A 143,836-nucleotide genomic window follows, 5' to 3' on the forward strand; every position below is an offset into this window, starting at 1 on the left:
CATGACCACTACACACACACACAGTATATTCCAGTACCTATTCTTCTGGAAAGTGTGTCTTATGTAGACCTAGAATAAGTACATGCTTTTCCATGTATTACGCTCAGACGGATTCTGATTTACACTAAGGCCACTTTGCATCACTCAGGCAGTGTAAAAGGACCTTAAAGTCGGGTGTAAATTATAGTTACACAATATTAAGGGCCTTTTACACAGCCAGAGTACTGTACGGAGGCCTACAGGTATGTCTACACTTTGAGCTGGGGGTGTAAATTCCAGCTTGAGGAGACATACCTGGACTAGCTCTAGTTGAGCTAGAGTGCTAAAGTCAAAGTGTAGATAGACATGGTAGCATAAGTGGCGGGAGGGGCTAGCTGTCTGAGTACAATCCCATCTGAGCTGCTAGGCACATCTTGGGGCAGCTAGCCCATCATGCTGCTATGGCTACTCTCTACTTTCAGCATACTAGCTCTATCAGAGCAAGTCTGGGTATGTCTCCTCATGCTGGCATTTACACCACCTCCTCAAAAGAGGAGACATACATACACTTAACAAACCTGGTTCTCATTTTGACTAGGTTCTATGTATACCTACAACCAGCACACACTCTCTCTGGCATCTGCATACATTTACAACCATTAAATGGTTCAACTATGTTCTGAGTAAATGTATAACTATTGCACATACTGAGTGTGTGCACACACATATATGCACTATGTACATATGCAATGACTGCATGTTCTTTCATGAAGGGCTTCTCTACACAATCATTTAGTTCACAGCCAGCTGGGAGGTAAAGCTAGCCCACATTAGACTGCCACAGACTAACTATCTGTGTGGACCCTGCTGACTCGCATTAAAAGTAGGTTAATGTACTTTGATCTACTCCTTTTTCAAAGAGGACTAAATCAAAGTGCATTAATGAACTGTGGTCATTTTATACTCCATGGCCCAGTGGTTAGAGCACTCATCCAAGATACAGGGACATGAGTTCAAATTCCCACTTTGTCCGATATGGAATGGGGACTTGAATACAGGTTTCCCACCTCCCAGCTGAGTGCTCTAAACACTAGGCTATAGGGTATGTCACTCAAATATTTAAATATTCACTGGAGCTGGGATTGGAACCCAGGACTCCCAGGTGAGTGTGCTAACCATTAAGCAATAGAGTCAGTCAGTCTTACGCTATCTCTGGTCTCATTAATATTTTAGTGTTTAGTGGAACAACTTCAACAGGGTAGATTCAGAAGGACTCACTGTAGTCGTGAGGGCACTTACCTGGGAGCTGGGAAACATGTTCAAGTCCCTGCTCCACATCCAGGTCTCCCACATTTTGGGTGAGCGCTCTAACCACTGGGCTACACTGTATAAGAGGGGACACCACCACCCTCATCCTCCTCCAACTGTGTTTGTGGTGGTGGGGGGGGGAGGGCGGGGGAGAAGAGAGAGAGGATCTAAGTCCCTTTGTGCATCTAGCTCCCAGTTTTGAAAAAGATGGACTGAGGGTAAGATTTAACAAGTATACATCCTCGGAGTATGTGTATTTTAGGTACATCAGCACTAACTACAAAAAAAACTTATCTGGTGTTCTAGAGACCTCTACAACAAGTGTGCACTCAGATTCTGCAATGATGAGCATGGTATAAGAACCTATGTAGAAAAGAACAAAATAAAATTGCAGAGTGTGTGTGTTCGTTCTAGGTACATATTTCCCACTGTATGTTTCCCATAGCAGAATACATAGTGTTTTAGAAACATCTATCCACCATTTCTCATTTTGTTGTAAAAGATTTTTCATAATTTATTTTTGCATCACCAAGCTTACCATCCTCAAATGGCTTCTCACATTTCTTTACCACCCTACTGAGCTTCTCCAGTTTGATCAGGGTACACTCTAGCCAACTTCCACAATCCTCCTGGCATCTTATGGCTACCCTATAACTCAGCAACCCCATGCCTTCCAGGATTATATTTCAGAGTCCTCAATTGGGCCATTCAAAAATATTTTGATGGGAGCCAGTGGCAAGTCCTCATTGGAGAGGATGAAGTTTTGAACTGGGTACCGCTTTACTCCTAGACTGGAGCGTGCTCTATAGGGTTTCTCCTCTGTGACCTGAGTCTTGGCCATCCCTGTGTCAGAGTCCCATGCCTGGCCATGGCGGAGCTTCTTGAAGGTGTTCCGGAAACCTTCAGTGCTAAAGTAGTAAATTAGGGGGTCCAGAGAGCAGTTCATACTGGCCAACAGCACTGTGACAATAAGCACCTGGCGCACGGAGTCCCGAACTGCTAGCTCAGCCTGAATCACATGGGCCTTTATCATCCCATACACTGCCAGAGTTGTGTTGTAGGGCACAAAGCAGATGATGAAGATTACCAGATTGACCACAAGCAGGCGGATAGTCTTCTGCTGGCGCAGGCTCTGTGTCCCACTGGCCTGGCATAGCTTCTGGAAGATTCTAATTGAGCAGTACGTCACAGAGGTCAGTGGTAAGAGGAATCCCAGGATTTCAGCCAGAATGACCAGTGGGAAGATGCCCTTCTGCCACAGGCCATCACTGAAGCTTTCAAAACACAGAGCGATGGTCTGGTTCCCTTTGATGCAGGGACTTGACCTGTGGACACCAGCAGCTGGAACAGAGCCCACCAGGATAAGCACCCACACCACCAGGCAGAGCAGCCAGGCCAACTTGGGCCGCCGAAGGTGGCGCCAGCGGAGTGGGTGGACAATGGCAACGTAGCGGTCCAGGTTGATGCACATGAGGAAGAGGCAGCTGCCATACATGTTGATCTGGAAGAGGGAGCCTGACACCTGGCAAAGGAAATTGCCAAATGACCAGTGGTGGCTGGAGTAGTAATAGAGCCGTAGTGGCAGCGAGAGTGTGAAGAGCAGGTCGCTTGCTGCTAGGTTGAACATATAGATGCTCACCACAGACTTGAGGTGCAGGTAGCGCAGGAAGACCCAGAGTGCCACAGCATTGAGCATCAAACCTGCCACAAAGATCAGGCTGTACCCAACCAGGTGCAGCCGGTGGTTGGAGCTGTAATCTTTGCATTGGTCCAGACTTTGAGAGATGTTGGCATTTGACATGCCTGGCAGAACCTGTAGAGGGTCTCAGTGATGTAGTTCAGGCCACTGATAGGCAAATGGGGCACATTAAGGGGCATGGAGAAAGATCATTACCCTCAGGGGAGCAGGGGTCAGGTCATCCCCCCCACCCCTCGGAAGTGGATGGGTGTGTCTCTCTCTGCAGATTCCGTCACCAGCTCTTCAATGCGTCTCCTGGAATCGGTGGTTTGGAGATCAATCACTGGTTACATTTCACAGATTCTTTCCAGCAGTTGTGGTGATGTGGATGCAATGCTGGGTTCTTGCCAGATGTGGAACGACAACAGTTCCTGATCAGAGTGAAAAATCAAGAAGGATGAGTCTAGTTTATAAGGGAGTAAGAGCTCCAGGGTGTTGGCTTCTGCCCTTAGTACACACAGAGAAAGAAAACAGACTGAGAAATAAGTATTCCAGAAGACAGAGAAGAGAGGAGAAGGAGGGATGGAGGAAGTAAGAGGAGCAGAAAGATAATAGAAGGGGATGGGGCAGGGTGGTGGGGGGAGGCAGGGAAGGCAAAGTCTAAGGTAAGGTTGAATGATAAACAATTTCTGACTGAATGTCAGAAAACAAGCCTGAGCTTCAGAGAATGATAAAAGTTTGTCCAGATTAGAATTTGTGCTCCTGTTTTAACTTTAATCAACACAACTGTAAATGCTATTCTAGGTGCTCCGTCAACATTCGTTCCAGGACACAAATTTATCAGTTTACCCTAGTCTAGACAAACCCACAGGGTAAAAACTGATGCACATATCCTCCCTGCATGCAGACAAGAAGAGACTATATTTCTTCGAGATGAGCCTGTACACTTATGCAGGAGACCAGGCAGACACACCATCTCACTGGAGCTGTTGGGTGTGCTAGCCGCCTGCCATTCAGACTAAATGAGGGAACAATTTAATATCCCCTTTGTCTGGCGATAGCTGGAACAATGAAAGCCACTGACCAAGGACTAGACTGCCTGAAAGCCTGTGCAGTCCAAGGGGGTCCCCAGAGGTCTGGAACACAGATTATTTTGGGGGATTATTTTGATTGCAGAAGAGAGAGAGGAGGAGAAAAACCACAAGAGAAGCACACAAAGAAGGTGTCAAGGAAGCCTCAGAGAAGTACTTGTAGCGTGCACATGAGAAAAAGCTATGAGAGAGCGCTTTTGGGTAGAGCACCCGCTAAAAAGAGGCTTGGAGTTGTGAGCAAAGAGACTGTCTCCTACTGTGGTCAGGGAAAACAGGACTTTGTACGTTCTCGGTAAATTAACAGGATTTTAATCAAAGATGTACCTGACTATCTTCAAATTTCTCCTCCTAACGGAATGGCCCACAAGATCTTGAATAACGGCTAACCACTCAGGTCAAAATGAGACAACTCAGTTGGGCATGTGCAGCAGACCAATGGCACCTTCTGCAAGCAATCCCTATTGTGGCATCTGTGCGCTTTCCCCTTGGGGTTCCAACATTCAGGAAATGAGAATATAAGAGGGACAGGGGACCCAAACATCTCAGTTCTTTCCCCCCTGAACCTCAGATCCTGGTGGAGCAACAGGGCTCTCAGGAAGAGGGGAAGCGGGCAGCTAATGTGAATGTGCAAAGGAAATTCATTTATTGGTAAATAAACACAGGTTCTCCAGCTTACAATAATGGGAATTCTTCAAGATGCTTTGTCCACACAGATCCCACTGAAGGGCTGCATTTTCATGAGCTCAGAATATTTTTGGCCAGCAGCAGCTGCTGAGTTTGCTTATGTTCCCACTCCCAAAGGTGGAAAGTGTGCAGCAGCCCCTGCTACCACTCAGTTCCTACAAAACATCCCACTAAAGGACTCCAGATCAGTGGGAAAGGAGGGCAGGTCCTGGGATCCATGTGGACAACAGCATCCAATTATTGTGAGGTAAATAGCCTCTCTTTCTTCAACATTTGTCTGTACAGATCCCACCATAGGTAGTGGGGAATCACAAATCTCAAACATGGGTCCCCAGCCAGTCCTCAGCCTGCAGCTACCACCAGGCAGCTCACTGGTACTGGCAAGGAGTGTCACCTGGTGGACTCTAGTTCACCTTAGGCATTGCCCACAAAGCTCCCAATTGGATGGGATGTCCGGGCCTCTCTGATTGGCTCAGCCTCACAATTTAAGCCAGAAGGAGGCACAGAAGTTTGTCTGAGCAACTATGTACATCCCTGGCTGGCTGCTACATTGGACACTGTCTTCTCGCCTGACTCCCAAGCCCTGCCTTGTTCCTGCCTTTCTGTCCTGTTCCTGGTACCTGCACTCCTGCCTTGTTCCAGATCCCTGCTTCTTAGCCCCAACTGCTGTCTACTGACCACAGCTCTGACTGGTGGGTTGATTCCTGGCTCTGATTCCGGCTCCAACCCTTAGCTCGATGTTGGACTCTGACCACAGCTCTGACACTTGGCTTGACTCCCAAATCTGTCTCCGTTACTGACCTCCAGTTCCTGGCTTCTGACTCCTGCTTTAGCCACTAGGCATGACCACCATTGCTCAAACCATGAGGCCTGATTGCCTATGTTCTAGTCTACAACAGTTTGCTCAGCCCACCAACCCCTTCGAGTTGGGCCCAGCCAGATATGGACCCAGCAGAGTGCCCCCTTCCCCAAGGAGTGCTGGTGCTCTATGAATAGGTGTCCCACCTCCAAATAGACAACCAAGCTATGCAGGTGCAGATGGCACAGCTGGTCACTGAGAATCAGGCACTGCAGGGGCAAGTCCATCAACTCTGTGCAGAGAACATTGCACCCCAGGCCCGCTATGGACCACATCCTGACCTGAGCCAGGACCTGTTATCCCCCTCCCAGAGTACTTCAGTGGGGATTGTTCCCAATTTTGAGGCTTCATGAACTAGTGCTGCCTATCGTTCTTGCTTTGCCCTCAAATGTACTCATCCAGCAGGCACTATCAACCATCTTTGGGGACCCACATTGTGCTCTCTATCTGCAGAGCAGAAGCTCTGACAGGGGGTTAGGCCTCCTATGCAGCACACTTCTGCCATCTCACATTGGACGGGGGTGGAATGAGGCGGGGTTGCTGTTCCAGGGGGGCCTGCTGGATAGGTTAAAGAAGGCTAAAGTTGGGACCCTGACAGATCTGGTGCCTTTATCAATCTTGTCAATCTTGACAGTTGGCTGCATGAACAGCGGGAAGAAAGAAGATAGGTGGCATCGGAGCCATGCCCACTGCTATTGGGTCCTGCTCTGCAAGTTTAGCCCATGCCAGTTGATCTGGCCTACCGACTACTCACCACCAAGTAAAGAGAGTGCCGGCAACATTTTAACCTGTGTGTCTTCTGCAGTGAACCGGGTCATGCAACACTGATTGCTCCTTGAGGATCCCAGATCAGAGAAAGCTAGGAAAATGAGCCAGCCCAGGCTTGGTAAAGGGTGCTGGCCCGAGCACCTTGACAAAATGTGCTTGAGTGTCAAGCCTTTGCCATAGCTAGCATTCAGCATGCATTCCACCAACCAATAGCATGTTTGCAAGTACCAGATGAGCTGTGTGTCCCAGAGTGCTCCCTTCCAATCTCTCTGCAGCAGGCTCTCATTAACTTGGGTCCAGTGGATGACTATTGATCTGGATGCAGTCCAGACCCTACAGATTTTCCTCAGGCTCAAGCCCGTTCCAGACCTAGTAGAGGTCACTGTGCAAGTGCACCAAGAGATGCTGCAGTTCAGTTCCATTCACCCCCCGCACATTTTCCCCGATCCTGGGAATTTCTTGGCTGACCCTCCATAATCTTCTAGTTCATGCTAGTGAATGAAAGGCCAGCTTCTCTTCAGAAGACTGCTGGCAGCACTGCTTGACTCCAGGAAGTAGAGCATGCATAGTAGAGCCCTGATGGTCACAAGCTGAAGTAGCTGGTGGTCTGACAGACTCACCTACTGATCTTTCCAGTACAGTGACTTTGCCACTGTATTTATTAAACAAAAAAAAAAAAAAAAAAAAAAAAAACAACACAAAGACATCCTACCTCTGCATAGAGATGATGACTGCCCAGGTGAACTGCAGCCAGGAGCAAAAAATCTGTTCACTCTATTGGTTACATTTATGCCATATCTGAACCTGAACTGGCTGCCCTGTGAACCTGCCTGCAGGAGAACTGCGCCAAGGGCTTTATTCGCAAGTCTACCTCACCTACTGGGCACCAATCCTCTTTGTTAAAAAGAAAGATAGTAGCCTCCAACTTTGCATGGACTACCAAGCATTGAATCAGGTCACTGTTAGGAACTGGTACCCTGTCTCTAATTCCCAGATTATTGGGCCACGTGGGGGATGCCTGAATATACACAAAATTGGACCTTTGCTGGGCACGTAACCTGGGGAGGAGTGGAAGATGGCCATAGCATTTTTGAAAGACTATTTTGTATACCTTGTGGTGCCTTTTGGTTTAATCAATGCCCCTGCCAGATTTCAAACATTTTATTAACAGTGTGTTCTGGGATATTCTGGACCAGTATGTGGTGGTACATCTGGATAACATACTTCCAGACAGTGCTGAGCAACATACCATGCATGTCTGTTCTGTCCTTGGAAGGCTATGCCAATATCACCTCTACCCTTAGTTTAAGAAATGTAGTTTTGGTCAGGCATCCATAGAATTGTTAGGGTTCATCTTATCCCCAAGGGTATCGAGACGGAGTCTCATCAGGTGAAAGCAGTCCTCAACTAGGCAGCTACACAGAACATCTGAGAACTGTGGCACTTCCTGGGATTCATGAATTTCTATTGGCGATTCATCCCAATGTACTCAGAGCACATCACCCCCCTCACTGCCCTTCATCCCCTGCACTGGCCAGCCCTCCTCCCAGGAAACCACCCAGCTCTGGATGGATCAAGTTGTCTGCCTCCATGGCCTCCCAGAGGGCATCATCTCCGATCACGGTGCACAATTTATCTCCTGCTTCTGGCATGAAGTTCTCTGGATGTTGGGTATTCTTGCTTCTCTCTCCTCCACTTCTCCCCAGTCAAACAGTCAGACAGAAAGAACAAACCAAATTTTGAAACAGTACTTACAGCGCTATATAAACCACCACCAGGATGACTGGTACTCACTACTATCCCACGTGGAGTTTGTGTACTATAACGTGGAACAACTGTCTACAACAGCGGTTCTCAAACATTAGCAACCTGAGGACCCCCCATTTTGATTTTAAGATTTTTTGCAGTTCTCCGAGCCCCCCACTCAGTCCCAGGTCCCACCCACACTCCACCCTTCCCCCAAGGCCTCACCCCTCCCTGCCTCTTTACACACCCTCCTCCGAATGCACCCCATCCCCGCTCCTCCCCCTCCCTCCCAGCACACCACTCAACACCTGTTCCCCAGCATGCAGGAAGCGCTGGGAGGGAGGGGGAGGAGTTGATCAGCAGGGACCGCAGACCCCATAGACTACCCTCACGGACCCACAGGGGTCTGCGGACCCCAGTTTGAGAAACGTGGGTCTACAAGACAAAGGCCCCCCTCCTTTTTCCACCCCAAACTATGGGTTCCACACTAGTTTCTATCAAAGAACTACTCACAACCTCCCACAACCCTGCAGCTTTTGATTGGGTGCAACAGATCCATTGGACCAAGATGATCTGAAAACCCACTTAGAGGCCAGAAGAAGCTACAAGCAATATGCAGCCTGTCAATGACAAGGACGGCCCACTTTTTCCATAGGTCAGATGGTGTGGCTTTTGGCCAAACATCTGTATGCAGACAGGTCATCTTGTAAACTGGATTACTATTTCCTGACCGCTGACTAAATTTGCTGCCAAATCAATCCACTTACCTTTGAACTCCTCCTGCCCTGATCCCTACAAATCCACCCAGTGTTCCTCACATCGCTTCTAAAGCTCCATATACAGGACATGTTTTCTCACCATTCTCAACTGCCCATCCCCACTAACCCCACCAATACGTGGGTAAGGCCATGACAAATATGTCATCCATTATATCCTTGATGCAAGAATGAAATGGGGTGAACTCTACTATTTGATTGGGAGGGTTACAGTCCCGAGGAATGCTCCTGGTAACCCACAGAAAATGTCCATGCCCTGACCTAGTAAAGGCCTTCCACAAGAACCATCCTGGAAAACCCAGCCCACTGACAACTGGAGGGCACCCTAAGTGGTGAGTGTTATGAGGGATCATGAGTCTCAAACCCAGGTCTGTGGGTCCCCAGGCAGGCCTCAAACCACAGCTATGACCTGGCAGCTCACTAGTACCAGCAGGGAGTGTGGGCTGGTGGACCCTAATTCACCGTAAGTACCACCCATGAAGATCTCAATTGGAGAAGCTGTCCAACCTCTCCTATTGGCTCAGACTCACTATTTAAGTCAGAAGGAGGCAAAAAAAAGTTGTTTGAGCCACTAGGTGTATCCTTGGCTGGCTGCTACATCAGACTCTGCCTTCCCTCCTGATTTCTGTCCTGTTTCTGCACTCCTGCCTTGTTCCAGATCCCTGCTTCTACTCCCCACCCCTGGTTACTAGCCCTGGCTCTGACCCTTGGATCAATTCCTGACTCTGACTCTTGGCTTGACTCCCAACTCTGTCTCCGTCACTGACCTCCAATTCCTGACTTACCCTTGGCTTATCTCCCGATTTTTTACTCTGGCTCTGACCCTTGACTTGACTCCTGGTTCCTTGCTCCAGCTCTGACCCCCAGTTCCTGTTCTTGACTCTTTTCAAGGTCTATTTCATGAGCCACCCCAGGAGAATAGGGAGAGAAAAAAAAAAAAAAATCTAGGAATAGGGCTTCTACAGTCATAAGAAAATGAAGTTGCAGACAAGAACTTTCCCACTATTGGAAGTTTAGCAAGTACTACGCTATAGGGTGACTAAATACACTCTTGTTGTCCAAGTTTAGATGATGGGCTGAAATAATTGCAAGATGAACCTTTGCTGAAGATATGGATAGTTCCAGTGATTTGAGACGTAATATGTATTACAGGATTGCTAACATTGGGCCTGTTGTTGGAGAGAGGTTAGTATTGGTCATCCACAGCAAAACCTTCTCGGCAGTGAGACATTTTTTGGAATCAGCAGGATCTCCTGAACTTGGGCTGAGCAACGAAGTCCCATAGCTCAAGCTGCAAGATAGAGAGACTCTAAGGATGTTGAATCTGTCCCTCCCTCTGAATTAGTAAATCCAGCAAAACTGGGAGGAACAGAGGATTCCCATGGTAGACCTGCAGCAAGTCAGAATACCACCATTGTCTGGTCCATGCTGGTGCAATGGGTTGTCCTGTCTGATTCTCCATAGCTCCCTTGGGTATTAAAGCAGAGGTTTTCAAACTTTCATTTCATTTGTGGATCCCTAAACAATTTCAAATGGAGGTGTGAACCTCTTTGGAAATCTTAGACCTAGTCTGTGGACAACTGGGGCGTCCATGGACCACAGACTGAAAACTACTGTATTAGAGGAATTAGTGAAAGGCATTAAGAGGCCTGTTCCCCAATCCAGGAGGAAAGTATCCATTACTGACTGTCCAGGTTTGCTGTCCATCAGAATCTCTTGGATTTGGTATTGTAACCTTGCCACCCACATTTATGAAATATCCAGTCTGCTACAGACTGTTTTAGAGACAACTCATGTTTGGTCATGAAGGTTTCAGCTCGGTTTCATAGAATGCAGCTCATTCTGATTAGAAGGAGTTTTTGGGGCTGAACCCTGAGGAAGGGATGGAACTGGGGGAGGAGCAGAGTGCCTCTCTCAGCAGAAGGACCTTTGGAACCACAGACAGGACATGGTCACTAGTTCTGAACCAGCTTTTTTTTTTTGGCCTTATATCCAGAGTTAGCGGTTGACAGGGATCCCAGGCCTGGTTTCTTAGATCCTGAAAGGAACCCTGAGCAGAAGATGGTCTCTTACAGATCCCTGAAGTCCCCAAGACATCTAAAATTTCTGCATCTGGGCACGTACACAGCTACCTAAGTCCTGCCACTACCCAGCAGCTCAGCATCTAACACATGTCTAAACCCTAGCAGGATTCACAAACTAGGCACTGCCCTGTCTATCTGGCCTTCGGGGCCCAATCCCGTAGTCATAGTCTGATCACATCTAAACCACACCAAATGGACAGAGGAGGAGGTAGGGGTGCCCTCCATTATAACCTTTAGCCTAGTGTTTAGGGCAGGGGTGGGCAGATTTTTTGGCCTGAGGGCCACATTGGGGAATAGAAATTATATGGCGGGCCATGAACACTCACAAAATTGGGGCAAGGTTGCTGAAGGGGGTGAGGGCTCTGGTTGGGGGTGCGGGCTCTGGGGTGGGGCTGGGGATGAGAGGTTTGGGGTGCAGGAGGGTGCTTTGGGCTGGGATCGAGGGGTTTGGAGAGCATATGGGAGATCAGGGCTGGGGAGAGGCTCGGGGTGCAGGCTCTGAGCAGTGCTTATCTCAAGCAGCTCCCAGAAGCAGCGGCATGTTCCTTCTCTGGCTTCTATGCATGGAGCAGCCCTCAACCCTGCTAGTGCTGGAGTGGGCCCATGAGGCTGCTTTGGGAGCTGCATGGTGCGGCCCCTGACCTGGCACCCTGGCTGGAGCTGGTGGGCCCTCTTAGAATGGCTCACGGGCCAGATCTGGCCCACGGGCCATAGTTTGCCCAAGCCAGGGGGTGCTGCAGCTGTGAAGTGGTTTCCACTATATACAGGGTTTACAGTTTGGTTCAATGGCTCTCAGCACCCCCACTACACAAATTGTTCCAGCAGCCCTGTGCTCCAGGTCAGGCAGAGGGAGGAATTCATTCTGTGTTTCCCATCTCCTGGCTGAGTGCCCTAACCACCAGCCTAAAGTTACATAGTGGGGCTCTACCACTGTGATTGCCACCTCAGTTTCTTCTTGAAAGAGGACTGACCTGGCTTAGGGGCTTAATTCCAGGATAGGGCTCATGGCTGTGAATCCCATGTGGAGATAGGCCCCTCCCTTCAGCCCACAGGTAGGTGCCTATGGCTCCACCCCTCCCTTGGCATTTCCTATTGGCTAGGGTGCTCCCTGCTCAGCTTTCTGGCTTTTCTGAATCCAGTTCTTAGGTACCTAACTCTCCCCATCACTGTAAAGCAAGCCTGGATGTCTAACTTGGGCCTGGGAATTCCATTAGGGGGCAAGGAACTGCAATGCTGGAAATTCCCCCTTGTGAATCAACTTAGCTGCTAGTAGCTCCTGTTGCTGGCTCTGTCTCACCTACTTGCCCATGGAGAAGAGGACTGATACGCAGACCACTGAGATGGGGTGTTTGCCTCACCAAAGCATGCTGGGCACCAAACATGTGTATCTTTAGTAGGAAAGACCCATGGATGAGATGCATAGCATTGGAACTTGGATCACTTCACTATGGGGTCTGTTATTATGTATCCTGCTGGAAATTAAGTCACAGGTATGGGCTTAAAGAGAATTTCATGTATTCCCTGCAGCTGTCTAAAATTTTACTGAATAACTATACCCTAACCTCAAAATATCTAATAACTCATTGCAAAAACATTTTCAACAAAAATCAGCAGAATAATCAACAAAGTCAATGACAGAATGGGGCAGAGGCTCCAGGTCTGCAGTTGAAAGGAATGGCAGCATATGGAGCGTGCAGCCCCATTTTATACCCTTGCCTGCGCAGAGCCGTGCGGGATGGGGTGAACAGGCTCCCCAATGGGCAAGAGTTCCAGAAGGTAGCACTGGTCTATTGCACTTTGAGTGGATTTCCAAGTGTGAATGTGCAGAGGCCACATGACAAAGAATGATGGTGATCATCAATAATGTAAGTGGCTGCTTTCACTTGAGGATCCCAAAACACTTAACATTTAATTAACAGAGCCTTATGCTACCACCACCAGTGAAAAAGACAAAGAGTAATCCAGAATCACCTTGCCCACCCCTGACATGCCAGTGTCTCTGGGGTATGACAAAGTAGCTGTTTAACAGCAACACAGCACAAGTCTAAAACAGGGAGTGAAGCAGCACCCCATAACCCATTCAAAGCACAGGGGGAAATTTAGGTAGGCAAAATGGAATCAACCTAAGCCTGTATTTGGCCAGGCTAGCAGAGGGTATTTAATGACCACAAAGGGTGAAGGTATCTGTTTTAGCTTAACAGACATTTTCAACTGCCTAGTAATCTCTGGCCTCATAGTGAGGCACTGGAATCAGTACCGACTCTTGGAGGAGCATACACCCTTCTAATTCACCCATAGCAATCACTGCAGAAAGGTCTATCAAAGCTCTGACCACACCAACCCCGCTTCGCTTGTGAAAATAGGGCTTACAGAGGAGTTATCCGTCTATACACACTGCATGCACCTTCTGACACACTCATGTCCACCAACACACAGTGCCAGGAACAAAACAAACTACTTTCATCTTAGAGGAAGGAAAACAAATGAAAGAAACAAAGTAAAGTCTCCTGGAGAAAATGCAGTATCTCCCCACCGCAAAAGGTGCAGCAATCCATGCTCCCACACTCAGTTTCAATAAGGTCTCTTTATACCATTCTGTCCCTGAGAATATCTTGTGCAGTGAGCTGTGTATGTGGTTTTTCACCAAGGCTGATCTAATATTTCCAAACCCAGGAGTTAAAAGACCCTGAATCAGCCCCCAAAAAACCCATGAGATTATTTTAAATTATCTCATTATTTTAAAGTCAAATAAATTGTGGATGCTTTTTAGAGTCATAGAGTTTAAATTCAGAATGGACCACCAGATCATCTTGCCTGACCAAATGTACAGCACAGGCCACCTGGTTTCTGAGTCTTTAGGTTATTTGATGAACTTCAGCCTTGACACCCCCATTATCAATGTTTTTTGTAACTCAAAGGCCTAAACATCTGTATTTGACATGGAAGCCGAGATTCCCATTTTCATTTCTAATTCTCTAAATCAGTGGCTCTCAACCTTTCCAGACTACTATACCCTTTCAGGAATCTGATTTGTCTTGCATACCCCCCCAAGTTTCACCTCACTTAAAAAAAAAAAACCTCCTTGCTTACAAAATCAGACATAAAAATACAAAAGAGTCACAGCATACTAGTACTGAAAAATTGCTGACTCTCTCATTTTTAACCATATAATTATAAAATAAATCCATTAGAATATAAAATATTGTACTTACAGTTCAGTCTATAGAACAGTATAAACAAGTCATTGTCTGTATGAAAATTTAGTTTGTACTGACTTGGCTAGTGCTTTTTATGTAGCCTGTTGTAAAACTAAGCAAATATCTAGGTGAGATGACATACCCCTGGTTGAGAACCACTGCCCTAAATCACCAGAGGGAAGCACACCGTATTTATAGGCCCAAAGGGCAGGTTCTGGTCACATGTTCAGAGGGTTGCTTGTGTCTGTTACCCAAAAACTTGCTTCCTGTCTCGTTACCTTTCTCCGAGCAGAGCTGGAAGCAGGTGAATGCCCTTGTCCTGATGACCACAGCCACTGTGGAGACTTCAATTAAGCAATCAAAACTGAAAGCAGAGCAGAAACAAAGCGGATGTAGAAAGGCAGACAGGAAACTAGCCCCTGCACCTCCCATCCAGTGTAGGACCAGAAGGGACCTGCTGGGTCACTGAGTCCAGTCCTCTGCTGTTACAGGCAAATCTGTCATACAATCCCATTCCTAAATGTATCAAGATCCATTTTAAAACCAGTTAGGTTTCTTTCCCCCTTTCTTCCTATTGAGAGGCTTTTCCAGAACCTCACTCCTCTGCTGGTTAGAAACCTTCTTCTGATTTCCAGCCTGAATGTATTCAAGGCCAGTTTATACCCACTTGTTCTTGTGCTAGCATTGTCTGTTTAGCTTACATAGCTCTTCTCCCTTCCTTTACACCCCTGATATGTATTTACAGAGAGAAATCTTATCTCCTCTAGACTAACAAAATGAAGTCTGAAACAAGCCAAGCTCTTCCAGTCTTCTCTCATAAGATTAGGTGCTTCATTTCCCTGATCATTCTGGTAGCTCTTTGCTGCACCTGTTCCAGTGAATAGCTCTTTAGTGAACACCGGTGACCAAACTGCACACAGAGGCACTACTTCCCCCTAACACTCTGCATGTGGCTGCTTAACGCTCTCTTCGTTGCTTGCTGTTTTTCTCTCCCTCTCTCCTTCATTTCCCCTTCTCATTCTATCTTCTTCCTGTTGCCCTGCTGGGTTGGCCTCAGCAAATGGACTTTGCTGTCTGCAGGTGATATGCCTGCCGAGCCACACTTCTATGAAAGCAGAAGCGAAAGCAGTTGTGAAATGTAAGTAATTCCCTCGGATTGCAGCAGCAGATTCCCTGAAACATGGGGATTCTGGAAACATAAGGACACATTCACTTTTGACCCATTGCTTCTCCTCACTCCCCCCACCCCAAGTTATTCATGGTCAACGGGAAAAAAAAAGTCACCTGTCCTTGGATATTCCCAGCTACAGTAGATGAGAGTGACAAATGGGTAGGAAGTGAGATGGAGAAGAAATTAATCATTACCCAGCAATTGCTGCACAAGGGCGCAGAGACTCCTGTCAGTGCACTGGGCTCCCACTAATCATGGCACTAAAGAATGAAACCCCTGGAGAGCAAAGCCAGCTGTGTATCCCTGGAATGGAACTGCTGCAAAGGGAGAAGGGCCAGAGGGAGCGATGCAGACAGTGTGAGGATTGGGACTGAAGAGGAGGAAAGAACAGCTGGCATCCGTCCCAGTAACCCCACAGCATGGGTCTGTTTGTCACTAATTGCACACCAAACCGGCACTAGGTGGAATCAGTTGCAGGATGTGAGACTCTGTGCAATGCTTGGAGGGTGAAAATTCAGGGGTAGCAGGAAGCCTGAGAACGGTGGATTCAAAGGAGAGCTTTCTGCCTCTTTCCATAGCCTCTGTAATATCTCTGGTGCCTTTTAACACTGTGGTCTCATTTCCTGTTGTATCTGAGCCCTTCACCTTGGGGAGGCTGTTGGGACCAGGAAGACACCCCTCTTTGCCACACTCTGAGCCCTATGCTTTCTCCCCAACGAGTCTGTCACTGCCTCCTGCTTTAGTGAGAGCACCCCTTCTGGGGCTGTGAAGCTATTCCCAGCCCCTGTGGGCTCATCACTGCCTGGACCCTTTCTCTGCTGCTCTGTCCAGCTCCTCTGCCTGTTGCATGTTCTTTCTTGCGTTTGTTTTTCTCATTCTGTATGGCCCTTGTTTGGCTGTCACTGCCTCCTGATTCAGTGGGTGACACTCCGGGGATATATGTCTCTGCTGCTCATAAATCCTGCAAGGATACAATGGCAGCCCAGCCACTGATCTCACCCAATTTCATTTTAGTGCTTGCCTTTTTGAGCCATACCCCCTTTCCTGCTTCCTTGTTGCTGGGATCTTTGTTCTTACTACTTTTAGTGTCTTTTGAATTACCATCGAGAATCCAGCCCCACTAAAGGCTTGGAGAGAGACAGAGAGACAAACTGGGGAGGAATCTGCACTTCCCCCGTTACAGGGCAGTCAGAGTCTTTAACCCCTCTGTGGGAACAAGCCTCCCCACACAGTTGTCCTAGCTGAGCATAGCAGCCCATGCCCCACCATGTGCATTCCAGGTCGTGGGATTTTTGTGGGTCCCTAATTTTGGCATATAGTTCTCTGCTGTCCCTGTTGGAAAGTTTTACCCACCTCTCTGATTTTCTGACATTTCAGCCCATGAGCTTCCATTCTTGTGCTGTCCCAGGCAGGGTCAGGAAGCACCAAGCTATGCCTCTGAGCTGTATCATGGACCCTCAAATCACTAGGGAAAGCAGCATAACCACCTGCATTTCTTCATCTCCCCGCCCCCTGGCTGAGTCAGCAGCAGGTAAGACCAGCTTGCTGGGGGAGTGCTGGAGGTTACACCCTGGAGCTGCAGATCCCAACATGCCTTTGGCCTTGGAGTTCAGTCTCAGAACAGATAAAACCAAGAGTGGGAGGAGGGAAGAAGAGACAGAGAGATGGAGACATGAAAGTTGAGGGGAGGGGGGGCTGAAAGAGGGACCCATAGTACAGAGCAGTATCCAGCCCTGTTTGTATGGCAGGCAATTTCAGTAAAGACTGTTGACAAAAAGAGTACCTCATATGTGTGACATGAGTCCTGAGCCACAGCCAGAGGTGTAGCCAGTTGTAACTAACTACATGAGGAATTAAACCTTCCTTAGCCTACAGGAGGGTGGGCGTTTCCCAGTCCTGTTTAGGGGAAAAAACTTTCTCTCAGGATGTTCCTGCTCCCAGCTCATAAGGGTTAAATTTGCCTAATCCCTCAGAGGTTCCACAATGCAGGGTTTTTTTTGGAGGGGGGTATATTTAACAACCTAGACCATGTCAGTTTTCACAAATAGCCCACACAGGGAGAGGTATTACCCCCCCACCCCATTTCCAGGGCTGTCCCTTCACCTCAGTCTGACGGAGGGAAGGCGGGGAGGAGAGCTGCCAGGGAAAGAGTTAAGAGAGCCAGAAAGCAGCAGCCTGAGTTGTGTGTGTTTGCTGTAGCCATGAGGGTTGCAGGACAGAAAAGAGGAATCTCTAGCCTGGAGGAGCCAGACAAGAGAAAGTCACCAAGAAAGGCAGCTGGGAGGTGAAGGAGGCCCAGACCAGCACCCGCTCTCTTTGTGCGCCACTCTTGGGAACTAGCACTGGGACTCGCCCCGGCTTCCCAAAGGGACTGGTGGTAGAAAAAGATGCCGGAGAACTGAATCACCATGTAACAGCAAATTGGTGCCACTGGGACTTCACTGCATAGAGGAGCCTATTAGTTGCCAATAGGGTCTCACTCTGCTCCCCTGCTGGCTTCTGGGCAGCGTGATTTGCAGGGGAAAGAGGGCGAGAGTATAAAGTATTCATCCGAGGAGTGGACTTAAAGACTCTGCATGTGGAATTGTGGGTACAGGGGCTGCTTGCTGTTCACGTTGAACTCTGCCATGTGAGCCCCCTTTCTGGGAGAGCTGTCGTGGAACCCCTGTCCCTGACCCTCCAGTTATGTCTCACAGTCCCTAGAGGACAGTGGTGCTGTAAATGCCCCTACAGTGCTAACCTGGGAGATTTCTTCGTCCCCCAGGGCTCCTGTGCTGACAGGCACCCTGAGACAGCTCATGGTTGTTGTGGAGGGTGGGGGTACTTGCTCTCCACAGTGCTGGACTGGGACTGCCCTGGGAGTGACTCTGTGGCACCAGGCGCTGGGGAGGAGGGAAAGGCATTTGTGCAGCTAAGGCAGAGGGGCTGTGGCTAAGATCTCTCCAGGAAGAAGATGGAGATTGTCCAGCTGTATGTTGTGCTGATTTCAGTGCGGCACATCCTTGCTGTGACCTGGCTGTAAGTATGGTGTGGGCTGGAGTTTGCCTTACCTAACGGTCTCCTAGGGAGGGTGAAGGACCCTAATCCCCACAAAAGAGATGATAGGCAGATCTCACAGGAAAGGGGTGGTGTAGGAGACCTCAGCACCCCAAAGAGAGAGGCTGGGGGATCCCCTGGGGTGGATGGAAGTCTGATCACACGGGGAGAGGGAGTCTGAGAGTATCCCTATGGGCTCTTCTAAGAGTGAGGCTATGAAGGGGTATTTCTCCCTTTGAGCTATTAGTGTGTCCATAGCTCATCTCTGAGTGTGGCTAACTCCCTCTACCCCTCTCCGCAGGTACTTGGCAAAGCAGCCCTCCCTGCGAGGGACTCTGCAAGATTCCAGTGCCTGTGAGGGCTTGAAGGGCCTGGCGGAGGCGCAGGTGCGGATCTGCCAGCGGCAAGCGGAAGCCATGGACTCAGTGAAGCACGGAGCAGAGCTGGCCATAGAGGAGTGTCAGCACCAGTTTCACAACCGCCGATGGAATTGCTCCACTCTGCAGGGGCTACAGGTCTTTGGCAAGGTTGCCATACAAGGTCAGAGGTCAAGAGTTAGGCAGATCTGGGCAGTGCATGGAACATTTGCCATCAGTGCCCAACTTCTTGGCTCATGTCCAAACCCCACCCTAATGCTCACACTAAACCTAACTTTTAAAACTTCACTCTAGCCCCAAACCAAACCCTAACCTTACCATGCTTAAATTAATTCTAAGAGTAAGTAGAACACTAAACTATATACACATGCTATAACTAACACTAGTATTCTGGCTAAATCTCTCCCTAAGTCCACCCCTAATGGTCAATCAGACTGCTCTTAATGCTCACCTAGACTATTCATCCTAATGGTCATGCATACTATTAAACCTAATGCTCACCAAACCCAAGGGGAATGTGCTTGTGTTTGGAAAGTAGATTCAGGTCAAATGAAAGATATAGTGATTTTGTATTGATTTTGGTGAATTATTTCAGTTGAAACAAAAAAGGAAAAGAAAATATTTCACTATTCTGGGCTAGCTTTACAAGGGGATTTAGGTACCCTTCACAAAACAGGAGGAGGAGGTGTTCCCTCTCCACCCCTCTTTTCACCCAATGGTTAGAGTAGTCACCTGGAATGTAGAAGACCCAGGTTCAAAAGCCTGCTCAGGAGCAGGGACTTGACCCCAGCTGTCCTTCTTACCTCAAAAGTATCCTAATCACCAGGGTATTCTGATGTGGGGCTCGCTCAATCTTTCCTGTTGAAGGTGTTCTACTGTGGATAATTATAATAATTATTAAAATATAAATTATATAATTGCAAATAAAAAATTTATTAGCGCAGGGACTGGAAGCAGATGTCCTACTTCTCAGGTTGGGGGGCCTAACCACTGGGTGAAAGAGTCATTCTCATTGTCTCTCACTGTGGCTCAATGACTATTTAAGTATTTTATACACAGTGGAACAGCTTTAGTAGGAGATCTCAGACAGCTCCACCCCAGAATAGCTTGAGCACGCACCTGGGAGCCTTCCTTTCTCCCTCCCACAGATAAGTGCCCCAACTGCTGAGCTAAAGGTTATCATGGGGGGCACCGCCTACTCCTTGTTTGTGAACAGAGCCCTTCATTTTCTTTGCTTTTTAAAAAAGGTTTAAAATTTCCAAAAATGAAACAAAATGTTTTGTTTGACCCCAAATGATTTTTCCCTAATTTGATTCTTCAAAAATATGTTACTGTTTCAGTTTGACCCAAACCTTTTTATTTATTTTTTCTTCAGAACTGCCAGCAAACCAAAAAATTAGTTATCTGCCCTGCTTTAGTCCTGAGAAATGAGGCTCCAGGCCCTTTACTTGGAGGGATGACTCTCCAGGCTCACTGACCCCCCTCAATCTCACTGCATGCTCTCTGGTTCTCCCCCCCAAAAAATTCCTTCTGAGACTTCCATCCCCTTTCCTCCCTGTTGGAGACATGAGATAGCTGCATGCATGCCATGTGGGATCTCCCTGGTGCCCTCCCAGGAGGGGCTATCCTCTCCCTGCTATGGGATCCAAGACCTCTGAGGATGTAGCAAAACTCTCCTTAATGATTTACCCAGCAGGATCTCTGTTTGAACGTCTCCTTTCTGGGGGTGACACAGCATTATCACATAGCCCTTGCATGTCTCAGGCTGCCTCCCTGTGTCTAATGCGGATGAAACTGCAATGTTTCCTCTCTCTGCAAATGAACTGAAGGAGAAATTCCTTAGACAAATCTTGAAGAAATTGTTTCTTCCAAAGGCTGCTTCTGTCTCTTCTGCAGGTACACGAGAGTCTGCTTTCATTCATGCCATCTCATCAGCGGGACTGGCATTCACTGTGACCCGGGCCTGCAGCCGTGGGGAGCTGGAGAAGTGTGGATGTGATCGCAAGATCCGTGGAGTCAGCCCAGAAGGTAACAGAAGGTGGTTAATGCTGGAGAAAGAAGCCCCCCATTGGCATGGGGAGAACTGGAAGGATGAACGGGAGAAGACAACAAAGCTAGCTATATATCCCTGGGAAGGGGACGGTGCAGAGGAGAGCGGAGAAATAAATGGGGATGGAGAGTGCTGCCCCTGCATGCCCCTGGGATGAAAAGAGTATAGGGAGGTTGGGGCCAGGGAGAGATCAGTGGAGTGCTCTTCTTTTCTCTGCTTGGGAAGCCTGAACACCTCTGGATCTGCCCCCACACCTGCAGCAGCCTCTCTGCCTCATGGACTCTCTCTCTTCCCCAGGATTCCAGTGGTCAGGCTGCTCTGACAACCTGTCCTATGGTATTGCCTTTTCTCAAGCCTTTGTGGATAACCCTGAGCGGAGCCGTGGTGTCTCCTCCAGCCGAGCACTCATGAACCTGCACAACAATGAGGCTGGTAGGAAGGTAAGGTTGGTACCATGTGCTGGGGAACATACCCAGCTGTCTGGGCCCCTCATCGGGGGCCAGAGCCTGTCCCATCCCCCACTCCCTTTGTGCAGATTAGAGTGGCACCCACAAACTGATTACCTCTGAGGAGAGCCCTTCCCTTCTGATTGGATCCAATTCCCTGCCTTTCCTTCAGAGTCTATCTATCATTGCTCGGCCTCAGAGCAGAGCCTGTTCCTTATATACCTTGGAGTGGATCCCAACTCCTCAGCTCCACTTCTCTCAGAGCAGCTTTCTTTCCCTGTTACAGTCTAGAAGTGGATTCCCCTTCCTCTGCCTCTTTCTTAAAGTGAATCCATTTCCCTCACTCTGCCTTCAGGAGATTCCCCATCCCTTCACCTCTTTTGAATGAATGGATCAGTTTCCCCAGCCACTGCCTCCTGAGTAGGTCCCTGACCCTCCCTCTGGCTCACAGTGGATCTTGTTCCTTTCCTTTGTGATGGAGTAGATCTCTTCTCCTACTACCTCAGAGTGGATCCCTTTCTCATTTTTGAGAAGGCCTGCTCATATCCCTCTGCAAAGGGATCACTGTAGTTCTGGGCAGTTCTTTCCCCTCATAGTGGATCCCTTCAGTTGATGAGTGGATCAGTTACTTGTATTTCATATTCCTGTGAGCAGCCTCGGTTCATTCTCTGTTCCCTGTCACGCACCTTAGAGAGACCCCTTTTCCCCAGGCCTCCCTTTCCCTGACTCTCTGGGTCACACTCCCCACATGCAGCACCCCTGGGTGGTAAGGAGAAGCTCCACTGCAGGCTTAGGTCTTCTTCTCCCTGGCTCCCTCTGGTGGGCTGCGTGAGGCCCTCCATCTCCTGCTGACACTCTTTCTGCTTGCCAGGCCATCCTGTCCCACATGACGGTAGAGTGCAAGTGTCATGGAGTGTCAGGTTCCTGCGAGGTCCGCACCTGCTGGAAGGTGATGCCCCCATTCCGCAAGGTGGGCAATGTCCTGAAAGAGAAATTTGAGGGGGCCACAGAGGTGCATCCCAAGCGGGTTGGGTCCCGCAAGCTCCTGGTGCCCAAGAGCTCCCGCTTCAAACCCTACACAGCCCACGACCTGGTCTACTTAGTGGCCAGCCCAGACTTCTGTGACCGGGACCCCCACAGTGGGGTCTTTGGCACCTCTGGACGCCAGTGCAACCGGACGTCCCAGGCCGTGGATGGCTGCGAGCTGCTGTGCTGCGGGCGAGGCTTCCGCACGGCCCAGGCCGAGGTGGTGGAGAGATGCAGCTGCAAGTTCCGCTGGTGCTGCTCAGTCAAGTGCAAGCAGTGCCGCCACTCTGTGGAGGTGCACACCTGCCGGTGACAGGGAGCTGAGCCGGGGGCAGGGAGCAAGTGCTGGGCACGTGTGCTAGCAGCCAGAGGCAGGGGAACCTTGGGGAAGACACGGGGAGGGGATGACTCTGAGAGAGGGACTGAGAGCTCCAGAGAGGAATATACAAAGCGTGTGTGGGGAAGGAACACCCTTTACCACCCTGATGAAGAGGGAGCTGATTGCTCCAGAGGAGGTATCTCTGGTGGGGCTGCACAGAGGTTGTTCCCCTGTTACAGAGCGGTTTGTCTGGGATGTGGCTCAAGGGATTTGGGTTTACTTGCCTGTGATGGCATTCTCTGTATTTTTTGTGTGTGTGTGTGTGTGGGGGGGAAACATGGGGTTGAACACAGAGTCAAATAAACCCTTAAAATATTAGGAATAAAATTATTGTATTAGCAAAAGATGTGAGTGTTAGCTACTGTATGTGTGAAACCCTGGGTGCTGCACCCACCGGCCCTTCAGGTGGGAACTTCTGTGCACTGGGGTGGGGGAGACTGCGCTCAGAGTCCATTCTGAAGGCTCCAGGCTCCAGTGCCCTTTGTATGCAGTTAAATGAGGGTCATTGGTGAATGTGTGAATGCACAAGGGGAACCAGTGAGAGTGCAAGAGACACTGCTGACAAAGCTAGTGTGGAGGAAGGCGTACTAGGGAAAGGATCCATGTGGTTCAAAAAAGAACAGCAGCTAAAAGAACAGAGAAAGTGAAGTGCGTGGGCTGAACAGGCTCTTTATAAAACAAAACATAATATATAGGAAACAACCCCACTGGTGGTGCCCATGGCAGGAGGCCTGAGGGTAAAAGACATTGTGGGCTTTGGGCAAGGGCCATCAGGCAGGAACCTGGAAACTGGCAGAGACTCCAAGTGGATCACCCCAGGGCTGATGCTGCTTCTGTTGCTGGAGTCTCTTTTCCCAGCTGCTGAGCCTTGGAGGCACCTGGGGGACAGGTGAAACTGTACAGTGCCTTGGTTGGTGTCAAATGAAACGCCAAAGCCAGGGATTCCCCAGTGAATTCTGGGGTGCTGTCATTCACACTGCTGTATGGAGCAGAGAGGAGACTGTGGCTCTTGGATGAAAGCAGGGGTGGGCACCAGAGAGACAGACAGAGGTTGAGAAAAGTTGCTTCAGGTCCTATCAAGTTTCTCCTCATCTCTCTGCCTCCCCGGGGTCCATTCAGTGCCCTATGCCCTCTTTTTCCTTCCTCCCTGGGGTCTCTCTCTGTCCTCTCTCCTCCACTCATCCCTCAGTCAAGCGGAAGAATTTCTGGCTCCAGAGCAGCACCTCCTCCTCGCCTTTCTCTTCACTCAGCACTTGATATGTCTCATTCCTGCGGCAACCGTGACGAAGCACCTGAGCAGACAGATAGAGAGATAGACAACCTTATCCCCAGAGACTGGTGCAGACCCCTCTTTCCCCCACTCTAGAGTCAAGGGACCCAAGCGCCAGCCAAAGGGAGTCCTGGGAGTGAAAGGCGCTGCCTCCTGGTAACATGAGCCCTGCAAGTATGAGAGCCTGTTCCTTGGCCAATGGAGGGCCTGGAAGAGAGGGTCCTGTCCCTAGGTCACTGTAGGGCGGAGATCCTGGGTGGGGAGAACCAGTCAAAGGTGGCCGAGGGGCGATGGAAGATGTGGCTGGGCTGCACTAGGTTGGTGACCTAGGAGTTATTTATTTTGCTCCCATTTTGTTCTCCATAATTTCAGATTTCATTAAAAATAACTTTTTGAAGGTTAAGGGCCTGAGATATACACGAGGTCAGACTAGATGGTCTAATGGTCCCTTCTGCCTTAAACTCTACAAATTTATGACAGAAGTTTCTAGCCCTGATGGTTGTGAAGAAAACGTTCAAAATATGAACTCATGACGTCTGCCTGAATCTGCAGACAGCTTGAAACAAGGGCTCTGAGAGGCTTAACCTGCCATGTTTATTTCAGTGGGTGCTAACTCACATGTCCAATTATGCCAATTTAAAATGTCAGCACTGCTATCTGAGAGACAAGGTGGGTGAGGTAATATCTGTTAGCAATGTCAGTCCCAGGATATTAGCGTGACAAGGTATCTGTTTTACATCTAATTACAGCTGTGAAGAAGAGGAAAGGAGAAGGATCAATTTATGGAATTTTGCATAATCTACTGTGCAAAATTTGACCTTTCAGTTTGTGCCCCTAGTGCACGGTGCTTGGAAGAGACCCAACTTTTCTGCCCCCAGTCTGTGAAGCCAAAGGTCTTAGAGAAGGAGTGGAGCCTGGGGGGGGAGGGGCTAGTCGACTCTGGTGGTGGATATGGGGTGTGATAATAAAATGGTGGGATAGCTCCCTTTGATGGACACCCAGCCAGCCTGTTAGCTGTAAAATCCCTCTTGGTAGCTGTTCTTTAATTGCTTTACCTATAAAGGGTTAAAAAGTCCTACAGGTAAAGAAAAAAAAAAAGTGGGCAACTGACCAAAAGAGCCAATGGGAAGGCTAGAACTTTTTAAAATGGGGAAAGAAACTTCCCCTTTGTCTGTTCTCTGGGCTGCAGGGACAGAGCAGCAATGCTGTGTAAGTTTTGAACCAGGCATGAAAAATTATCTTCCATACCTAGAAGGAATCATTTGGATAGGGAACATTTAGATAAATTCGATCAGGTTTATTCTTTATTTTGGATTGTGGATCTCCTCTGTGCTAACCTCAGATGCTTTTGTTTGCTTGTAACCTTTAAACTGAACCCCCAAGAAAGCTATTTTGGGTGCTTGATTTTTGGAATTGCTCTTTTAAAAGCGAGCAAAAGCCTAAGTTCCAGATGTATTTTCTTTCTTTTTGTTTTTAATAAAATTTACCTTTTTTAAGAACAGGATTGGATTTTTGGTGTCCTGAGAGGTTTGTGCATATGTTGTTTAATTAGCTGGTAACCACAGCTAATTTCCTTTGTTTTCTTTCTCAGCTCTTCCCCAGAGGGGGGTGGTAAAAGGGCTTGAGGGTACCCCACAGGGAGGAATTCCCAAGTGCTCCTTCCTGGGTTCAAAGGGTTTTTTTTGCATTTGGGTGGTGGCAGCGTTTACCAAGCTAAGGTCAGAGAAAAGCTGTAACCGTGGGAGTTTAATACAAGCCTGGAGTGGCAAGTATTGATTTTTAAAATCCTTGCAGGCCCCCACCTTCTGCACTCAGAGTGACAGAGTGGGGATTCAGCCTTGACATGGTGGTAGAGTGGTGGGATCACCCCCCCCCCCCCGCTTCTTTTCTTTTCTTTGCTGCCTGAGGGGGAACAGGCACACCAAAGGAGCCAGGGAGTCCAACATGCAGTTGTTTTTTTCTTTTCTAGCTTTGTGGCAACAAAATAGTTAGGCTAGAGTAGGGCAGCCTGTGCATGAGGCTGAGGTCAGGCACCGAAACCCTAGAGAAACCAGTCTCCCCAAAGCGGCATGCAATGGAGAAGAAAGACCCAAATCAAGCCCAGACATCCAGCTCCATGACAGAAATGCAGGGAAAGGATGGGGGACCAGGAACTTCCCAGGAGGGAAGGGTCAGCCCTCCCCAACCCAAGATCCAGGTGCCAGGATGGAGGGATGCCTTTAACTCAGGCTGAGTTCTAACTGAGGCAGAAAGGAATTTCTTCCTAGAGATGAAGCGCTTGGAAGAGGAGGACAAGTGTTTGGAGGTGGAAGCGGAGGCAAAGCGCTTGGAAGCAGAGGAGAGAGGAGAAGCGCTTGGAAATGAAGCACTCAGAGGCGGAAATGGAGCTGAAGCGCTGAGAGCTTGAAAAGGTTAAGCTGGATCCACCAAGTAACCCTAACAGTCCTTCTCCAGGTGCCGCTCCCCATTCCAATAAATTCCCCACATACAAGGTAGGCGATGATACAGAGGCCTTCTTAGAAAATTTCAAAAGGGCCTGCCTTGGATACAACACCTCTATAGATCAGTATATGGTGGAACTGAGGCCGCAGCTCAGTGGACCCTTAGCAGAGGCTGCAGCTAAAATGCCTAAAGAACACATGAACAAGTATGAACTTTTTAAACAAAAGGCCAGAATTAGGATGGGGCTAACACCTGAGCATGACCATCGGCAGTTCAGAGCCCTAAGGTGGAAACCAGATGTGGCATTTTCCCGACCAAGCCAATTTTACTAAGCCAATATCAGAGAAAAGCTGTAACCTTGGGAGATTAATACAAGCCTGGAGTGGCCAGTATTAATTTTTAGAATCCTTGCGGGTCCCCTCCTTCTGTATTTGGAGTGACAGAGTGGGGATTCAGTCTTGACATGGGGTCAGGTGGATTTCTCCTTGGCCTTAGTGGTTGGTGCACCTTTCTCTGCTGCTTTCTCCCCACTGGCACCATTGCATCGATTACACTCAGATTTTTCTTCAAAATCATAAAGACTAGAAAAACTTTTTGATAGACATTTAAATTTTAATTTTATCACATGAGTCCAAGGCACATGGTATGTGCCTGGTTCTAGGTATAACTAAATCCCACTGAGGAGTCAAGCCTGAAGAGTTCAGCAGAGGATGTCTGATCATGTTTTGAACATCTGCACCGTCTACTGCAAGTGGCATCTCCTTTTGGAAACCCAAGTGGGTAAAGCTTAGGTGAGTACCTCCACACATACCCCCAATTCAAGTCCTGCAGGAGGGGAAAATCCTGGGGCAGGAAAGAGCCAGGAGATGGGGAAACTGGAGTTGGGAGTGCTGCCATTCTGGACAGTGAATGGTCAGTGTGGAGCGGGGCAGATCCCTGGGGAGTGGGGCTGGTCCTCACCTTCTGGCTGCTGAGGCTGCGCTGTAGGCATTGGTGGCTCTTGAATGCACAGTAATTAGGGTGCTGAACTCTGTCTGAGTCACAGATCTGGGGAGAGAGGAGTGAAACGTTAGAGAGAAAATAGAGGCGAGGAGGAGGGATGAGGGAACAGTGGAGTTCAGCACTTACTTTGTTTGGGAAGTCTCCTCCTTGGAAGAAAGCATATTCCACTTGCAGCCAAAGGATCACACGGGGGTCATCACAGCCATGTGTGGCCAGGCGGCCACACCAATAATGTGCACGCAGCCCTCCGTACACTTCCATCCCATAATACCCCATTGCCTCCAGGGAACCAACCTGCAAATGGAGGGGAGGATTAGAGATAGGCGAGCTTCCCTACTGCAATGCCCCAGTTGTGCTTAATCCAAAAGCCTGCCGCAGAGCCAGGTCTGTACCTTATTGCCCACAGCTTGATACTGGGCAGAAATCTCAGGGTTGATGTAGGTAGTGAAGGTGCCAGCATCACAGTGAACACGTCTCAAATCTGACACCCCATGGCACTGCTCCCTCTTCAGTGAGCAGAAGGCACAGTCAGGGCACAGATCCATGTGGTGCCTTCCAAGACTATCACACACCTAGAGAGGAAGACAACTGCAAGGTGAAGGGGCTGTGGTGGACTGAGTGGGGCAGGGAGGGAGGGCATGGGGAGACAGAAAGCTGGTCTCAAGGGCCTCCTATGCTCTTGGACCAGACTCTGTGTGTAGGTCCCAACTAATTTATAATCTAGACACTCCAGCCCCAGCCTCTTCCACCAAGAGGGACTGTAGAGAGCAAAGCCAGAGCACTGTCTATTTGTGGAGTTCTCATATACTCCTGTACCAGATGCTACAGTCAGGAAGAACTGCTAAGAGGGATTAGGGAATGTTGCCACAGAGGCTAGATAGTGATTCTTACCGAATCCCCAAAACCAAGGGTTCTTGCCTCCATTCGCTTCCAAGCCTGGGTAATGGCTGATGATAGGCAGATGCCCTCCAGCATTGCATAGCAGAGAATCACCAGAGCCTCATCCCTTTCCAGAGCTAAGAGGCTAATGCAGAGAAAGGAATAGCAAGTCAATTTCCGGGATCTGTAGTTTCCTGCTGGTTCTTTAAGGGATGAGTGGAGAGTGCTGCACTGGCTCATAGTCCAGAAGTTCTGCGTGTTTGTACGAGTTGCAGGCATGTGTGCAGTGTTTGTATGTGTATGTGTAATATGTATGTGGGGGTTTATTTAGTGTATATTTATCAATATGTGAAGGGGAATTTCTACAATGAAGAGCATTACTGAGCATTATCAGGTGGCACTACTGCAGTTCTTGCTAGTTTTGTTTATTTGAAGATACAGGAATTAGATCTTGGAGAACTGCTTATTGTCAGCTGTGGTGACACACAACACAACATACAGTCAGTCTGTGGAACTCTTTGCCAGAGGATGTTGTAAAGGCCAAGACTATAACAGGGTTCAAAAAAGAACTAGATAAATTCATGGAGGAAAGGTCCAGCAATGGCTATTAGCCAGGATGGGCAGGGATGGTGTCCCTAGCCTCTGTTTGCCAGAAGCTGGGAATGGGCGACAGGGGATAGATCACTTGTTGATTTTCTGTTCATTCCCTCTCAGTCACCTGGCACTGGCCACTGTCGGAAGACAAGATACTGGGCTAGATGGACCTTTGGTCTGACCCAGGATGGCTGTTCTTATGGAAGCTAAACATACCAGTGAAAAATCTATGGCCAGTAGGATTAAAGACAATGAAGAACATATATCAGGAAGAAAAGAAATCCTAGCAATAGTATAGACCTATTACTAGAAAGCGGTGGTCTAAATGGTCAATGATGCAGAAAAAGCCGAAATGTTTAATAAATACTTCTGTTTTTGGAAAGAAGCTGGATGACATTCATAGCTTGCAGTGATAACAAAATACTTTATATTCTGACAGTAAGTAGGAGGAAAGCAGCAGATAAATATAAATAATTTTAACTGCAGGACTTGATAATTTTCACCCAAGAGTTTTAAAAGAATTTTGAAGTATTGAGGTGTTCATTCAGCCATTGATAATGGTATTTAACAAATCTAGAATATTAGGGAAGTGTCAGAGGACAGGAAAAATGTGAAGTATCAATAAAGGGTAAAGGAGATGACTGAGGTAACAAGAGGCTGGTTAGCCTGACCTTGTGTGATGAAGTGGGAATGTTCTTAATGTTTTCTCTGAATATTCAGTTTCCCCTATGCATTTCTTAAGTATTTAGGTGGTTGGATAAGGGTGTGTGATTGTTGCAGAGCCCTAGAGGGCAGGGATGTGCAGGGGTCTGCATGGAGAATGGCCGACACCGTGTCTCCTGGCAACTGATGGTCTGGGCCCCTCCCCTGCAAGGTGCCAACCGAAGGTGTTGGAGAACAAAGAGATCAGGTGGTCTCCTTGCCCGGGGCGGGGGAAAGACAAAGGCCAGAATCAGGGCTGGAGGGGGTTGCAGTTTGGAGCTGGCTGCGGAAACGGAGGGAGGCCCAACACCAGGGTCTGGGCTCTCTACTCCCCAAGATGGACCTGACTGAGGGGTCCTGTCTTCTGTACCTATAAGCTCTGTTTTGGACTGTGTTCCTGTCGTCTAATAAACCTTCTGTTTTATTGGCTGGTTGAGAGTCACAGTGAATCGCAGGAAGTGGGGGGTGCAGGGCCCTGACTCCCCCACACTCTGTGACAACTGGTGGTAGCAGTGGGACGTACTGCACCCCGTGGATGGCGCTTCCTGCAGTAAATGACTAGGGAGCAGTAAAACGAAGGGAGATTAATGAGGAACAGGCGTGCTGAAGACTCAGAGAGGAGCGGTTTCGGTGGGGCGGAGGAGCTATGCTTAACCCCTGGGAGTGTGTGACCAGTGAGAAGGACTGTTGCAGTAACAGAGTCCCCCGGGGACTGCAGTGAGCGGTCCCAGGGGTGGAGGAGTCTGTGGCTTAACCCTGGGAGAGAAGTGGTGACCTGGAGAAGGGCTGGCACGGTAGGGGTTCTTCCTGGAAACCGTGGGGAGCTGAAAGCATGCAGGCCTGTGAGTCCACAACAACTTGGGAACAGCAAAGTGATGGCCTATCACCAGCTCCTTAAGAAGGACATTGTAAACCTGTGCAAAAAGAGAGGGTTACGCTTTGGAAAGTTCACCAAAGCACAGTTAATTGTACAGCTGGAGGACAATGACCACTCGAAGGAGCAGATTCCTAACCCAAATGGGGCTACAAGAGGATAGGGGAGCAGCTGGAGTGGTAGCCAGGCATCCCAAGACTCCTGTCCCCAACCCGATGGGGATCTTCACGATTGGGTTCCCCATCAGGGGATCTGAGATGGATGGGATTGGAGCTGAGTCTGAGAGAGCTGGAGGACAGTGAGAAGGAGCGAGAGGACCGTGAGAGACAACGAGAGCCCAAGAGAGAGCTGCAGGGGAAGCAGTAGCAACATGAACTGGTGATGGTGGAGTGAAGAGACATAGGAGACTTCCCGGGGTGAGTGGGGATATACCCTGGGGTGCCAGTTCTGCAGGGAACTTTGATACTATATTGCTGCCCCTGGTTAATAAGGTGAGGGATGTGGATGCCCACCTCACTGCCTTTGAGCAGGCTGGCAATTTGAACCAAGGGGACCCTGCAGAAAAGCCTGGTATCTAGCTCCCTTGGCTGGGTCCCAAGGCCATAAATGCCATCAGCCAGATGGGTGGGGTGGTGGACAGGCTTCCACCACCCCATCCGGCCTATATGTCTGCATGGACTCTCCTGGGCTCAGGCCCCTCGGACCCACAGTGGGAGCGGAAGGTGATGGGCAATGGGGAGACATTCCTGGGGTGGCAAGATTCTGTGACAGAGAGAACCCTTGTCAGGCCTCAGGTGGTGCAGCCCCACCAGATGCTGCAGGGCTGCGTGACCTGGGTGAAGGTCCCAGGTATGCAGCCTTTCACCCTGCCTATGGCCCAGATCCCTGTGCAGACACAGGAGGAGTCAGGCTGGCTGGTAGTTGGGGTTCTCCAAGATATCGGCTGTGAGGTCCTGTTGGGGGATGACTGTGTCTATTTGGGACAGGATCCAGGCCCTGCTCCTGTAATGGCCAAGGATTTGAATTTGAATCCAGGGAATCAATCAGGGGAGACTGAAATTGTCAGTGGAAATGCAAATGACCTGGCTGGCAGTGGGGAGGAGCTTCTAGGCTCAGGATACCTGCCTGCCTGTAACCAGACCCCTTGGGCTGAGTGGGAGGGAGAGATGCTCCCTGCCCCCCTGCACACCAGAGAGGGGGCTCCCGCTGGCTCTGATGCTGTGACTAAAGCAGTGAGCTCGGTGCCTGCCCCCACTGGGACAGCAAGGACAGCGCTGAGCACGGTGGGAGCTGAGACCCCAGCTGAGTGAGGGGGGACACAGGCAGGGCAGGTCGGCTGCCAACCAGGTTGGCTGCCAACCAGGTTTGCCTTGTCCAGACGTGCTGCTGGGAAGTGATCCCACAGCAGGGAGGGAGCTACCAGGGACAGGGCTCAGCAGGGCTGTGACTCCAGGCCCAGCCAGCGAGAGGGAACAGATCCCACACCCTTCCCCAGAAGCTGAATTCCAGACCGAGCTGCAGAAGGATCCCTCCTTGGAGAAGCTGAGGGAACTTGCTGGTCACAGCGCTGCAGACACCCTTGGGAAAGGCTGCAGGGAAAGATTCCTGTGGGAGAAGGGATTCCTGGACTGGGAATGGGCTCCCCAAGGGGAAGTAGAACTGTGGGGAATCAGGAGGCAGCTGGTGGTGCCCCAGAAGTATCGCCGCAGGCTGTCGTACCTGGCCCACGATGTCCCTTTCTCGGGACACCAGGGGATCCAGTGCCCCAGGCAGCAGCTGCTGCAGAGCTTTTACGGGCCCGGAGTCTGCAACCCCTGCCAGAGGGTGGGGAAGGCCCGGGATAAGGGTGAAGCTCCCTTGAGACCCCTGCCTATCATAGAGGAAACTTTCCAGAAGGTGGCTATGGACACAGTGCCCCTCAGCAAGGCGACCCGGTCGGGAAAGAAATACATCCTGGTGGTGATGGATTTCACCATCTGCTACCCAGAGGTGGCAGCTCTGTCCTCTGCCAAGGCAGACACCATGGCAGATGCGCTGCTGACCATCTTCAGCAGAGTGGGGGTCCCCAGCGAGGTCCTTACAGACCAGGAGTCCAGTTTCATGTCAGCCCTGCTCTGGGGCTTGTGGGAGAAATGTGGGGTCTGGCCCACCTAGGCCTCTGCAGATCACCCTCAGTCCAACAGGCTGGTGGAGAGATTTTATGGGACCCTGAGGATGATGCTGAGGACTTTTATGAATCAGCATCCGCAGGACTGGGACAAGTACCTGCCCCACCTGCGGTACAGGGAAGTGCCCCAGGAATCCACAGGGTTCTTCCCTTTCGAGCTGCTGTATGGGAAGAGAGTGAGGGGACTCCTGGACCTGGTAAGGGACGGCTGGGAGGAGAAGGGGAAGACCCCTTGGTGGATCTCTTCCCTGAGATGGGAGCGAATCCTCCCATCAGGTGTCCCCAATCAGAGTCACTGGGAAAACAGCCCAGAATCTGGAGAAAGAGGTCAAGGACATGCTGGCTTTAGAGGTGATCCAGCCGTTCAACAGCCCATGGGCCTCACCAATAGTACAGATTTTTAAGCACCATCTACTGGCACATTTTTATTAACTGTTTCCAGATATACAGACATATAGCACACTTGTAACGTCTCTCTTCCCATAAAAGAAACAATCATTTAAATTAGTCTTTGAATTTATTAGGCAACTTTATTGCTCTTCCATTCTAAGTGATGATATTTTGAGTCTCTTTCCCTCTCTTTCTGTTTGCCTGCAGGAAAATTCTGTGCTGTTAGATTTTCTGGCATCACCATAATGACAAATCATGAGGGTTGCTAGTAGCTGCGTCCATGTGGACTCACTTAAGTCATTCCAAGAGATCAGCTGCTCCTTGGCTGATCTGAGGAAACAACAGCTGCAATGGTGGAATTGTTTTTATACTATCATCATGTATGATGTTTGCTACTCTTTGCATACATGTCCCAGTCCTCCACCTCTTGTCTCTCTCATTAGGAACTCATTATACTCTGACTAGCTGTTGTATATGGAGCTCAGGGAGCTCTTTGTCTTTTAGCTATAGTAGTATTTGGCTTGTTGTCACTGCTCTTTAACTTGGTCTGTCACCTTTTCCACCACTACTGGCTTCAAAAGCTTATTTGCTGTGAGCAGTGGAGTCCAGGGTCTGCAGGATATGAGATGCTATAATGGGCTGCTGTCCATGCACCCATGCTTTCTGTTGCTGTATTTCTCCAGCCCAGTAGAGTTGTCCATGGATCTTCACTATCCCAGTTTGTCTTTTCTAGTAGTTTCTTGGAAATCTTGACAGATGCTTCTGCTTTGCCATTAGACTGGCTGTCATAGGGAGAGGATGGGAAATGTTCAAATTTCCAACATGCAAACTGAGGTCCATTATCTATTACAAGAGCCCTGAAATTCCATGCCAGGCAAACTGAGCTTTGCAGCATTCAATGACAGAGGCTGCTGCTGTTGTATATAAGGGAATTTATTTCCCAGTAATCCAAATACTCATCAACCGTCAAAAGATAGGCTTGATTTCCCATTATACAAATGCTCCAGGCTGATCATCTTATCATAAAATTGCTTCCAATGCTCACTCGCTAGCATCACATAGAATAGTTACAAGTTCCTTCACAATTTTACATAATATTTTAGGTAAACTGGGTGCCCTTTCAAACAAAACAGTGTGTTCAGACATGTAGGAATAATGAATGCAGGCCATACCTACGGAATGAGGGACTGTAGCCTGGACAGTAGCAACAAAGAACTCAGACAAGCTCCCATTGTGATGCTGTGGTAGAAAGGGCTAATGCAATCCTTGGATGTATATGATTTGACCTCCATATACAGCATTGGTGAGACCGATTCTGGAACAGTGCATCCAGTTCTGATGCCAAAATTTTCAAAAGGTTGTTGAAAAACTGGAGGGTGTGCAGAGAAGAGCCACCAAACTGACTCAAGGGCTTAAGAAAATGCCTTAGAGTGAAGAATTTAAAGAGCTTAATCTGTTTAGTTGAGCCAAAAGAAGATTAAGAGAGGACTTGATTACAGTGTATAAGTCCAGTACCTTTATGGGAAGAAAATACCTGGTACTGTAGAGCTCTTAAATCTAGCAGAGAAAAGCAGGACAAGAACCAATGGCTGGCAATTGAAGCCAGACAATTTCAAATTAGAAATAAGGCACCGTTTTTTAACAGTGAGGTTGATTAACCATTGGAACAAACTATCAAGAGCAATGGTGGATTCTCCATCTCTTATTGTTTTCAGATCAGGGCTGGATGCTTTTCTGGAAGATAGACTTTAATCAAATACAAGTTATAGGGCTCAATAAAGGGGTAACTGGGTGAAATTTTCTGACCTGTGACACATTAACACCTGTCAGGAATGATCTAGGTGTACTTAATCCTGCTTCGGTGGGGGGGGGGGGGGGAAGGGGAGAGAGAGAGAGAGAGAGAAAGAATTGGAGGGGCTAGATGGTCTCTTTGGGGCCCTTCCAATCCCGCATTTCTATGACTTTTGTGACAGAATGTCAGACTGGATGAACTAATGGTCCCTTCTGACCCTAAACTCTCTATGCATTTATGAATTAACAAATCCTACAAATTGCTGTATGTCTTGCACATTTGTGGATAAGGAATGCCCCACATGGCTTGGACCTTCTCAGGGCTTGAGTTTAATCCCTGTGCTGTTAGAAGGTGTCTGATATACAACATAGCTGACAGGTATGATCTTATTTTTTTCTCACTCAGTTTGAGATTCACTGACATATGTGGCAGAGCTCTGTCCTTGTCCCCGTGGGTCCCGTGCTTCTAGGCGGTTTATGCTAGCCTCAGAGGCTCACTGTGACCCTCCACGTAGCCCTTCTCTCTCTAGGGCCAGGGTTACAGTCTACTGAGCCCTTTTCATCATAAGCCAGCAAGGAGGTTGGTGAGAGAACTCCCACAGTCTCTGTTGTCCCTATGGGCTTATTCCCGAACAGTTTAGCCTCCAGTCCTGCAGGGGCCTGTCTTCCCCTCCCAGGAGGTGTTCCTGTTGGGGGGAACCCGGGCCCGCCCTCTACACCGGGTTCCAGCCCAGGGACCCTAATAAGGGCTCCCTTACAATGACTTGAGGGTGTCTTCATTAACCAGCCCTTCAGCCGCACTTCCTCTCCTCTGGCTCCCGAGCTCTCTTCTGCCTGACTGGAGTGAGCCCTTTTATAGTATCAGAGGGGCCTTAATTAGAGTCAGGTGGTCACATTAGCTTAATGGCCTCACCTGACTCTCTTTGCAGATTAATTGGAGTCAGGTGTTCTCATTAGCCTGGAGCAGCCCCTGCTCTGGTCAGTCAGGGGACAGAAAACTGTTAATCCAGTGGCCAATATATCTGCCTTCTGCTGCGCCAGGCTGCAGCCCTTATTCCGGCTCCTCACGAATATTTTGTTAAGATTTTGGTTGCACTTTTCCCCTCACCTCCTTATCTATGCACTCCCTGTCCATGGTCCCACTAAGTCGCAGGACCTCCTGGTCAACCTCCTCCTGGCCCTGGCTAAAGTGGCCATCTATAAAACCAGGGTGAGGAGGTTGGCTGATGGAGTCTCCTGTGACTGTGGGGCCTATTTCCGATCCTCTGTCCGTTCATGCCTCCGGGCAGAGTTCCTCTGGGCGGCGTCCACTGACTCCCTTGATGCCCTTGAGGAGCAGTGGGCGCTGTCCGGGGTCCTCTGCTCGGTGTCCCTGTCCGGTTCCCTTCGTTTGACCCTTTGACCGCATTCCTGTCCCTGTTGTTCAATAGTTGTCCCCCATAATTATTTGGTTTTCCAGGTCCTGTGGACCCCCCCCCCCGCTTAGGCTGGGGGGGATCCTTTAGCAGTGGGCGGGCGAATCCACTTCCTGGATCCCAATAAGGCTACTCTGCTGTACCCAACTGGTCTGGGTCTATCACACATACTATAAAGCAGTACATGATCATGATCAGCATTAACCTCTCCAAGGGAGTCTCCACAACCAAACACTAAGGTGTCATCTGCAATTACATCAACCCTCTCGAGTCTCTCTAGCACTTTACGTTGATGTCTCTGGTATGCTTCTAGCACCAGAGAAAAGTCACATGGCATTCACAGCCATCTAGATCTGACCAGAAGGGTCCAGAAAGACATCAAATGGGGGCTTTCTTCATCAGGTGTTAGCACCAGAAACCATCTTTGGCAAAGAAAAAACCTTTGCCTTTGGCAGGATCCCTTCAATTGTTGATAAATGATAACAGGAGCAGAGTTTGCTTGTTTTTTATACAGGTACCATATCTGTTAGATACATCACTCTTTTTCAGACTCCCATCTCCATGAGATTGTCAGTCTGTTTTTTAAAGTATCTTCTTCAATGGAACTGCTGTTCTGTGTCATGCTCATTGTTGCAGTTTCACCCCTGGGTTGATTTCCAAGGGTCATTCTCCAGGAAGGCATCCAAGGCCTGTAAAACCATCCCAATGATAGGGACTCTTTAATGCAATGCTTATCTGTCATTGGCAAAAACCAGCTGGTTCTGCTGAGACACCTGTGGAATTTCAATTACAGCAGAACCCCATTTATCGCATCTATTTGGGACCGGAGCCAGATCGGAAATCAAAAATTATTTGGGATAATCTGAAGAATGGGAAAGTGAGAGTCTGCAGCACCATCTAGTGGCCACAGGAGAGATCACCTGCTTCTGCACCAGTGTGAGCTGGTTGTTTGGTTAATACCGAGAGCCAGATAATGGAGATTTCAGAGTAGCAGCCGTGTTAGTCTGTATCCGCAAAAAGAACAGGAGGACTTGTGGCACCTTAGAGACTAACAAATTTATTAGAGCATAAGCTTTCGTGGGCTACAGCTCACTTCATCGGATGCATAGAATGGAACATATAGTAAGATATATATATATACATACAGATAAATTGGAAGTTACCATACAAACTGTGAGAGGCTAATTAGTTAAGATGAGCTATTATCAGCAGCAGAAAAAAACTTTTGTAGTGATAATCAAGATGGCCCATTTAGACAGTTGACAAGAAGGTGTGAGGATACTTAACTTCAGGAAATAGATTCAATATGTGTAATGATAATGGAGAGTCAGATAACGGGGTTCTGCTGTATGTCAAATATGAATAATCTCAGGTGTTAAATTAATGTGTCATTGGAGAGATTTAGCCTGGAGTTTTTCATTTTCCAGTAATGTGAGTGATTTATCTTGTGAAATGTTACAGTAATCTTTGCCTTGCCATGGGAATGTCAGAGCTGGGCCATTCCTGAAGTTTTAGTTTTGCAAACCACAGTTTTCCTTCACAGTTCATGGCCTCCATGCAGTGGGTGGTGGTGAAGCAAGAGCTGTACTTTAGACTCCTTTTAGTCTCTCTTGAATTCAACCTTCAGATGGCAGGCCTGCCTTCCTTCACCTCTCTCTGTGGAAACTGGCAGTTCAACCACTCTGGGGCGCAGCCCCCTGTTTACTACTTGTGTTAATACAACAGGCCCAACTGGGTTTGGCACCCCTCAGTCCTTTTTCTCCGGGCACCTGTGACTACCCAGTTAACTACCAAAGGGAATACAGCATTTAGGAGAATGGGCTAACAGCAAAGACTCCTATGCACATATTTCTTTACCTAGGCATAACCATTGCTCAGATAGGTCCAGCTTATTCCCCTCTCTGGGCTGGGAGAGTCAGCCTGCTTGCTGCAGTGCCTGTATCTTTCTATTAGTCTGGGTGCCAGCCTCAGTCTGCTGACAACTCACTCAGTCCCCTCCTTACCAAAGCCAGCAGGTTTAAGGTTTAGGATCCCTTCTGATCCTAGGCTGTCTGCCTTGGGAAGAATAAACCATGCCAACCTAAATGGTGTCAGGTAGGTACCTACTTCCCAATCCATGGACCAGCCATTGAACTCCTTTGAAGTTGTTTCCTCTAGGTGTCTTATCTTTGCCATTGTTTCATTTCCTGTTGGTTTCTCCCTTAACAGCCTGTTTTGCTTTAACTCTGTGCAGTCAGGCAGGACAACAATGCAGACAAGGCAGAAGTGTTCAATAAATATTTCTGTTCTGCATTTGGGAGACAGATGATTTCCATTGCACTAGTATTTCCTGAGGATGTTAAATAGCAGGCACTAAAGTTAGACATTTTTAAATCAGCAAGTCTGGATAACTTGCATCCAAGAATTTTAAAAGAGCTGGCTGCAGAGGCTTGCTGGACCACTAATGTTGATTTTCAGTAAGTCTTAGAACACTGGGAAAGTACCAGAATACTGGAAGAAAGCTAATGGGTAGGTGAAGTTCTCAAGAGGTCAGACTAGATGATCATGATGATCCCTTCTGACCTTAAAGTCTATGAGTACAATGGTGCCAATATTTAAAAAGGATAAACGAGATGACCCAGGTAATTATAGACCTGTCAGTCTGACATTGATCCCCAGCAAGATAATGGAACAGCTGATATGGGACTCAATTAATAAAGAATTAAAGGAGGATAATATAATTAATGCAAATCAACATGGGTTTATGGAAAATAGATCCTGTCAGCCTAACTTGATATCTTTGTTTGAGATTAGAAGTTAGGTTGATAAAGATAACAGGGTTGATAGAATCATAGAATATCAGGGTTGGAAGGGACCTCAGGAGGTCATCTAGTCCAACCCCCTGCTCAAAGCAGGACCAATCCCCAACTAAATCATCCCAGCCAGGGCTTTGTCAAGCCTGACCTTAAAAACTTCTAAGGAAGAAGATTCCACCACCTCCCTAGGTAACCCATTCCAGTGCTTCACCACCCTCCAAGTGAAAAAGCTTTTCCTAATATCCAACCTAAACCTCCCCCACTGCAACTTGAGACCATTGCTCCTTGTTCTGTCATCTGCTACCACTGAGAACAGTCTAGATCCATCCTCTTTGGAACCCCCTTCAGGTAGTTGAAAGCAGCTATCCAATCCCCCCTCATTCTTCTCTTCTGCAGACTAAACAATCCCAGTTCCCTCAGCCTCTCCTCATAAATCATGTGTTCCAGTCCCCTAATCATTTTTGTTGCCCTCTGCTGGACGTTTTCCAATTTTTCCACCTCCTTCTTGTAGTGTGGGGCCCAAAACTGGACACAGTACTCCAGATGAGGCCTCACCAATGTCAAACAGAGGTATCACATCCCTCGATCTCCTGGCATGCCCCTACTTATACAACCCAAAATTTCATTAGCCTTCTTGGCAACACTGTTGACTCATATCCAGCTTCTCATCCACTGTAACCCCTAGGTCCTTTTCTGCAGAACTGCTGCCGAGCCATTCAGTCCCTAGTCTGTAGCTGTGCATGGGATTCTTCCGTCCTAAGTGCAGGACTCTGCACTTGTCCTTGTTGAACCTCATCAGATTTCTTTTGGCCCAATCCTCCAATTTGTCTAGGTCCCTCTGTATCCTATCCCTACCCTCCAGCGTATCTACCACTCCTCCCAGTTTAGTGTCATCTGCAAACTTGCTGAGGGTGCAGTCCACACCATCCTCCAGATCATTAATAAAGATATTGAACAAAACCGGCCCCAGGACTGACCCTTGGGGCACTCCGCTTGATACCGGCTGCCAACTAGACATGGAGCCATTGATCACTACCCGTTGAGCCTGATGATCTAGCCAGCTTCTATCCACCTTATAGTCCATTCATCCAGCCCATACTTCTTTAACTTGCTGGCAAGAATACTGTGGGAGACCGTATCAAAAGCTTTGCTAAAGTCAAGGAGTAACACGTCCACTGCTTTCCCCTCATCCACAGAGCCAGTTATCTCATCATAGAAGGCAATTAGACTAGTCAGGCATGACTTGCCCTTGGTGAATCCATGCTGACTGTTCCTGATCACTTTCCTGTCCTCTAAGTGCTTCAGAATTGATTCCTTGAGGATCTGCTCCATGATTTTTCCAGGGACTGAGGTGAGGCTGACTGGCCTGTAGCTCCCCGGATCCTCCTCCTTCCCTTTTTTAAAGATGGGCACTACATTAGCCTTTTTCCAGTTGTCTCGGACCTCCCCCAATAGCCATGAATTTTCAAAGATAACGGCCAATGGCTCTGCAATCACATCCGTCAACTCCTTTAGCATCCTCGGATGCAGTGCATCTGGCCCCATGGACTTGTGCTCGTCCAACTTTTCTAAATAGTCCCGAACCACTTCTTTCTCCACAGAGGGCTGCTCACCTCCTCCCCATACTGTGCTGCCCAGTGCAGCAGTCTGGGAGCTGACCTTGTTTGTGAAGACAGAGGCAAAAAAAGCATTGAGTACAAGTACATTAGCTTTTTCCACATCCTCTGTTACTAGGTTGCCTCCCTCATTCAGTAAGGGGCCCACACTTTCCTTGACTTTCTTCTTGTTGCTAATATACCTGAAGAAACCCTTCTTGTTACTCTTAACATCTCTTGCTAACTGCAACTCCAGGTGTGATTTGGCCTTCCTGATTTCACTCCTGCATGCCTAAGCAATATTTTTATACTCCTCCCTGGTCATTTGTCCAATCTTCCACTTCTTGTAAACTTCTTTTTTGTGCTTAAGATCAGCAAGGATTTCACTGTTAAGCCAAGCTGGTCGCCTGCCATATTTACTATTCTTTCTACACATCGGGATGGTTTGTTCCTGTAACCTCAATAAGGATTCTTTAAATATGGAATCTATACAACATTTTAATTAAAAAACTAGAATGATATAAAGCCAACATGACATACGTTAAATGGAGTAAAATCTGGCTTACTGATAGATCTCAACACATAATTGTAAATGGGGATCATCATCGATCACGTGTTTCTAGTGGTGTCCCACAGGGCTCGGTTGTTGGCCCTGTGCTATTTAATCTTTTTATCAATGAGCTGGAAGAAAACATAAAATCATCACTGACAAAGTTTGCAGATGACAAAAATTGGGGGAGTGGTAAATACTGAAGAGAACAGATCACTGATACAGAGTGATCTGGATCACTTGGTAAGCTGAGTGCAAGCAAACAATACGTGTTTTAATATGGCTAAATGTAAATATATCTGTGACGCATAGCTAGAAAGGGTTAAACATCCTGCAAAATAAATACCCCTCAAATAATTGGGGAAATAATTTTTTGTATTTACATGTGTATGAGTAGGGTCCATTATGTAATCAACAGTCCCTGTCTATGCTGTATTCTGATAATTCAGAGGTCAAAAGAAGATCCTAGCATTTAAATGAATTGTGAACATGGGATATCTCAGTATTCATCTCTCTTTGAAATGTACTGTGAATGGTGGAGGAACAAGCAAATGGTCTTATGTTAATTCGTATAGCTAAGTACCAGTGATGGAGCTCCTTCAAAGTCATCCTAATTACCTTTTGTTCCCTGAGGAACTCCAACTTGTCAAAAGACATAAAATTATATAAAAGATCCTTAGATCCTGATTCTTCATCTCAGATCTGCTTAGGCTTCATCGGGGAAGTTTGAGTCGCAAGACAGGTCCCAGTTATGCTGGTACGCCCAGAATGAGATATTTTGACACTGGACTATGACCTATGAACTATTTATGAAAGAACTCTTTGCAGCTACAAAGCTCACCATCTCTGCTGTGAATCTCAACCTCAATGAACTGAACTCATGTCTGTATGTATATTGATCTTTTAACCATACTCTCTCTCTTTTGTTTTTTAATAAATTTTAGTTTAGTTAATAAGAATTGGCTGTAGCATGTATTTGGTTAAGATCTGAAACATTCATTAACCTGGGAGGTCATGTGTCCGATCCTTTGGGATTGGGAGAACCTTTTCTTTTATATGATGAAATAAGATTTTCAGACATCATCATATTTAATGTGGGAACCTGGATGGAGGCCTGAGGCTGGATCACTTTAAGGCAACTGTGTTTGGACTTCTGAGTAACCAGTAAGGTAATAAAGAAGCTGTTTTATGCTGTCTTGGTTAATCTAAGTATTGGAATATCCACCAGCTTTTTGGGGTTTGGCTGCCCCATTCTTTGCAGTTCACTCTAATTGAGTGACCACAGCTGGCTCCCGACTAGGACCCTAGTCACAGTATCCATCTGGGAACAAAGAGTGTAGGCCGTGCTTACAGGAAGCAGTGATTCTGAACAAGACTTGGAGGTTGTGGTGGAAAATCAGATGAACATGAGCTCCCAGTGTGACACTGTGGCAAAAAGGGTCATTGCAATCCTTGGATGCATAAACAGGTGAATCTTGAGTAGGAGTATAGAGGCTATTTTACCTCTGTTTTTGGCACTGGTGCAATCGATGCTGGAATAGTGTGTCCAGTTCTGGTGTTCATAGTTCAAGAAGGATGTTGATAAATTGGAGAAGAGCCACAAGAATAAGTAAAGGATTAAAAAACATGTCTTATGCACTGAAAGAGCTCACTGTATTTATATTAACAAAGAGAAGAATAAGGGGTTATTTAATCACAGTCTATAAGTCCATACATGGGGGAAGAAATATTTAATAATGGGCTCTTCATATGCTCCATACCTAGCAGAGAAAAGTATAATATGATCCAACAGTTAAAGGAAGGTAATAAGTTGAAGCTAGACAAATTCAGACTGGAAATAAGGTGTATATTTTTAACAGTGAGAGTAATCAATCACTGGAACAATTTACCAAAGCTCCTGGTGGATTCTCCATCACAGATAAAGCTAAGATTTTGTCTCGCATATTTTTAGTAAAAGTCACAGACAGGTCATGGGCAATAGAGAAAAATTCATGGAAGCCCAAGACCTGTCCCTGACTTTTACTAAAAATATGCATGACAAAATGGGCAGTTGCGGGGTCCCCACACCGGCCCCGGGGAGTCCTGGCTCAGAGCTGAAGGGTTCCCCCACTCCTGGTGGCTTGGATTTTGGGGTCCCCTGCCGACCCCCGGCTTGGAGCAGCCAGGAACTGCAGCGGGCCCCTGCCGCCACGCTAGCTGGGAACTTCATGGCACCCCTGCCACCCGTAGTGGCTTGGAGCTCTGGGGCACCCCCACTGCCCACAGTGGCTCAGAGCTCTGGGGCACCTCCACTACTCATGGCAGCCAGGAGCTCCAGGGTACCCCCACTGCCCATGGTGGCTTGGAGCTCGGGGCCAGTGGGTGTACCCCACAGTTCCCAGCCACCACAGGTGGCGGGGGGGGGGGGGTGACCCTGCAGCTCCTGGCCACCACAGGCTGAAGTCACAGAGGTCTCTGGAAGTCACAGATTCTGTGAATTCTGCGACGTCCTTGAGAAAATTGTAGCCTTAATCACAGACAATTTTAAAATCCAGATTGGACAATTTTCTAAAATATGTGTTCTGGGAATTATTTAGGGGTAGTTCTCTGGCCTGTTTTATACATGAGGCCATACCAGATTATCACAATGGTCCCTTCTGGCCTTGGAATCTATAAAATATACCTCTCATATACAATATTGCCAACCCCAAGCATTTAAAAGTAATGACTATTTAGGCTTCTAATTTAGAAGATTCTAATTTAGAAGCTTAAATACCTTTGAGGATCTGGACCTCATTGCCTCAGATCAGTCCCCAACAAAGAATTAAAGTAGTGAAAATATTTTACTTCTGACACCATGTGAAAAGCTGCTGTAATGAGCGGCACAGAAGAAGCCATTTGCAATGCATAGCAAGAAGTCTTATTGGTCCTACAAGCTCCAGGAACAAATGCTGCATATTCCTGAGCACCATCTACTGGCACCTTAACTATTTACATATACACAGCCATGGAGCACTCTCGTAATCCTGGTCATATAAGATGATCTCTTAAGAAACTTATACCTCCCATAAACCTACTGCAATACATGGGCCCCACAGGTCAACTCATGATATTTCACTCAGAACAATTCATGATATTTCAGATACAGTCCCAAAACATCTAAAACAAAGTAATATTTTATACAGAAACATGATCACTGGACAGACCCTAAGTCACACATATCTTAGTCTTGTAATACATGCATTAGGAAACTTCTAATTGGCTAGAAAGGCTTTCTATGACATGAAGAAACTGCTAGGTAGATATAACACACCAATAAAATCACTGCTGTAACGTTCGATGGTATAATCCAACCCATTCTGCTATTTGGGAATGAAATCTGGGGCCCAACTTTAATAGCTGACTACAGTGACTGAAATAAAACTGCAGTAGAAACCTTACATGTGCAGCTCAGCAAACAAATCCTGCATGTGCATGGGAACTCCGGCAACAGCAGCCGCAGAGTAGAACTGATCTGACCTCCCTACTAACCAACACACAGAGATGGTTATTGACCTCAGCCAAAGCAGAAAAACTTCCCTCAGCCACAAAATACTAGAGGATCCAAAATTAAATCCAAATGAAAACAAAATCCACTTGTGTGTGTCATCACCCACCTTGCTCAGCAACCCCAGCTTCCTGAGCAGTGGGGCAAACGGGTCTAGTCAAAACTGAAAAGTATTCAAGATATTATGTAGGCCAAAAGAAATTGTCTTGAGTAAATTGTACTCCATTCTGCTTATTTTACTTTTATACTCCATTTTGCTAGCTTTGAATTAGTAGAAGAAATTGTAGCCTTGAATTAGTAAGAAGAAATTGTTCTGAGTTTATTCTTTGCTGGTTGTATTAATGATTGTTCTTAGAAGGATAGAAATTTTATGCCTGTAATTATTGCCTTATTTACTGTTTGGTGTGTGAGTGAAGAATGTATGGTATACTAATTAACTGAGACAAGACAGCTGGGCCAGATGGTCAAGAGGGGAGTAGAGGAGTCTGAGAGGCACCAACTTTATTATCAGAATCACCCGGATGGCAGACTGACAACCCTAAAGCAAAGGCATACACCCCAAGGACAAGATAAGGAGTTGAGCCAAAAGGATGAGATAAGAAACAGCTGTGGATCCTCCTGGTAACAACTCAAAATAATGCTAATTAAGAGCAACCTTGAATACCTCATGATTGACAGCTCCGGTGTGACACAGCAAGGTCCATAGACTTATATGGGAACTTATTACTATAAAAGAAGGGTGTATTGCCATGGGACTTTGGGTTTGTTCTTCATCAACATTGGAGCTTCGAACGCGTTTGACAGAGACCCAGCTCCCCCTCCCTTGTGTGCAGTTTCAGCTGGCTGCTGGAACTGACAGAGCAACACTAAGGATTGGTAACTATAAGATCCAGCCACAGAACCTCTGTGTGTGTGTGTGTGTGAGAGAGAGTATGGAAGCATATCCTGATTTTAATGCTTACATTGTACTCTCAATAAATGCGGCGTATTGCCTTATCCCTTTTTAAAAGATTCTGTGTGCTTCTTATAAGCATAACAACTAAACCAGCACCTAAAATACCAACATATGAGTCACTAGGAAAAGCAAATAGGAACAAGCTGGACTGCTACAGGTCCCTGTAGAGAAATATCATATGATCCGACTACCTCACCCCTGTGAAATGTGGCAAACAAATACAGACTCTCACCAAACACAGAATAAGTGACCGTAAGGCAGCTATGGAGATGGGGAGGTGCAATGCAGAATCTAAACCCAGAAAGGAAGTGACAGAGCACCTAATGGGAGAGGAGCCATTGAGACAGAGAGGCTCCTGTCACTCCAATGCCCCAAATAAGAGGAAATGCAAGAAAGATATTTCCACAAATTGTCAAGAATCAGAACAGACTTCTTGTCAAAAAGTGATAAGGAAAAACTGGGCCTGACCCAGGGAGAAAAGGGGAGAAATGGCAAAGATAGCAGCACACAATGTAGCAACCTGTCACTATATCAGGAATGAACAGGAATAACAAACGCACACAGAAGCAAGCCTCAGACACAGCATGTAGCCCCATTCTGAGTGCATCTTACCTGCCTCAGGCAGATATCTGTGGAGACTCTCTCTTTTTTACACTTTGACCACACTTGTATAGCTTGTTCTGCCAATCAAGTCTCATTGAATTGAACTTAATAACTGATCTGTGTGTGTGAGGAAGCTCACCGTACACATGCATGACAGTGGGGAGAGGGGGAGCCTGGGGAGCTCACCGTGCACATGCACAATGAGGGGGGGTGTTGCACAGGAAGGGGTTGTAGGGAGCTCACTCTGGGTGTGGGTGGATGTTTGTGGGGACCCCACCATGCATGTGCATGACTGGGGGAGCATGTTTGTGGGGAGCTCATTGTGCACATCCATGACTGTGTGTATGTGGCTGTTCGTGGGGAGCTCACTGTGCACGTACATGACTGTGGGGGGTGAGGGGAGCTCTTTGTGCATGTGTCTGTGAGGCGCTCGCTGAGTGTGTCTACTCTGGAACTAGAAGGTGTAATTCCTAGTTCGAGGGACATACCCATGTTAGCTCTGATCAAGCTAGCATGCTAACAATAGGGTGAAGCCATGGCAGTGCAAGTGTAGCTGTCTGTGATGCTAGGCACCTACTCAGGTAGCGAGCCCCTGCCACGACTTATGGCATCTACATTGTTACTGTTGGCATGAACTCAATCACAGCTAGTGTGGGTCTGTCTACCTGTGCTGGAAATTACACCAACTAGCTCCAGTGTAGAAATGCCCACTGTGTGTGTGTGCAGGGTGTGCATGTTTGGGGTCAGCTGAGCTGTCACACCTGCCCTGACCCACTTGTGAGCTGTTTTTTTTACCTTACCTGCCACTGCTGCTTGTATCTGAGATCCCTTCCTGGGCACTGCTGAATGAGCCCTTCCAATCTGCTGCAGTGCCTGGGGGCACCTGAGTGGTCTCCATCTCCGGAGAGCCCTCCAAGGAGAGAGCTGAGTTGATCAGCTGCTGGATGCTCTTCTGCATGTGCTGCTCTGCGGCCCTTCCAGTCTTGTTACTGGGTCTTATGACTGACGGGGAAGTTTCAGGGGTGGCTGTGACTGGCTGGACTTGCAGGGGGCCTGCCAGCTCTGGGCCCACTCCAGGCTCGAGACTTCTCTGGGCTGGCACGCTTGGGATGTGCCTCCTGATCACTGGTTCCTGGCCTGAGACAGCATAGGCATATTTCAGAATGGTGTTCACATTGGAGTGGAGACGGATGTCCGGATGCAGCCGGGTAGCCTGACTCATGGGTCTGGGGTCTGCCTGACCCTGTGCTGGGGGAAGAGCATACAGAGAGCAAGTGAAGAAGGGATTGAACCTCACCCTCACTTCTTGGAAGTGTATCCCTATGAATAAACACACACACTGCATGTACACATGCTCACACACCCTGTCCAGCTGGGCCTCTTTCAGATTCATGTTCCCTTAGCTTTGCACAGACTCTCACATCCCCACTGGCTGCTGAACTGCACACACTTCCTTGTGATATGTGCATGCCCACCCATGTGTCCATACACTGTGCACACACACAACCCTTGTCCCACACTGCCAGGGATGTGCACTCCTACACCCACCTTGTAACACGCTGGCCTGCTCCACTATGCACACCTGCATGGCCCACTGCATTCATACATGTTCCCTTCCCTCCCATCGGGCCCAAACCCTGCAGAGAACTTCTCAAAGAATCAGGACGCAGGGGAGGGCCATGGGGAAGAGAGGGGATGAGAAGGGCACGTGGAGAAAGAACCAGAAGTGGATACAGAATTCACCCAGCACCATGGTACCTGTTTCGCTAGTGGACCCAGCACGGGAAGACCAGTTGCTTTTTGCCCAAGAGCCCATGGTATCAAACACCTCTCCTTGGGCACGAGGTTCTTTGTGGGGAGCCATTTCAGGACACAGGATCCGCTGAACAGGGGGCAAGGAAGTTGAATCTAGAGACCCCACTGCAACCATCCCCCCTGAAGCCCACACCTCCATTGCATTACACCCAAATGAGACCCCTTCCCCCTACTGCAGTAATCCCCGTTTGAGATTATCCCAACAAATGCTCTCACCTCTGCTGCAATAATCCCTCTACATGCCTCCTCTCCACTGTGATAATCCACTCAATACAACTACCCCTGGAAACTTCTCCCCTCAACTGTAACATCCCTCTCTGAAACCCCTCCCCTCTAGTGCAACAATGCCCCTGAACACCTTCCCTTCCACTGCATTAATCACCACCACACCCCGGCCACTCCACTGCAATTATTTTCCCTTCACAATTATAATCTGCCCAAACCCCTCCCATACATTGCAATACCCTCCCAACCTCTTCTCTCCACTGTTATAACCCTCTGCAAAACCCTCCCCTGCACTGTGGTTCTCTCACTGAAATCCTGCCCCTGCAATAATCCCTCCCCTCCCCTATGAAAATCCCCCAAAACACCTTCCCCTCCACTGCAATACTCTCCCCCAAAATGTCAACCCTCCAGTTTATAATCCACCCAAATCCCTACCATCCACTATGAAAAATCCCCCCAGAAACCCCTCCCCTACATCGCAATAATTCCCTTGAAACCCCTCCTTTCCAATTCAATAATCCTTCCCAAACCCCTCCCTTGCCATAACCTCTCAAACCGCTCCCCTCCACTGCAATAATCCCCCAAGAAATGCCTCCCTTCCACTGTGACAATCCCCCTGAATCCTCTTCCCTCCACTGACACTCTCCCTCAAGCCCAACCCTCGACTATTCACACCCTACACACTATAGTAATAACCTTTGAACAAACTATGCCTTGTAAGGAAGCATTTGAAAAAACTCATTATTTGTTGGTCAGTATTGTCCTGGTAAAATATGTGTGGCAATACTTTGTGTGAAGTCATAAGATTTCCCTGTATGATATTATTAACCCATGTTCCAAATCCCACAGCCCTGTCCAGGCAGAAGTCAGGTCTGCCCAAAGCAAAAGAAGGAACGTGTGCTTGCCTTAATGTGCATTTAAGCAGTAAGCAGAGTTACCGTGCAGAGAGGGGAAACAAAAGAAGTTTAAACAGGGGGGAAAAACCAGCAGGAAATATCCTCCCACACAGACTTTTTGGCTCCTGGATCTCTGCTGGAAATGTTTTTCAAGAGGGGGACCGAAACAATAAAAAGGAGGGACAAACATCCCAATGCACCCCCACTCTCTCCCTGCCTATTGCATTCACTGCACCTGAAGAGACAAAGGAAGCAGCCATTGGACTCAAGGGTGGAGGTGGAAGTCCTGACCTAAAGAGATTGTCAGTAAGACTGCTGAAAGCAAGTTGTGAGAAAACTTTGCTTTGAATCTAATATAGTTTGTTAAGCTAGACACTAGAAAGTGTTTTATCTTCATTTTTCTTGAACTTGTAACCAGTTCTGACTTTTATTCCTCCTTCCTTGTATTCACTTAAAATCTCTCTCTTTGTAGTTAATAAACTTGTTCTAGTGTTTTATCTAATCCAGTGTGCTCAAGATGAAGTGTCTGGGTAACTCCATTTGGGGGTAACAAGTTATGTGCATATTATTCCCTTAAAGAAATAGCAGACTTAATATATTTGTACTGTCCAGGAGAGGACTGGGCAGTACAGGACATACATCTCCAGTGGGAAATCTAAGACTAGGGCTGTGTTTGGGTCACCCTGCAGTATAACCAAGGCTGGTAAAAGCCAAGGTCTCGCAGGCTGGCTGCAGCACACACACAGACATGGCTGGGAGTGACTTACATGCTGGAGACTGTTTGTGAGCAGTCCAGGTTGGAGGCTGCAGCAGCAAGGCATTGTAAAGGGCACCCCAGGTTATGGGACAGGGATGACAAAGCTGCCCAGTAGTGTGAATTGTATCCCTGGTATGTCACACTTTCCCTTCTGATGCAATAACCACCACCACACCATCTCTCCTTCACTGCAATAACCCTTTGAAACCCCGTCCCTCCACTGAGATAATCCATCCCTGAACCATTGTAATACCCACCTCCACTGCAACAATCCCCCTGAAATCCCACACCTCCACTATGATAATTCCCTTGAAACCCCTCTCCTCCACTGCAATAATCCACGTTAAGACCCTCTTGTGACACTCTGTGCCTCAAAGCAACATCCTGGCACCCCCATAGTTACCATGGTGATTTGATTATTATATGTTTTGTACAGCGTATGCCTTGTGAGGTATCATTTTGAAAGTCTTGATCGTTGAACATTAATATCCTGTTGGATTGTATGTACTAGCATTGTATGTGGAATTATAAAGTTTTGCTATGTGTGTGTGTTACTGAAATATGTTATGAAGTTGGAAACACCCACAACCAGCCTTTCAGGTATAACAATAGGGCAGCCAGAAACTGATGATGGTCCATAAGGGGAATACACACTCACAAGGAGTATCCCAGGTACCGTATACAATGGAGACTTCTCAAAGATAGCATGTAGGCATTGGAGACTGTTTGACTCACATCATAGCAAAGGATCTTTCCAGCAAGCTGGAAGAAGCTATAAAAGGGGAAGTGACTTGGCCTCTCTCCCCACACAACTCAACAACTAGAAACAGGTCTGTAGAGCAAAGACTGAACTGGGGAGGTGGTCCCAGGCTGGAAAAGAGAATCCCAGCCTGTGCCTTAAAGAATAATACCATTAGGGTGAGACATTGCTTGATTCAACTCCTGTCCAGTTTATAGAACTCAGATTACAGTTTTACTTTTATTTCTTAGCTTTGATCTCTATACATGCCACTTATAATCACTTAAAATCTATCTTTCTAAAGTTAAAGTTAATACATCTGTTTTATATTTTACCTAAAACAGTGCATTGTTTGAAGTGGTTGGGGAATCTGCTCAGGAACAAGAGCTGGTGCACGTCCAGTTTCCTTTGCAGAAGGGGCAGACTGGTTAATCAATTTATACTGGTCAGGCTCTTGACCAGGGCAAGATGGTACAGTTCTGGGGTCCTAGTCTTGGGAGCTGGGGGAACTGGATGGAGCCTCTCTATTGTTAGTTCATGAGTGGGGCTAGGAGAAATATTCATGTAACTCAGCTGGGTGTCCCTGCCTGTGGATGGCTGTGTTCCTAAAGTGTAGTACCTGGAGAGGATTGCAGCTTGTCACAGCATCACAGTGTGAGAGGGAGCCCAGGTTGGTGAGACAAAGGGCTCAGTGGTATGCCCGTTCCAGGTTGCACCCCGGGGAACCTGTCACACTTCCCTTCCACTATGACAATCCCATTGAAACCCCTGCCCTCTACTAAAATAATTCCCCGAAGACCCCTCCCCTCCATTGCGATAATCTCCCCTGAAACCACAACCTTCCCCTCCTCTACAATAATCTGTCCCAAACTTCTCCCCACATTGCAATAATCCCCTTGAAAACCTTTCTTTCCTGTGAGATAATTCTTCCAAAACCCATTCACTGTCATAACCCCTGGAATCCCATCCCCTCCACTGCATTAATCCTCCCCCAAACCCCTCCCCTCCTCTGTAATAATCCTTTTGAAACCCCAAACCTTCACTTCTATAATCTCCACAACCCCTACCCCTCCACTATGAAAATCCCCCCAAATCCCTCATCTCCACTGTGATAATCACCTTGAAAACCCTCCTTTCCAATACAATAATAATGCCCTTGAAACTCCTCCCCTCAAGTGCACTATTCCGCTTTGAACACCCTCCCATCCACTGCAATAAATGAACACCCTCCCATTCACTGTGATAAATGAAGGGCGGGTGGTGGGGGGAAGAGGAGCTCCCTTTTATGGACACCCAGCCAGCCAGTAGCTATGAAATCCCTCTCAGTAGCTGTTCTCTAATTGCTCTACCTGTAAAGGATTAAAAAGTCTCACTGCTATGCATAGGTAAAAGGAAGAGAGTGGACACCTGGCCAAAAGAGCCAATGGGAAGGCTAGAACTTTTTAAAATGGAAACAAGACTCCCCTTTTGTCTGTCTGTTGTTGTTCGGGGGAGAGGCAGACAGGGAGCAGTTATGCTATGAGAAGTTTAGGCCAGGTATGAAAAATTATCAGTATCATACCTAGAAACTACTCATCTAAAACTCCAGATATGTAAGTAGATCAGGAAATGTTTAGGAAGACGTGATTAGGTTTATTCCTTTTATTTCTTTATGGTTTGTGGATTCTGTTGGTCCTGCTTTGAGTAGGGGGGTGGACTAGATGACTTCCTGAGGTCTCTTCCAACCCTAATCTTCTATAATTCTATGATTCCTCTGTGCTAATTCCTCTGTTTTGCTTGTAACCTTTAAAATGGACATCAAGAGAGCTATTCTTGATGCTTAATCCTTGTAATTGTTTTTTTTAATCTAGAAAAAGCCTAAATCCCAGATGTATTTTCTTTTTTTTTTAAATTAATAAAATTTACCTTTTTTAAGAACAGAATTGGATTTTGTATCCTAAGAGGTTTGTGCACATGTTGTTTAATTAGCTGGTGGCAACAGCTAATTTCCTTTGTTTTTCTTCTTAACTCTTCCCCAGAGGGGGGCGTGAAAGGGCTGGAGGGTACCCCACAAAAAGGAATTCCCAAGTGCGCCTTCCTGGGTTCTGAAAGGGGTTTTGCACGTGGGTGGTGGCAGCATCTACCAATCCAAGGTCAGAGAACCTTGTAACCTTGGGAGTTTAATACAAGCCTGGAGTGGCCAGTATTAATTTTTAGAATCCTTGCAGACCACCACCTTCGGCACTCCAAGTGCCAGAGTGGGGAATCAGCCTTGACATGGTGGTAGTGGTGGGATCATTTTGAACCAGAAGCACGGATCTCAGGATTTTAAAAGGATACATTTTCCTTTTGGCAGCCAGCAAAGCCAGGGAGGTTTTTTTTCTTACTTTTCTTTTCTTTGCTGCCTGAGGGGGAACAGGCCAGCAAAGGGTTCTGCCTGCCAAGCCAGGGAGTCCAACAAGCAGGGTTTTTTTTCTAGCTTTGTGGCAATGAAATAGCTAGGCTAGAGTAGGGCAGCCCTGTGCATGAGGTTGCAGTCGGGCACTGAAACCCTAGAGCAACCAGTCTTCCCAGAGCAGCACACCATGGAGAAGACAGACCCAGATCAAGCCCAGACATTCAGTTCCATGACAGAAATGCAGGGAGGGGATGGGGGACCAGGGATTTCCCAGGAGGGAAGGGTCAGCCCTCCCCAATCCAAGATCCCAGTGCCAGGATGGAGGGATGCCCTTGACCCAGACCGAATCCTAACTGCGGAAGACAGGAATTTCTTCCTTCAGATGTCAAGTATCAGAGGGGTAGCCATGTCAGTCTGGATCTGTAAAAGTGGCAAAGAGTCCTGTGGCACCTTATAAACTAACAGACGTATTGGAGCATAAGCTTTCATGGGTGAATACCCACTTCGTCGGATGCATGTAGTGGAAATTTCCAGAGGCAGGTATAAATATGCAAGCGAGAATCAGGCTATGGATAATGAAGTTAGTTCAGTCAGGGAGGATGAGGCCCTCTTCTAGCAGTTGAGGTGTGAACACCAAGGGAGGAGAAACTGCTTTTGTCGTTGGCCGGCCATTCACAGTCTTTGTTTAATCCTGAGCTGATAGTATCAAATTTGCAAATGAAGCTCAGCAGTTTCTCTTTGAAGTCTGGTCCTGAAGTTTTTTTGCTGCAGGATGGCTACCTTTAAATCTGCTAATGTGTGTCCAGCGAGGTTGAAGTGTTCTCCTACAGGTTTTTGTATATTGCCATTCCTAATATCTGATTTGTGTCCATTTATCCTTTTATGTAGGGACTGTCCAGTTTGGCCGATGTACATAGCAGAGGGGCATTGTTGGCACATGATGGCGTACTTACATTGGTGGATGTGCAGGTGAATGAACCGGTGATGGTGTGGCTGAAGTGCTTGGAGGCAGAAGAGAGGAGAGAGGCGAAGCGCTTGAAGGCAGAAGTGGAGCTAAAGCACTTGGAGCTGGAAAAGGCTAAGCTGGGTCAACCAGGTCGCCCTAACAGTCCTCCTCCAGGTACCGCTCCCTATTCCAAAAAATTCCCCACATACAAGGTAGGCGATGATACAGAGGCCTTCTTAGAAAATTTTGAAAGGGCCTGCCTTGGGTACAACATCCCTCCAAACCAGTATATGGTGGAGCTGAGGCCACAACTCAGTGGACCCTTAGAATCATAGAATCATAGAATATCAGGGTTGGAAGGAACCCCAGAAGGTCATCTAGTCCAACCCCCTGCTCGAAGCAGGACCAATTCCCAGTTAAATCATCCCAGCCAGGGCTTTGTCAAGCCTGACCTTAAAAACCTCAAAGGAAGGAGATTCTACCACCTCCCTAGGTAACGCATTCCAGTGTTTCACCACCCTCTTAGTGAAAAAGTTTTTCCTAATATCCAATCTAAACCTCCCCCATTGCAACTTGAGACCATTACTCCTCGTTCTGTCATCTGCTACCATTGAGAACAGTCTAGAGCCGTCCTCTTTGGAACCCCCTTTCAGGTAGTTGAAAGCAGCTATCAAATCCCCCCTCATTCTTCTCTTCTGCAGACTAAACAATCCCAGCTCCCTCAGCCTCTCCTCATAAGTCATGTGCTCTAGACCCCTAATCATTTTTGTTGCCCTTCGCTGGACTCTCTCCAATTTATCCACATCCTTCTTGTAGTGTGGGGCCCAAAACTGGACACAGTACTCCAGATGAGGCCTCACCAGTGTCGAATAGAGGGGAACGATCACGTCCCTCGATCTGCTCGCTATGCCCCTACTTATACATCCCAAAATGCCATTGGCCTTCTTGGCAACAAGGGCACACTGCTGACTCATATCCAGCTTCTCGTCCACTGTCACCCCTAGGTCTTTTTCCGCAGAACTGCTGCCTAGCCATTCGGTCCCTAGTCTGTAGCGGTGCATTGGATTCTTCTGTCCTAAGTGTAGGACCCTGCACTTATCCTTATTGAACCTCATCAGATTTCTTTTGGCCCAATCCTCCAATCTGTCTAGGTCCTTCTGTATCCTATCCCTCCCCTCCAGCGTATCTACCACTCCTCCCAGTTTAGTATCATCCGCAAATTTGCTGAGAGTGCAATCCACACCATCCTCCAGATCATTTATGAAGATATTGAACAAAACCGGCCCCAGGACCGACCCCTGGGGCACTCCACTTGACACCGGCTGCCAACTAGACACGGAGCCATTGATCACTACCCGTTGAGCCCGACAATCTAGCCAGCTTTCTACCCACCTTATAGTGCATTCATCCAGCCCATACTTCCTTAACTTGCTGACAAGAATACTGTGGGAGACCGTGTCAAAAGCTTTGCTAAAGTCAAGAAACAATACATCCACTGCTTTCCCTTCATCCACAGAACCAGTAATTTCATCATAAAAGGCGATTAGATTAGTCAGGCATGACCTTCCCTTGGTGAATCCATGCTGACTGTTCCTGATCACTTTCCTCTCATGTAAGTGCTTCAGGATTGATTCTTTGAGGACCTGCTCCATGATTTTTCCAGGGACTGAGGTGAGGCTGACTGGCCTGTAGTTCCCAGGATCCTCCTTCTTCCCTTTTTAAAAGATTGGCACTACATTAGCCTTTTTCCAGTCATCCGGGACTTCCCCCGTTCGCCACGAGTTTTCAAAGATAATGGCCAAGGGCTCTGCAATCACAGCCGCCAATTCCTTCAGCACTCTCGGATGCAACTCGTCCGGCCCCATGGACTTGTGCACGTCCAGCTTTTCTAAATAGTCCCTAACCACCTCTATCTCCACAGAGGGCTGGCCATCTCTTCCCCATTTTGTGATGCCCAGCGCAGCAGTCTGGGAGCTGACCTTGTTAGTGAAAACAGAGGCAAAAAAAGCATTGAGTACATTAGCTTTTTCCACATCCTCTGTCACTAGGTTGCCTCCCTCATTCAGTAAGGGGCCCACACTTTCCTTGGCTTTCTTCTTGTTGCCAACATACCTGAAGAAACGCTTTTTGTTACTCTTGACATCTCTTGCTAGCTGCAGCTCCAGGTGCGATTTGGCCCTCCTGATATCTTTCCTACATGCCCGAGCAATATTTTTATACTCTTCCCTGGTCATATGTCCAACCTTCCACTTCTTGTAAGCTTCTTTTTTATGTTTAAGATCCGCTAGGATTTCACCATTAAGCCAAGCTGGTCGCCTGCCATGTTTACTATTCTTTCGACTCATCGGGATGGTTTGTCCCTGTAACCTCAACAGGGATTCCCTGAAATACAGCCAGCTCTCCTGGACTCCCTTCCCCTTCATGTTAGTCCCCCAGGGGATCCTGGCCATCTGTTCCCTGAGGGAGTCGAAGTCTGCTTTCCTGAAGTCCAGGGTCCGTATCCTGCGGCTTACCTTTCTTCCCTGCGTCAGGATCCTGAACTCAACCAACTCATGGTCACTGCCTCCCAGATTCCCATCCATTTTTGCTTCCCCCACTAATTCTACCCGGTTTGTGAGCAGCAGGTCAAGAAAAGCACCCCCCCTAGTTGGCTCCCCTAGCACTTGCGCCAGGAAATTGTCCCCTACGCTTTCCAAAAACTTCCTGGATTGTCTATGCACCGCTGTATTGCTCTCCCAGCAGATATCAGGAAAATTAAAGTCACCCATGAGAATCAGGGCATGCGATCTAGTAGCTTCCATGAGTTGCCGGAAGAAAGCCTCATCCACCTCATCCCCCTGGTCCGGTGGTCTATTGCAGACTCCCACCACTACATCACTCTTGTTGCACACACTTCTAAACTTAATCCAGAGACACTCAGGTTTTTCCACAGTTTCGTACCGGAGCTCTGAGCAGTCATACTGCTCCCTTACATACAGTGCTACTCCCCCACCTTTTCTGCCCTGCCTGTCCTTCCTGAACAGTTTATAACCATCCATGACTGTACTCCAGTCATGTGAGTTATCCCACCAAGTCTCTGTTATTCCAATCACGTCATAGTTCCTTGACATCACCAGGACCTCCAGTTCTCCCTGCTTGTTTCCAAGGCTTTGTGCATTCGTATATAAGCACTTGAGATAACCTGTTGATCGCCCCTCATTCCCAGTATGAGGCAGGAGCCCTCCCCTCACAGACATTCCTGCCTGTGCTTCCTCCCGGTATCCCGCTTTCCCACTTACCTCAGGGCTTTGGTCTCCTTCCCCCGGTGAACCTAGTTTAAAGCCCTCCTCACTAGGTTAGCCAGCCTGCTGGCAAAGATGCTCTTCCCTCTCTTCGTAAGATGGAGCCCGTCTCTGCCCAGCACTCCTCCTTCATGGAACACCATCCCATAGTCAAAGAATCCAAAGCCTTCTCTCCGACACCACCTGCGTAGCCATTCGTTGACTTCCACGATTCGACGGTCCCTGCCCTGGCCTTTTCCTTCCACGGGGAGGATGGACGAGAACACCACTTGCGCCTCCAACTCCTTTATCCTTCTTCCCAGAGCCACGTAGTCTGCAGTGATCCGCTCAAGGTCATTCTTGGCAGTATCATTGGTGCCCACGTGGAGAAGCAGGAAGGGGTAGCGATCCGAGGGCTTGATGAGTCTCGGCAGTCTCTCCGTCACATCGCGAATCTTAGCCTCTGGCAAGCAGCAGACTTCTCGGTTTTCCCGGTCAGGGCGGCAGATAGATGACTCAGTCCCCCGGAGGAGAGAGTCCCCGACCACCACCACCCGCCTTCTCCACCTTAGCAGAGGTGGCAGCTGAAATGCCTAAACAACAAATGAATGAGTACGAACTTTTTAAACGAAAGGCCAGAATTAGCATGGGATTAACACCCGAGCATGCCCGTCAGCGGTTCAGAGCCCTAAAGTGGAAACCAGACATGGCATTTTCCCGACACGCCGACCACATTGCAATAAATTGGGATGCCTGAATATCAGGAGCAAGCGTTGAATCTCTGGAAGATCTGTCTCTCCGAATGCAAATGGAGCAGTTCTTAGAGGGTGTTCCTGAGGAAATAGAAAGGTACATGCTAGACGGGAAGCCCAAAACTGTAACTGAGGCAGGGGAGATTGGAACCAAATGGCTAGAGGTGGCGGAGCAGAAGAAAGCGAGTAGCAGTTGGTGGGGATACCAGAAGGGGCAACCTGAGATGACACCCCACCTTTGGAGTTAGCCCAAGGCCCCACCTCTCAAGCAGGAGCCCTCCACACAGCCAGGGAAACCTCAGATGCCCTCTCGTCCTACCACCCTAGTCTCCAAACACCCAATTCGCCCCAGCCCACAGTCAGCTGGGCGATGCTTCAAATGTAATGAGTTGGGACATGTGAAGGCCAACTGCCCCAAGAGCACCAGCCGACTGCAACTCATCACCCCAAGGTCCCACCAAGAGCCTTCAGGCCCAGATGCCTTGCAAATACCCCCAGAGCAAAGGGAAACTGTGAGTATGGGTGGGAGGAAGAGACATGGAGAGACACTGAAGAGGCATGGAGAGACACTGAAGCACAGGTGTCAGCTATTCACCAACCCCTGGTGAACCCCAAATTCATCGACCCAGAGGTCCAAGTGATGGAGAAACCCTTTAAGGCCAACTCTTTTAACTTGCCCCTACAGCCGAATTTCCTGTCCAGTACAAGGGCTGGTCAGGAATATGGACTTTTATGACTATTATCCCATTCCCATGCTGCTGGGAGAAGACTTTGCCAACCATGTGAGGCTAACAAAAAGAGCAGGGATGGTCACCTGCAGCCAGGATAAACAGGCCTCCACACCTAACCCCATTCCTGAGCCTCCTACAAGAACCCGGTCTGTGTCCCCTGATACCACAGGCCAGGGAACCCAGCCAGAGGTGGTGGAACCAAACCCCAGACCAGAGTCTATGGCAGAGATTGTAGATCCAGTTCCTGGGACCCAGCCAGAACCAGCCCAAGGACTGGAACTGGCGGAGAAGTCAGCACCAGAACCCATGCTTGCAACCCCACCAGAGTCAGGGGAGCCAGTACCAAAGGGCACCACAGAGCCTGTACCTGCAGCTAAACCGGTGCAAGAAGCTCAAGTGGAGCCTGAAATACAACCTACTGCACCAGTGGAGAGTGGTTCACAGTCGACGGAGACATCCCCATCACCTGCATCGCTTCTGTGGACCAAGTGCAAGTCCACAACACGCGAAGAACTAATGTCTTCAGCATCAAGGAAGCCATTCCAGGAAAAGCAGGAAGCAGATGAATGTCTCAAGGGAGGTTGGATGGTGGCATGGAATGACCCACCACCTCTCAGCTCTTCTAATATGTCCAGGTTTGTTGTAGAAGGAGGACTCTTATACAAGGAGTAGATGCAAGCAGAACTGGCATCCTCAGAGACAGTTGGTAGTTCCAACTAAGTACCGGGAAAAGCTCTTGAGCTGAGCCCACGATCACCCTAGTGGCCATGCTGGGGTGAACAGGACCAAAGACCATTTGGGGAAGTCATTCCACTGGGAGGGAATGGGCAAGGACATTTCTACCTATGTCTGGCCTTGTGAGGTGTGCCAGAGGGTGGGAAAGCTCCAAGACCAGGTCAAGGCCCCTCTCCAGCCACTCTTCATAATTGAGGTTCCGTTTCAGCGAGTAGCTGTGGATATTCTGGGTCCTTTTCCTAAGAAGACACCCAGAGGAAAGCAGTACATACTGACTTTCATGGATTTTGCCACCTGATGGCCGGAAGCAGTAGCTCTAAGCAACACCAGGGCTAAAAGCATGAGCCAGGCATTGGCAGACATTTTTGCCAGGGTAGGTTGGCCTTCGAACATCCTTACGGATTTGGGAACTAACTTCCTGGCAGGGACCAAGAAACGTCTTTGAGAAGCTCATGGGGTAAACCACTTGGTTGCCATCCCTTACCACCATCAAACAAATGGCCTAGTGGAGAAGTTTAATGGGACTTTGGGGGCCATAATACATAAATTCGTAAATGAGCACTCCAGTGATTGGAACCTAGTGTTGCAGCAATTGCTCTTTGCCTAGAGGGCTACCACATCCCAGTTTGAGGTTTTCACCCTTTGAACTCGTTTATGGCCATGAAGTTAAGGGGCCATTACAGTTGGTGAAGCAGCAATGGGAGGGGGTTACATCTTCTCCAGGAACTAACATTTTGGACTTTGTAACCAACCTGCAAAACACCTTCAAAGACTCTCTAGCCCTTGCTTGAGAAAACCTACAGGATGCTCAACAAGAGCAAAAGGCCTGGTATGATAAACATGCCAGAGAGCATTCCTTCAGAGTAGGTGACCAAATCATGGTCCTGAAAGTGCTCCAGGCTAATACAATGGAAGCATCGTTGGAGGGGCCGTTTATGGTCCAAGAGTGTCTGGGAGCTGTTAATTACCTCATAGCATTCCCAGACCCTACCTTAAAACCTAAAGTCTACCATGTTAATTCTCTAAAGCCCTTTTATTCCCGAGGAATCACATTTCTCCAGTTTACAGCCCAGGAGAGAGATGATGCTGAGTGGCCTGAAGGAGTCTACTGTGAAGGAAAAAGCAATGGTGGCATAGAAGAGATGAGCCTTTCCATGACCCTTGGGTGTAAGCAGTGACAGCAAATCCAGGAACTGTGCACCAGCTTCGTGCCAATGTTTTCAGCCACCCCAGGACAAGCAGAATGGATGAACCACTCCACTGACACAGGTGATGCTCATGCAATTAGAGCCCAACCCTACCGGATGGCTCCTCAAGCCAAAACCGCAATAGAAAGGGAGATCAAGGACATGTTACAGATGGGTGTAATCCACCCCTCTGAGAGTGCATGTACCTCTCCAGTGTTTCTGGTTTCCAAACCAGATGGAGAAATCTGCTTTTGCGTGGACTACCGTAAGCTAAATGCTGTAACTCATCCAGAGAACTATTCAATGCCGTGCACAGATGAGCTATTGGAAAAACTGGGATGTACCCAGTTCATCTCCACCTTAGACTTAACTAAGGGGTACTGGCAAGTGCTGCTAGATGACTCCGCAAAGGAAAGGTCAGCCTTCATCACCCATGTAGGACTGTATGAATTTAATGTGCTCCCTTTTGGACTGCGAAATGCAGCCACCACCTTCCAGAGACTAGTAGATAACCTTCTGGCTGGATTTGGGGAATTTTCAGTTGCCTACCTTGACGATGTAGCCATATTCTCAGATTCATAGGCAGAAAACCTGGAACACCGCCAAGCTGTCTTCCAGTGCATAAGGGAGGCAGGATTGACTGTTAAGGCCAAAAAGTGTCAAATAGGCCTAAACAGGGTAACATACCTTGGACACCAGGTGGGTCAAGGAACTATCAACCCCCCTACAGGCTAAAGTAAATGCTATCCAAAATTGGCCTGTCCCTAAGTCAAAGAAGCAGGTCCAATCCTTCTTGGGCTTGGCCGAGTATTACATTTTACCTTTAAACTGGACCTTGAGAGAGCTATTCTTGATGCTTAATCTTTGTAATTGTTTTTTTTTAAATCTAGCAGAAGCCTAAGTCCCAGATGTATTTTCTTCTCTCTTTTTTTAAATTAATAAAATTTAACTTTCTGTTCTTAAAAATTAGATTTTTGTCCCCTGAGAAGTTTGTGCATATACTGTTTAATTAGCTGGTGGCAACAGCTGATTTCCTTTTTTTTCTTCTTAGCTCTTCCCCGGAGTGGGGGTGAAAGGGCTTGATGGTACCCCACAGGAAGGAATTCCCAAGTGCACCTTCTTGGGTTCTCAAAGAGGTTTTGCACGTGGGTGGTGGCAGCATCTACCAATCCAAGGTCAGAGAAAAGCTGTAACCTTAGGAGTCTAATACAAGCCTGGAGTGGCCAGTATTCATTTTTAGAGTCCTTGCAGGCCACCACCTTCTGCACTCCAAGTGCCAGAGTGGGGAATCAGACTTGACACCTCCACTGCAATAATCTTCCCAAATCCCCACCTCTCCATTGCAATAATCCCCCCAAATTACCATATCCTCTACTGCAATAATCCCCCTGTGACACATGGCTAGAAAGGGTTAAATATCCTGCAAAATAAATAACCCACAGTGCACATGTGCGGAGATAATGTTTGTGTTTTTGTGTATTTACATATGTATGAGTAGGGTCCACTATGTAATCAACAGTCCCTGTCTATGCTGTATTCTGATAATTCAAAAGTCAAAAGAACATCCTATCATTTAAATTAATTGTAAACATGGGATATTCGTCTCTCTTTGAAATGTACTGTGAATGGTGGAGGAACAAGCAAATGGCCTTATGTTAATTCGTATAGCTAAGTATGGGTGATGGACCTCCTTCAAAGTCATCCTAATTACCTTTTGTTCCCCTAGGAAACCCCAACTTGTCAAAGAGGACGTGAAATTGTATAAAAGATCCTTGGGTCCTGATTCTGTCATCTCAGATCTGCTTAGACTTCATCAGGGGAAGTTTGAGTCGCAAGACAAGTCCCAGTTATGCTGGTATGCCCTGAATATGAGATTTAGACATTGGACTATGACCTATGAACTGAATTCTAAAGGAACTCTTTTTGCAACTACAAAGCTCACCATCTCTGCTGTGAATCTGAACCTCAATGAATTGAACTCATGTCTGTATGTATATAGATCTTTTAACCCAGGGGTGGCCAACCTCAGCCTGAGAAGGAGCCAGAATTTATGAATGTACATTGCCAAAGAGCCACAGTAATACATCAGCAGCCCCCCACCCGCCCACTCCCAGGGCCTCCTGCCCACCGGCAGCCCCATCAGCTCCCCACCTCCTCCCTCCCAATCAGCTGTTTCGAGGCGGGGGGGAGTTAGGAGTGAGGGCACGGCAGACTCAGGGGAGGGGGCAGGAAGGGGTGGAGTGGGGGCAGGGCCTGTGGCAGAGCCAGGGGCTGAGCATTGAGCACCCCCCTGGCACACTGGAAAGTCGGTGCCTGTAGCTCCAGTCCCGGAGTGGGTGCCTGTACAAGGAGCCGCATATTAACTTCTGAAGAGCCGCATGTGGCTCCGGAGCCACAGGTTGGCCACCCCTGTTTTAACCATACTCTCTCTCTTTTGTTTTTTAATAAATTTTAGTTTAGTTAATAAGAATTGGCTGTAGCATGCATTTGGGTAAGATCTAAAACATTCATTAACCTGGGAGGTCATGTGTCCAATCCTTTGGGATTGGGAGATCCTTTTCTTTTATACGATGAAATAAGATTTATAGAAATTTTTATCATATTTGACGTGGGTACCTGGATGGAGGCCTGAGGCTGGATCACTTTAAGGGAACTATGTTGTTTGGATTTCTGAGTAACCAGTAAAGTAATAAAAAAGCTGTTTCATGCTGTCTTGGTAAATCCAAGTATTGGAATATCCATCATTTTGGGGGTTTGGTTGCCCATTTTTTGCAGTGTGTCCTAATTGAGTGACCACAGCTGATCCCCACTAGGACCCTGGTCACAGTCCCAAATCCCTGCCTCTCCAATGCAATAATCCCCCCAAATCCCCTCCCCTGCAATAATCCCCCCAAGCCCCATACCCTTCACTGCAATAATCCCCCCAAAACCCTCTGCTCCACTGTGATAATCCCCCCCCAAAAGCCATTGTTGCCACTGTTCTAATCCCCACCTCTCCCTCTCACCTTGGTGTAGTACTTGCGATTGGAGCAGCGATACTGTGCAAACTGGCAAAAGGTTTGAAACCACAAGGCATCTGGGAGCTCAGAACAGACAGGGCCTAGAAACATGGTGAGAAGGGATGTCAATATTAGCAGGGAACTCACTCCCCTGCCCACAGGTGAATGAACCAGATTAAGGCAAGGGCACCTGTTTGTTCGATGTAGAAGAAAATGCTGAATGTGCATGGAGACCCAAAGCACCCTTTAGAGCTAAGCTACAGAGCTCTGTGCAGTTAATGCTCAGGCAGCTCCTGGCTGCTATATACACTCCCTATGTCAATCTGAGGGAGTGCCTCATCTTATGGCCTACTTTGACCACCTACTTTGGACCTCTGTGACAACTTACCCCATCACCTCCAGGTCCCACTGCTTCCCCCTCAGTGATTAATTTGTATTGGAAGAGGTGCCAGAGCTCAGCCCCAGCACAAATTAAGCACTGGCTGGGTGGCTGGTGCTGGCCGGACACCCAGCTCTGAATTTTGATGCAGTGGGGAAGAGAGAGAGAGAGAGTGTGTGTGTGTGAGGGGGGGGCAGTGTGTTTGTTGGGAGGAATACGAGCATGAGAGGGGGGAGTGTGTGTGTGCCTGAGTGACTGGGTCAGTGCACTGTCTCTTTAAGTAGAGCATTCAGAAGCCTGAACAGCAGCGCTGGCAGCTCCCACTCTGGACCCAGAGGCACCAGCCCAGACATGCTCCCCCGACCCCCACCCCAGCTCAGCAGAGCCTGGGTACACAGGTGGGGGGAGGGGGATACCCCAACATCACTCCCAAAGGCTCCAGGTCTGAGCTTGGCCAGGGGCAGCTCCATGGAGGGGAGGAGGTGGCGGGGACAGGAGCAGCGATGGCTGCAGACGGCAGTGGAGCAGAGGAGGAGGGGCATCCCTGCTTCAGAGGAGGGTTGTTTTTTTTTATTTGACAGTGTTGTTTATTAAACTGCGCAATCTTCATCTAATGTTACAAATCTGCAGAGTTAAGATCAGACATGTTGGCCCACAAGGAGAAATTACCCCTCTATGGTATAAATGCAATCCCTTGGGGTTTCAGCTGAAACATTCCAAACTGGTTTTGACTCGTTCCATCTCATGCAGAAAACTGTAGAACTGCGGCAATGTTAACTCTACATACACATGATCCACTTGGCTTCCTTTTTTAACCACCAATCTCAACTGTAAGAAGATACTTCCCACTTTTTCCAGTTCACTGCTCCCTGCAGTCACTCCAAATTTCCACTCCATATCTATAAGCTGGTTAATCATCAGCGTCTGTCCAACAGCCAGGCGTGGCAGGGTGGGGGAATGCAGCTTCCAGGCTCTGCAAAATAACTGGCTTTCTCTTCACTGAGTCCCAGAGCGAAAAAATCTGCTCTGACTTGTTCAGATTAGTTACGTGGCTGGTCCATCTGCCCCCCTGCAGGTCGGTCTGCCTGGCTGCCTCTAAGCCTTGCTGGCTGTCAGCAAGTCAGGTGGGTGGGAGGCACCAGCATGGTACCTTCTTGAATACTGAACCCTGGGCAGTGGCCCAGCTTGCCCATCCCTAAAGCAGGTCCTGAATAAGTCCCTATGTCTACTGGAAATGTCTCGCCTAATACACCCTAGGATCACATTTGCCTTTTTCACAGCCACATCACACTGGTGACTCAGGCATCCTGTGATCGACCCACACAACCGAGTCTGTCTCCTCCTCTGTGGCTTCCAACTGATGAGTCCCCAGCTTGTAGCAGAAATTCTTATTATTAGACCCTAAGTGCATGACCTTGCACTTTGTACTATTGAATTTCATATCCCATTTCTGTCACTCTAGTCTTCAAGGTCATCCAGATCTTTCTGTATAATATTCTGAACCTCCTCTGTATTGACAAGGCCTCACAACTTTTTATCATCAGCAAATTTCATTAGCATTCTCCTGTGTTTTGGGCCAAAGTCATTAATAACATTATTGAAGAAGATTGGTCTCAAGACCAATCCTTGAGGAACTCCACCAGTAACCTCCCTCCAGTCCGATAGTTCCCCTTTCAGCACAACTTGTTGCCTTCTCCCCTTTAGCCAATTCCTTATCCACCTTACAATGCTTGGACTGATCCCCATCTTCCCTAATTTAACTAACAATGTCCCACATGGTACCTTGTGAAATGCTTTATTGAAGCCCAGGTATATTAGATCTATTGCACTTTCCTTATCTAAAAACAATCAGTTATCTTCTCAAACAAGGACATCAGGTTAGTCTGACATGATCTGCCATTGCTACACCCATGTTGTATTAAAGCCCTTTGACCATTTACTTCCATTAATTTACTTATTTTTTCTTTCACAATTTGTTCTAAATCCCTGCGTGCTACTGAGGTCTGTAGTTGCCCGGATTACTTTTTTTCTCTTTCTTAGATACATTAGCTACTCTCCAGTCATATGCTACTATCCTGAACAGATAGATTAATTAAAAATCCTTGCTACTAGAGACTCACAGTCTTGTGAGTTAGTTCTTTCAGTATTTTGGGATGGAAATTATCCAGCCCCCTGATTTGATAGTATGCAGAATAGAGAAGGAGTTTCATGAGGAACCTGAACACATCACCCAAGCCAAATTCCTTCATGTGGCAGATAAGTGGTTTCTGCAGACACAGTGCTTCAAACACTCATAGAATCATGGACATGCAGGGCTGGAAGGGACCTCGGCTGGTCATCAAGTCCAGCTCCCTGCTGTAAGGCAGGATCATGTAAATTAGAACGTCTGTCAAGGTTCCTCCCCCACTCTGAACTCTAGGGTACAGGTGTGGGGACCTGCATGAAAACCTCTTAAGCTTACTTTCACCAGCTTAGGTTAAAACTTCCCCAAGGTACAAATTAATTTTATCCTTTGTCCCTGGATCTCCACTGCCACCACCAAACTCTAACTGGGTTTACTGGAAACGTAGTTTGGACACGTCTTTCCCCCCAAAATCCTCCCAACCCTTGCACCCCACTTCCTGGGAAAGGTTTGGTAAAAATCCTAACCAATTTGCATAGGTGACCACAGACCCAAACCCTTGGATCTGAGAACAATGAAAAAACATTCAGTTTTCTTACAAGAAGACTTTTAATAGAAGTAAAGAAATCCCCTCTGTAAAATCAGGATGGTAGATACCTTACAGGGTAATTAGATTCAAAATATAGAGAATCCCTCTAGGCAAAACCTTAAGTTACAAAAAAGACACACAGACAGGAATAGTCATTCTATTCAGCACAGTTCTTTTCTCAGCCATTTAAAGAAATCATAATCTAACACATACCTAGCTAGATTACTTACTAAAGTTCTAAGACTCCATTCCTGTTCTATCCCCGGCAAAAGCAGCATACAGACAGACACAGACCCTTTGTTTTTTTCCCTCCTCCCAGCTTTTGAAAGTATCTTGTCTCCTCATTGGTCATTTTGGTCAGGTGCCAGCGAGGTTACCTTTAGCTTCTTAACCCTTTACAGGTGAGAGGATTTTTCCTCTAGCCAGGAGGGATTTTAAAGGGGTTTACCCTTCCCTTTATATTTATGACAACATCCCAGTCAGGTGTTTGTCCAACCTGTTCTTAAAAACCTCCAGTGATGGGAATTCCACAACCTCTCTTGGAAGATTGTTCCAGAGCTTAACTACGCTTATGGATAGAAAGTTTTTCCTAATATCTAACCTAAATCTCCACTGCTGCAGATTAACCCCATTACTTCTTGTCCTACCTTCAATGGACATGGAGAACAATTGATCACTGTCCTCTGTATAACAGCCCTTAACATATTTGAAGACTGTTATCAGGTCCTCTCTGAGTCTTCTTTTCTCAAGACTCAAATGCCCAGTTGTTTAACCTTTCCTCATAGGTCAGGTTTTCTAAACCTCTGATAATTTTTGTTGCTTTCCTCTGTACTCTCCAATTTGTCCACATCTTTCCTAAAGTGTGGCACCCAGAACAGGAAACAGTACTCCAGCTGAGGCCTCACCAGTAGAGCAGAATAGAGCAGGACAATTACCTCCCATGTCTTACATACAACTCCTGTTAATACTCCCAGCATGATATTAGCCTTTTTTACAACTGCATCACATTGACTCATATCCAATTTGTGATCCACTATAACTACCAGGTCCTTTTCAGCAGTACTACCACTGAGCCAGTTATTTCCCCTTTTGTAGTTGTGCATCTGATTCTTTCTTCCTTAGTGTAGTATGTTGCACTTGTCTTTACACTGAATTTCATCTTGCTGAATTCAGACCAATTCTCCAATTTGTCAAGGTCAATTTGAATTCTAATCCTGTCCTCCAAAGTGCTTGCAACCCCTCCTAGCTTGGCATCATCTGCAAATTTTATATGCATATTTTCCATAAGCGCTGACTTCACCTCTTTTCCTTGGGTGTTCGACCCCCTTCTGCCCTCGTCCCTGCCCCCACTCCACCCCTTCCATAAGGCCCCACCCCTGCCCCACCTCTTCCCACCCCTGCCCGCACCCCCATTCCAACCCCTCCCTGCCCCTATTCCAACTTCTTCCCCAAATCCCTGCCTCGGCCCTGCCTCCTTCCCTGAGCACACCATGTTCCCGCTCCTCCTGCTCCCTCCTGGTGTGTGCTAACACTGCCAAACAGCTGTTTGGCAGCAGCCGGGCGGGCAGCACTGGGAGGTAGGTGGAGGAGAGGGGATGTGGCGTGCTCAGGGGAGGAGGAGGTGGGGAGGGGGTGAGGGGAGCTTGGCTGCCAGTGGGTGCAGAGCACCCACTAATTTTTCCCCATGGGTGCTCCAGCCATGGTGCTCCAGCCCCGGAGCACCCACGAAGTCGGCGCCTATGATACTCTCCACTCCATTATCCAAGTCCATAATGAAAATATTGACTAGTACTGGACCCAGGAATGACCCCTGTGGGACTACACTGGATACATCCGCCCAGTTTGACAGTGAACCACTGATATGCAATCTTTGAGCAGTCTTTCAACCAGTTATGCACCCACCTGTTGAAGGCTTGTGGCCTGTTTTTCACACTTCTCCTACAGCAGAAAAGTCATTATGTCAGGTTGTCCAGACAGGAAGGAAGAACTCCAGAGGCATAACTAGGAGACATGTGGGGAGTGTCACAGGCCCCCAATCAGATGTTTGCTGAAACATCAATGACTCTGTTGACAGAGAATCTCTCCAATCACAGAAGAAAACAAAACTAAAAAGTAACCACCACTGCATGTTTCAGAATTTTGTTTAGCTCTCTGCTACAATCACACTCCGGCAAACAAGAATCAGGGCTTATTTGTTTGTTGGTGCCTTGTTCCACTCCAAATAGTGGGGCTGTGCTGACAGATATGGTTACTAACCTGTTCTATAACTGTTGTTCCTCAAGATGTGTCGTACATGGCCACTCCACTTCAGGTATGTGCAGGGCTAGTGCCACAGTTGTCAGAAATTTTTCCCTCAGCAGCACTTGTTGGGGTGGCACTTGAGCCCTCTGCTGTTTTGTGCTGCTGTGCAATGGCATAAAGGGCAGAACTGTCCCCAGCCCCCCTTAGTTCCTTTCTTACTGGACAGACTCCGACACAGAGGGGAAGGAGGGTGGGTCGTGCAATGGACACATGCAACACATCTCAAAGAACAACAGTTACAGAACACGTTAATAACCGGTTCTTCTTCTTTGAATGACTGCACATGTCCATTCCACTTCAGGTGAATCATGAGTAGTTCCATTTGGAGGTAGGATCTGAGTCTACTTGAGTAAAGACTGAAGGACCATATTCCAAACTTGGCATTATCTCCAGACTGCTGAGAGATGGCATAATGTGAGGCAAAGGAAGGCACTGAAGACCAAGTTGCTGTTTTGCAAATGTCCAGAATAGGCACTTGGGCCAAAAAGGCCGCAGAGGCTGCATGTGCCTTTGTTGAATGTGCTAATACTCTGTTTGGAGGGGTTACATTGGCCAAGTTGTAGCATAAACATATGTAAGAGGAGATTCTATGAGAGGAGACCGGACAGTCCTTCATCCAGTCTGAAATAGCCATAAACAACTGTGAAGATGATTGGAATGGTTTATTCCTGTCCATTTAAAACACCAATGCTCTCCTGACAGCTAGTGTGTGAAGTCTCTCCTCATCCCTGTGAACATGAGGCTGAGGGAAGAAACTTGCCTGACCCTGATTAATAAGGAAGAGAGACACCACTATGTATGAGGGCATAGGCAAATCTTGTTCTTGTAGAAGACTGTAGACAGAGGTTCGGACTCTAGAGCTTGTAATTCACCCACTGTCCAGGTTGATGCAAATGGTCCAAACTTTTTAGACATCTGGCTGTCGTACGATTGGAGAAAAGCGAGTGGCTATCAACTGGAACGTGGAAAGCTGTGATAGCTGCCAGGTGGACCTTGATGTAGCTAATGGCAAGATCTTCCTGTTTCAGGAATTACAAATAGTCTAACACTTGATGGATCAGTGCCAGGACAGGAGAAACACCTTTTTTCTGGGACCAGATGTAGAATCTCTTCCACTTCACCAGGTAAGTATACCTAGTAGAAGGTTTCCTACTATTTAAAAAAAAATCTTGAACTCCCTTTGAACAAACATCCTCCTGAGGTATTAGCCACAGAGCATGCAGGCTATCTGGTGGAGGCCCTGCAAGTTAGGGTGGAGGAGGCTACCGTGGTCCTGAGAGATCAGGTCTGAGTCCAATGATAATGTCAATTGAGCTCTATCTGAGAAGGTCAGCAGAATGAAAAGTCAGTCTTGTTGAGGCCATGCTGGAGCTATGAGTCTCACTCGAGCATGTTCTTGCTTGATTTTCAATAAAATTCTGGGCAGGAGTGGAACTGGAGGAAATGAGTATAGGAGCTTGTTTGTCCAGGGCAACAGGAAAGCATTCATGAGAGACCCTGGGCTGTGACCTGCTTGAGAGAAAAACTGATGACACTTCCTTTTGACTTTTGTTGCAAACAGGTCTATTTGGGGAGAGCCCCACCATTGGAAAATGAACCTGAAAACATCTGGGTGGAGGGACTATTTGTGGTGAGAAAGATCTGCTTAAATTGGTCTGCCAGATTATTCAGAACACCAGGAAGGTTAGAGGCTTTGAGTGGATTGAGCTGGCAATGCAAAAAGTCCCACAGTCTCACTGACTCTTGGCAATGCTCCTACTACTGCAGCCCAATATGCCGTTAGCCTTCTTGGCAACAAGGGCACACTGCTGACTCATATCCAGCTTCTCAAACACTGTAATCCCCAGGTCCTTTTCTGCAGAACTGCCGCTTATCCAGGTGGTCCCCAGCCTGTAGCAGTGGAAGGGATTCTTCCATCCTAAGTGCAGGACTCTGCACTTGTCCTTGTTAAACTTCATCAGATTTCTTTTGGCCCAATCCCCCAATTTGTCTAGGTCACTCTGGACCCTATCCCTACCCTCCAGTGTATCTACCTCTCCCCCAAGTTTAGTGTCATCCACAAACTTACTGAGGGTGTTATCCATCCCATCATCTAGATCATTAATGAAGATGTTGAACAAAACCAGGCCCAGGACCGACCCTCAGGGCACTCCACTTGATACCGGCTGCCAACTAGACATTGAGCCGTTGATCACTACCCGTTGAACCCGATGACCTAGCCAGCTTTCTATCCACCTTATAGTCCATTCAGCCAATTCATACTTTTTTAACTTGCTAGCAAGAATACTGTGAGAGACTGTATCAAAAGCTTTGCTAAAGTCAAAGTATATCACGTCCACCACTTTCCCCATATACACAGAGCCAGTTAGAGCTCATCATAGAAAGCAATCAGGTTGGTCAGGCATGACTTGCCCTTGGTGAATCCATGTTGACTGTTCCTGATCACCCTCCTCTCCTCCAAGTGCTTCAAAATGGATTACTTGAGGACCTGCTCCATGATTTTTCTGGGGACAGAGGTGAGGCTGACCGGTCTGTAGTTCCCCAGCTTATCCTTTTTCCCTTTTTTAAAGAGTCTTGCACCTGGGCACTATATTTGCCTTTTTCCAATTGTCCGAGACCTCCCCTGATCGCCATGACTTTTCAAAGATAATGGCCAATGGCTCTGCAATCACATCAGCCAAGTCCCTCAGCACCCTCGGATGCATTGCATCCGGCCCCATGCACTTGTGCATGTCCAGCTTTTCTAAATAGTCCTTAACCTGTTCTTTCATCACTGTGGGCTGCTCACTTCCTCCCCGTACCGTGCTGCCCAGTGCAGCAGTCTGGGAACTGATCTTGTCTGTGAAGACTGAGGCAAAAAAAGCTTTGAGTACTTCAGCTTTTTCCACATCATCTGTCACTATGTTGCCTCCTAAATTCCCTGTAACCTGCGCAGCTGCCTATTTAGTGCTGCGCATATGCTCAGGGAACCCACCCGGGGACCTGCCATGGCTGCGGTGCCCCTCCCTCAGCTTCCACCGAGCCCAGCCCCCCAACTCCTCTGGTCCCAACTGTGCTGTGGAGCAGTCTGGGGCAGCCCATCCCCAGGTGCCACCGGGGCACCCAGACCAGAGCGGCCCGGCCCCAGGCACGGCCAGGGCGGCCTGGACCCAGCTGCGACTGGGGAGGCCCAGCCTGGACCCAGGCACGGGTGGAGCGACCCTCTCCTGGCCTGGACCTGCTGGGGTCGGGGTGGGTGGGGGGAAGGGGATGCCTATGCTGCAGCCCCAGCCCCAGCGCTGCCGCAGCAGAGGGAGGCACCTCTCCCCCTCAGCCCAGATATTATTGCTGTGGAGTCCTCTGAGCACCCTCCTGCACCCCCAATCCTGCACCCCCAGCCAGAGCCCTCACACCCCTGCACTCCTCCCACACTCCGAACCCTTCGGCCCCACCCCCAACGCATGCATTTTGTTATGTGCACCAAGATGAAGGTGCGGTGTGACACATCACTTCCATATTGGTGCACATAAAATTCATTCCGCACATGGGTGGGAAAAATTAGAGGGAACACTGGTTGCTTTTTCAGTAAGGGTCCCACACTTTTCCTGACCTTCTTGTTGCAAAGGTATTTGTCATGGTAGGATGGGCCTTCAGGTCTAAAGCAGTGGTCAGTATCGTCTGCAATAACTGGGGAAGAAAGGTCTTGGCTTTCGTAGAGTCCAAGACTGCTTCTATAAACTCTGTCTCTTGTATAAGAGACAGGATTGACTTCTCTGTGTTGATGAACAACCCTAATACATTGAAGGTGAATTGGACAACAGTCATGTTGGACATCACCTCAACCTTGGACCATCCAAGCAGGGAAACACTTGAATTCCCAATTTTCTGAAGAACACTGGCACCACTGCCTTCTACTTTGTGAATACATGTGGGGCTGCAGACAGGCTAAATGGTAAGACTGTAAACTGATAGTGGCATTGGTTGACCAAAAATCTGAGGAATTTCTTGTGGCTTTGATGTTTTGCTACATGCAAATATGCATCCTTTAAGTCGAGGGTGGCATACCAGTCTCCAGGATCCAGGGAGGGAATAACAGAAGCCAGAGGGACCATACAAAACTTTATTTTCTTTAGCTATCTGTTGCGATCTTGCAGGCCTAGAATGAGTCTGAGACCCCCTTTTGCTTTTAGAATTAGGAAGTATTGAGAATAAAATTCCTTTCTGCTGTGAAATGGAGGACCTTCCACTATGACTCCCAACTGGAGGAGAGATTGCAGCTCCTGAAGGAGAACATCCTCTTGAGTGTGGCCGCTGAAAAGGGATGAGGAAAGGGGGTGAAAAGGGAGGACAGAAATAAATTGACGGATATCTCCCAATTCCACTATACTTAAGACCCACTGGTCTTCAGGGATGCTGGACAAAGCATTTAAGTTGGGGGATAACCAGTTGGCAAAAAAGGGGTAGAAGAGGCTTGCACTCTGGAAGATGGTAGGCTGTCCTTGACAAACACATCAAAATGTTTGCTTAGAACTGTCATTCTGTCGGTAAGAACTAGGAGCTGCTGCAGAAAACAAAAGGGTTGGTCTTCTATAACCTCCAATCTTTTTTCTCACTAGGTCCTGGTTGTGAGGCATGAAAGAAGGATAGTATGGCTGTGGAGGCGAGATCTGCTTTTAATTTGGGGAAGGGGAATCTATGCAGCTTGTCATCAGTCTGCTTAAAGAAGAGCAATGACCCCTCAAAGGGCTGTAATACTTTGGTCTCATTTTGGTTGTCGGGTTTAGTGAACAGATACAGGGTGGTGCAGGTGGCCTGTGATATACAGAGCTCAGACTAGATGATCTGGTGGGCCCTTTTGGCCTTAAATTCTATTTATCTAAAAGGTCATAGGAACAGTGGGTGCTGGAGGAGCCAGGAATTCACATAGAACTCTGTTTGGATGTGTGAATTGACAAAGGCATGGAAAATGGTCCCACAGTCAGAGAGAGCCTTCCTGTTAAGCTTCCTGTTCCTGGACTGATCTGCAGCCATCTTAGTCAATGCCAGGAGGAGGTCCCAGGACTATGTGGGACCTTAGATCAAGTGGGCAAAAATAAACAGGTGAAAGGAAAATTGCAGCCCCAGCCTCTCACCACAAAGGTTTGGTTGGATGTTGGAGGAATCCATGAAATGCAGCAGCAATGTGCCTATGCTCACAACTCCATGGAGGATCTGCCAGCTTACATCACTGGTGGATGCTGGAACCAGGATGGAATATATGCTCTCCCACCAGGGGCCTTCCATCCAAGCATGAGTGTCCCACCACTTGGGTCCCTGGGGAAGGGAGTGCAAAAGAGCAAGGAAATGGATGATATGGAGTGCTCAATATATGAAGATGTCCCCTGGGTATGGCTGTGAGGCGGGCTTAGGTTGATGCGTGGAGAGCAGCTGCGGGGATTTGTCATGGGGCCAAGGCCTGACAGACTCCAGCAGCTAGGAGAGAAGGGTGGGTTGGATAAGTTTTCTCAGGGGACCCATTTGGGGAACATGAGAGAGGTAGGGGACAGGGCAGCTTTCACTGCCTAGAGCATACAACAGGAAGTTTGAGTGAGGTGGGCAGCCCCACGCATGGTGAAAGCATGGTGGGGACCACCCAGTCCTGCCGGCTGTAACTTATGAAAGGGAATATATGACAGGGTTGCCTGCAAAAGCAGAGGATTGGACTCAGTGATCCAGGAGATCCCTTCTAGTCCTGTGTCCTTCTATAGTCCAGAAGCTCTTGATTCTGAGGACCAACTTCTGGTCAACTGAACAGAACACTACCAGCACATGAAGCTGGAAATTGGGCAGGAGGGGCTCTAGGAGAAAGTCCTCAACTCTCAGTGGCTACAGAGGACCTGGTTGTGGAGACCAGCTGGTAGAAGGCTGGCAACTGTGAGAGGTCTAATGGGAGACCCCTTGGGTTGACGTCAGAGAACTGCTGGTCCTAACAGTCCTCAGAAACAGTGGAGAAAAGCATGCTCCATGCAGGACAGGAAGCATCCTACAGGATCTCTGCAGGACCTGTGTAAAGTACACTCTGGCCTGTCACAGCTGGACTTTGAGGTCTACCCACTTGGGACAGTAGTCACGAAGCAGGAGTTGGAGGAATTGCAAGTGCCAGGTCCTGTAAGCAAGAGTCTGGGTCAGAGTCAGAGACTGGAGATCAGAGGTAGTTACCAGGCTGGAATCAGGAGGCATGCATCAGGATCTGAGTCAAGCTGGAGTAGGAGACAGGCCATCAAGCAAAGTCTAGCACTGCAGCAGGCCAAAATCTGTACAGCTGCCCAGGCAACTTGTTGGGGCAACCTCTGGGGTTAAATAGGGTGCTTGGCCAATCAGAGGGCTGCAGGGCACCATCACTCTGGGTCTTTTGGGAGATATCTTGCGGTGCCTACTCTCCACAGTGCTCCCTGGCTGTCTTTCTACATGGCCTCCTGGTGGCACTGTAGGAATATCAACTGTTCTAGGTTCTGCAGACCTGGGTTCTAGTCCCTGGTTCTTTACAGCCTGAAAGAACCAGGTTCTGTAGGCTGGGAATATCAGGCCAGGTCAACAACTGAATCGTCAGTAAGAGCGGCCCAGCAGCCTAAAAAGTTGTGCTAGAACAGGATAGGTTATGTGTTGACTCAAACTGGGCAGGAGTTGTCTCTCTTTCTGGGCCATACAGATAGGAACCACACTGCCCAGATCCAGGTTGAGTCAGTAGAGGTAATGCTGAGCTTGTTTCTGCATGGCACTGACAACACACAAATGTTACAACCCTAATACGCCCACACGCTCTGTACCCTCTGGGATCCAGCCGTGGTTCTCAAACTGGTCCAGCCGGATGACTTTAGGGTCGTGGCACCCTTGAGTACGTCGGATCTGGCAGGCTACACCTGCCTTCCAGGAGGGCATCAGAGCAGAAAAGAAGACCTGGTACTCGCTGTCAGACAGTGGGCTGCCTGGAACCGGGGATGACATGCTGCAGACAGGCTGCACCATGGGGAACAGAAGTCCTGCGGAGAAAGCAGGACAGGGATGAGTACAGCCATCAGTGACTCAAGGACATAAAGAAACACTTCATAGACCTGTCAGTCCCCATGTTTCCACTTGCTTCCCCAACCTCTAGATCAGCCCAACAAGCCCATCCAGCCTGAGGTTCCCCCGTTCTCCATGTTGGCTGGACCACAATGGTGCCTTAGAAATTAAACACAAACACCTCAAGCCAGCCGGTTTCCCCCAGATCTGGGTGAGTCTGGTCTGGAGCTGGTTCCTTTGAGGTAAAAGGCTTTATATCCCATTCCATAACCACCCAGTCCTCCAGAACTGGGGCTTCACTGAAACCAGTGCCCTACAGGTGAAAGGCTGTTTTATCCCATTCCTTAATCTCCCCGAGTCAGCCAGTTCTTTTAACCCATTTTGCACCAGCTGTGCCCCTGTGCCCTACCCCCCTGCAACCTGCTTAGCAATACAGGCTCTGATCCTGTAGAATTTGCACCCCATTCCCTAACCATGTGTCCCATCCTAGGAGTTTTGAGACTTCATAACAGTAAGAAAACAAAGGGCAAAGTACATGTGCAGCAATGAGGTCATCTTGTGCCCTGTGTTGGCTAGTGCCATTCAAGAGCGAAGATCTTGAAGATCCATTCCCATGGGGATGAGGGAAGGATACCAGGAGTATATTCCCAGTGGGGAGAGACGGCAGAGGTACTTTCTCTTCAGGGATACTCAGGGACAACAATAGAATTTCCTGGGCTCAGGGATTTTGTGTGACACCTTATAGGGAAGAGGCAGCCAAGACATCAGAGGGGAGGGGTTCTTGTGAGGTGCAGACACAGGTCACTTACCCACCAGGAGGGCCCAAGGCAGAGACTGGAACCTCAGCATTTTCTTCTCTTTAACTCCAGCACCTGCAACTCCCAACCAACTCCTCCCATTTCAAAGGCCAACATGGAGGCTGTCGGAATGAGAATGTGGCGACCTCATAGTCAGAACCCTAGACGAGCCACAGTGAGGGTGGAGGGCAAAGGGATCAAGAGCAATGTAGGAATGATCAGAAAAGGGGGTCAAGGGGCAGGCAGGGAGGGGCACAGATGAAAAGAGGAAATTCAGAAGGGGAAAGGATTTGGGGAACATGGAAGATGAGAGGAAAAAGGAGAGGATTCGTGATGGGCAGCAAGGTTGGAACTACTATGGGGGATGAGAGGCTTGGGGAAGCCATGGGAAGAGCGGGAAATGGAAGGGAAACAAACTAGAGATATGGGGAAAGAGAGGGATACAGGCAGATGAGATGAGGAATCCAGGATAGGATGAAGGCATGGGGGATGAGAAGGATGGAGGCAGGGAGAGCTGGGGAGAACAGCAAGGAAAGGGCATGTGAACAGAGGTGGTTGGCTAGAGAGTAAATCAGGAGGCAGCAGACAAGCAGACACACTCTAGAGCTACCCCTTCCTCCCACACACACACCCTAGTGATCAGCCTATGATAAACTACAAATGTTTGTAGCCAGGAACAATATTTGTTGAGTGTCCTGACTAGCAGCCCACACAAAAGTGTTAATTACCCCAGGTTAACTGATAATCAATTAACTCCAGGTAAAAAACCCTAGAAAAAAAAAGCCCTGCAGGTACCTCCTTAGGTATCTAAGTTTCCACAGATAAAGTTCCCTAGATGCCTAAATGTCTCCTGGCAGGCATATGCGATCCCACCTAAGTCCTCACACCACTGAGCAGAGTCGGTGCCTAACTCGCACCTAAGCCCCAGTGAGATCCTTGAACTGGGTTGTCTCTGGCCTAGCTCACCTGTGGGGGCCCAATCCAGTAGGCATGCTCAGAGGCCACCTCGTGCATCAGGCCCATACAACACAGAGAGAAGGTAGTGTTGCCCTTTCCCCATCCCCTTTTATACTCACCAGTCCAGTGTTTAGGACACTCACACTGGATGTGGAGCCCTGGGTTCAAATCCCCACTCTGCCTGATTCAGAGCCTGGGTCTCTCAGTTGAGTGGGCTAATCACTAATCTAGAGTCATTTTCACTCTCTCTCTCGCCCACTGAATATTTAAGCATATCATACAAAGTGGAACAGCTTCAATAATATAGACTGAAAGAGTCCCTTTTCTAAAGCTAGCCCTGAGAAAAAGATTATAGGGGGAATTAGTAGTGGCCCCCATATTAAAGCTAAAACTTTCTATTATAGAAGTCACTTTCAACTTGTTTAGAAGTTCTCACACCCCCACTGTTTGCAGAATGTCTTTAACAAAGCCTTGAAGCCAAAGAAGGATCTGTTCTTTGTCCCATGACATTCTGTTCAGGTCTTGTTGAGATATAAATATTTGAAAATCACCAGTTCCCTGCTGTCACTTCTCAATGTGCTAAAATAACTGAATATGAACATTCTCAGAGGCTGGTCCTACACCACTGCACAGACTGCACTGGGAATTCCAAGAACAGACAGTCTCTCGAGGAAGAAGGGAGAAAAAGCTGGATGAGTTTCCCCCAACTAGCACCCCAGACCTAGAGCATAGTGCCAGTGGCTGTCCCTTCCTACATGGGGGAGTCGCTCCCCTCAACTCTTGCAGGGCAGGGAAGAAAGAGAGCACCGTGCCAGGCTCCACCTGACAATCCTGATGAACCTGGGATATGTTCCTAGCACTGTGGCCAGGGGAACTTGGGACATGTGGGTCCTGAAATAGCTCTTGCATCAATTTTCTAATAGCAGACCAGTAGTTATTTAATATTTTAAAGCCAAAAAAGATAATGTTTGTATTGTCAAAATATGTATGCTTATTGATTTGTCTGAAGTTAAATAAACACAGGTATGCACTTAGAATTTTTGTGATTCCACCCAATAAATGTATTTTATCACTTGAGTTGCAAAAATATTTACTCTCTAAAGAACCAGACTTGAGGAAAGATAGGCCCAATTAGATTAACTGCTTTTTAAAAGTTGACAGAACTGTTACAAAATCAATATGAATACCTACTGGAATGCATAACCTATGTGACAAAGCTCTGTCCTTGCCTCCATGGGTCCCACGTTTCCTGGCAGATTTCGCTAGCCTCAGAGGCTCACTGTGACCCTCCATGTAACCCTTCTCTCTCTAGAGACAAGGGTCACAGTCTACTGAGCCATTTTCATCATAAGCCAGTGAGGGAGGTGAGGAGAAGTTATCCTTCCTTGCACAGTGTCTGTTGTCTCCCAGTCTCAGTGATTAATCAGGGGGCAAAGGTGGGGGGAGCCCAGGCCCACACTCTACTCTGGGCTCCAGCCCAGGAACCCTAATAGTATCAGCTATGGTAGCTGACCTTTTAGAAACATGACACGTACAATTCCCTGCGCTACTTCCCCCACAGCAGCCCTCACTTCCTTAAGCTCCACTTCACCCTTACCTCAGGGCCTCCTTCCTTCTGCCTGATACGGTGTGTACTACTCAGTCTCTCCAACAGCACAACTTCCTCCCACAGCTCCTGACATGCACACCCACCTGACTAACTGGGAGGCTTTTAACTAGTTTCAGCCAGCCCCTGATTGGCTTCAGGTGTCCCAATCAACCTAACATTCTCCCTGCCTTCTGGAAAGTTCTTAATTGGCCACAGGTGTCTTAATTGACCTGGAGCAGCTGCCATTTAACTTATCCTGGTACCAGGGATTTGTTTAGCCTGAAGCTAATATATCTATCTCCCACTACTTTTCTATAGCCAGCTGGCCTTGCCCCGTCACACCTATTATATCTCAGCACTGCTCTCTTTCCTTCCCTTTTGTATTTGGTCCCTCTCTTTTAATACTTATGTAAGGTTATTAACAATTCTGTTAATCTCTAAATAAAAAAATATAATATTTGCTTAACAACAAATATGTGATAAATATGTGTGTGTATAAAACTGATATCACTGATGATTTATTTGTATTTCCGTAACACCTAGGAGCCTTATTCATGGCCCAGGACCCCACTATGCTAAGCTCTGTACTAATACCAAAAAAAAAAACCAAACAAAAAACAGTCCTCACCCCAAAGCCCTTACAATCTAAGTTTAAGACAAGAGACAGCAGATGGATACAGACAGGCAGATGGGGAAGTGCAAGGAAACAATGAGACAGTATTGGTCAGCAAGATAGGCAGTGGTCTTAGCACACCAGCAGCCTAATTGTCAAGTTTTTTGTAGGCATCATGACAAAGGAGAGATTTAAAGGAGGATAATGAGATAGTTTTGGGGATGTTCAGGGGAAGCAGACGAGGGACAGTCTGGAAGAAAGCACAAAGGTGCTTGTTTGAAAAATGTAACAAGTGGGCAATGGAGGCTGGCATCATTGGCTAACCAGAGTCAGGAGTTGACCTTTCAATATTGAATGAGAGACAGTAGGTAGGACAGGGATAAGTCATTAGGGGCCTGGAAATTGAAAGCTTATGTTTGATGCACCAGAGAAGGTGGAGCCAGTGGAGGGATGAAAAGAGAGGGGTGACACAGTCAATGTGACAAGGTAGGAAATGATCTTTGCTGCAGCATTTTGAATGGATATGAGCAAGGCAAGACTGCATTTGTCAAAACCAAAGAAAAGGATGGTGCAATAATTCAGGCGCAATATGAGGAGTGCTTGGATGAGAGTTTTAGCTATGTGGATGGATAGGAAAGGCCGTATCTTACAGATGTTGTGTGGAAAGAATTGATAAGATTTAGATATAACTTGGATGTGAGGACCTAGAGGGTGGCACGAGGCAAAGATGACACCAGGTTACAGTGCTGGTAAGGTAGCAGGGAGGGCTTAGGGGAATGATTAAGAGCTCAGTTTTAACCATAGAATCAAAGAACCATAGAAATTAAGACCTCAAGAAGTCATCTGGTCCATCATCTCATGCTGAGATAGGACCAAGTATACCTAGACTCTTCCTGTCAGATGTTTATGTGACCTGTTCTTAAAAACCTCCAGTGACAGGAATTCCACAATCTATTCCACACTCCCTAATCTATTCCTGTGCTCAACTACCCTTAGAAAGAAAAGGAGTACTTGTGGCACTTTAGAGACTAACACATTTATTTGAGCATAAGCTTTCATGAGCTACAGCTCACTTTATCGGCTGTAGCTCACGAAAGCTTATGCTCAAATAAATTTGTTAGTCTCTAAGGTGCCACAAGTACTCCTTTTCTTTTTGCGGATACAGACTAACACGGCTGCTACTCTGAAACCTACCCTTAGAAAGCTTTTCTTAATATCTATCTTAAATCTCCCTTGCAGCAGACTAAACCAATTATGGTGGACATGGAGAACAACTGATCATTGTCTTCTTTATAACAGTCTTCAAATATGTGAAAGGTTGTTATGTTCCATCTCAGTCTCCTTTGCTCAAGGCTACATATGCCCAGTTGTTTCAACCTTTCCTCGTAGATCATATTTTTTTGCTCTCCTCTGGACACTCCAGTTTGTCCACATCTTTCTTAAAGTGTGGCACCCAAAATAGTAAACAATACTTTAGTGGAGGCCTCACCGCTGCCATGGAGAGCAGGACAATTACCTCCCATCTCTTACACACAACACTCCTATTAATACAGCCCTAAATGATATTTGCATTATTTTATCTTATTTTTTTTTTTGGAAACAGCATCATATTGTTAACTCATACTCAATCTGTGATCCACTAAAACCACCAGATCCTGTTTCAGCACTTCTTCTGTCTTGCTAGTTACTCCCCTTTTTGAATCTGAGTTTCAGCTGATGGCTAGACAGCCACAAGGAAAGAGAGAGACTGGCTGAGATTTTTTTGGACAGAACACAGAAGGAGACAGGTCTGGAGCAGAGAGGTAAATTTAAGAGTTGTCAACATAGAGATGGTAGTTGAACTTGTGTTTGTGGATCAGATTAGCCAAAGATAAGGTCCAGAGGGAGAAGAGAAGGGGACCAAAGGCAGAGCTCTATGGGGTGGATGAGGAGGATGCTGAAGGAGCAATTAGAGAGATAGAAGGACAACTAGGAGAGAACAGTTACAAAGGCCAAGGGTGGACAAAATTTCAAGACGAGCATAGCGAATGATGTCAAAGGTGACTGACCAGCCAAGGACAATGATGATGGAGTATACTGGTTCTCAGCTTTGGCAAGAGAGAGGTCATTCGAGATGTTGATGAGAGCAGTTTCAGTGGAATACAAAGGGGGAAGGCAGACTGAAGAGGGTCTAGGGTGTAACTGGCAGAAAGGAACTCCAGAAAGCAATTGTAGATAGTGCATTCAATGAGCATAGAGATGGGACAGTAGTTGGAAAGGCAAGTGGGGTCAAGGGTAGCCATAAAATGGGAGAGACTAAAGCATGTTTGTATTGTGAGGTAAAAGAGCCAGAGGAGAGTAAGGGAAAAAGGAAGGGAGGATATGAGAAAGGGCATGAGGTAGATCAAGAGATGGGATGGGATTGGGTTTCTAGGGCAAGCGGAGAGGTTAGAGGAGGAGAGCAAAAGAGAAACTTCTGCATCTGTGATGGGGAGGAGGAGGAAGTTGTAAGAAGGGAAGGGGGAAAGGAAGGTGAGTGAAGGGGAGAGGGAAGGTCAGCAAGGATCGTCGAATCATGGAAGTCAATGAATGGCTACGCAGGTGGCGTCGGAGAGAGGGCTTTGGATTCTTCGACCATGGGATGGTGTTCCAAGAAGGAGGAGTGCTAGGCAGAGATGGGCTCCACTTAACGAAGAGAGGGAAAAGCATCTTCGCGAGCAGGCTGGCTAACCTAGTGAGGAGGGCTTTAAACTAGGTTCACCAGGGGAAGGAGACCAAAGCCCTGAGGTAAGTGGGGAAGCGGGATACCGGGAGGAAGCACAAGCAGGAGCGTGTGAGAGGGGAGGGCTCCTGCCTCATACTGAGAACGAGGGGCGATCAGCGGGTTATCTCAAGTGCCTATATACAAATGCACAAAGCCTGGGAAACAAGCAGGGAGAACTGGAGGTCCTGGCAAAGTCAGGGAATTATGATGTGATTGGAATAACAGAGACTTGGTGGGGTAACTCGCATGACTGGAGTACTGTCATGGATGGGTATAAACTGTTCAGGAAGGACAGGCAGGGCAGAAAAGGTGGGGGAGTTGCATTGTATGTAAGGGAGCAGTATGACTGCTCAGAGCTCAAGTATGAAACTGCAGAAAAACCTGAGAGTCTCTGGATTAAGTTTAGAAGCGTGAGCAACAAGGGTGATGTCATCGTGGGAGTCTGCTATAGACCACCGGACCAGGGGGATGGGGTGGACGAGGCTTTCTTCCGGCAAGTCGCAGAAGCTACTAGATCGCACGCCCTGGTTCTCACGGGCGACTTCAATCATCCTGATATCTGCTGGGAGAGCAATACAGCGGTGCACAGACAATCCAGGAAGTTTTTGGAAACTGTAGGGGACAATTTCCTGGTGCAAGTGCTGGAGGAACCAACTAGGGGCGGAGCTCTTCTTGACCTGCTGCTCACAAACCGGGAGAATTAGTATGGGAAGCAAAAGTGGATGGGAACCTGGGAGGCAGTGACCATGAGATGGTCGAGTTCAGGATCCTGACACAAGGAAGAAAGGAAAGCAGCAGAATACGGACCCTGGACTTCAGAAAAGCAGACTTTGACTCCCTCAGGGAACTGATGGGCAAGATCCCCTGGGAGAATAACATGAGGGGGAAAGGAGTCCAGGAGAGCTGGCTGTATTTTAAAGAATCCTCATTGAGGTTACAGGGACAAACCATCCCGATGTGTAGAAAGAAAAGTAAATATGGCAGGTGACCAGCTTGGCTTAACAGTGAAATCCTTGCTGATCTTAAACACAAAAAAGAGGCTTACAAGAAGTGGAAGACTGGACAAATGACCAGGGATGAGTATATAAGTATTGCTCAGGCATGTAGGAATGAAATCAGGAAGGCTAAATCACACCTGGAGTTGCAGTTAGCGAGGGATGTTAAGAGTAACAAGAAGGGTTTCTTCAGGTATGTTGGCAATAAGAAGAAAGCCAAGGAAAGTATGGGCCCCTTACTGAATGAGGGAGGCAACCTAGTGACAGAGGATGTGGAAAAAGCTAATGTACTCAATGCTTTTTTTGCCTCTGTCTTCACGAACAAGGTCAGCTCCCAGACTACTGCACTGGGCAGCACAGCATGGGGAGGAGCCCTCTGTGAAGGAAGAAGTGGTTCGGGACTATTTAGAAAAACTGGACGTGCACAGGCCTCATCTGGAGTACTGTGTCCAGTTTTGGGCCCCATACTACAAGAAGGATGTGGAGAAATTGGAGAGAGTCCAGCGAAGGGCAACAAAAATGATTAGGGGTCTGGAACACATGACTTATGAGGAGAGGCTGAGGGAACTGGGATTGTTTAGTCTACGGAAGAGAAGAATGAGGGGGGATTTGATAGCTACTTTTAACTACCTGAAAGGTGGATCCAAAGAGGATGGATCTAGACTATTCTAAGTGATAGCAGATGACAGGACAAGGTGTAATGGTCTCAAGTTGCAATGGGGGAGATTTAGGTTGGATATTAGGAAAAACTTTTTCACTAGGAGGGTGGTGAAACACTGGAATGCGTTACCTAGGGAGGTGGTGGAATCCCCTTCCTTAGAAGTTTTTAAGGTCAGGCTTGACAAAGCCCTGGCTGGGATGATTTAGTTGGGATTGGTCCTGCTCTGGGCAGGGGGTTGGACTAGATGGCCTCCAGAGGTCCCTTCCAACTCTGTTATTCTATGATTCTATGAAGTATTTTGTCAGTTTTCTCTTGAAAGAAATCAGCACAGTCCTGTGCAGAGACAAGTGAAGGCAGGAGGAAGAGAGGTTCTGGAGATAGAGTCAAAGGTGGTGAAAAGGTGGCTGGATTGCAGGTATGAGATTCAATTAAACTGGAGAAGTAGAGATGCTTCGAGGTAGCAGAATTGAAGAAGAGGATGATTTGCATTGGAGGAAATCAGCCTGGCCAAGGATTTCTGCCTGAAACACTCCACAGCACAAGAGCAGGCGCAGAGGAAGCGAATTTAGGGGGTAAGCCAGGGCTGGGCATTGCTAGGGTGGACCCGGTAATGGGAGAGAAGGACAAAAAAAGTCAAGGGTGAAGGAGAGTGAAGCATGGAGAGAATACACAACCATATAAATGGGAGAAACAGAAGAGAAGGTGGGTAGCTGAGGACTGAAAGCCACCAACGCTGGTGTACTGGAAATCAAGGAAAGGCTGAATGACAGGCTGTGAATAGGGGCTAGATGGGTGATGTTGCAAGAAACCAGGTGATAGCTAGAGAAGGGGAATTATTATAAGGTATCATTATTCATGGGAAAACATACTGGAATGTTCTAGCTAACATTTAGATCCATAAATGTCCCTTTTTCCATAATAGGTGTCACTGCGGGTATTTTAAAACCTCTCTCTCTCTCTCCATTTTAGCTGAATTTCCTTATTTCCAGGAATGGCACTACCTATCCATCACTGGTTCAGGGGTTCTGGGCTTGACACCCAATCCTATTGTTTCCCTCCCTAGGTGAGGTGGTGTCACAGATCCACAGGATCTGAGATGTGCTCCAGGTTGGAAGCTGTCCTTTGGAGGCACCCCTTCAGTGTGCCAGAATCCCAACAGTTTCCACTATCCCATAAGGATAAGCCATGCAACCATAATATCTCCAATATTCAGCCTTTGAGCTTCTGCACTTCTGTTTCACACTGTGACCTCTGCTCAGGGAGTCCACCTGAGATAGATTCCTGGTCGAAGACTTTGCACTCTTCAGGGACCAATGCACCTCAGCAAGTATTTGCAGTGACACCAGACAGTCTTTTCAAAACAGAGTAGGATTTATTAGTCAGCTAGAATGCAGCATTGGGAAGTCCTTAGGTTAGCATAGCAAATCAAAGGTTAAGACAGTCTATCCTGATCAGCATTGCAGCCAGCCAAGCTCCCATGGAGTCCATTTGCGGCTATCTCCCTCCGTAAGTCCCAGGTGAGAGCTTCTCAGTCTCTGCAAAGGCCAACTCTTACCCACCTACTGCTGACCCATGCTGACTTCACATGATTCCCGTTCTTAGGTGTTAATTGATCTGTCCTTGGGGCTCCCATCATCTTTCCAGATTCTTCACTGATATGGGTTGGCTTCAGCTAGTCCTTTAATGACACATTCATTCCTGACAGTTCCAGACAGTTAAATGACTCATATTGCTCCTGATCTGTCCCAAGAGCAGTTTTAACCCTTTTGCAATCACTGGGTAGCAATGCAAAGTGCAAAGGGGTAACTGAGGCACACATGGGAATCATAAAAATGTTGCTCAATCTCATTTTGACCGAAGCTAGACGCAGTATACTACTGCCAGCTAATGAAGTTAGTTTATAACTCAAGCTCTGCTCCATTACTAAAGGTTTAGGATTCAAGTTCTAATGATGATGCCAAAGTTGTTACAGTTGCACATGATGTAATTCTTTTTACCTTTTCCATCAAATAAAAACCCTCCAAAAACAGAACAAACAACCTCCTTCTGCATACCACGAGGAAATTACAGGGTTTTGGTTTTTTAAGCTCTCTTTTGTTTTAAATTACATGAAAAATGTGACTTAAATGGCAAAGTCAAGCACTGGAAAGTTAGAAAATTCCAGAATTTAGGTGCCGATGAAGTGAGCTGTAGCTCACGAAAGCTTATGCTCAAATAAATTGGTTAGTCTCTAAGGTGCCACAAGTACTCCTTTTCTTTTAACTGAATGAGGATAAAAATATTGAACTGCTGCAACATTCCCTGAGCACCATCAATCCTGTGTACTAAATGAGATAGGAATCCTGTGAAAAAAGAAAAAGTTATTTACTTTGTGCAGTAACGATGGTTCAAGATGTGTGTCCTGATGGATGCTCTACTGTAGGTGTGTGAGTCCCTGCACCTCTGATCAGAGATTTTAATAGCCGTGTTTGTTTGGCCCGCACATGTGCTCTCCCTGTCTCGTGCCTTGCCTTGAGCCTAACTAGCATTGCGTGGGCAAACCGCCCCCAGTTCCTTCTCTACCACAGAGCCTCTTATTGAGAACTTCAAAGTAGAGGGGAGGAAGGCGGGTTGTGGAGCACTCACAGGGACACACATCTTGAAGAACCATTGTTACTGCACAGGGTGAGTAACTTTTTCTTCTTCAAGTAGAGTCTCTATGGGTTCTCCACTGTAGATGACTCCCTAGCAGTACTCCTTATGGAGGGGTGGGGCTTCGGTGTCGAGTCTATTAATGATGTCAATACTGTGAAGCTGAAGTCATGGGTAACTGCATAATTTTCTGCAAAGATATGAGCTGATGCCCAAGTTCCTGTCCTGCATATTTCTGTGATGGGGACATTGTTAATAAATGCTACAGAAGTGGAGATGGATCTTGTGGAATGAGTTTGGACTCTAGATGGAGGCTGCAGATTGTGGGCACAATAGTAATAGTTAATACAGTTTGAAATCCATTTTGAGAGTTGCTGTTTTCATATTGTGGATCTATTGGATCTGTCTGCAACTGAGAGGAACAGTTTAGGAGATTTCCTAAACTCCTTTGTTCTAGCCAAATAAAATGCCAAAGCTCTCCTCACATCAAGCATATGTAATATTGCTTCTCTGTTGTCACTGTGAAGCTTTGGGAGGAAAGTAGGCAGATGAATGAGCTGGTTCATATGGAAAGACAAGGCTACTTTGGGAGGGAACTTTGGGTGTGGTCTCAGTGTGACCTTAAAGAATATTGTGAAGGGAGGGTGTGCCATTAGTGCCGCTATCTCCACGACCCTCCGAGCCAAGGTGATGGCCAGTAGAAATGCTGCCGTCATGCACAGATGCGTAAGTGAGATGTGGCCATGGGTTCAAAAGGTGGTTTTGTCAGGCCTTTGAGGACTAGATTAAAGTCCAGTGTTGGTGAGGGACATCTGATTTGTAGGAATAAAGTTACCCATACCTTTGAGGAATCTCATCATTGTTGGATGAGCAAATATTGAATATCCATCTGTCTTGTGGTGGAAGGCTGTTATGGCTGAAAGGTGCACTTTTACTGAGCTAATAGTCCCATCTTCTTGAGGTCTAGAATGTAGTCTAGTATTAGCAGGAGGGGAGAGGATGCTGAGGTAATTTGTTTCAAAATACCAGATTTGGAAACTTTTCAACTTTTATATGTAAGTGTGATGAGTCATTGATCTTCTACTACGTAACAGCACCTTTTTCACCTCCTCACAGCAGAAGTTCTCTGTGCATTGGAAACATGTAGGAGTCAAGCCTGGAGTCAGAGAATCTGTACGTTCAGATGATGGATCTGTCTGGCACTCTGAGAGAGGAGGCGAGGAAGGAGCTGAAGAGTAATTGGTGGGCACATTGCTAGCTAAGCTACATACAGGTACCACATTTGTCTTGGCCGGGTGGGAACTATGTGTATAACTTTTGTTCTCTCTCTCTCCCTCTGAGTAGGACCTTCATTATGAGTGGACATGGGGGAAAGACATAGAGGAGCTCTCTGTTCTATTGAAAGACAAAAGCATCCCCCTACGAGTCTCTCTCCAGACTGGCTCTGGAGCAGTACCGGGGGCATTTCTTGTTCCCATAAGCAGCAAACAAATCTATTGTTGGGGTTCCCCAGTAGCAGAATATGTTGTGGAGCACTGTCCAGTCCATTTCCCATGCGCGATCCTGTGTGTGTGTGAGACTGAGCATGTCCGCTGTTATATTCTATGCTCCTGATAGGTAAGCGGCTGATATGTGAATGTTGGTGAATTGTATTGGCCACTGTCAGAAGACAGGACACTGGGCTAGATGGACCTATGGTCTGACCCAGTATTGCCAATTCCATAACTGTATTGTTTCTGTACATAGGGATGGTGCTCTCACCCCGCCCCTTGTCAGTTTATGTAAAACATACATGCTATGTCGTCTGTCATTATCTTCATATGTGTATCTTTGATTAACAGTAGGAAAAGAGCACAAACATTCCTGACTGACTCCTAAATTCCAGGAGGTTGATATGGAGCGTTGATTCTGTGGGGACCATTTCCCCCAAACCTTGTGATTGCTCAGATGAGCTCCCCAGCCCACTAAAGACGTGTCTGTTGTGAGAATCAATGCTGGGGGAGGCTGTGTAAATGGAATCCCTGCACAGACATTCTTTGGATCTTTCCACCATTTAAGGGAGTCTTTAACCATGGAGGACATTGAGAGTGACTTGTTTAATCTGTGCCTGTTTAGCATGTATACCAATCTGAGCCATGCTTGGAGACAGCGCATGTGTAGTCTCACAGGAGATACCATGTACGTACATGCTCTACCATGTGTCCAAGAAGCTGAAGGCAATTTCTGGCTGACATTTGGGGGCTGGCATGAACTGTGTCTATTAAGGTGGTCAGGTTGTGGAATCTGTGTAGCAGGAGGAAGGCTCTGGCCTTCACTGCATCGAAATAAACCCCTATAAACTCCAAGTGTTGCACTGGAGTCAAGGTCGATTTCTGAGTATTCAGTTCTAGTCCCCACTGTGAGAATACCTCCATAGTCTTTTGAGTGGCCCTTAGGGCATCTTCGACAGAACAAGCCTTGTGAAGGCAATCATCCAAATATGGGTAAATCATGATTCATAATTTGCGTAGATTAGCTGCTACCACAGATAGAATTTTGGAGAATACTCTGGGTGCAGATAAGAGGCCAAATGGAAGCACTCTGTACTGGTAATGGTCCTGACCGAAGATGAATATGAGCAATCTCCTGTGAGATGGTTGAATCAATTTGTGGAAATAGGTATCTTGTAGTTCCTGTGCTGAGAACCAATCTCCCTGGTCTAGTGATGGAAGAGACAGTTACCTTTTCTGTAACTGGTGTTCTTCGAGATGTGTTGCTCATGTCCATTCCACAATAGGTGTGCGTGCTCGCCATGTGCACCGGTACCAGAAGTTTCTCCCTTAGCAGTACCCTTAGGGGAGTGCCCTAGCGACCCCTGGCGTGGTGCCGCCATGGTGCGGTATAAGGGGCGCTGCACGCTCCCTCCACCCTCAGTTTCTTCTTGTCAGACACCTCCAACACAGGGGAAGGAGGGCAGGATGTGGAATGGACATGAGCAACACAACACCAAGTACACCAGTTACAGAAAACGTAACTATCTCTTCTTTGAGTGATTGCTCATGTGCATTCCACAATAGGTGATTCCAAGCTATATCTGTTGGAGGTGGGTAGGAGTTCACAGAAACTTGGGACAGAGCACAGCCCTGCTGAACCTGGCGTCCTCCCTGGTTTGAGGTGAATGTGTGAACTGATGACCATGTGGCAGCCCTACAGATGTCCTGAATAGGGACATGGGCCAGAAAGACAGCCGAGGAGGCTTGCGCCCTAGTTGAGTGTGCCCTCACAATCGGCAGCGGGGGGACTCCTGCCAGGTCGTAACAAGTACAGATACACAAGGTGATCCAGTTGGAGAGCCACTGAGTGGAGATCAGCCGACCTCTCATGCGTTTGGCCGAGGCGATGAACAGTTGCGAAGACTTCCTGAATGGTTTTGTACATTCCAGCTAAAAAGCCAGAGCCTGTCTCACATCCAGCATGTGGAGGCGGTGCTCCTCACTGGACGCGTGGGGTTTGGGACAGAGCACTGGCAGGAAAATGTCCTGGCCCATATGGTAGGAGGAGACCATCTTAGGGAGGTATGAAGGATGTGGTCGGAGCTGGACCTTATCCTTATGGAACACTGTGTACGGGGGTTCGGAGGTCAGGGCCCGGAGCTCTGAGACCTGTCTAGCGGACGTGATCACCACCAGGAAGACTCTCTTCCACAAGAGGTGTGAACAGGAGCATGTAGCTAGCAGTTCAAATGGAGTTAACCTGGCTAGCACCAAGTTCAGGTCTCACTCTGGGACTGGGGGCCTAACGTAGGGGAAGAGGCGATCCAAACCCTTAAGGAATCAGCCAGTCATGGCACGAGAGAACACCATGTGGCCCTGCACTGGCGGGTGGAAGGCCGATATGACCGCCAAGTGCACCTTGGTGGACGAGGGCGCTAGGCCCTAAGCTCTAAGATGAAGGAGGTAGTCTAATATGAGCTGGAACAGAGCAGCTACAAGCGAGATGCCCTGATCAGCAGCCCACCGGAAAAATCAAGACCATTTTGTCAGGTGGGCCACCTGCTCTCCAGGAGGACGCGCTGAACCCCTTTCGAGCAAGTCCTCTCCTCCTGACCTAATGCTTGAGCAGCCACACCGTGAGGTGGAGTGCTGCTAAGTTGGGGTACCTGCGACCAGCCAGTCATCGAGGTAGGGAAAAATCTGGACCCCCCGACATCTGAGGTAGGCCGCTACCACAGACATACACTTTGTGAATACCCTGGGAGCCATGGACAGGCCAAACGGGACAACAGTGAATTGGTAGTGCTCCTGCCCAACCATGAAACAGAGGAAACGCCTGTGTCCCTCGAATATATGAATGTGGAAATACGCATCCTGTAGATCGAGGGCGGCGTACCAGTCCCCGGGATCCAGGGAGGGGATGATGGAGGCCAGAAAGACCATGAGAAACTTGAGCTTTACCATGTACTAGTTCAGGCCTCGCAGGTCCAGGATAGGCCTGAGCCGCTCTTTGGCCTTCAGAATAAAGAAATAGCAGGAGTAGAACCCCTTGCGTCTGAACTCCACTGGCACCACCTCCACCGCTCCTAAGCCAAGGAGCTGCGTCACCTCCTGCTCGAGTAGGCTCTCATGAGAGGGATCCCTGAAGAGGGATGGGGATGGAGGGTGGGTGGGTGGGATAGAAGTAAACTGGAGGGTGTAACCGACCAGATGGTCCGAAGTCAGCCACGACCACGCTGGGAGAAAAGCACACAACCAGTTAGAGAAGGGAAGTTTTATTGTGGGTGGATCCCTGGTATGAACTAGTAAGTCGCCCCCAGACATCCCGTCAAAACTGGTGCTTTCCCACCTTAGCCCTCGTCTACACTACGAGTTTAGGTTGAATTTAGCAGCATTAGATCGTTTTAACCTGCACCCATCCACATGACGAAGCCATTTTTGTTGACTTAAAGGGCTCTTAAAATCAGTTTCTGTACTCCTCCCTGACAAGGGGATCAGCGCTGAAATTGACATTGCCGGGTCGAATTTGGGGTAGTGTGGAAACAATTAGTTGGTATTGGCCTCTGGGAGCTATCCCAGAGTGCTCCATTGTGACTGCTCTGAACAGCAGTTTCAACTCAGATGCACTAGCCAGGTACACAGGAAAAGCCCCGAGGGCTTTTGAATTTCATTTCCTGTTTGGCCAGCGTGGCGAGCTCATCAGCAGAAGTGACCATGCAGAGCTCATCAGCACAGGTGACCATGCAGTTCCAGAATCGCAAAAGAGATCCAGTATGGACCAAACGGGAGGTACTGGATCTGATCGCTGTATGGGGAGACGAATCCATGCTATCAGAACTCCGTTCCAAAAGACAAAATGCCAAAATATTTGAAAAATATCTCCCAGGGCATGAAGGACAGAGGCTATAACAGGGACCTGCAGCAGTGCCGCGTGAAAATTAAGGAGGTCAGGCAAGCCTAAGAAAAAAACAGAGGCAAACAGCCACTCCAGGTCAGAGCCCCAGGCATGCCGCTTCTATGATGAGCTGCATGCAATTCTAGGGGTTGTCCCTACCACTACCCCACCCCTGTCCGTGGACACATGCAAGGGGGGAGTCTCAAGCAATGGGGATGAGGATTTGGGGGATGAGGAAGATGAGGAGGAGGATAGTGCACAACTGGCAAGCGGCGAAACTGTTCTCCCCGACAGCCAGGAACTGTTTATCACCCTGGAGCCAATACCCTTCCAAGGCGGGCTCCCGGACCATGAAGCTAGAGAAGGCACCTCTGGTGAGTGTACCTTTGTAAATATAATACACGGTTTTAAAGCAAGCATGTTTAATGATTAATTTTCCCTGAAGACTTGGGATGCATTCACGGCCAGTACAACTACTGGAAAAGTCTGTTAACGTGTCTGGGGATGGAGCGTAAATCCTCCATGGACATTATTAAGGGGTCATTCAGAGGTGGCCGTTCCTGCTGGGCTGTTTCCCTGTGGCTGAAAAGAAATCATCCCCGCTTTTAGCCACGTGGCGGGGGGGGGGGGCGTTCATGCTGAGCTGTTCGCATTTGGCTGGCAGGGATCTTCCGTGATACTGGTCACATGGTGGGAGGAGGGGTGAAGCGGTCATCCCAGAGAATTGGGGGCGTGTGTGTGTGTGTAGGGGAGTTAGTTGGGTTTGTGCTGCATGTTAACCCAAAAACTGCAGCCCCTCCTTTTAAATGGCCAACCCAGTGGGTGCTTGGTATGGGAAAGGAGGGTACTGCTGTTTGAAAACATTCCCACATGTTATGAAGGTTGAAGAAGCCGAAAGACTGTGGCTTACCATGGCTGCCTGCAAGCCAAATTCGGTTGCCCGGCCCTGTGTGTGTGATCTCTCACACCAAACCGGCAGGCCCTCAATGTAAGAGGCAAAATGCAACCTTGTACCGAAAGCACATGTGCTCTGTAATGTTAACAGCTTGGTTCACCATGACAGAGTCTACCCATTGTTCTCTAAAATGTGTCTTTTTAAATACTACTCTCCCTTTTTTTCCTCCAGCAGCTACTAATGCTCCCCCTATCATCTCTGTCCCAGAGGCCAGCACAGATAAAAAGGTGAAAAAAAATGCACTCGCAATGAAATGTTCTCCGAGCTCATGCAGTCCTCCCTCACTGAAAGCGCTCATCAGAATGTGTGGAGGCAAACAATGGCAGAGTCCAGGAAAGCAGAAAATGAATGCGAGCACAGTAGGGAGGAGCACGATGAGACGTTGTGCGAGCAAGAGGAGAGGTGGCGGCAGCATGATGAGAGGAGGCAGGATGCAATGCTGAGGCTACTGGGGGATCAAACTGATATGCTCCAGCATCTGGTGGAGCTGCAGGAAAGGCAGCAGGAGCACAGACCGCCGCTGCAGCCCCTGCATAACTGCCCGCCCTTCTCCCCAAGTTCCATAGCTTCTTCACCCAGACGCCCAAGAACGCGGGGGCGGGGCGCCACTCCAGGCACCCAACCTCTCCACCCCAGAGGACTGCCCAAGCCACAGACGGCTGGCATTCAATAAGTTTTGAAATGCAGTGTAGCCTTGGCCTTCCCTCATCCACCACCCCACCCAGTGCTTCCCTCCTCCCCCACCCCTCCCTGGCTACCTTGGCAGTTATCCCCCTACTTGTGTGATGAATTAATAAAGAATGCATGATTTTGAAACAACAATGACTTTATTGCCTCTGCAAGCGGTGATCGAAGGGGCGAGGGTGGTTGGCTTACAGGGAAATAGAGTGAACCAAGGGGGCGGGTTTTCATCAAGGAGAAACAAACAGAACTGTCACACTGTAGCCTGGCGCCAGTCATGAAACTGGTTTTCAAAGCTTCTCTGATGCACAGCACGCCCTGCTGTGCTCTTCTAATCGCCCTGGTGTCTGGCTGCGCATAATCAGCGGCCAGGCAATTTGCCTCAACCTCCCACCGCACCATAAACGTCTCCCCCTTACTCTCACAGATATTGTGGAGCACAGAGCAAACAGCAATAACAATGGGAATATTGGTTTCGCTGAGGTCTAACCGAGTCAGTAAACTGCGCCAGCACGCTTTTAAACGTCCAAAGGCACATTCTACCACCATTCTGCATTTGCTCAGCTATAGTTGAACAGCTCCTTACTACTGTCCAGGGTGCCTGTGTATGGCTTCATGAGCCATGGTATTAAGGGGTAGGCTGGGTCCCCAAGGATAACTATAGGCACTTCAACATCCTCAACAGCTATTTTCTGGTCTGGGAAGTAAGTCCCTTGCTGCAGCTTTTGAAACAGACCAGAGTTCCTGAAGATGCAAGCGTCATGTACCTTTCCCAGCCATCCCACATTGATGTCGGTGAAAAGTCCCTTGTGATCCACCAGCGCTTGCAGCACCATTGAAAAGTACACCTTGCGGTTTACATACTGGCTGCCAAGGTGGTCCGGTTTCAAGATAGGGAGATGCGTTCTATCGCCCCACCACAGTTAGGGAATCCCATTTTAGCAACGCCATCCACTATGACCTGCACAAATCAGAGTCACTACCCTTGATAGCACCAGCTCAGTGATGGCACTGGCTACTTGGATCACAGCAGCCCCCACAGTAGATTTGCCCACTCCAAATTGATTCCAGACTGACTGGTAGCTGTCTGGCGTTGCAAGCTTCCAGAAGGCTATCGCCACTCGCTTGTGAACTGTGAGGGCTGCTCTCATCTTGGTATTCTTGTGCTTCAGGGCAGGGGAAAGCAAGTCACAAAGTTCCATGAAAGTGCCCTTACGCATGCGAAAATTTCGCAGCCACTGGGAATCATCCCAGACCTGCAACACTATGTGGTCCCACCAGTCTGTGCTTGTTTCTCCTGTGCTTGAATCAGCATTCCACGGCATGAGCCTGCCCCATTGCCACCAGGATGTCCAAATTGCCAGGGCCTGTACTTTGAGAGAAGTCTGTGTCCATGTCCTCATCACTCTTGTCACCACACTGCCGTCGCCTCCTTGCCTGCTTTTGCAGGTTCTGGTTCTGCACATACTGCAGGATAATGCGCGAGGTGTTTACAACGCTCATAACTGCCACGCTGATCTGAGCGGGCTCCATGCTTGCCGTGGTATGGCGTCTGCAGGAGAGCAGAGTTGCAGTAGAAGCAGTGGCTGACAACGGATGCGACAAGAATAGATATTTATAGAGAATGAAGACAGGACCTGTGAGACAGGACCTTCATGAGAGCAGGAGAGCAGAGTTGCAGTGGAAGCGGTGGAGGATGACAGTTAGCACCGCGCACATTTCCCAAGGAAGAACACACATATCCGGGAGCCCATGACAGACAACATGGAGAAATTCACTATTGAGACAATAGCAGCAGAGCAGAGTTGCAGTGGAAGTGGTGGATGATGACAGTTAGCAGTCCTACTGCACCGTCTGCTGAAAGCAGTATGGCGTCCGCACGGAAAACCACCCGCAACAATGTTTTTGCCCCATCAGGCATTGGGAGCTTAACCTAGAATTCCAATAGGTGGCGGAGACTGTAGGAGCTGTGGGATAGCTACCCACAGTGCAACGCTCCGTATGTCGATGCTAGCCATGGTAGTGAGGACGCACTCTGCCGACTTAATGCACTTAGCGTGGACATATGCAATCGACTGTATAAAATCCATTTCTAAAAATCGACTTCTATAATATCGACCTAGTTTTGTAGCATAGACATACCCTTAGAGGACCCAGGCTCGGGTACAGGCCGGGATTGCCTCTGCGGGCGCTTTTTATAGTCCCTTGACTTTTTATAAGGGGGCTCATAACTGGGAGCCTGCTGCGGTTTGAACTTGGCCCTGGCCGGGGCTGGGACAGAGGACAATGTCGTGCGGGAGTCCTTCAGACCATGTAACTTCAAGTCTGTTTGTTCCGCAGACATGGCCTTGCCATCGAACAGAAGGTCCTGTAAGGAGTTCTGTGCCTTGCTGGACAATCCTCATGGATACCGTGGAGACCATAGACCATAGACCTTGCAGCCGTATCTGCGGCAAACTTGCAAATGGCCTATGCCCATGAGTGATCTGCACGTGGACTGTTTACACTGTCTGGGGGGAACCCATCTCAGTGATCGCTTCAAGATTTGCAGATCCTTCAAACCTCGGATGAAGAAGGAGCAGGACATTTGGCTCTGAGCCATTTTGACAAACTGAAGAGCCACCCTGGCAGTCATGCCCTCCTCAACCAGAGCCTTGAACTCTTTCTTATCATGCTGACTCCAGGAGGGGGCTGGGGGTTGGGGTGGGGCTTGGGGTGCAGGCTCCAGGAGTGGACTCAGGGATGAGGGTTGGGGTGCGGCCCCCCCGGGCAGCACTTACGTCTGGTGGCTCCCAGTCGGTGGCATAGTGTGGCTGCAGCTAAGGCAGACTCCCTGTCTACCCTGGTCCCAGACTGCTCCCGGAAGGGGCCAATGCTCCCCTGTTGGGAGGGGCGGGAAGCAGGAGTCACATGGCTCCGCGCACTGCCCCTCTCTGCAAGCACCACTCCCACAGCTCTCCTGGCCAATGGGAGCTGCGGGGGTGGTGTTTGCAGGCAGGAGCAGTGCGTGGAGGGAAACCCCTGCTCCTCCCTTTCCCTGCCTCCCACCCCCGGGGCTGCGCTGGCCACTTCCAGGAATGATGTAGGGCCAGGATAGGCAGGGAGTCTGCCTTAGCTGCAACCATACTACGCAGCCGGAGAGCACAATTGACGGGGAAATTCTCTAGGATTGACCAGTCAATCGTGACTGACAGGTTGCTTACCACTGACCTAGAAGGATGAGTTCTGTAGGCTGCCCATGGGTCCAAGTACGGCCACTGGGGTGGAGGAAAGGGCATGGGTGGTGGCACCCATGGGTGTCCATACCAGGTAGGTTAAGGCTCCATACGTGGCTGCAGTTGGGAAGGCCCTGATTGTTGGTACAAGGCTAAGGAGAGCTTGTCATCCTCCTCACTGTCTTCACTGGAGAAAGGTGGAGCTGAGAGAGAAGCTGGTGGTGAGTGTCCTGGTGCTGATGGTGATCCTGGAGACCAAGATGCAGTCAGTACCAGAGCTCTGGTACCGAGCAGTGGAAACCCTGGTGTCTCAGTAACTAGAAGGTCTCTGGAGAAACAAAACTCCTGAGGTACCGTGATGGTGGTTGGTACCACTAGGGATGGTCAATGCTGGCTCATCAGTACCAAGGGAGTCAGTGGGGGATGAAGCCTCTTGTGTGATGAGCAGTCAGAAGAGGGCTCCTTCCTTGATACTGTAGTCTTATGCATCAACGCCGATTTTGCAGAAGTGGTACGATCTTTGATTCTATGATCCTGATTTGCTTTTAGCTCTGACAGATGGTGCCGATGCTTTTGAGCTTGTGCCCCTCAGGTCTTTAGGTTTGATGGTGGTACCTGTACCCAAGAAACTGTGAGCCTCATGGGTACCATGCCACAGTGGTGCCTGTGCCAAAATGACTGATTGTGCCAGAGATCTCCTTTGATCAGTCAAGAGTTCAGTTTGGGAACTTGTGGCCCTCTTCTTAGAAGCCCTTGAGGGGAGTCAAATGCTTTCCTTAGGCTCTCCTTCCACGGAAGTTGATGGTCTTAGTAGTGACCATTGCTCTGGGGGAGTCTCAGGACTGGGATCAGAGGCCTGTCTAAGGGAACTCTCCATCATGAGTAGCTTAAGTTTTAACTCCTGCATTCTGGCCTTCAATTTTTGGCAGAATGTGCACTTCTGAGAAATGTGCACCTCTCTGAGGCACCAAATACAGCATGAGTGACCATAACTGATCGTTACTGCCTCCCTACAGGAGACGCAATATTTGAACTTGGAGGAGCCAGGCATAGCCCCTGATGGGGAGCTGGTCCCCAAAAAGGAGAGGGGGATGTGTCAACAAGACCAGGGAGAAAAAATGAAAGTATATATATTTTTTTTTAATGGGGAAAATTTTAAAACAAACTCTACTAGATGCTATGAAAAATAGAAACTCTACCAGCTATTATAAATTCAACACAAACTGCAAACTAAATCAGACTGCTAATCAAGCAGTCTCAGGCCAAGGGTGGCTGAGAAGGAACTGGGGGTGGTTTGCCGACACAGTGCTAGATAGCCTCGAGGCAAGGCATGAGAGAGGGAGAGTGCATGTGTGAGCTGAACTGACTCTGCTATCTAAAATCTCTGATCAGAGGCACAGGGATGCAGACACACCTGCAGTGGCGCACCCATAGGGATACTACTCGAAGAATAGTATGTGATCATGTAATAAAGGACTATCACAATGCATACACACAAGGGGGCTGAATTAAGGTTGCCCAGGCCACTGTAAATATTGTATTTGCTAATATTGGAGTGCTTGACTTTGCAACCTAAGAACATTTTTTATCAATGGGGGGAAGGGTTTTGTGCGCGCACACACACACACACTGATTTATATTATACACACACATAGATAGATGTTAAGGTTGAGAAAACATATAATTAATTTAGTGTAAAAACCAGATGTAATTATTCCCAAAACATTATAAAGCCAAGAAATTCGAGAGTTAAGGTTACATTAAAAAAAATCCAAACATGTTCAAGTATGGAAATGCATAGGTCAGTCATCCAAATGACCTTAATTCTGCTCCACAGGAACACTAATGCAATAACCATATGTTTCAGGCATTTTAGTGTTTGTGATACAAAGCTGAATTAAACTAAATTTAAAACACACAGTTTATTTTTTTTCCTTTACAGTCGCACTACAGGACAGTCACCATAGTTGAAGTATCAACCTTTCATTATTTATCTTAATTTCTATGGCCAGATCCCCTGAAATGCTATGGCTGCATTATGTCATCTTGCAACAGTGCAAAGCACCCATAACATACTGGATAATTAGACTGAGTGTACACATACAGACACACACACACACACACTTTTCCCTCCCTCCTGCCCTCCATGCACATACAACCCTCTACTGCCTTTCTTATGGAGTAGATCTCGTGTAACAGTTAGCTTAAAAAAAAGTACAAAAATTAATGGTCATTTTTGTCATTATTCTTCATCGTTCAAAGTTTCTCCTTCAGCAGAAAAATGCTCTATTTCATCCAATTCTACTAGGAACTGATCTTTCAAAATGGCCACTCTCTCTACAGTTTTCAATAGGATTGAGGCCACAGGTTGCCATCAAATAAGATGTTCTCTTTCAAAATGGCCACCCCTCTCATTATTCCAAATAGGAGTTAAAACAATCTGCCCTGACCAAAGATGGTGGCTCACTATACTTTCAGGAGATTGACTAGAAAACTGTGAAGTGCAGGTGAATGGAGGCAGTGGACATATTTGCTAAGGACAGCCTGTGGTCTCAGTTCAATTGGGAACAATAGGACATGACAGTCATTTTGACAGAGGGCAAGTTTTTTGGTAGAATTTTCTGTAATACAATATTATCCGTAAGCTACTGCTGAAGGAGCAACTTTCACTTTTGAAGAATGGCAAAAAATGACCATTAATTCTAAAATGTCTGCAAATGTAGCCAATACCCAAGATTGTAGTGATTTTAGCTACATAGGGAAATTGAAAAGTCTGCATTACTAGATTATTCTCATCATTTGGGACTGAAGATCACATACAGTGTTAAATTTCAAGGACTCCCTATAAAATGAATAATTTACAATTAAATACATTAGTTTGAGCTCTCAGAAAATACATCCTATAAAAAGTATAGGAAGTAATTTTAATAAAATGTGTTAATGACTTTTCAGATTCACAGAATTTAAGGCCACAAGGGACCATTCGAAAATCTAGTCTGCCATCCTGTACAACACAGGCCACAGAATTACATTCAGTTACCCCTGTACTGAACCCAATAACTTGTGTTGAATTAAACCTTATCTTCCTGAAAGTCATCCAGGCTTAATCTGAAGTATTCAAAAGATAGAGAATCCGTCACTTCCAATTTTCAACATATTGTACAGTGATCAAATCACCACCCCAGTCCTACTCACTTGTTTATATATCTAAGAATCACAGAGTCTTTTTTACTACATCACCACCCTGGATGTTCATGCTGACTTGTGTCCACTACAATCTCTCAATGCTTTCTGGTCACTACTGTCCAGGATACAGCCCCCTATTCTGTAAGTATGGCCAATACTCCTTGTTTCTCAATGTTTGACCTTCCATTTGGCTATATTAAAATCAACTGTTTGAATGAATTACCCACTCATCCAGATCACTCTGTATGACTGCCCTCCATCATCTTTAGGTATTTACCACTCATTAATCTTTATGGGATCTGCATATTTTACCAGCTGTGATTTTATATTTACCTCCAGATCACTGATTAAAAGGTTGAATAGGATTGGAGCTAGAACCTGTTCCCTGTGAAACCCCACTAAAAACACCCCTGTATAATGATTCCCCACTGACCGCTATTTTTTGAGATCTTTCAGTTAGCCAGTTCTTAATCCATTTAACATGTGCTTTATTGATATTGTATTGTGCATTTTTTAATCAGAATGCCAAAAGTCTATTAACACATGCATAGTTACCAGTGTTACTTTTATCGATCAGACTTGTAGTCTCATCAAACAATGAAATCAGGTTTTGTTTAAGAGCTATTTTCCATAAAACAAAGTTGACTGGTTTTACTTCCATCCTGTACATTTTTTAAAATTGAAACCCATAACAGCTTTTCCATTATTATGCCCAAAACTGATGTCAGGCTTGTGACAGGTTTGGTCACAGAGACCCCCTTGGTACTGTCACCTGATGTGCTGAAATTACCTCTGAGCCCGTTTTCCCTGCCAGCTTGGGACTCTAGAACTCTGCCTTGATGAGCCAGACATGCTAGCCTGCTGCAACACAGACCCAGGTCTGGTCCATGCCCTCAAAGCTGCAGACTTTAACTAAAAACTGCTCAGCAGGTTACTTGCCTCCAGCACCAAGACACCCAGCTCCCAATGGGATCCAAACCCCAAATAAATCCATTTTACTCTTTCGAAAGCTTATACAGGGTAAACTCATAAATTGTCTGCCCTCTACAACACTGATAGAGAGATATGCACAACTGTTTGCTCCCCCAGGTATTAATCACTTACTCTGGATTCATTAATAAATGAAAGTTATTTTATTAAGTATACACAGTAGGATTTAAGTGGTTTCAAGTAATAACAGACAGAACAAAGTAAGTCACCAAGCAAAATAAAGCAAAAACACGCCAGTCTAAGCCTAACACATTAAGAAACTGATTACAGGTAATATCTCACCCTTAGAGATGTTCCAATAAACTGCTTTCACAGACTAGATCCTTCCTAGTCTGGGCCCAATCCTTTCCCCTGGTACAGTCCTTGTTAGTTCCAGCAGACATCTTAGGTGTAAAGCAGGGGCTGTCTCATGACTAGCAGCCCCCTTTGTTTTGCTCCACCCCCTTTTATAGCTTTGGCACAAGGCAGGACTCTTTTGTCTCTCTGGGTCTCCACCCCTCCTTCTAAATGGAAAAGTACCAGATTTAAGATGGATTTCACTATCAGGTGACATGGTCGCATGTCACTGTAAGACCTCATTCTTCATTACCCACGGGCTGGCCCACACATACACAGGAAGGCTTGCAGGTAAATAAACCATCCACAACCAATTGTTCTAGTCAATGGGAGCCATCAAGATTCTAAACCACCATTAATGGCCCACATTTTGCAAAATTACAATAGGACTTCAGCGTTATACTTCATATTTCTAGCTTCAGATACAAGAATGATATATGCTTACAAATAGGATGAACACACTCAGTAGATTATAAGCTTTTTAATGATACCTTACAAGAGATATTTTGCATAAAGCATATTTCAGTTACATCATATTCACGTTCATAAGCATATTTTCATAAAGCATATGGAGTGCAACGTCACAAGGCTAACCAGCCTATAATTACCCAGGTAATCCTGCTCACCCTTTCTGAGTATTTGCACAAATTAGCACTCTTCCAGTCTTCGGAAATTTCCCCAGTATTGCAAGTTTTATTAAAAGTTAACATCAATGAGTCAGAGATCTCCTCACAAACTGTTTTAGAACTTTGGGGTGCAAGTTATCCAGCCCTGCTGGTTTAAACAGGTTTATCCTTAGTAGATGCTGTTAAATGTTCTCCTTATTCATTAGTGGACTGGAAAGTAATTAATCATCCTCATGTGCTACACGCATATCATCCTACTTCTTTCCAAACAGAGAAAGAAAATATTTATTGAACACTTGTCCTTTTCTGCATTATTAACAATGTTACCATATCTAGCTAGTAAAAGGCCTATTCTACTAATAAGAGGCCACAACTAGGATTTCATTTGCTCCTGATATACTTAAACTCTTTCTGATTGTCCTTAACCCTGCCAGCCATGGATTTTTCCCTAGTGTCTTTAACTCCCCTTATCAATTTTCTAAACTTCATATCTTCTAAGACGAATTGATCACTGGCTTGGAATTTGGTGGTTGGCTAGGATCCAGTGATTATGACCTGATAACATTCAATATGGGCAAACAGTGGACATTCCCAAATAACTGATTGGGAATGCCCATTGTTTGCCCATTTTGAATATCAGGTCATGATCACTGGATCCAAGCCAACCACCAACTTCCAGTCCAGCGATCAATTCATCTTTATCCCTTATACTGAGATCCAAAAAGTTGGGTACAATACCTTTTTTGTTAGATAAGGTATCATCATTCTTATTTGTATTGCCATAGTGCCTAGGAACCCTTGTGACAGACTAGGGCCCCATTTTGCTATGTGCTGTACAAACATGGAACAAAAAGATGGTCCCTGCCCCAAGATCTTACATTCTAAGTATTGCACCCAGTATCTAATTTGTAACCCAAAACTTTTTGGTTTGCAAAAGGTAAACATTTTTAGAAACTCTAATGATGTTGTGCTGGTGGCTGCATGAGACTGACAGCATAAGTCTCCCAAACTGAAGTCCCTCATAATAATATTTTTACCTACACCTTACATACAAGTGTTTAAGGAGTAGCTCATCCTGTTCTTTGGTTCAATTTGGTGGTCTGTAACAAACCCCCACTGTAAGGTCTGAGGGTCTTTTCTACAGTAAGCAGCAGCAGCCAGAATAGGACAGCAGCAGCCATGAATTAAGAAGCAGAGAGTCACATCCTCACATTCCATCTAAATTACATCAAAACAATGTAACAGCGGACTATTAAGAAGGCACTCCTGTCCTAATAGTACTCACCATCACCAGATAAAGAAAAAAAATGGTTACCTACCTTTCGTAACTGTTGTTCTTCAAGGTGTGTTGCTCATGTCCATTCCATGCTAGGTGTATACGTGCCCATGTGCACAGCTGCTAGAGACTTTTTGCTTTAGTGGTATCTGTAGGGCTGGCTCTGGCGCCCTCTGGAGTGCCACGCTCATGCGCCGGTATATTAGGCACCACCAGCCCTGCCCCCTCTCAGTTCCTTCTTGCCATCAATTCTGACAGCGGGGACAGAGGGCGGGTCATGGAATGGACATGAGCAACAAATCTTGAAGAACAACAGTTACGAAGGGTAGGTACCAGTTTTTTCTTCTTTGAGTGCTTGCTTAGGTCAATTCCATGTTAGGTGACCCACAAGCAGTTTCCCTGGAGGTGGGCTCAGAGTTAATGATCTTGCGGCTTGCAACACTGCTCTACTGAAACTTGCGTCATCCCATGCCTGCTGGGTAGTGACATAATGCGATGCAAAGGTGTGGACCGAGGACCAGGTCGTAGCTCTGCAGATGTCCTATTTCAGAACTTGTGCAAGGAAAGCTGTTGATGAGGTCTGAGCTCTGGTAGGACGGGTGGTCACGGTAGCTGGCGGTGACACCCCTGCTTGCTTATAGCAGAACCTGATACATGTGGCTACCATGAGTAGATACCCTGGGCGGAAACCAGCAGGCCTTTCATCCTGTCTGCCACTGCAACAGAGAGCTGCGTCAATTTAGGAAAGGACTTGGTTCTCTCAAGGTAGAAAGCCAGCACCCTTCTAACACCAGGGTATGTAGCCTGAGTTCCTTGCTAGACTTATGAGGCTTGGGATAAAATACCAGCAGGAATATATCCTGATTATTGTGGAACGGTGACACCACCTTCAGCAAGAAGGCTGGGGTGGGGGGGGGGGCGGCGGGGCACAGCTAGACCATATCCTTGTAGAACATCATATACAGTGGTTCTGATGTGAGCGCTCTAATTTTGGAAACTCTGCAGGCTGAAGTGATTGCGATCAGGAAGGAAACCTTCCTCAAGAGGAGTAGCAGGAACACAAAGATAATGGCTCAAAGGGTGGCCCTGTGAGCTTAGGCCACACCAGGTTTAGATCCCAAGGCAGGATAGGGTCATGAACTTCAGCATAAAGTCGCTCTATGCCTTTCAGAAATCTGACCGTCATATCATGGGAAAAAAGCAGATCTGCCCTGAAACAACGGATGAAAGGCCGAGATGGCCACTAAGTGGACCCTGATTGATGAAAGAGTCAGACCTTGGTGCTTTAGATGCAACAGGTAGTCTAGGATGGATTATAGTGAGATCTGGTGTGGAGGTAGGTTCTGGCCCAAGACCCAACATGAAAAAAGCTTCCATTTGGCCAGGTAGGTAGCCCTGGTGGAGGGCTTTCTACTGCTCACCAAGATCTGCTGAACTTGAGCTGAGCAAGCCTGCTCCTCCACATTCAGCCATGCAGCAACCATGCCATCAAGTGGAGGGGTGCTGGATTCAGGTGTAGCAAGAGGCCATGGTTCTGCGACAGCAGGTCCGGCTGGAGCAGGAGCTCCAATGGAGCTGCTACCAAAAGCTCTAACAGCGTGCTGAAGTTGATGCAGCCACACCGGAGCTATCAGGATAACCTTTGCTCCCGACCACAGGTAACCTCTGTTGAGCCTGTGGATCAGGCAGAACCGGTGACGCTTCCTGTTCTGGTCCACGTGGGGAGTCCCCCACCTTTGGAAAATGCAGTTGACCACCTATAGGTGGAGAGACCACTTGTGGCAAGGCGAGAAAGACCTGCTGAGATGATCTGCCAACGCATTCTTGGTGCCAAGCAGGTGAGACACCATGAGATGAATGGCGTGCTGGACGCAGAAGTCCCATAGCTGGAGAGCCTCTTGGCACAGGCCTAACAAGCGGGCTCCGCCCTGCTTGTTGATGTGAAACATCACTATGGTATTGTCTGTCAGGACTCAGACCTTGCCCTCCAGAAAACGGAGGAAAGCTTGACAGGCCAGCCAAACCGCCTTGAGCTCCCTGATGTTTATATGCAAGGAACGATCTTTCTGCAACCAAAGAACTTGCATGCTGATGTTGCTGAGGTGGGCTCTCCAGCCCAAGTCTGATACATTGGAGACAAAGGTTACTGCAGGACATGGGTTCATGAAGGGAATGCCCTCCAACACTGATTCCACCCCAAGGAAGCCAGGATGTGTGATGGGACTGTGATCACCTGTTCCAAATCGCGTCTGCCTGGCATGTAGATCGAAGCCAGCCACACTTGCAGGGGTCTGAAATGCAGACATGCATGCCGGACCACGTAAGTACCTGCTGCCATGTAGCCTAACAGCTTGAGCCATACATGGGAAGTTGTGAGCAGGTGGGTTCTCATGTGGGTTATGAGGTCCGACATGGCTCAGAACCTAGACTCTAGAAGGAAGGCCTTGGCTTGGGTAGAATTGAGTACTGCTCCTATAAACTCTATCCATTGCACTGGTGACAGAGTTGATTTCTGTTAGTTTATAAGAGGTGGGCAAACTATGGCCCACGGGACCGTCCTGTCTGGCCCCTGAGCTCCTGGCCCAGGAGGCTAGCTCTCAGTCCCTCCCCTCCTGTCCCCCCTCCCCCGCAGGCAGCACTATGGGCAGCGGGGCTGCCCGCTCAATGTGTCTGGCTCCAGCTGAGTGGCATGGCAGCCAGACATGCTGCTCTGAGCGGCATGGTAAGGGACCGGGGTGTTGGATAAGGGGCAGAGGGTCCCGGGGGCAGTCAGGGAACAGGGGGCGGTTGGATATGCCAGAGGTTCAGGGGGGGCAGTCAGGGGACAGGGAGGGAGTTATATAGGGGGTGGGGTCCCAGGGGGCGGTTGTCCCAGGAGGGGGCAGTCAGGGGACAAGGAGCAGGGGGGTTGGATGGGTGGGAAGTTCTGAAGGGGGCAGTCAGGGGGCAGGAAGTGGGAGGGGGCAGATAGGGGGCAGGGGCCAGGCTGTTTGGGGAGGCACAGCCTTCCCTACCTGGCCCTCCATACAGTTTTGCACCCCGATATGGCCCTCAGGCCAAAAAGTTTGCCCACCCCTGGTTTATAAGCAGGCCCAGATCCTGAGAGGTGAACCTCACCAAGTTGAGGCTGCATTGTACCTGAGTTTGTGACCTGTTTCTGACCAGTCAGTTATCAAGGTAAGGACACCCCTCGATGCCTCAGGTAAGTGGCCACTATGGCCATACACTTTGTGAACACCCTTGGGGTGATTCAGTGGCCAAAGGGCAGGGCCATGAACTAGTAGTGGCATTGACCCACTACAAAGCGCAGAAACCTTCTGTGTCCTTGGAAAATGGAGATATAGAAATAAGCATCCTTCAAATTGAGGGCGGCAAACCAGTCTCCTGGATCCAGAGAAGGAATGATGGAGGCCAGGGAGACCATGTGGAACTTCAACTTCTTGAGATATTTGTTGAGGCGACACAGGTCTAGGATGGGTCTGAGGCCCCTTTCGGCCTTCAGGATTAGGAAATACTGGGAGAAAAACCTTTTCCCTCATGTCTTGAGGGACTTCCTCTACAACCCCCACCCTTAGGAGGGTTTCTACCTCCTGGTCGAGGAGTTGCCCCAGAGAAGGGTCCCTGAAGAGGGACGTGGAGGTGGGGTGGGAGGGAGGAAAACTGCAGGGTGTACCCAGAGGTTACAGTGCTCAGCACCCAGCGGTCCAAAGCAATTTGGAACCAGGCAGTACGGAAAGGGAATAAACGATTGAAAAATAAACGGGTGGGGGAGAGGAGGGCTGGATCTGATAAATCTGGTACTCCGTCCTTGGGCGCACCCTCAAAATGCCTGTCTCGGGCCACCTGACTGACATGCAGAGCCTGATTGGGAGGCTGAGGACGGGGTGGGACAATGGTATTTGAAGCCCTTGTCTCTGTCCCTTCTCTTGTAGGAGCCTTGTCTCAAGGAGCCCGAGACCCTCAGTGGTGGGGGAGAAGGCCGGAATGACTTCCTGGAGGTCTGCGGTGTGGAAAGCCCCATGGAGCGGAGCATGGCATGGGAGTCTTTCAGGCCTTGTAGCCTGGCATCCGTTTGCTCCAAGAACAGAGCATTGCCTTCAAACGGGAGGTCCTGGATGGATTGTTGGACCTCTAGGGAGAGGCCAGAGGACTGCAGCCACAAACTCTGCCTCATCGACACAGCCGTAGCCATAGACCTGGCTGCCAAGTCTGCCACATCCAAAGCCGTATGGAGTGAGGCCCTGGCTACTGACCTGCCTTTCTCCAGAATAGACCTGAACCCTTGGCCCAGGTCTTGCGGCAGGAAATGTTTAAATTTTGCCAGCGAGTCCCACAAGTTGTAATTATATCTACCCAGCAGCGCCTACTGGTTAGATATCCTCAGCTAGAGACGCACAGTCAAATAAATTTTCCTTCCAAAGAGGTCCAACATTTTTGCATCCTTATTTTCAGGCGTGGCTCTTGCCTGTCCCTTCCTGTCCTTTTGTTCACCACTGATACTATGAATGAACCCGGGGGTGGGTGGGAGTATAGGTATTCATACCGTTTGGCGGGCACATAATACTTCTTTAAAGCCCTCTTTGATATGGGCAGCAAAGAGGACAGGGTTTGCCACAGGGCCTTTACTACCTTTGATCACCCCTTTATTCACAGGTAGTGCCATCTTGGCAGATGTTGGGGTGCCAAGATGTCAAAGAGGCTGTCTGCTTGTTCTGCAAGCTCCTCAGCCTGTAGGCCCAGATTTGAGGCCACCCTTTTAAGCAGTTCTTTGTGGGCCATAAAGTCATCGGGAGGGAGTGGGTGAGATGGGCCCATGACCACCTCATCAGGGGAAGAGGAAGAGGAAGGTAAACCGGGAGGGGCTGGGCCACACACACTACCCCAAGAGAGTCTTCCCCAGCAACTGACGTCTGTCATCAGGTACCAGAGTCAGAATCCGATTCCAGGTCCGGTCCTGGTGCCAGTGGTACTGCAGGCAGCTTCTTGGAGGGCCCCACTGAGGAACGCTGTGAGTATGGCCCTGGCGTTATGGGGAGGCCCCAGGGATTCCAATAAGGCCACTGGATCGGCCACTGGCTCTGTGGCCAGGCACCCATCGCGGGCCCTGCCATGTCTGGTGCCCCAGTGAATGGTTCCCCCTTTGAATTCTGGGGAAGACTCCTCCCTTCCTTACCATGGAGGTGCTGTCAGAGCCTCCCTCTGCCATCAAGGCTGGAGAATGGTGCTGGGGTCATGGCGATTGGTGGTACCACGTAGGTGGAGACTGATAGTGGGACGGTGGTGAGAGCCGACGGACTGGAGACTGGGGTGTGGGTGACCTGCGCTGAGGAGATGGCAACCGCTGTCTTTAAAATGCAGGTCGGTGCCAAGGAGATTGAAGCCTCGCCAGTGATGAATCACATCGTTGGAGAACACGAAGGTGGTGATGGACTGGTGCCAAGTCTCCGGGGATTGATGGTGCCTGCGGAACCTTTGCCATCTCCACTGGCTGGGAGTCTTGTCATGTAGGTGGTACCGTGAGAGCCATGAGGTCTCTCACCACCTGAAACGCCTCTGGCATCGAAGGCACCATCAACCACGCTGGCCCCCTACCGCTCCCAGGAGTCAGAGGCAGGTTCTTGGATGGGCTAGGGGCTCTCGAGGCTGCCACCCCTGGGCTCTCAAGTGCAGGCAGGTGGCCCGACATGGGTCCTTTGCCTGCTGATTGTGCCTTGTCCTCATTGGAAGCTGGGAAGCGCCCCACTGCTTTATGCGCTTCCTGGGCACCGGTGACAGGGAGTGATGCCATGGAGAGCTCGGAGCTGGAGGGGCACTCCAAACTGACCCGGACATGTTCTGTGCTGAGTCAGACCTCGAGGGGTCTGACACCGGTCTAAGAACTGCCTCCATTAATAGTGCATTTAAGTGGATGTCCCTGTCCTTTTGGGTCCTTGGCTTAAGGTTTTACAAATTCAGTACTTGACCTTGACATGCGCTTCCCCCAAACACTTCAAGCAGCTTGTGTGAAGGTCACTAACCTGCATCGGCTTATTACAAGCGAAGCATAGCTTGAAACCCGGGGACTGGGGCATGCCCTGTCCCTGGAACAACGTCCCAACAGGGAATCATAGAATATCAGGGTTGGAAGGGACCTCAGGAGGTCATCTAGTCCAACCCCCTGCTCAAAGCAGGACCATTCCCCAATTTTTGCCCCAACTCCCTAAATGGCCCCCTCAAGGACTGAACTCACAGCCCTGCGTTTAGCAGGGCAATGCTAAAACCACTGAGCTATCCCTCCCCCCACTCTAACTGTAACTAACTCTACCCCAACTGCTAACAATACTAACTATCCGAAAACTATAGTACACAAACAGTTCGAAGAGACCACTATCACACTTGCTGAACAAGAGCGAAAGAGGCGTTCCAGCATCTGTCAAGGGCGATAAGAAGAAACTGAGAGGGCGTAGGGCCGGTAGCGCCTAATATGCTGGTGCATGAGTGCGGCACTCCAGAGGACACCAGAGCCAGCCCTATGGATACCACTAAGGAAAAGTGTCTGGCAGCCATGCACGTGTGCGCACACACACCTAGCATGGAATCGACATTAGCAAGCACTCAAAGAACAAATCTTAAGATGGTTAAAGAAAACTTTGTTTGACAGCATTCTGTCTCGCCAGGAATCATTGAACAGCTGTGATTGTGAAATCTATACTTTAGTGTTTTGCCTTTATGGTCCCTACTTCTCTATTGTTCATCTGTATGGACTCTGTCTGATTCTTTAATTGTTTCTATCTGTTGCATAATTAATTTTGCAAGATTTAAATCAACTAAGGTGGCGGAGTGTAACTGGTTAAAGAATTGTTTCATAAGGGGCTAGGATTGGTGAAAAATACTGCTTCGTAGTACTTTACTTGAAAATGATTGGTTAAAGTATAGCTAAGCAGGACTTAGTTTAACTATGTAACTGGAGTCCAAAAGGAAGTTCTTTGGAACCTAACTCCAGCACATAGCCCAAGATCAGAGCTGCCAGACCTCAACACTCTGCCGAGCATACCATGCAGAAGCTGGAGCCCTGGACAACTTGATCCTGACTAGCCACTAAGAAAAGTTCGTCTGCCTTATTGGGAGTGGTGAGCATTGCATGCTTAGCATATGTGTTGTTTTGGTAACTGTTAATAAACAAACAGAGGTTAAGGATATTATTGTGTAAGGCTCTCTCACTGGTAAAGGCCTCACAAACACACAGAAGATTATGCCCTGATCCCTGGGAACTGGGTCAGGGTGGGTGCCTTTCACCCAGAGCCCTATAACTGGGAAAGGGTGGGGGTGCCTAAATTAACCATGTTATCCCTTGAGTGCACAGAAGGGTAAAGGTGGGGTGCCATAGAGTGTGTGGGAACACCCACCATTCATCAGTATCCCCCCTGGGCTTTGTTAGTAAGCACATTAATCCATATGATCAGCACAGCTGGGAAAAAATAATGGCAAATATTTTACTCACCAAAAAGTACAATTTTGTTTGACCCAAAATGATTTGCGTTGAGTTTGCCCAGTTATGACCGAACCAAAAAAAAAAAAAAAAAAAAAAAAGAAATGTTTTTGAGATGTTGAAACAAAGCATTTTGTTTTCATATGACAGCTTTTCATTTTGATTTTTGAAATTTTAACAAAAGTAAAGGAGGACTAGATTCACCAAATGGTTTTTCCCTCAAGCTCTCCTGTTGAAGCTATTCCACCTTTTATAAATAAATATTTCTTAGAGTAGACTTGCACTTGAGACTCCCACATCCCAGGCAGTGCCCTAACTACTAGGCTAAAAGCTATGAGGAGATCACCATAACCACCTCCTCTTCCAGCTGTTTTCTGAATCTAGTTCTCCCCAGCCTTTGTTAAAATGCCCAAAATCAAACAAAAAAATCCAAGTTGAATAATAACAAAAAATGTTTCATATGACCCTACTAGAAATTTTTCCAACTTTTCAATTCACAAAAAAATCGGAAATTTTTCATTTTCAGTTTGATCCAAAATGAAACTTTTATTTGATTTTTTGGAAATGCTAGCGAACCTAAAAAGATTCACCTACGTCATCTTCTGAGTTATCAATAACTCTAAAATAGGTAATGGTGTCTTTAATGTAGAGTGCAACCCTATCCTCCACCAACACCTCTTTTACCCACTGAGGGGATCTACAGAAGGTTTCTGTGTCATCCTTCACAGGTCAGAGCCAAGACCCACAATCACAGACCCTGGCAAATGCTGGGGTGTTTGTTTCAATGGGTTTTATTTAATTCCATATTTTACAAGGTGGATCTGGATTCCCAAACTTCCCATCACCAGGAGAACAAAGGATCTTGGACAGCAATAAGGATTGGGGAACTCTGGGTCACAAGCACAGGTGATACAAAACCAGTTCCACCTAAACTCACGAATGCTTCCTCTTTCCTGTAAGACACAGTACACTACCCATTCCTGAGATATTCCGCCAGAAGGGGAATAAATGAGACTCAGGCTCTCTCTAAACTCCCTCCTCTCCCACATACAACAGAGACCACTTGGTACTGGAGGTGATAGTGGAATGTAAGGTAGGGCAGGGAAGGACTAAGGGATCCAACTTTTCAACCAACCTGTAAGATGAAGAGGTGGCCTGCTTACCCCCCACGCCCAGGAAAGATCTAATAAAATCAGGAGCCTATAAAGTTTGGGGAGACTTACCTCCTTCCCCTGGGCATTCAGGTAATCTTTCACTTCCCTGACTAAGTCTGGCTTCCCCAAGGAGAGATGCAGGCAATGGACTCTAAGTGGGGAGAAGGGTGAGCCATGGAAATCAGGGGACCATCCAACCCCTAGGAATCTGGGGGCTACCTAGCTACCCTCATTCCCTCTGGGATTCAGAGACCTGTTCTAGAACAGCACACAAAGGACCTCCAAGGGGAATCTGAAGGTAGCACGGGATACAGAACACATTGGAACTGTCATGAGGGCACAGCCCATTCAAAGGTCACCCTAACCACAAACAGGGCAAGACTCCCCGCAACCTCAAGGCCCAGGGGCTGGGGGAGCCTTGATGAGGCCCTAGTAGAAGAGATGGGACTCTGGCCACTGCACCAGGGGGCTCTAGGGATTTTATTTCTTCTTCCTCTCCTGGGAACAGCGAGGGCAGAACCTGGTAGGAAAAGGAGAGAGAAGGCAGCAGTTATGGCGTGGGAGGGACCCACCAATACACAAAGCCTATGGGACCCTCCTTAGTGCCCCCCCAAATACAGCCACACACACAGAAGCCCTTAAACACACACAACCCCCAATAACTCTTCACTGAGATGCAGTCCCAACACCCCCTAACGTCCATAGTCACCCCGCCCCAGAACGTCCCGCTCCAGACACCCATGGGACTCCCCAGTGATTTATAGCCTCTTGAAACCTCTGATGTCCTTGTTTCAGCACCCACTCACCATTTCCCTCTCGGCTTTGTCGTCAGGCCCACACAGGCGAAATGGAACCACTCAATGGAGCACTGATGTGGGATGAAGAGCACAGAGTCAGTCGTACAGTAGAGTTTCCTTCCCTCCTGAGTCTTTTGGGGGCTACCAACACCCCCTCAGCATTTGATCACATAACCTCCCCTTGCAACTCCTCAGCAGTGACCACATCAATATTCAGGATTGTGGAAGTGGATTGAGAAACTCACCTAATTCCTACTCTGTTTTAAGGCTTCCCTCCTCCTGGACTCCAGACTTGTCCAAGACAAAAATCTGTCCCTTAAGGGTCTCTCTAAAATGTGCATCCTCCTTAATTCTCCCCTCTCACATAATCTGTACATACACCCTCAACCTGCAGGTGTCACTGCTTGAGATAGCAGGGCCCACATAAGCAGAACCAGATTTCCAGTGTGAGTCTCACCCCGCCCCCATTCTCTCCAAGCCCAGTATCTTACATCAGGGTTATCACAGCCAATCATCTCCCCATAGGAGACCTGGTGGCACAGGCAGTAGGTGGGTTCGTTGGGATCCACAGGCATATCCAGCACATCTGAGGGGTGCACATTTCCAAATGTCACTGAGGGCATCCCATACTCCGTGCTGCTGCAGGGAGAAGGAGGAAACAGGTCAGCAAAGTCACCAGGGTGGGGGCACCCCCGCACTTCACCCGGGGAGGCCCTCTGCTGTGGACTTCACCTTGACAGAAATAGAAAGAGACCCTTCCCCACATAACACAACTGCAGAAATTCACTATCCCAGGTCCTGTCCTCATAGCAAGGACCTGACCTCTCCAGGCCTCTATCTCCTTCCGGAGGGAAGGATATTTCTCTCACTAGGAGTCCCAGCCTACCCGGGCTCTTGCTCTAACTGCTCCAGGGCACAGCAGGAACAAGTGGGATGGATGAGCCATTGGTCTAATCTGGGTGAAGTCAGGGGATCGCTTATGATCTGGATGAGGGATGGATTGTACCCTCAGCAAGTTCTCGGATGACACTAAGCTGGGGGTAGAGGTAGATATGCTGGAGGGTAGGGACAGGGTCCGGAATGACCTAGACAAATTGGAGGACTGGGCCAAGAGAAAACTGATTAGGTTCAACAAGGACAAGTGCAGAGTCCTGCACTTAGGACGGAAGAATCCCATGCACTGTTACAGGCTGGGGACTGATTGGCTAAACGGAAGTTCTGCAGAAAAGGACCTGGGGATTACAGTGGATGGGAAGCTGGATTTGATAGCAGCCTTCAACTAACAGCCCTCTACCCCACTAACAGGGGGTTCCAAGGAGGATGGAGCTAGGCTGTTCTCAGTGGTGGCAGATGACAGAACAAGAAGCAATGGTCTCAAGTTGCAGTGCAGGAGGTCTAGGTTGGATATTAGGAAAAACTATTTCACTAGGAGGATGGTGAAGCACTGGAATGGGTTATCTAGGGAGGTGGTGGAATCTCCATCTTTAGAGGTTTTTTAAGGCTTGGCTTGACAAAGCCCTGGCTAGGATGATTTAGTTGAGATTGGTCCTGCTTTGGGTATAGGGTTGGACTAGATGACCTCCTGAGGTCTCTTCCAACCCTAATCTTCTATGATTCTATGACAAAGGGCAGGACCTGACCATTGGTTTGATCCTGATTAGGGGTGTAGCCAGCCACGGCCTCCATCCATGGCTTGACCCCCCCCAGGCAGCAGCAGCTCCTGCTCCATGGGGAGGCGGTGCAGCCCATGGCTCCCTCTGCATCTGCCCTGCCAAGCAGTCTGTGCCTCTGTCTGTGCCGACCTCCTGTCACGTCGTTATCTTGCTTTTGAAGTGCAGTTTGCACAGTTTCCTATCTGAACCACAAATAACAGCAGAAGTCCTTGCGGATGTGAGGGGCTTGCTTAAAGCTATATTACCAATTGTATTCATGCTTATGAACATGTAATCAATATATAAGGAGTGAGATAGTATGAGTGTAAGAAACCAATCGCAAGGCTTGAACTGAAATATTACCATGTAAGGATAATCAAGGTGTATATGGGACTGTATATAAACCTACAGCAGTAGCGGCCAGAGAGAGATGTAACCTATGACAGCAAGAACTCAGGACCGGACCGGAAGCAGTAGAGCCCTCCCACAGACCCGAAGGGGCTTCGGGGACTCTTGTCGCCTAGCGGTTCGATCTCTGGGAAGCTGGAACCTGGCCAGTCTCAGTCACCTAACATCGAAAACAACACCTGTGTCTACAGCCTGCCAGTATGCATGGAATGTGTGTGAGTATAACTGCGCAAATAATGGAAGCAAGCAATAAATCAACCCTCAATACTGTTTCAATTCGACCTTTGTTTGTGGTTATTTCTCGGCTGGTTCCAAGAAAGAGTAACAAGGGGAACCTTGATGGACCCACTGGTCTGACCTAACTTGTGTGGTTACCTCCCATTCCCTAAGTCTCCCTGTCACTTACGTGCGGACGAGTTTCAGCTTCTTTTGAGCCATCTTTGGTGCCTCCTCATCAGAGTTTTTCCCCTTAGAACGAGCACGGGCAGCTTTCTTCTCCTTTTGGGCCCGGCCCTCTGGAGGGATGGGGAAAAGAAATGGGCATTAAACTCTTCCACCCATGAAGACAGATACCTGTACACCAGCCCCCTTTACAGCATTAAGACAAACACCCCGCCCTTTCATAGTCTCTGGTCTATACACACCCATCATCTCCTCTGAGACACCCCATCACAATCCTCCATCATCATCCCTGGGTCACCTCCTTGTCACTTGCTGGGGTTCTAGCTCCTCCTCAAACTCCACCTTCACAGTCTCTGGGCCATCTCCTGCCATCCTCCTCCCAGGCTCCCTTCCAACCCCACCACTTCTGTGGTTCTGGGCCCCACTATATCAGTTTGTGGCAGGGCCCTGGAACTCACTCTTCTTGCCCTTGCTGGAGGAGCTGTCGTAGTCACTCGACTCAATCTGCTTCTCCTTCAAGTCAGCTTCAAAACGGGCAAGGTCCGTGTCTAGCCGCCGGATGTGCTTATCCACCTGCAGGTAGGACAGTAAGCAAAAGCATTATTAGGGGATGGAATCCTGAAGGGCCTAGAAAGGACAGGGGAAGGGGCTTCAGCAGAGAGGCAACTGTAGGTGGTGCCTACAAGGGAGACAGGGATCCATATTGGGACTGGAGCAAAGGATTTCCAAATGCTTTATAACCCCATCCAGTACCAGGAACAGGATACAGTGAGTCGTGACTCCCAGCCCTTCATGCTATAACCCTTAGTCACCACTCTGCTCCCTCTCTCTCCTTCATACCATCTCATAGGTCTGCATGGCCAGCTGAACCTTGTCATCCCCGAACTCCTTGCATTTTGCATAGGCCTCCTGAATTTGCTTGAGAAGCCCCAGTTTTTCCTCCGAAGACAGAGTCCGTGCATTGCTGATATACTCCGTGGCCAGTTTATCAATCTCTGACTTGAGGTCTGAAACAAGACCGGATTCATGGTCAAAAATATCCCAGTGCCCTCTGCTAGGAAGGGCAGATCTGGACAGCTGCAGGCTCCCTCCTCTGCCCTGTTGTCACACCACCACCTGCAAGGGAAGGAAGAGCAGGCCAGCTGCAGGCTCCCTACCTACTCACAGCACATTACTCTGGGCCTCATTCCTGACACTCACCTTCTGTTCGCTGGTCTAGATCTCGCATGAGTTGGAAATTTCTCTGCAATTCAAATGGCAGGTTCTCAATGCCTGGAGAGAGAGGTAGATACATGGAGAGGTCAGGTCCCTGTCTCTGTTTCCCCCATTAAGCATTTATAATAACCAGATATAGGACTTAACATCCCCTAATTTCCCTGTCAGTCCAACTCTGATGTAATGCAGCAGCTGTTCTCTAAGATGCCAATGATTCAGTCTTGCGCCCATTGGAAGCCTAGAGTCTGGTGGGCTCACAGACGGGGTCGTTACTTTAGTAAATCTTACTGGGGTCCACTAAGTTGGCACTATCTCCAACTCCCCCTCAATGCAGACATTATTAATTGGCTAATTGCTTGCAGGTAGCATGGAAAAGGTGGGTCAGGAGAAGGAGAGGGTAGTGGTCCTGGTCAGAGCAAGAAGGCTCTTCCACGCATAAGATGCAGCATGAGAAGAGGTATGGGGTTGTTTATGGAAGAATCTGACAACTACACAATGGTAGTGGTAGCAAAAAAAATAATAATGGAAAGCTCATGAGGGACGAAGCTGTGCAGTGGCTTAAAGGTCAGGACAAAAAGCTTGAACATGATATGGAGGAAAAAGAAGAACCAGTGGATTCAAAGGTGATTCGGGGATGATAGACCAAGATACCAGAAAGATAATCTTAGTGGCTGCATGTTGAATGGACTGAAGGTAAGTGGTGTACGTGTCCAGGCAGTCTTAAAGAAAGAAGTCACAGTAATCAAGACAATAGATATGGGACTGTGCAAGAGTTCTGCTGAGGGAGCAGAGAGACAAGGTACCAACTTAGAAACATCATGGAAGCAGCAGCAATATTTGGCCTGGATGTAATTCAAATATGCATGCACCAGAAGCACAGGTCCTTATCAGTAAAGATAAATGAGATATATCTTATTGTAAGCTGTACAGGACCTAGGAGAACATGGGTGAAAAATACTGATTGCATCCAGTACAAGACATTGACGACACAAACCACACTAGTCAGTTCATTACAATATAACACAGAATCATAGACATGTAGGATTGGAAGGAAGCTCAATAGGTCATCTAGCCCAGTCCCTTGTACTCAAGACAGGGCTACATAAATAACTAAACCAGAGGTTTTCAACCTTTTTTCATTTGCAGACCCCTAAAAAACTTCTAAAGGAGGCACGACCCCTTTGGAAAACTTAGACAGTCTGCGGACCCCGGGGGTCCGTGGACCACAGGTTGAAAACCACTGACCTAGACCATTCCTGGCAGGTGTTTGTCTAAACTGCTCTTAGAAACCTCCAATGAGGGAGATTCTACAACCTCCCTAGGCAATTTGTTCCAGTGGTTAACTACCCTGACAGTTAAGAAGTTTTTTCTAATGTCCAACCTAAACCTCCATTGCTACAATTTAAGCCCATCGCTTCTTATCCTATCCTCAGAAGTTAACAATTTTTCACTCTCCTCCTTGTAACAACCTTTTATGTACTTAAAAACCATCAGTCTTCTCTTTTCCAGACTAAACAAACCAAATTTTTTTCAATCTTTCCTCACAAGTCATGTTTTCTAGACCTTTAATAATTTTTGTTGCTCTCCTCTGGACTTTCTCCAATTTGTCCACATCTTTCCTGAAATGTGGCACCCAAAACTCGACACAATATTCCAGCTAAGACCTCATCAGCACAGAGCAGAGTGGAAGAATTACTTATCGTGTCTTGCTTACAATGCTCCTGCTAATACACCCTAGAATTATGTTTGCTTTTATACTGTTCACTCATATTTACCTTGTGATCCCCTATAACCCCCAGATCCCTTTCTGAAGTACTCCTTACTAGGCAGTCATTTCCCATTTTGTATGTGTGCAATTGATTGTTCCTTCCTAAGTAGAGTACTTTGCATTTGTCCTTATTGCATTTCATTCTATTTACTTCAGACCATTTCTCCAGATAATTTTGAATTTTAATCCTATCCTCCAAAACTCTTGCAACCCCTCCCAGCTTGGTATCATCCGTAAACTTTTTAAGTGTACTCTCTCTGCCATTATCTAAATCATTTATGAAGATATTAAACAGAACTGGACCCAGGACTGATCACCGCAGGACCCCACTCAATATGCACTTCCAGCTTGACTGAACCGCTGATAACTACTCTCTGGGAATGATTTTTCAACCAGTTAGGCACCCACCTTATAACAGCTTCAACTAGGCTTTATTTGGCTAGTTTGTTTATGAAAAGGTCTAGCAAAACAGTAACAACAATCTCAGGAAAGTCAAGATATACTACATCTACCACATCCACCCTATTCATAAGGCTTATTACCCTGTCAAAGAAAGCTATTAGGTTGGTTTGACATGATTTGTTCTTGACAAATCCATGTTAACTGTTACTTATCACTTTATTATCTTCTAGGTGTTTGCAAATTGATTACTTGATTATTTGTTCCATTATCTTTCCAGGTTCTGAAGATGAATGGTCTGTAATTCCGAGGGTTGTCCTTATTCCTCTTTTTTTAGATTGACACAATATTTGCCCTCTTCCAGTCCTCTGGAATATCACCCATCTTCCATGAGTTTTCAAAGATAATCACTAATGGTTCAGATATCTCCTTAGTCACCTCCTTCAGTATTCTAGGATGTATTTCATCAGGCCCTGCTGACTTGAATACATCTAACTTATCTAAGATAATCCTAAAACTGTTTTACATTAAATAAATAATAAAATAATAGTGCTTTTCATGCAACCAACTCAAAGCACTGAAGTGCTTGAAGTGCCACAAAGAAGGATTAATTTCCCCATTTTACAGATGGGAAACCAGAGGTCGAGATGGGAAGAGACTTGTCCAAGGTCATAGAGCAAATCGGGGAAAAGCTGGGAATAGAATACAGGAATCTTGACTCCAAGTCCCCTGCTCTTTAGTCTATTCTGCCTGCTACTCTATAACATAATTCAGTTGTCTCTCTCCAGGTCCTGGAAGTTTGTAACTACCAAATGTTATTACAGTAACAGACTGCTGCAAGACTCAAAAGTCAGTATTCCATGGTTCTTTTTCAGCATTACTTCTTACTAGTGTTGTTGATTAATTGCAGTTAACTCATGCGATTAACTCAAAAAAATTAACTGCGACTAAAAAAATTAATCGCACTGTTAAACAATAGAATACCAATTGAAATTTATTAATATTTTCAGATGTTTTTCTACATTTTCAAATAAATATATTGATTTCTATTACAATTCAATACAAAGTGTACAGTGTTCACTTTATATTATTTTTTATTACAAATATTCACACTGTAAAAATGATAAAGAAATAGTATTTTTCAGTTCACCTCATACAAGTACTGTAGTGCAATCTCTTTATTGTGAAAGTGTAACTTACAAACGTAGATTTTTTTTGTTACATAACTGCACTCAAAACCAAAACACTATAAAACTTTAGAGCCTACAAGTCTACTCAGTCCTACTTCTTGTTCAGCCAATTGTTAAGACAAACAAATTTGTTTACATTTATGGGAGATACTGCTGACTGCTTCTTATTTACAGTGTTACCTGAAAGTGAGAACAGACATTCGCATGGTACTTTTGTAGCCACGTTTCAGATGTGCTAAACATTCATATGCCCCTTCAAGCTTCGGCCACCATTCCAGAGGACATGCTTCCATGCTGATGATGCTGTGACGAAGTGGGACTGTTCTTAATGTTTCCTCTGAATAGTGTGGGGGTGCCTCAGTTTCCCCTATGCAGTTCTTAAGTATTTAGGTGGTGGGGTAAGGGTGTATGATCATTGCAGAGCAGGTGTGTGCAGGGGTCTGGACACAGAGAATGGCCAACACCCTGTTTCCTAGCAACTGATGGCCTGGGCCCCCCCCGCCCCCCCCCAACCGCAAGGTGAGAGCTAAAGGGTTGGAGAACAAAGGAATCAGGTGACCTCCTGGCCCGGGAAAGGGGAAAGCCCAGAGGAGGAGGGGCTGGAGGGAGTTTCAGTTTGGGGCTGGCTGGGACATGGAGTGAAGTGCAGACATGGTTATCTGGCTCACTGCCCCCCAAAATGGACCCAGCTGAGGGGTCCTGTTCTCTGCACCTGCAAGCTCTGTTTTAGACCATGGTTCCTGTTGTCTAATAAACCTCTGTTTTACTGGCTGGCTGAGAGTTACTGCAGAGTTGGGGTGCAGGACCCTCTGGCTTCCCCAAGACCCCGCCTGGGCGGACTCGTTGGGGGAAGCGCACGGAAGGGCAGAGGATGCTGAATGCTCCGAGGTCAGACACAGGAAGGTGGAAGCTGTGTGAGCTTTGTGTCCTGAAGACAGGCTGCTCACAGAAAGGAGACTTCCCCAGAGTCCTGACTGGCTTCATGGGGAGCAGTTCCAGAGCATCACCCAGGGACTCCGTGACAGATGCTCATTAAAAAAATAATATGTTCATTAAATTTGTGACTGAACTCCTTGGGGAAGAATTGTATGTCTCCTGTTCTGTTTTACCCATTTCATGTTATAGCAGTCTTGGATGATGACCCAGCACATGTTCATTTTAAGAATACTTTCACAGCAGATTTGACAAAACGCAAAGAAGGTACTACCAGTGTGAGATTTCTAAGGATAGATACAGCATTCAACCCAAGGTTTAATAATCTGAAGTGCCTTCCAAAATCTGAGCAGGACGAGGTATGGAGAATGCTTTCAGGTGTCTTAAAAGAGCAACACTCTGACATGGAAACTACAGAACCTGAACCACCAAAAAAGAAAATCAACCTTCTGCTGGTGGCATCTGACTCAGATGATGAAAATGAACATGCGTCGGTCCGCTCTGCTTTGGATCATTATCGAGCAGAATCCGTCATCAGCATGGACGCATGTATTCTGGAATAGTGGCTGAAGCATGAAGGAACATATGAATCTTTAGCGCACCTGGCACATAAATATCTTGCAATGCCAGCTACAACAGTGCCATGTGAATGCCTGTTCTCAATTTCAGATGACACTGTAAACAAGACGTGGGCAGTATTATCTCCTGCAAACTGTAACCAGACTTGTTTGTCTGAGAGATTGGCTGAAGTAGGACTGAGTGGACTTGTAGGTTCTAAAGTTTTACATTGTTTTATTTTTGAATGCAGTTATTTTTTGTACATAATTCTACATTTGTAAGTTCAACTTTCATTATAAAGAGCACTACAATAATTGTATTAGATTAATTTAAATATACTATTTCTTTTGTTTTTTACAGGGCAAATATTTGATATCAAAAATAAATATAAAGTGAGCACTGTACACTTTGTATTCTGTGTTGTAACTGAAATCAATGTATTCGAAAATGTAGAAAACATCCAAAAATATTTAAATAAATGGTATTCTATTATTGTTTAATGGTGTGATTAATCTTTCTTAATCGCTTGACAACCCTACTTCTTACCCATAGCCATGGAGGTTCTCTTGGACTCCTCTTACTGGGGAAACGGTTGGGGGGAAAAGCCCACTTTCTTCTGTGACTGGACAAAAGACTGTGCTGCATGCAATAAAACTCAGTGACCCAGGCACTCAAGACCACCAAGCTTGATTACTACTATCCATATCTAGAAATGAAATCACATGACCTGAAAAAACTCCAGTTGGTAAGAAATGCAGCAACTTGTGTGCACAGCAACATAGGACACCATGAAAACATCTCCATTCTGTACTGGCTCTCCACTGAATTCAGAATCTGGATCAAGGTCTCCATTCTGATATTCAAAGCCCTCTACAGGATTGGTCACAACATGACAGACTGCCCCACCTTTCGTGACCATGCATTCCCACAACAGAAATTATCAAAACTAAGACAATTAAGCTGCCAACTATTGGGGAAGGCTTGTGAATGCAAAAGACAGAATTCTCAAAAAAACTGGACCCAAACTATGGAACTCACTCTGGCAAGAGAGAAGAATGACTACAGCTGACTTGGACTTGCAGGGCTCAGGCTGCAGGGCTATAAAAGTGCTGTGTAGACATCAGATCTATTGCAGGGAAATGGGCTCTGGGACCTCCCCACTCACAGGGTCCCAGAACTCAGGCCCCAGCCCAAGCCCAAACCATCTAAACCACAATTTTGCAGCCCTACGAGTGTAAGTCAGCTGACCTGGTGCAACTGTGGGTGTTTAACTGCTGTGTAGACATACCCACTCTGTTCAGAACCTGTTTGTTCAACCTCAATTTCATCATGCAGACACAAAAACAACCACTTACACACAAGCAAGCGTCCTTACAAACAATGCAAAGTATTTCTTCTAGAGGCTGGGAAGGAACAGAGAGGGAATTTGTTACTATTATTTCTATTTTAAATAGCTAGGAGAGGCTCAGCTTCTATGGGCCATTTAAGTATTTAAATAGAAGGAAAAGTTTTCATGGTATTATTCCACAGATTACATATAAATGGGGTGGGGTGGGGGGCGGAGGACTACATTAAAAGAAAGATAACATTGCACAGTCAAGCATTCAAAAGTTAGGAAAAGCCAGACTTAAGATTGCCTCTGTAACCTCAGTCTATCCTCTTTGTACATATGTGTTATGCCACAGTCTTTAATTACATGATCACATACTATTTGTCCCACAAAATGCCTGCCTCATTCAGTGCACATGACGGATAGTGCTCACTGAATGAATTCTTTTCATCCTCATTTAATGTGTGGCCCCAGACCTTATTTACTGCACTATTAGTCAAACTATACTTTGAATACAGAATTATTAATTTCCTCATGGGCTTTTCTATAGCGCTCATCACTGAGTGCTTCACAGTGTATCTCCACCCCACTGCTGTCAGGTCCAGGTAGGTATTATAATTGCTATTCTACAGATCGGGAACTGAGGTTCAGAGAAATTAAGGACAAAAGGTATCCATTCATTTTGGGTGCTCAATTTGAGACACCCAGAGCCTGGTACATCAATCACAATACTTAGCATTTTTATAGCACTTTATATGTTCAAAGTGCAGCTCCCATTGACTTCAGCTGCAAGTGCTTACCACATATGCAAATGAGACCCCAGGATCTCAAGTTGGGCACCTAGAAAATGAAGGACACATAATTAGTGACCACCTGCAAAAAGTCTTAATTTAATTACATAGGAACTCTGTGGCAAAGACAAGAATAGAATCCAATGACTAAACCGTAAGACCATCCTTTCGTCTTCCTCAACTGCCTCATTCACTATACACCTTCCAACTTCTGTAACAAATGTGGCAGGGGTGCTATAGACAACAATCTCATTCACTACACAACCCTGGTCCATTCCCAGAGGAGGCTCAGCCTGTGCATTGAATGATGGAGGGATCCTGTGGAAAAAACAACATGATCCTGTAATTAAAGACTGTATCATGATTGTGACAAAACTCTGTCCTTGTCTCTGTGGGTCCCGCGTTTCCTGGTGGATTTCGCTAGCCTCAGAGGCTCACTGTGACCCTCCACGTAACCCTTCTCTCTCTAGAGACAAGAGTCACAGTCTACTGAGCCATTTTCATCCTAAGCCAGCGAGGGAGGTAACAAGAAGCTATCCTCCCTTGCACAATCTCTGTTGTCTCCCAGTCTCAGTGATTAATCGGGGGGGGGGGCGCAAAAGGGGGAGTCCGGGCCCGCCCTCTACTCCGGGCTCCAGCCCAGGGACCCTAATAGTATCAGCTATGGTAAATGACCTTTTAGAAACATGACACGTACAATTCCCTGGGCTACTTCCCCACAGCAGCCCCCACTTCCTCAAGCTCCACTTCACCCTTACCTCAGGGCCTCCTTCCTTGTGCCTGATATGGTGTGTACTGCTCAGTCTCTCCAACAGCGCAACTTTTTCCCACAGCTCCTTACATCCGCCCCCACCTGACTAACTGGGAGGCTTTTAACTAGTTTCAGCCAGCCCCTGATTGGCTTCAGGTGTCCCAATCAACCTAGCGTTCTCCCTGCCTTCTGGAAAGTTCTTAATTGGCCACAGGTGTCTTAACTGACCTGGAGCAGCTGTCATTTAACTTATCCTGGTACCAGGGATTTGTTTAGCCTGGAGCTAGTGTATCTATTTCCCACTACTTTTCTACAGCCATCTGGCCTTGCCCTGTCACATATCCCCACCACTCTGCTCAACATCACAGAGTTGGGCAACTTGGGACACGAGGCAGTATGCTCGTGATAGACCATCAGCATTGCCATGGTGGCATCCAGCCCTGTGCCGTATGCGGAACTGGAATGGTTGGAGGGATAAGAACCACCTGGTGACCCTTGCATTCTCTTCCTTATTCCACTGCATCCACTGGAGGGGTGCATGGTCCGTCACAAGAGTAAATCGCTGGCCTAGGAGGTAATAACACAGTGTCTCCATAGCCCATTTGACAGCAAGGCATTCTCTCTCAACTACTGCGTATTTCTGTTCTCTTGGGAGAAGCTTTCTGCTTAGGTAGAGGATCGGGTGTTCCTCTTCTCCCACCATTTGCGACAGAACCGCCCCCAACCCCACCTCAGAAGCATCTGTTTGTAAAATAAATTCCTTGTTAAAGTCCGGGGCTATGAGTACTGGGTCATTACAGAGAGCCGTCCGAAGGTCTGTGAATGCCCCCTCTGCTGCTTTGGTCCACTTTATCATGTCTGGACTTCGGGCCTTCACCAGGTCAGTTAGGGGACTTGCCCTAGGGGCGAAGTGGGGAATAAAATGTCGGTGGTAGCCTACCACACCTAGGAACGCGCAGACCTGATTCTTTCAGTTGGGCCGGGGCCAGTTTTGAATTGCCTCTAGCTTATTCGTTTGGGGCTTCACTATGCCCCTTCCCACAATATATCCCAGGTACCTAGCCTCTGCTATCCCTATGGTGCATTTAGCAGGATTAGCAGTGAGGCCAGCCCGCCTTAAGGTGCGCAGTACTGCCTCAACTTTCTCTAAGTGAGTTCCCCAGTCTGGCATATGGATGATGACATCATCTACGTATGCAGCTGCAAAACTAGTATGGGGGCGCAGCAGCTTATCCTTGAGGCGCTGGAATGTGGCCAGGGCCCATGTAGCCCAAAAGGGAGGACGGTGTACTGGAATAGCCCGTCCGGGGTGGAGAACGCTGTCTTTTCTTTAGCTTCTTTAGTCAGAGGAATCTGCCAGTACCCTTTTGTCAGATCCAGTGTAGTCAAGTATCGGGCACTACCCAGTCGGTCAACCAGTTCATCGATCCGTAGCATGGGGTATTCATCAAACTGGGATATTTCATTCAGTCGGCGAAAGTCATTACAGAATCTTGTGGTACGGTCAGGTTTAGGCACTAGAACAATTGGACTGGACCACTGACTGTAAGATTCTTCAATAACCCCTAATTCTAACATTTTCTTTACTTTGGCCTTGATTTTTTCTCTTTTGGCTGCTGGGATTCGGTAGGGTCTCAATGTTACCTTGGTTCTGGGGATCGTGCGGATATGGTGATAGGTCTCAGTCGTCCACCCTGGTTTTGTAGGGAACACGTCTCGGTGGCGATTAATCATGTCGGCTGCCTCGATCTTTTGGATCGGCGTCAAGTCGGATGATATCCTCACTTGCTCGTGTAAGTTATGCTCCTGGAGAAGGGTCTCCTGCGTGACTAAGCATGCCTCTCGATCATGCCAAGGTTTTAGAAGATTAATGTGGTAAATTTGCTCCGGTTACCGGCGGCCTGGCTGCCGCACCTTATAGTTCACCTCTCCCGTGGCTTTGATTACTTTGTAGGGTCCCTGCCACTGGGCCAACAGTTTACTTTCTGCTGTGGGCACCAGTACCATCACCCGATCCCCTGGTTGGAACAGTCAAAGCTTTACTTGGTGGTTATAATGGGTTCGTTGGGTCTCCTGTGCTCTCTCCAAGTGTTCCCATACAATGGGCGTAACTCGGGCTGTGCGATCTCTCATCTACAGTACATGCTCAACTATGTTCCTTCTGGGATTTGGCTTCTCTCCCCAGGCTTCTCTGGCTACATCCAATATGCCCCAGGGGTGGTGCCCATATAGTAGTTCAAATGGAGAGAAACCTGTGGAGGCTTGCAGAATCTCCCGGATGGCGAACATGAGGTAAGGCAATAGGGTATCCCAATCTTTCCCATCCCGGCTCACCACTTTCCTGATCATGGCCTTGAGGGTCCTATTGAACCTCTCCACAAGGCCATCTGTTTGCAGGTGGTATACAGAGGTCCGTAGGGTTTGTACATGGAGCAATGAACAGAGATCTTTCATCAACTTGGACACGAAACGTGTCCCTTGATCAGTCAATATCTCCTTGGGTAGCCCAACCCGGGCAAAGATCTGTACTTAGCTCCTTAGCTATTGTCTTGGAAGCTGTGTTGCGTAGGGAAACAGCTTCTGGGTACCAGGTTGCATAATCCAGTACAACAAGCACATGTTGGTAGCCCCAAGCTATCTTCTCTAGGGGCCCTATCAGATCCATGGCTATCCATTCGAAAGGAACCTCTATTATTGGAAGAGGTATCAAAGGAGCCCGCAAGTGCGGGCGAGGTCTATGTAACTGACACTCCGGACAAGAGGTGCAGTATCGCCGGACATCTTCATGTACTCCTGGACAGAAAAACCTCCGCAAGATCCATGCCTGGGTTTTCTCTACCCCTAGGTGTCCTCCAAATAGGTGACTGTGGACGAGACTCAATACAGCTTTTTGATGTTTTCGTGGCACCAGAAGTTGTTGTATCTCTTGCTCCTGCATTTGCACCACGCGGAACAGGAGATCTTTCTTCACTATAAAGTAAGGTCCGGGACTCCGGACCTTCCCATCCACGGGTATCTCATCGATCTCAGCCACCTCTTTCCTGGCGTTATCATATCTGGGGTCCTCTGCCTAGTCCCACCCAAAAGTCTCTCTCCCAGGACTAACCTGCCCAAGCTCCCAGGGGCCAGCTTCTGCTTCTTCCAACGGCTCGCCACCGTCATGGCTGGGGCCAGCCTCTGGCTCACCTTCTGTGGGGGAAGTTTCTCAGTTGGCTGCTCGCGTCCATCTGCCTACTCGGGAGGTATTCTGGCCCTGGGTCAGGATCCGGGTTCCCACGGCCTTCACAGCCTTCCTCTCTTTTTTTGTCTTCCGGGTCTTTTGGGGGGCTGAGAACAGATCCTGAGAAATCTCAGTGAACACAGGGGGTTGACATTCCCCCGGTGATGAGTCGCTGTCCTCAGGATCCCCACCTCCCTCCAGCCTCTCCAGAAGAAGTAAATTATCAAACCCTGGATAGTCCCTCCCAATGACTACAGGATATGGGAGTTTAGGAACTACGCCCACAGTCACCTCAATGGGATTCCCCTGAACCTCTATCTCCACCGGAATGGTGGGGTAACGGCTCACGGCCCCATGCATGCACATCACTGCTACACGTTTGATTTGTAGCAGCTGACTACTTTTTACCAGCTTACCCGATATGAGGGTGATAGCACTCCCAGAGTCCACAAGTGCTGTAGTTTCTGCTCCATTTATCCTCACTGGCCTGGTGTAATTATGCAGGGCTAATGCGACCCCTGCGAGGTGGATAAGGGAGCATGGGACCTCCCAATCCCTCAAGTTACATTGCATAGGCTCCTTGGTGCTGGGACTATGTGCTGCTATGTGTCCCTATCCCCACATGCATAACATCTATAATTGCTTTTAATCACTACCCTATCCCGGGAGTTAGGGGGTTTAGTCCCGGGGTTCCCCCTACTCAGGACAGTCCCTTCCTTCTGGGGTCCCTGCTGGTTTTCAGCCCCCCTCACTTCTTCCACCTACGACTCCCCAGGGGTTTGGCTGCCCAACCTTCCAGGGTTGGGATCGGGTGCTTGCTTCGAAAGGGGCCTTCCTTGGGTAGTCAGGTCAGTTCCCTGGCTGTCATCCGTCTTTCTACCAGTGTGATCATCTTGTCATACGTGGACAGATCGTTCTGGCCTACCCATTTGTGGAGATCTGGTGGCAGTCCCTGCATGTAATGGTCCATGACTAGGGTCTCCAAAATCTCCTCCGGGCTGTACACCTCGGGCTGTAACCACTTCTGCGTGAGGTGTATGAGGTCGAATAGCTGGGACCTCGGGGGTTTGTTCTCCTGGTATTTCCACTCATGGAACCTCTGGGCCCTTACTGCTGCCATCATCCCTGATCATGCTAGGATCTCTGCCTTCAGACGGGTATAGTCAGGGGCATCTGTGGCAGGCAAGTCAAAGTAGGCCTTCTGGGCCTCTCCAAGAAAGGGGCGAGAATGCTGGCCCACTGCTCCTGGGGCCACGCCTCACGCTGAGCAGTCCTTTCCAATGAGAGGAGATATGCCTCTACATCATCTCCTGACGTCATCTTTGGCAGACAACAAGTGTCCCTCAAGGTTCGTGTCCCGTCGGACCCCAAGACCTGGGTGGTGAGGATCTTCAGGTAGTCCACCACCTCTCTCAAGAGGACACGATCTTGGGTTGCCTGGCTCATCAATAATTGGTTTTCTGCAGTAGCCTCATAGACTCCTGTTGCGCCATTGCCTGAACCTAGGTGGCCTCCTGCTGGGCTGCCGTGGCTTGTACCAGAGCTCTTACCACTTCCTCCATTGTGGTACAAAGCAAACAAACCAAACCAAAACAAAACCAAAAATCCAAAACCCCAGTGCACTTTTTTTTTTAAACCTCTTTCTTCCGCCATGCTGTGAACGAAATCCCACCCTTAACACCAGTTGTGACAAAGCTCTGCCCTTGTCTCCATAGGTCCCGCATCCCCTGGCGGATTTCGCTAGCCTCAGAGGCTCACTGTGACCCTCCACGTAATCCTTCTCTCTCTAGAGTCAAGGGTCACAGTCTACTGAGCCATTTTCATCATAAGCCAGTGAGGGAGGTGACAAGAAGCTATCCTCCCTTGCACAGCCTCTGTTGTTTCCCAGTTTCAGTGATTAATCGGGGGGTGTGGGGCAAAAGGGGGAGCCTGGGCCTGCCCTCTACTCCGGGCTCCAGCCCAGGGACCCTAATAGTATCAGCTATGGTAAATGACCTTTTAGAAACATGACACGTACAATTCCCTGGGCTACTTCCCCACAGCAGCCCCCATTTCCTCAAGCTCCACTTCACCCTTACCTCAGGGCCTCCTTCCTTGTGCCTGATATGGTGTGTACTGCTCAGTCTCTCCAACAGCACAACTTCTTCCCACAGCTCCTGACATGCACACCCACCTGACTAACTGGGAGGCTTTTAACTAGTTTCAGCCAGCCCCTGATTAGCTTCAGGTGTCCCAATCAACCTAGCGTTCTCCCTGCCTTCTGGAAAGTTCTTAATTGGCCACAGGTGTCTTAACTGACCTGGAGCAGCTGTCATTTAACTTATCCTAGTACCAGGGATTTGTTTAGCCTGGAGCTAATATATCTATTTCCCACTACTTTTCTATAGCCATCTGGCCTTGCCCCGTCACATAATGCATACACACACAGGAGTTTAATTAAGATTTGCATGAGCAATGTTAATTCTGATATTTCCTATTAGAGGGTGTGACTTTGCTACCTTAATATTTTTCAATTAATTTTAATATAATTTCTTAGTTTAACACCGCAAATTTAAAAACCAAAAATTCTATCATGAGAAACCACACTGACCCCTCAAATGCATCATGAGCAAGGTTGGAACCTTTAGATCCACAGCACAGACCCTTTATGACTTGTGCAATAAGAGTTTATGCTCTGTGTGAACCAACAATAGGAGAGTGATACACACCCTTAGCAAATAGCTGTGAAACCTACTAGCAAACAGTTGAGACTCAAAAATCCTGGATTCTACCCCAAGTTCTAGAAAGGAGGCCTCTCTAGTAATGATAGACCTTTATTGCTCAACTCCCAAAGTTACACCGTGACCCATTCCGAGCTATTATCCATGAGGGATAAGTAGTAGCCAAAACAGTGCTCCAGTCAGCCCTCGATGCAGCCAACACAGCAGCCTGGTCCATCTCCACTGTGGTGGTTCTGCGACAAGTGTTTTGGTCACACCTATTTGGCCTCCCTTAGGAAATGCAGATGACAGTTGAAGACCTTCCGTTTGAAGGCACCAAACTGTTCCCTAAAAAGACTGATGCATCCTTCTATATCCTTAAAGATTCCAGGGCCACTCTCCGCTAATTAGGAATCTATACTCCTGGCTCATGGTTAATGGCTTGAGTATCAGCCCTGCAAGGCAAGGCTGGACCCCCAAGATTGGAACGGTTGACAGCTGCAGCAGTGGCACAATATCTTATGGAAAAGAAGTCCCCTGCTAAGGCACAAAGAATGAAAGGAGGAAGTGGAAAGTGGAGTAAATATAGAATTCCCGATATTTTGCAAAATTTAATTATAGCTCAGTGGAAAACTTGTAGGCTATTTTCTGGAGTTGTTTGGGCACATGACCAGTTGGAAATTAAGTAGTGTACCTGGCAACCCTGAGACAAAGAGGAAATTCATTCTACTGAAATAAATGTGTAGTGTGGAAGCCAAAATGCTGCTAACCTATAAGGCCCAGTTAGAGGCCCTATGCTTTGCTTATGTTTTACAGATAAATCTGTTCTTGCCACAGAACCACAACTAGGGGATGAGCCAGCAGGCTGTGAAGTTACTCAAATTATAATATGATGGGCATCCTTGTTGGGGGAGCAGACCACCATCACAGCACATACTGGAAGTACTAATTCAACCTGGATGACATATTTGCAAATTAAATCAGGTACCCTAGCTACCCCTAGGGGAAAGGTAATAAAAGCAAAAATAAGATGTAGGAAATGGCAGTATTGGCCACATACAGGAATAATGGAACACAGACCCCTTAAATGGACTCTCCCATGTCCAGGAAGAGATCAATACGTAAAAGGAACCTGGCTTGGTAGGAAATATTTAATTTCATTGGACTTATAAGGTCATTTAGGACAAAACGAGAGGGTCAGGTACGGTGTGAAGTTACCCAGATTGTAGCTATAGCCTTTCAACCAGGGGACCAGATTGATATTTTTACACACACAGGTGGAACCGAGTCTGTGTGGATCCTTGAGTGACAAGAACTTAAGGGAATGCTGATTACTTCTCCCGGTCAAACTATGTAGGCACAGTGGAGGTTTAAGGTGAGTAATTGACATGTTTCAGATCCAACTGAAAGGGGTCCCCCACAATGGGCTCTCATATGGTCACAAAGAACACAGTATGAAGCAAATCAATTAAAATGGCAATGTAATGAAAAATTTGCAGGGGTGAATGTAATTTATGAGATTTATATTTACACTTATAATTACACATCAATTTGAAATATTGAGAGACAGTGTGAGGCTGAGAAACATAATGAAGACCCCCATGGTTAATGAGTAGAAAAAAGTGATTGTTACAAATCACACAAATACAAAACTAATTATAACCCCCATAGAAATAGAACCTAATATAAAAGGTAAAACGGAACCACAATCAGCAGAGGTTGACCATGGGAGTGATATTCTGATTATCTGGCCAATATCTCTGAGGTAATCACCCCAGTGATGCCTAATGAAGATGACCCGAGTGATGCCTCAGGTATCTAATGAAGATAAGGGAACAGCAGAGAAAGATTAAACCCTCACCAAAGAGGTTAACTCATCACCAGGCATTACAAGGATTTTGAAGTACCCTACGACCCAACAGAAAACCCCAATCAGCCAAATCTAGTGAGGACTATGAGTGGAAGAAGAACTAGATGAGGGAATTTGGCAGTGTGTAAATACAGATTAGACTTGGCAAAGTAAATGGGTACCAATTGTTTTGCACAGGGAACCTCCTCAAACATATTAACATAACCTTGAAAAAGTACCTCAAGAGTGTACTACCAAGGGGCCTGGTTTGATAATGGGACTGAAGTGACAGGAATATTTACAGGAGTTTTTGTAAAACTGTAAAATATTACAGGGAATATCTATATATGTCACTGGGGATGTGAGTGGTGTTCTCAGAGGAATTGTTCATTACAGGGTGGATAAAAATCAATGATTTTTTTATTTAAATCGGATTTCTTTGATAAAATGCTTTTTGAGGAAAAACCTATCTAAAGATAGTTTTAATTAAGATATAATGTATCTCAAAGATATCTCATCATGGAATAGGGATTATAAATTCTAATTCTATAGTATAAAACAATATATTCATGTAATATTTAAGAACAGTTTTGTAAACGAGTTCCAATAATTCATGGATTAGGGACTCAAGATAAATATATTATTTCGGTTAATCTTTCTATCTACCCAATGGGACTCAGTGCTCAGTGTAGAACATGGATCTCAAACTCAAATCACCACAAGGGCCACATGAGGACTAATACATTGGTCCGAGGGCCGCATCATTGACACCCCCCCGCCCCCGGCCCCATTCCAATTCCTTCCCCAAAGTCCCCACCCCAACTCTGCCCTCTCCCTGCCCCTATTCCAACCCCTTCCCCAAATCCCCGCCCCTGCCCCGCCTCTTCTCCACCTCCTCCCCTGAGTGCGCAGCTCCCCGCTCCTCCCCCCTCCCTCCTGGAAAGCGCTATGCACTGCCAAACAGCTGTTTGGCAGCGGGAAGCACCTGGAGGTAGGCAGAGGAGCGGGGACAGGGTGCACTGGGGGGGAAACGGGGGCGGCGGGGGAGAGGAGTTTGGCGGGCTGCAGCAAATAACTCCTTGGGCCGCACCGAGTGTTTGAGACCCCTGGTCTAGAAGATACCATCAGAGATCATTAGTTTTGCAGTTCTCAAACTGTGGATTTGTGTCTCCAGAGATAACATGCTTGTTAACAGCAAAAATGTTTTAAAATAAATAAATAATATATAGAGGTGAGAAATAACTGACCTCAACCCTATTGTTTGTGTACATAGCATTAATCCCTTACCTATCTCTAAAAGTGCAAAAGTTTAAAAAAGTTCAATGAATAGAAGATTGTTGGGGGCAGAATAGATCTGGACAAGAAGAAGAAGTCAGGAGATAAACGTGAGAAGGGAGGGACACGCAGTAGAAACAAAATTGAAACTGTTTGAGCAGCATATTCCAGAACTCTTGAGGTCTTTCTGAGTGTAGTCTCCATTGATTTGAGATCTAGCATTCCATTCTCTGTCTAGAAGGGAAAACCTATAATGGCAGCAGGCCGTAAACAAGAAAAGCACATTTGTATTGGTTTATCCTGGGGGGAAGTTTATATGGAAGCACAGGGAATATTAGAACAATGGAAAGATATCTTAGAACAAAGTAGTAAAGGTAACTGGCCAAGAGTACTGAATTGGGCATTAAAATATTATCTTACATTAACAACATGTTCAAAGATACCTGGAAGGTGAAAATGCAAAAGTGTACATTACACCAATGTATACTCATCCTTTCAAGAATAGCCAGTGGAAAGGTGCAAGAGGTATAACCCAGTTATATATCCTAGTGCTTGGGGAAATCAGATGAGATACTATGAAATAGTGTCAGAAGGAAATGGATTGTGGTAGATCCCTGGAGAAGGATGGAAAAGAATAATAGGAGCCCAATGGGAATGGGGAACACTAATTGAAAAGGGAAATAGTAATTTAGAATGGAAAGGAGAGAACCTTACTATCAATTTGCAATGGAAAAGAGGTTGGTGGGGATTGTATTAAATAAATCAAAATTTATGTTGGCACCACAAACAAAAAGATAATGTAACAATAAAAATACCCTGGACACTGGAACGAGGAATGTGGTATATGTGTAGGAAAATAATTAGCTTCCAATATGAACAAAAACAATGGCACCCCCTGGTAATCAAAACATATATAACTCACCCTAGATTGATGCCACCAACTTTGGAGGAAAGAGGAGGGAATGATACAGATCGGGACATGGAAATACAAACATACCAGAGGACATTAAATCAGATAGAACAGACGACAGGCCTTGTAATAGGCATAAAAGGTGTACTTGCTTGAAAATACAAGGTTATTGAAAAAGATGTAAAGGGTAGAGAATCTCAAATACGTGCCTGGTATGATATTGTATGTCATGAAACAGAGTGGAATGGGACTGAATGGATAATTGTATTTTGGATTCTTGGAATAACGGTGTTATTTTTCTTGTGCATCTGTATTGGGTATCAAATATGTAAACAGTATAAGAAAAGGCAAGCCTTAGAGGGACACTTTAAAATTCAGTTGCCAGATTATACAACTGAAGACCGCAAAATGACATTTTAACTTAAAAAGGAGACACATGGCCCAATAATTAATAGGTATAATTGGTGTAATTGGTGCAATATCACAATTACCTTTAGTAATTGGATATCGAGTGGGGGACTGCTGGGATGGTGTTGAAATATTATGAATTGCGGGGGATGACACAAGTCTGGTAAAGCCTGGTAAGTCTGAATTTGCTAGAGGATTCTGGGAGCAGGATTCTCTTGGCATCAGACAGGATGTATGGAAATTTACTGAGAGTGCTGAAATTGCACTTGAACCCTGACACAACTATGTACTCTGGATGTTTAACCAGGGGCTGTGTGTGTATTTGTGGTGATCTGGAAGAACTATGGTCATGGTCAGTCATGTTCAAACAAATCACCCAGAAAACATGTAAATGGTGAACTCAGAACAAACTGACTAGGGTCAACTGACCCTCTACGACAGCACAACAGCAAAAGCTGAGGTGAATGATTGATGAGAAAGTAAATGTCAGTCTGTCCCTGTTGTCCCTTGCAAAAATATTAATCAGAAAAACAAGTTATGATTATGAAATGCCTACATGGCATATTTCAGGGACAATCTGAGAAAAGATTTCAAATAGAGGGCTCCTTGTTAATGTAGCAGACAAAGGCATAACAGAATTCAACCGCTGGAAACTGAAGGTAGACAAACAAACTAGAAATAAGGCGCAATATTTTAACAGTGAAGGTAATTAACCAGTGGAACAATTTGCCTTGGTATGTAGTGGATTCTCCATCACTTAAAAACAGTCTATCTTTTTTAAAAGATATGCTGTAGCTCAAACAGAAGTTACTGTGCTTGATGCAGGAATCACTGTGTGAAATTCTATGTTCTGTGATACTCTGATTAGATGATCATAATGGCCCCTTCTGGCCCTAAAACTATGAATCAAGCAGGTGATTCCCCACAATCAGCACATTTTATTCCACCTTTAAAAAAAAACTTGTCAACAAAACATGAAAAAAAATTAATCGCAGTTTTAATTACACTGTTAAACAATAGAATACCAATTGAAATTTATTAAATATTTTTGGATGTTTTTCTACATTTTCAAATATATTGATTTCAATTACCACACAGAACACAAAGTATACACTGCTCACTTTATTTTTTATTACAAATATTTGCACTGTAAAAATGATAAAGAAATAGTATTTTTCAATTCACCTCATACAAGTACTGTAGGGCAATCTCTTTATCGTGAAAGTGCAATTTACAAATGTAGATTTTTTTTTGTTACATAACTGCTCTCAAAAACAAAATAATGCAAAACTTTAAAGCATGTAAATATCTTGTGACACTGGCTACGACAGTGTCATGTGAACACCTGTTCCTTTCAGGTGACATTGTGAACAAGAAGTGGGCAGCATTATCTCCTGCAAATGTAAATAAACTTGTTTGTCTGGGCGACTGGCTGAACAAGAAATAGGAGTGAGGGGACTTGTAGGCTCTAAAGTTTTATATTGTTTTATATTTTAATGCAGTTATTTTTTGTACATAATTCTACATTTGTAAGTTCAACTCTCATAATAAAGAGACTGCATTACAGTACTTGTATTAGGTGAATTGGAAAATACCATTTCTTTTGTTTTTTACAGTGCAAATATTTGTAATAAAAATAAATATAAAGTGAACACTGTACAGTTGTCTTCTGTGTTATAATTGAAATCAATATATTTGAAAATGTAGAAAACATCCAAAATATTTAAATTGTATTCTATGCTTCTTAAACAGTGTGATTAATCGCGATTTCTTTAATCATGTGATTAATCGCAATTAATTTTTTTAATCGCTTGAGAGCCCTAAAAATTATATTAAGTTTTTTAAAATTTTTGTCTCCCTTGCATTTTTCTCCTTTTCCCTTCTCCACTTCATTCACTATTTTTTTCTTACCTATAGTATGTTTCTTATATTTTCCTGTCTTGTGTCTATATTGTATAACAAAAAAATTATGAAGTGAGCTGTAGTTCACGAAAGCTTATGCTCAAATAATTTTGTTAGTCTCTAAGGTGCCACAAGTACTCCTTTTCTTTTTGCGAATACAGACTAACACGGCTGCTACTCTGAAACCTGTCAAAAAAATTATACTTTACTTCTCTTCTTCCTCCATACCCTTCCTTTTCCTATATTACTTTCTTACTTAATCCACATAACCAACTTCTATATTCTCCTATCTTTCCTTTCCTCTTATGTTCCCAGTTTCCTGTACTCTCCCCACTTTCTTCTCTTGCACATTGTCTCCTATTTCCCCCAACATTAGTCTCATATTCTTCAGCCTTATCCATAAAAATCATACACAGGCTCTCTCTACACTTACATCACCGCGTAGAGTATATATACAGTCTACCATTCAAGTATGTGTATAATGAGCAGTGTAGACAGTGAGGCACTGCATAGGCAACTAAAGACACACCAAAATCTTATGGCATATACCCTACTCAGCTCTCTACACACTCAAGCAGTGCCTCCCCATCTACACTGCCTCCATGCTGCCTGAGCCTTTCTCCACTGCAGGAAAAGTCTCACGTAGCAGGGAGACTGCGGCTGGGGCAAGGCAATGGGAAAAGGCTCCAGCAGCTCCCTGCTGTCGGAGCCTTTCCCCGTTGCCGCCCCCCTTGCTGGAATCTTTCCATTTGGTAAGGAGAAGCGCCAGGAACAGGAAGATTTTGGAGCCTTTTCCCAGCTCTTTCCCCCCTGTGGAGTCTTTTTTTGAGACGTGTAGCTACATATGACAGTACAGATGCAGCCCACTTTTCACTGCACCCCGTAGCTACAGATACCCTAATGCCATCGCCATTGTAGACAAGACCACAGGCATTCACACAGCACACTATGCTGATTTTCCCCTCAAAGAATAGACAGACTTCTATCTTCCTTTATCCTGAAAATCCCATAAAAAACTCAAACATTCATTGATATGAAGAGTAGTGGGATTACTGATATTTATATAAAAACAAGTTACAATTCACAGCCATTGATTTTTTTCACACTGCAAGCCTCTGTAATTGCACAATATGTTACCCTTCATCTTCCCTCCTTCTCTAACATTTGACTACTTACTTGTGTCTTGTCTTAAATTAGGACTTGTCTACACACAAGAATTCCATTAGTGTAGTAAAACCGATGCATCTTACATTGATTGCTTGTGCCCACATTGTTGTAGTTGCATTTTGGTAAGATACGTTGCTTTTGAGCCTTATACTCATATAGCAGGGCTGTGCTGCGTCAATTCCAGTATGGATAGATATGCCAGGGTTCCTCGCACTGCTCCTAGGCATGCTGCATTCTGAGTAATTTTTGCTCCAGATTGTGAGATACTTCCAGGAAGCCAGAGAAATTGTGGGAAGAGAGGCCCAATTCCTAAAATCTTCTCACTGTATCCTGGAATTTAGCTGACGGAAGTGCCATTTCTAAACAACTTGGTCACAGTGATGGAGACATACTGTGCTCCTGTCCATTATTGAGACGGAAAAGCAGGTCTTGGAATATCTGAAAGCATGCAGTGTGGTACCCATGGTGACTGAGAATTTTTGAAATTGTGTGAGAAATTCAGAGAAGGACCCAGAAATTGAATTTGCATGGACCAACAAAATCTATTATTTGATCAACTGTCTTTGGAGGGATGCTGCTGTTTGCTCCAGCCAACAAGCATTGATAATCTGGAGATTTAGGATGATGAAAGCTTCAAAACTTCAGACTGCATGAGGGTACTGATGAAGCAGGGCCAGAGACCAGAATGAGAGCGCTTCTCAGCATGCAGAAGTGAGTGACAATCACTATTTGGAAGCTGGCCATCACCAATTGCTACCAATCAGTGGAAAACCATGTCAGTGATGAAAGATTCACAGTTGGAGCTGTTATGCAAAGTGTGTACAAAACTATTCAGCATTTGACACTGCATCATGTGATCAAGTTAGGTAATATGGGAGCTCATTACTGTGTATGAAAAGATCCCAATTGTGATAGGGATCTACTGAAAGGACCTGTGTGCCCATTCTATTTCCCCCCTCACCAGCTCTTGCCATTCAATTACTCCATGGTTCTGTAGGCCTTGTTTGAAGTTCACCAGCATTAACATTGGATGGGTTAGGAAAAGTTCGTGATACCAGGGTCTTCAGAAATTCAGCACTAATCTCAAAAATCAAACAAGAAGTTCTCTTCCCCTACTGTACTACAGACATAAATGAAGAAACTGAACCAACTTATTTTTGGATGACCCAGCACCACCTTTTTGCTTCCCTGGCTTATAAAGGGAGCTACTGTAAATCCTGACAGGAACACAAGAGACTAGTTAACTATACCCTAAACCACTGTAGGATGGTTATAGAGCATGCATTTGGTAGGCTGAAGAGGAGGAGGAAAAGTCTGTCACAGACTTCCCTGTTCTGGACTCATCTCCCCTGTATTACTGCTGCATGTTGTTTTTCACCTAATTTGTGAGACTAAAGGAGGAGTAATTGCTGATGATTGAAGAGAAGAGGTGCAGAGACTAATTGCCAAATGTGAACAGCTAAAGGTGCAATCCACTGTTGGCAATAATGAGGAGTACTTGTGGCACCTTTGAGACTAACAAATTTATTTGGGCATAAGTTTTCGTGGGCTAAAACCCACTTATCAAATGTATGGAGTGGAAAATACAGTAGATAGATCGATAGATGGATCAATAGATCATGAAAAGATGGGAGTTGCCTTACCAAGTGGGGTGGGTATGGTCAAGACAATTTAATTAAAGTGGGCTATTATCAACAAGATGAAAAATCACTTTTGTAGTGGTAATCAGGGTGGCTCATTTCAAACAGTTGACAAGAAGGTGTGAGTAACAGCAGGGGAAATTAGCATGGGGATATTAGTTTTTAGTTTTTGTAGTGACCCATCCACTCCCGGTCTTTATTCAGGCCTAATTTGATGGTGTCCAGTTTGCAAATTAATTCCAGTTCTGCAGTTTCTTGTTGGAGTCTGGTTTTGAAGTTTTTTTGTTGAAGAATTGCCACTTTTAAGTCTGTTATTGAGTGTCCAGGGAGGCTGAAGTGTTCTCCAATTGGCTTTTGAATGTTATAATTCTTGACAACTGATTTGTGTCCATTTATTCTTTTGTGTTGAGACTGTCCGGTTTGACCAATGTACATGGCAGAGGTGCATTGCTGGCACATGAGGGCATATATAACATGGGTAGATGTGCAGGTGAACGACCCCCTGATGGTGTGGCTGATGTGTTTAGGTCCTATGATAGTGTCCCTTGAATAGGTAGGTGGACAGAGTCCCCTAACGTCTCTACTCGCACTACACTGATGACATCATCATCATCTGAACCCATGGGAAAGAGGCCTTTGAGGAATTCCACCAGGATTTCAACAATTTCCACCCCACCATCACCCTCAGCCTGGACCAGTCCACACAAGAGATCCACTTCCTGGACACTACAATCCAAATAAGCGATGGTCACATAAATAGCACCCAATACCAGAAACCCACTGACCGCTATACTTATCTACATGCTTCCAGCTTTCACCCTGACCACACCACACGATCCATCGTCTACAGCCAAGTTCTGCGATAGAACCGCATTTGCTCCAACCCCTCAGACAGAGACAAACACCTACAAGATCTCTATCAAGCATTCTTACAACTACAATACCCAGCTGCTGAAGAGAAGAAACAGATTGACAGAGCCAGAAGGGTACCCAGAAGTCACCTACTACAGGACAGGCCCAACAAAGGAAGTAACAGAACGCCACTAGCCATCACCTTCAGCCCCCAACTAAAACCTCTCCAGCACATCATTAAGGATCTACAACCTATCCTGAAGGACGACCCATCACTCTCACAGACCTTGGGAGACAGGCCAGTCCTCGCTTTCAGACAGCCCCCCAACCTGAAGCAAATACTCACCAGCAACTACACACCACACAACAAAAACACTAACCCAGGAACCTATCCCTGCAACAAACCCCAGTGCCAACTCTGTCCACCTACCTATTCAAGGGACACTATCATAGGACCTAACCACATCAGCCACACCATCAGGGGCTCGTTCACCTGCACATCTACCAATGTGATATATGCCATCATGTGCCAGCATGCCCCTCTGGGCTATCTCTACACAAAAGAATAAATGGACACAAATCAGACGTCAACTGTCACATTCAAAAACCAGTCGGAGAACACTTCAACCTCCCTAAACACTCAACAACAGACTTAAAAGTGGCAATTCTTCAACAACAAAATCTTCAGAACCGGACTCCAATGACAGACTGCAGAACTGGAATTAATTTGCAAACTGGACACCATCAAATTAGGCCTGAGTAAAGACTGAGAGTGGATGGGTCACTACAAAAACTAAAAATTAATTTCCGCATGCTAATTTCCCCCTACTGTTACTCATACCTTCCTGTCAACTATTTGTAATAAGCCACCCTGATTACCACTACAAAAGTGATTTTTCATCCTGTTGATAATAGCCCACTTTAATTGAATTGTCTTGACCCCTTTTCCCCCCCCCCCCCCCACTTGGTAAGGCAACTCCCATCTTTTCATGTACTGTTATATATACACCTTCCTACTGTATTTTCCACTCCATGCATCTGATGAAGTGGGTTTTAGCCCACAAATGTTTATGCCCAAATAAATCTGTTAGTCTCTAAAGTGCCACAAGAACTCCTCGTTGTTTTTGCTGATACAGACTAACACGGCTACCACTCTGAAAACTGTTGGCAATGTTGCCAGCAGAAGTGCCATGGTCAAAAATGCTCGTGCACACACTTTGGGAACAGGAGACAGCAACATATTAGGTTTTGGTAGAATATATATCAGTATTGCAGAAGTGCCTATGGTCCCAAATGAGCAATTTGGGTGCCACTGTTCTAGGCACTGTATAAACACATAACAGAAAGATGGTGCCTGTCCTGAAATCTCTTCATCTTCTGGTTTATATGCATTTTAATGCTATTCAATAAACCTTGGCATCTGTGTTTTGAAACCAAGACCACTACTGCTGCTTTATTAAACAGTACAAATTTTATTAAACACAAATCAGAACTTCAGCAACCATGCAAAGCATTCACAAACACACAACAAAATAATTTAAAGATCAAGTGTGTGACAGATAAGACACAGACTAAGTCGTTCTCCTTGTCCTAAGGATTGGTGGGAGAATGACTGGGACCATGTGGGGAAAGTGAAAGACCCCACCCAATATCCTCAATCTCAATATTCTGCAGCACAAAGGTGTAGCTTGCCTAGGCAACAATGGTCTCCAGGAACACAGTGTGCTTCCTTATTAGGGTGAGCATTTCTTCTTGCATCATCCCACCCAGTCATCTCTCTCTCTCTCTCTCTCTCTCTTTGCTTAGATCAACTTCAAAGAACAGTCTTCTTCCTGTCCCACACTCTCTCAATTAAGTGCTCATCTTAACACATCCAGGTCCTCTTTGTGGCTCATTGGGACTCCACCATAAGTTTTTTAAACAATCTCTTTATATTACTTATCTATATGGCCCTCATTACCATAGTACAGTAACTCCTCACTTAAAGTCATCCCGATTAACATTGTTTCGTTGCTGAACAATTAGGGAACATGTTCGTTTAAAGTTGTGCAATGCTCCCTTATAACGTCATTTGGCAGCGGCCTGCTTTATCCACTGCTTGAAGGAAGAGCAGCCTGTTGGAGCCTACTGGTGAGGGCTTGGAATCAGGGTGGGCCAGCATCAGCTCCCCTAAGTTCCCTGTGCAGCAGCTGCCCAGCAGGCTATCAACTGCCAGGCAGTTCAGCTGTCCCTCCCCACACTGCCGTGTGCTGTTCCTGCCCTCTGCCTTGGAGCTGCTCCTGGGGGCCTCCTGCTTGCTGTGCAAGGGGTGGGGGGTGAAGAGGGGTGCTAATGTCAGGGTGTCCCCCTTCCCCTCCCTGGTCCTTTACCCCATCTCCACAGAGCAGGAGGAAGCTTGCTGGCAGCAGCTGCTGTCTCAACTCGCTGATCAACTTAAAAAGACAGTGTACTTAGAGTGTGGTCAGCGTACTTAAAGGGGCAATGCCTGTCTCTCTCTCACACACATTGTGCGTGTCTCTGTCTCTTTCTGCCGTGCTGTCTCCCCTCCCTCCATTCGTGCTGCCTTGTAGAGTGTGAGGCTACATTAACAACAATGGGTTAACCCCTGAGGGCTCAGCCAAGTGCTAGGTCATCATTTAGCAGTAAGCCAGTCCCCGGGAAATATCCCACCCTCTTCCACCCTCTGACTCCACCACCTCAACCAAGCCTCACAATCATCATTGCTATGTACAGTATTAAATTGTTTGCTTAAAACTTATACTGTGTATACGTGTGTGTATATATTTAAAATATAGTCTTGTCCGGCAAAAAAAATTTCCCTGGAACCTAACACAACACCCCCCCTCCCTCTTTACATTAGTTCTTATGGAGAAATTGTATTCACTTAACATCATTTCGCTTAAAGTAGCATTTTTCAGCAATATAACTACAATGTTAAAGTGAGGAGTTACTGTATCTATATGCCTTACAATCATTAGTGGGCTTTATCTTCACAACACTACTGTGAGGGAAGTATTATCCCTATTTTACAAATGGGGAACTGAGGCACAGAGTAGATTTATCAACTTGCCCAGGGTCACAAAAGAAGTCTGTAGCTGATCCAGGTATCCTGGTCCTTTCTCTTGTGTTCCAATTTATAAGACAGCAAGCATCAGTGGAACTTTCTAGTAAGGTATGTCTATTGCAGGTACTGTCCAAAGAAACAGAGATCAGTCAGTAACCATAGTGAATGCAGTAGCTATGGAAACCCAGCATTCCCAAAAAGAAAATGTATCATTTACCCTCCCGCAACCCCTCTTTTTGTTGTTGGCCATTTTCCCAATAGTTTACCATATTTCCCCAACAATCTGGCACCCAGAGCAAGATGGAAAGCAGCCTTTAAATGCTTCCTAGAAAAAGGATGTTTATCATTATGTTAATGCCAATCTTTACTTTAAAGGTTTGAT

At 47.1% G+C, this 143,836-nt stretch overlaps 4 protein-coding genes across 7 annotated transcripts in view; 1 reads left to right on the plus strand and 3 right to left on the minus strand.

The window, feature by feature from the left end:
* Nucleotides 1-1,858: 1,858 nt before the first annotated feature.
* On the minus strand, nucleotides 1,859-15,286 carry LPAR5 (lysophosphatidic acid receptor 5). Its single transcript, XM_074975508.1, has 3 exons — nucleotides 15,039-15,286; nucleotides 14,449-14,534; nucleotides 1,859-3,396 (listed from the first exon to the last, which is right to left on the minus strand). Exon 3 carries the CDS (start codon nucleotides 3,086-3,088, stop codon nucleotides 1,967-1,969), a length of 1,122 nt encoding a protein of 373 aa, XP_074831609.1. The 5' UTR covers nucleotides 3,089-3,396; nucleotides 14,449-14,534; nucleotides 15,039-15,286; the 3' UTR covers nucleotides 1,859-1,966.
* On the plus strand, nucleotides 15,243-22,753 carry LOC142000878 (protein Wnt-4-like). The gene is made up of 6 exons (XM_074975518.1): nucleotides 15,243-15,308; nucleotides 16,719-16,872; nucleotides 18,679-18,917; nucleotides 20,651-20,782; nucleotides 21,102-21,244; nucleotides 22,122-22,753. The coding sequence occupies exons 3-6, from the start codon at nucleotides 18,794-18,796 to the stop codon at nucleotides 22,587-22,589; spliced, it is 867 nt and encodes a 288-aa protein (XP_074831619.1). The 5' UTR covers nucleotides 15,243-15,308; nucleotides 16,719-16,872; nucleotides 18,679-18,793; the 3' UTR covers nucleotides 22,590-22,753.
* A 982-nt stretch (nucleotides 22,754-23,735) lies between these two features.
* On the minus strand, nucleotides 23,736-76,884 carry ACRBP (acrosin binding protein). Its single transcript, XM_074975496.1, has 10 exons — nucleotides 76,845-76,884; nucleotides 75,801-76,013; nucleotides 63,631-63,725; nucleotides 47,964-48,087; nucleotides 47,006-47,453; nucleotides 28,261-28,393; nucleotides 27,762-27,941; nucleotides 27,496-27,663; nucleotides 27,328-27,414; nucleotides 23,736-23,947 (listed from the first exon to the last, which is right to left on the minus strand). Exons 1-10 carry the CDS (start codon nucleotides 76,882-76,884, stop codon nucleotides 23,834-23,836), a joined length of 1,602 nt encoding a protein of 533 aa, XP_074831597.1. The 3' UTR covers nucleotides 23,736-23,833.
* Nucleotides 76,885-111,417: 34,533 nt separating this feature from the next.
* Nucleotides 111,418-143,836, minus strand: part of ING4 (inhibitor of growth family member 4) — a 42,691-nt gene continuing 10,272 nt past the window's right edge. The window contains exons 2-9 of one of the 4 annotated variants that reach the window (XM_074947954.1): nucleotides 123,727-123,766; nucleotides 116,734-116,805; nucleotides 116,374-116,540; nucleotides 115,992-116,106; nucleotides 115,538-115,646; nucleotides 113,563-113,710; nucleotides 113,081-113,142; nucleotides 111,424-112,794 (exon numbers count right to left, since the gene is read on the minus strand). In XM_074947954.1, coding sequence (XP_074804055.1) covers nucleotides 112,755-112,794; nucleotides 113,081-113,142; nucleotides 113,563-113,710; nucleotides 115,538-115,646; nucleotides 115,992-116,106; nucleotides 116,374-116,540; nucleotides 116,734-116,761 — 669 coding nt within the window. In that variant the 5' untranslated portion in view covers nucleotides 116,762-116,805; nucleotides 123,727-123,766 and the 3' untranslated portion in view covers nucleotides 111,424-112,754. Of the gene's footprint in view, nucleotides 112,795-113,080; nucleotides 113,143-113,562; nucleotides 113,711-115,537; nucleotides 115,647-115,991; nucleotides 116,107-116,373; nucleotides 116,541-116,733; nucleotides 116,806-123,726; nucleotides 123,767-143,460; nucleotides 143,523-143,836 lie in introns of those variants that run through there. The other 3 variants (XM_074947965.1, XM_074947943.1, XM_074947935.1) reach the window with 3 other exon arrangements.

Source organism: Natator depressus, chromosome 1, assembly GCF_965152275.1.
Source record: "Natator depressus isolate rNatDep1 chromosome 1, rNatDep2.hap1, whole genome shotgun sequence".
Lineage (NCBI taxonomy): Eukaryota > Metazoa > Chordata > Testudines > Cheloniidae > Natator > Natator depressus.

Bases quoted from the DNA above. Each gene is read 5' to 3' on its own strand.
- LPAR5 (XM_074975508.1), bottom strand. From the start codon at position 3,088: ATGTCAAATGCCAACATCTCTCAAAGTCTGGACCAATGCAAAGATTAC.
- LOC142000878 (XM_074975518.1), top strand. From the start codon at position 18,794: ATGGACTCAGTGAAGCACGGAGCAGAGCTGGCCATAGAGGAGTGTCAG. The intron at 18,918-20,650 runs GTCAGAGGTCAA...TCTCTTCTGCAG, and splicing joins TGGCAAGGTTGCCATACAAG to GTACACGAGAGTCTGCTTTC. The intron at 20,783-21,101 runs GTAACAGAAGGT...TCTCTTCCCCAG, and splicing joins CCGTGGAGTCAGCCCAGAAG to GATTCCAGTGGTCAGGCTGC.
- ACRBP (XM_074975496.1), bottom strand. From the start codon at position 76,884: ATGCTGAGGTTCCAGTCTCTGCCTTGGGCCCTCCTGGTGG. The intron at 48,088-63,630 runs GTGAGAGGGAGA...CCCCCTGTTCAG, and splicing joins ATCGCAAGTACTACACCAAG to CGGATCCTGTGTCCTGAAAT. The intron at 28,394-47,005 runs GTAAGGTAAAAA...TCTCTGCATTAG, and splicing joins GATACAAGCAGCAGTGGCAG to CCTCTTAGCTCTGGAAAGGG.